This window comes from Pomacea canaliculata, linkage group LG1 (assembly GCF_003073045.1).
Source record: "Pomacea canaliculata isolate SZHN2017 linkage group LG1, ASM307304v1, whole genome shotgun sequence".
NCBI lineage: Eukaryota > Metazoa > Mollusca > Gastropoda > Architaenioglossa > Ampullariidae > Pomacea > Pomacea canaliculata.
The window spans coordinates 37,588,043-37,708,128 of record NC_037590.1 but is presented as its reverse complement, the minus strand read 5'-3'; the positions used below and the strand labels follow the sequence as shown (position 1 = coordinate 37,708,128).

At 41.2% G+C, this 120,086-nt stretch overlaps 2 protein-coding genes across 2 annotated transcripts; one reads left to right on the top strand and one right to left on the bottom strand.

Moving 5' to 3' along the window:
• Positions 1-10,871: 10,871 nt before the first annotated feature.
• Positions 10,872-29,541, top strand: LOC112561281 (glutamate receptor ionotropic, NMDA 2B-like). The gene is given in 14 exon segments (XM_025233664.1): positions 10,872-11,636; positions 12,551-12,768; positions 15,024-15,140; positions 15,380-15,516; positions 17,868-18,084; positions 18,304-18,430; positions 19,181-19,370; positions 23,465-23,590; positions 24,339-24,559; positions 25,170-25,330; positions 25,724-25,905; positions 26,017-26,279; positions 27,910-28,073; positions 28,402-29,541. Coding segments are annotated over 14 exon segments (2,769 nt in total). The 5' UTR covers positions 10,872-11,183; the 3' UTR covers positions 28,595-29,541.
• A 6,145-nt stretch (positions 29,542-35,686) lies between these two features.
• LOC112566923 (glutamate receptor ionotropic, NMDA 3B-like) lies at positions 35,687-118,637 on the bottom strand. The gene is given in 21 exon segments (XM_025243355.1): positions 35,687-36,254; positions 42,049-42,212; positions 43,306-43,544; positions 43,977-44,105; positions 44,108-44,157; positions 44,442-44,602; positions 44,739-44,959; positions 45,143-45,268; positions 47,845-48,023; positions 48,026-48,034; positions 54,621-54,752; positions 55,122-55,304; positions 55,307-55,339; positions 57,072-57,174; positions 57,565-58,010; positions 58,302-58,485; positions 58,840-58,979; positions 59,339-59,455; positions 61,133-61,338; positions 70,637-71,356; positions 117,255-118,637. Coding segments are annotated over 20 exon segments (3,222 nt in total). The 5' UTR covers positions 70,682-71,356; positions 117,255-118,637; the 3' UTR covers positions 35,687-35,899.
• Positions 118,638-120,086: the final 1,449 nt, after the last annotated feature.

Genomic DNA, 120,086 nt, shown 5'->3' with positions numbered 1-120,086 from the left:
TGTCGACGAAATGAGAAACTCCCTGAGCAAGTCAGAGTATGATTGTGCAAGCTGCAGCTAAGGAACAAGGTTACGACTGCAATTTTTGAGGTTCTTCCAGTTGTTTTTTTTAACAATTTTAAAAATCACATCACATATTTATAGGACTGTTCTTCGAAAACAGGATCACGAATGGAATGAGGAACTTAACGGATGGGAGGTTTCGTACCCAGCGTCATGGCGTCAGGGTCTATCAGGAAATGAAACAGAAACGCAATCTTTAGAACATTCTCGATCATGTTTATGCATGCTCAGAGACTGGGATACGTGTGAGCACGTGAAAAGAGACTCACGTCTACAGACGAAAAAAGAGGATTAAGTCGAGAGGCGGAGAAAGAGTGCAAATGAGACGTTTGGACTGGATGCAAAGAATAATAATCATAATCATAAAAATTCTTAGCTCGCTGTCTTCAAGTAAACAAACCGAAGAAAATTAATTCCCTCAACTAGGTCAAGTTGCATTCTCAGGAAATTGCATGCTTCTTCAGCGAAAACATCCCGAGAAAAATTCGGATCCAATGATCATTATGCCTGTTCAAAGACTTCTTGGCACTTCGGCTTGTCCTCATGCCCCTTCGCAAGCAAACAACTGTCTTGTCTATAAAAGAAGGAAAGAAAGGAGAAATTTTATACCGTTGTTGTCTCTGGCGATATCATGGAGATCAGAATACAACACAGAGTTAAATTTCTTCTCTCTTCACTTTAACAAACGGTTGATTACCTCGGACATCCACAAACCGGATCCCAGGCGTGATAGTGGCAGGGAGGAGAGGATCAGAAATAACATATAATATTTGTCACTGGTATTGCTCACTTTTTTTTGCATCAAAGTATTCGACACCCATTTTTTTTTTTTTTAGATGGCAGAAGTAAATGATTTGGGGAAAGAGCGGGGTAGCGGAGAGAGGGGGAGGCCTGACAGGGCTAAGGACTCACGTGGCTCTGAATTCTGGAATTTTTCTTATTTCTTTGTTTGGAATGGGATCGTCTTCCGCCGTTTCGCGTTCTGTAATCTTCTTACTTTTAAGTCCCCTCCCGCACATTTTAAAAACAGGGATCAATATGTGTCATATCCGGTGGAGGCAGACAAATAGGAGTCTGTGTTAGAGAGGGTCTGATGTCCAAATGCTGCGCTGTGTGGGGTGAGCGCTAGTCACTGTGGGCGTCATGCAACCAACACTTACAGAAGACAATCAAAGGCTTTTATAATGTCCTTTCTTGCCGAGGGACGATGCTTCAGCGATCTGTTCGGTTAGTGATGTCCCCATGAGAGATGCAAGCAGTGGAATGCCCAGACTAGAGGAGTAAGCCTCTGTAGACACCGAGAGACCTTTGTTCTCCTCGCTCCCTCTGTCCCTTCTTTTATTAAACGAAGAAAACGTATATTTCACCGCTTGTGATCATGAACATCATCAATCTAGTCTCCTTCCATGCCAAATAACGCAGATGCTGATACAAATGTATCCAGCATTTTCGTAAAATTAGCCACAGCAAGAGAAGTAGAAATATGTTCGGCAATGGAATTAACTTGGAAGATTGGACGATACACACTTTCCTAGCAAGCCAAGTCCAACTCGACGATAGCAGAAGGAATGTACAAATTAGTTTGAACTATTTGTTGACACCCTCTATAAGTTTCTTTCTTTCATCTATTTTTCGTTATATATATCTCTTTCTCTCTCTCACACACACACACCTCTTCTTCTTTCCTTCTTTCTGTCGTTTCTCCACTTTTCCTAGTCATTAAGAACAGGATATCACAAGAAACTGCGACCTAGAACTTCATTGCCTTGGATGGTTAGTGAAAGTACTTCAACTTTAAGGGAATTTCACACTTTCAGAAGGAAGGTGTAGGGGCACACGTTTCCGGTTGGAAATGGGAATGAAAGTAGACCCTGGGTTACTAGACTAGCCCCGCGGAACTGCAGGAGTGTGTCTCCACATGTTCTGACATGCCCCAAATGTCTCCACACTAATGGCCATCATTTTCAACATTTTCTGGGACACGTATGTAAGTAACCCAGGGTCTATTTTATTTCCACTTTCTAGGAAGTCTCAGTTTTATGTGGCACATCCTCAGTTTGTGTGTATGTGTGTGCCTAGCTTTGCAGTTTGCTGAGATGTCCGCCATGTTGAATAGTAAGAGAGAGAGAGCAAGGAAAGGAAAGAGAGGCGCACACCACTCACATATACATTAATTACATTTGCACTGATGCACAAATTCCCACAACTTCAATAAATCTATTAAAAATAAAATCGGAGTACAGGCCCGGCAAATGCACCCTATGAAAGGACCATAACCGAGGCATAATGTTTAATATCTCGTCTATAAATTGTTTTTCCCTAGAAACTCCAGTAGACTGCATTAGGTATTAGGACTGGCTGTAGAAGAATATGCCAGAACACTCCACAAGTACTCCAGAATCGTAAAGACCCTCAGAGTGGTTTCCCCAAACGATAAAATGCATTTGTAGATGTCAGGGGCTGACGGCTAAAGAATGAAACGGAAGTTTGGGGCGGCACGAAGACTCTTCCACCCAGATGAACCGAAGCTCTAGTAGCTTCACACTTCATGCGTCCTGACAAAGGAAGACAAAAGCCGACAGAAGAAACACCTTACAACCCTCTCACCAAAGGTCGGCTTCGCCAGCAAAGTTCACCTTCACCTCGTTCTTCACGAAGACAGGACAGAGCCTGTGGTCTGGTGCTCGGGTCTAGTATTTCAGCATGAAGGAAGATATAGCAAGCATAATGTACAAAATGAGATGATATAACAAATAAAATTAACACTATTTGTTGGTGATGACCCACAGCTGTGACAACGACAATGACGACGATGACAAATAAACACAGTCTCTCTCTCTCTCACACATTAGATCTTGCGCACAGGAAAACCATCCACCCAGACAGGCAGAGAGACAGACAAAGAGAAGAATGTCGATAGACAGTGAGAAAGAAAGGAGAAAAATAAGTTTTAACAAACAAATTACAGAATTGTTGGCTGCTGATGACTTTTCTTACATGCTCGGTTTCACCTCTAACCCGGAAGATCGGCAAACTCATTTTCTCCCCATTCCTATTCAAAATAAATCGAATCTTCATGCGCTTGGACGAAATCAGATCAGTGTTCTCTTGATATTCCCTCCACTTTTTTGTGCTCCACAAATTTAACCAAAGGTGATATGTCGTAGAGAGCCAGTTGTCTTTTATGGAAGAACAAATTTGGTCCTAATGCTTCCACACCATCGGCTAAACGCGGTCATCACATAAACAAATCGTTCGCGGTTTCGAAACACACGATTTGCAATTATTATTATTATTATTATTATTATTATTATTATTATTATTATTATTATTATTATTATTATTATTATTATTATTATTATTATTATTATTATTCGCAAAGGCTATCAGTGACAATCAGATGTTGATTACAAAAATATTTATGGAGAACTTTGATTAAATCCGAATTGGTCCACCAAATGATATTTTAACTCAGATGCCAGTTGTTTGTCGTTATATAAGAAAAAATTTCAAGGTATATAAATGTATTTAATAATAATTTTTCTTTTCAAAGCAGTCGGTCCTTTGAAAGAAGATTAGCTCATTATCGAGGAGATAATTGTCCAATCAACCGTAAGTTCAAATGATGGCCGGCGGCAAAAACACAGACCGTGTACTCCAATTGTCATTTCAGTATGTCAGGACTGAGTTGAGATGGAAAATCGTAGATTATCTTTTTCTGGAATATTCACAGACAGGAGCTAGCTGCAAACAAAGAGCAAACTGTCAGAGTTTGGTGAAGCGTGAAAACAGACGAAACTGTCACAAACCTTTCTGGCAAACTAACCAAGCTCACAGAAATAATTTGAGTCGTATACATTGCTCTCCCAGCAGCTTGAATGATTGAATCCCAGCAACATTGGAGGGCGGGGGATACAGGGAAAGGTGAACGATGGGGGGAGAGAGAGATGGACTGTAGTCTCCCCGTATTGGAGGGAAAATTAGTCCTCAAGGGCTGGCTGGCACCGAGAAGACACTGTTTATTTGGACGCACCTTATCTCCCTGGTGTGTCCCTGTGCCGGGTAAATCGACTGGTAAAAGCTCTGCACAGCCACTGACTTCATGCCATGAGAAAAACAGCACAAAACATAATTTCATAAGCTTCCATATTGCATTAGAGTAGAAAAAGCTCTTGCCATTCGTTTGTCGACAAGGCTGAGACCGTTTTCGGTTTTATGTAGTTTTAATTTCGCTCTGTCAAAACAGATTACATTTTAAAAAAAGCTGACAAGATCATTACACTTAGACGTGGGGTGGTTAAATATAATTGAATTTGCCGCTTGTCAGGGGTATATTTTTTTGCCATATCTCGGTAGAAATATCTATGGTTGTTGTAACACGATCTACTAGTTAATAAGCAGATTGTCCGTTTTTGTTAATTGTTAGTATTTTTAATATTTTTATAACCTGTATTACCTTTGTGCGGGTGAGGGATATTTCTGCTTCCGTGGAATGCGTAAAGTCGATTATAAAAACTTGAATAAATGTCGGGATAAATGTCCAAGTTCTGCTTAGTGAAAATCTGATGAGACTGAGACTTTGTTCCTCTGAAAAATACTAGGACTATCTATAAAAGCAAGATGACACTAGGATCACATCGAACTCTAATTATGGTGTTTACTTTGTGCTTCTTGGAAGTTAATCTGTGTAATATTTCAGTCCAGATTTTCCTCAAAGTTCATTACCATAGGAATTTAGGTAATAATCTCAAGAAACCTGCTTGAGGATTTTTGATTTTGATATAAAAATATTTCAAGACATGACTTGGTATTACATATGATACAATACAGAATATAACATAATATTACAAATATTTTTGTAACGCAAATGAAAGAAAATGGACAATAACTTTCACTGTAAAACTTTTTAAATCTTGCTTTCTAGAAATGTGTGATGAGATTAGAACATAAAACAACGGCACTTGGAACCGTATATGACAGGTGTATGTCATTTACTGAGGATAAATTATCCTAGATAGCAATAGGCTAAACATACAACCCTTTAGTTTTCTTGCTGTCAATGACTTGAATACTCACCTTCTTTTTTGATAACTTTAGCAGAAATTAAATAAATTAACGTGCAATACCATTGAACGACTAGCTGCATTCATAAAGATCTTTTTATTTATTTTAATGTGTTACTACAGTCCAAATATGTAAACATTTTATTTTTTTTTAAAACAAATTATTAATTTCACTCTGAAAAGAACTAGTACAAACAAAAAAGCTACAGATGTGGCTGAATGTTCTGCTATTAGAAAGTATACTCTTGAGTACTACCCATCATTTATCAAAATGTTGAAAAAAAATCAGCTGTCCTACTGCCCCCTTAAGGCAGAACAAATGATGGATGGTGGCAGAGGCTGTTGTTGTGGAAGCTTGTCTAAGGTTGCTGGGAATGAACAGTGTGAGTGGCCAAAGGACCTAGTTCATGCCACAGCGTAGCTGCCGTAGAAGACAGGTTTATGTTGCGAAGTTGCTATACATCTCAAAATGTAGATGTCAGATGACTTGTTGCATTCTTGTGGATTTCGAAGACTGTTGGTTGAAGCTCAAGTCGCCGTACGGACAAACTAAATACACTACAGATCGGCTCTCCTCCTCTTCCCATCCGTGCAAGCACCTACCAAGCCTGATCCAACTTAATTTTTTAAAAAAAAAAATATTTTTAACCAAAAAAGATATCTTCAAGTCTCCGACTATTTTCGTCCCATTTTTGTTTACTTCAATTTTTGCTTCTTTTATTTTATTTCTTTGCAAAAAGCTGTTAGCTCTGTAGGGCATTCATCATCTGATGTACCCCTCGGCTGTTATGAGAGAAATGATTAGAAGCTGTAGAAAATAATGTGTGTAACTAGCAGCGACCTCAGATCTTTTACTTTTATCAGTGAAATTTTCTTTTCTTTTCTTTCGTCCATTCCTCCTGTGCATGGCTAGGCCTTGGCAAACTCAGTGACACACTTTTCATTTTTTTTAAATTCTTGGTTGCGTGACCCTACATCTCTTTCAAAAAATAAAATCCCTTAATGCTCACCTAATCAAGCGAACAGCGCATCTGAAGCATGTAGACTTTTAAAACTTGTAAGTTATATAAATAAAAACACAATTATGGGTTAAAAACTTTGATTATCAACCAGTGTCTGTTTCTGTCTGTCTGTCTGTCTGTCTGTCTGTCTGCCTGCCTGCCTGCCTGCCTTCCTTCCTTCCTATCTGTCTGTCTGTCTGTCTGTCTGTCTGTCTGTCTGTCTGTCTGTCTGTCTGTCTAGGTTTGCTGCAAGCTAAACTGATTAGCTACACACAAACATCTGGCATCCACCTCTCTTTTTTATAAACGTTAATCAGAAAAGCCGGAAAACTGTCAAAGAAATACAAAGGAAAGAAAGAAGATAGATAGCTTGATAGAATGAGTAGGAAAGCAAAAAATTAAAAAAAATTAAAAAAGAGATAGAGAGAGAAAGAAATAGGCTATAATGAGGAAATAAGGTTTTTATGAAGTGGATTTTTGAAATGGATGACCGTTTACACAAACACACACAGGTAGTTAGGTGCATTCTCGTCGGATTTGGTTTATTCGTTTGCAAGCAAATCTTTTCGTCACATTTCCACCACGAGTACAATCTGTTTATGTGATTCCATAGGTCGGAATGTACTATTTTTCATTCAACGGTAAGGTAATAGATTAAATATTTTGAAAGAAAATATGAAAGAAAAAAAAATAATTTAGAGAAAAGAATGGCAAGAGAGAAAGAAGGAGAGGATAAAGTACGACGTCTGTCGCTTCCTTACATGCTGGTCACGGACATTTTCTATTAACTCTGAAGCTGCTCATCTGACCGTGATGATGAAATCACTTCTGCATGGTAGTACAGTGAGGGCGACACTGTGGTAGAGAAGTAGAGAAGTAGAGAAGTAGAAAGTGTAATGGCCGCAGACAACCTGGCGGAGGAAACAAGCGACCAAAGAAACCTCCGGTACCTGTGAGAGTATCAGCACGCCGGCCACAGACCCTCAAAGACCGACCTATTTTCTTTTCATTTCCGGAGGAAAACTTTGTGCTGATTCCTTCAAGAGCCTGTCTGTGAGGATCGCACATTTAGAAGGACTTACTTTCAAACATCTTGGGGGCAATGCCTTCGGGATTTAGCCCTTGATTTTCTCGCCGGCCCTGTGAGATGTGTGACCGGCATCAGACATTCGGGTTTTTTTTTTTCTGTTGGTAATTTTCCAGGCGGAGCCTAAGTTCTTAGTGTCTTATACTCCGAGTGGCTCTCAGAGTTGTTTCTCATATCTTTAAGCTCACTTGATTTTGTTCTCCATCTGTTGTCTGTAGTCAAAAAAATATTTCTGGAGAGGATCGTTGATAATCTGGCAAGACAAGATGACAGAAAGCCAGAAAAGGGAGGAGATAAAGAAAGAAAGAAACATTAAAAGAAAAAAAAGTAGAAAATTATGGTAGACAATAAGGAGCTTAAGGAATAAATAAATCGAATTAATTAAAAGATAAGTAATGACAGAAAGATAGCAATACAGACAAAGAACAAAGAAGAAGGAAACCCACACAAGATAACTGTGTTGCTAGGATAACTAATTTATCAACTCCGTGGGAAAATTGCCAGCAGGCTCTGTATCGTGAATAACATCTTTACTGAGAGATAAACGGTGTTGTGTGTCTATAGTCTATTATTCGATGACAAACATTGGACTTCTTTATGGCAACTCCTAATTTTTCTGCCTACAACGAATTAGTTGCCAAGTCGACTTTGCACACCGTTCGTCATTTTTGTGCAAGTATTCTATGTCTGGTAATATAAAAATGTCATTACACTAACATTCAGCTTGACCAGATAATGGTGGAGACTGAGATACAGCCTCTAGCTGTGCCCACCAGAAAAAAAAGCTGACTTCTTCCTTTTTTTTTTCAAGCTATTGAATGACATGATGGCTTCAGCAATGAAGTCCAGATCACCTTCATCGCCATCAGCGCTTTATGTCTTCTTCCGCCCTCTTTTATCCTCTCAAATGAACATCCACGGATCACTGTTTTCAACTGTAAATAACTGATTATTTGTAAAAGACGACCTTTAATTTTGCAGAGAGATTTTGGATGTGGGTCTACTCGAGTGGTATGTTAGACCATCGTGACTTTTGTTTTTCGAAAAGGACCTTCTCAATTTATTCCCACTGTACCGTGAGTCGATGTCTAATAGCGACAGTGAGTTCTGGAAGGCTCTGCTGAAAAAGCCCAGAGATCAGAAAGATCAAGTGAAGGAAATTTCCACCAAATTAAAGTTCCACTTCCAACGATTTTCCTTCCTCTGCGAAAAGCGAAGTTAATTACGGAGGCAGTCCTAGCTGCGAAGTTTACTGAAGAAGCAAATCTTTGCTAAAAGACCCTGGAGTTTTGTGTTCAGTCTTCTGTTTGATTGACTTGTCAGCTGCCTAAAAAATATTAAGGTCAGTCTCTAACCTTTTTTAATCGTCGTTGAGGAGTCACGAGCCTATCTCCTCCCCCTCTTAACTTTTAAAACCCACTTTGGAATAAAGTATCCATCCCTTACAGCTGGGTCTAGTGGAAAAAGGTCGCTTCCCTACACGGCAATCGAACCGGCTTGCTTTCAAGTTTGAATGCTAACCATTAAGCTATCCTTTCCCTCTACCTGCATAGTGATAAAGTACTTGGTGTCTAATGTCCAACTCTCCATAACAAAATGACAAACCTTCGAAAGACTTTTGAGTGATATGAGACGAAATTTGGACATTAATATTTAATTAGGAGTTCTAAACTTTTCAGTCTTATGATATTGGCAATCTTTGTTACACTAATAATTTTTATCATTATCTTCGACATTTGGATCAGAGATTTGTATGATCGTTCGCTAGAACCATTAGTGGCAGAGAAATGGATATTGAAAATAGCTGAGAAAGTGTATGAGAAGATTCATTCAGTCTGACATTTACGAATTGAGAGCAGATTGGAAGAAATGGACTGTAGTCAGGTTGCACAATTGAAAATAGGCAATGTGGTTTATCGCATCGGATCTTTCGATGAGACCAACAAAAATAGGAAAGGAACAAAGTATGGACTGAAGGTTACAAGCATCCCATTCATACTACCTATATGATGTATGCATGATATATACAAACATGATTTCATTGTTGTCTTCCCATTCAAGGTTTGTGTGAGTGAATGTGTGTGTGTGAGGATTGAGGAAGAGCGAGATTGTGTACTTTTGTGTACATGTGTGTGTCTGCGTGTTTACGTATGCCAGCCTGCAAGAATAACAAGTATCTACTCCAAAATCTCAGATTTCACGAATCCATCACCGCAAAAAGAAAAAAACACACCCAAAGAAATACAAAACATCTTCCCAGCAGCACCTTCATAAAGAACTTCTCCATTTTATTTACTTGACACTTCGATTAAGCAGATGGACTGGGTTTGAAAAATACAGTGCAAAAATCTGGGTCTCCGGCAAATGTAGACTGTGGTGCAGTACATCCATCCACTCTGACTACACTTTTGCTTCCTATTTCTTTTATCTCTATTCATAATGAAGAACTATGAAGAATAATTGAGTGAGCATAAATCTTTTGTACCTAAAAGATAATGGACAGATAGTAAAGTGAGAGTAGACACATTATTAAAGAAAACTTTATATATCACAATCGAAAAATTCTCTGAAAAAGAAAATTACGAAAATAGTAACTAAGAAAGATACAGTTCTGTATATATTATTTACCCAAATGCTTCTTTCTATATCAGCTTCTTAGAAGGAGGCCTCCTTTCGCACATGTTTTGTGAAGGACTGGATGCAGTATAGATAAACAAATTGTTGGCTGAAAATTCTTTTAATCTTTTTATCTTTTTTATATATAATCTGAAGTTAGTTGTCATCCTGGCCATGAGGAGTTTGCGGACTTCTCTGTTAGTTAGAGGACCAAAATATTCCAGCAATAAGCTTCTTTGACCCTGCACACTGTTTCATGTCAGCAGCTGACAGTGGCAAGGTGGGTGCTACATACCCAGAGCATCTCCACATCACTGACCCCGAAGCCACCTACTTTATGAAGTCGTGGCCAAGGAAAGACAAGGCGCTTCGCGGATCAATATCGTCAGAGAGGGCGGTATTGGTCTCCGACATTATAAAGTAGCAGAGAGTCGGGGCTGGTTAACTATTTACACTCAGCCGACTTCGTATCTTCATCGTCAAGTCTTAATGTAAGTCAAACTTTTGCTTCGAAAGTGGACAGATTACAGGACATTGCGCAAAAAAGGATCATTTCCGACCGTGCGAATACGGATATAAAGTTTCTTCTTCTCCCTCTCCAACCTAGCTCCCCCTAACTCTTTTTGCTCTTGTTTAAAAGACCTATGTATGGGGCTTCAAGCTTGATGGCGTATACTTGGAACGGAAAAGAGGCAAGGACGATGATCCATCACTCTTGTGGATGAGGAGCAGTATCATTAAACGCCCCTGGGCAGTCTGGTCAGGTCTCGGTAATTCAATGGAGGGACAGCAAACGAATACATAGACATCGCTCACTGCTCGAGCTTAGGAGAGTATCTTTTTCCCCCTTGTCTGATGCTGTGGTCCTTCTTCACCAGAACTCTTTGAAGTCGTCGGCTTGTGAGAAAACTTCTCGAGAAGGAACTCTTCGTGGACCCTTCGTTGTGATGTGTCGACCAGGATGTTTTGAACCGTGAAATTTCTATGAAGAAAGGAGACTTGTAACTTGATTTTCATTTTATTTATTCTGTGACCAAGGTTACTAAAAGTTTATTAAAAAAGTCAACAGACATGCATTGTCATGTACTGCGTTTGAGTCGCAAAAGTCAACGTACCAGTTCTAAGGACGGGGTACAATCTATCTTCTACCAATGAAAAACTATTCACACGATTTCCGGTCAGGTGATGAGAAGGACTTTGTGGACGGTGGGCGGGGCCAGGGAAATATAATCGTGGAAATGGCACCAGAGCAGTAATGCGACGATTTACGCTACGCTGGACGATCGAAGACGAGGAGCCAGGAGTTGATTGTCCTGCTTGCTGAGGCGCCGTAGCGGAAAACAAGGCCGGAAAATGTGGCGCTCGTTTTTGTTCCCTCCCCTGAGTTTGATGACTTTAACTCTCATTGCCTTGATTGACTCTACGTCACCGGAAGTTGACCCGCAGCGCCACCCAGACGTCGTTTCTTTCCATGTCATCGCTCACGTCAAATTCCAGCGAGACTACTCCAATGTCATGGACGGGGTCGTGAGAAAGGCCAGACGCTCCCTGTCTTATCTCCCCTTGTTCCAAACCTACGACCCGCAAGGCAACGTCATCAAACTCGCCGACGACAACCCAGAGAACATCCTGAAGGCCTTCTGCGATGTCATGTTCAACCAAACAACCACGGCTGTTCTGCACATCATCAACCCCTTCAGACACCTTCGCAGCTGGAACTCCATGCAGTTCACTTCCAACTTGATCCACCACGTGGGGCTGCCCGTGATCACGTGGGGTCCAGAATACGTCACAGCTTCCGGAAAGGTAAGCCGTCATCAAAGTCCACAAGTTGTTGCATTTCGAGGTAGCTGAAAAGTATTTTTTTAATTTCTGGGTGTAATATCAGTTAATTTTAAAATTTCTATTATTTCAGAGTTTGAATGTTATCACATTCGTGAACAGTTGATGAACAGTTTTTGGTTTCTTTTTATCTAGTGATGATTTTTGGGTGAAATTATTTTCTTTTATAATATTATAACCAATACAAAAATGGATGGCACTTAAATCTGGAAATAAAGCAACACAAAGATGCTGAATGCAGATGAGTTAAGAAATGAGGTGCCACAAAAGACACATATTAACATGGATACTATAAAAAAAAATTTCTTCTACTAAGACAATTTATTTAAATTCAAGAAATTTGAATAGCATGAGTACTAAATTAAAATGTGTTCAGAATTTATACAGTATCCCATGGTTTATCCTTTGTTAAAACAATATAATTTTAGCTAAACATTTCTGAAACGACAAGTGCTTGTAACATTTACATGCTGAATGTTAACATTTGTACTATAAATTAAATAGAGCGGAAGAAGACTAGTCGGTGAGTGACAGACAAACTTGTCTGAGAAATAAAAGAACACGAAATCAAAGAGGTAAAGATAAAGAAATATACAATAATCCACAATAGTAACGTGTAAACAGTTTACTTTGTTATGTGGAAGGCAAAGCCTAACCTCTCCTTGACATTTTCATGAGAAATGAGGTTGTCCCGATCCTGACATAAAAGAGTTTCGAACCTTGACCACTTATTCTGATCTCACTAAATCCTCCTAATCCAGATGACCGGACTGCAACCTTATATCGCAGTCAAACAAAGTTTTATAGCCAATATTTGCGTGCTGCTTCTTGGACAGTATCCACAGACTCCGGTAAATGGACCCCACTACATTTTTCAGGCTTCATCGGAGCTGAGGCAGATTCAGATCTCACCAACGCTTTACGACCAGGCAGCCGCCATGATGTCGCTACTGGAGCTGTACAACTGGCCACAGTTCTCCGTGGTGTACACCACATACTCCGGACACCAGGAGTTTCTCAACGCCCTCCATGTCCTGTACTGGAGCGAGAGAAGCTTACTGCAAGAAGACAGATTTAAACGAAAATCGAAAGTCAGGTTGGACAAACCTTCAACTACTGTCTTCTTTTGTTAACCCTGCTTCTTCCCACTTCACCCCGATCCAACCACAAAATATATAATCCCTTTACTTTTGTTTTTACTATAAACTGTGGATAAGAAATAATTAAAACTTGAGGATCAGCTTCATTGCTAATTACGCCTTGTTATAAATTTTTAATTAACTTTAATTCACATCTAAAGCCTTGTTCAGTGATGTAATTTCTAATAAATGTGGGGACACTAGTAGAAAAGTCAGGTGAAAATGGTGAGCAGAAACAAAAGTAAATGGAAGCCCTAACATCAAAACCGTCATTCAAGAGAATTTCTGACATCGTTGTTAGCTGAAAGAAAAGCAGCCAACAGAGCCTCATGGGAAGTGAACAAGAACTTGCTGTCAAAACCATCTCTAGAATTTCTACAGGAGAGCTCATTCTACTTACTGATTTTAGACACTTAAAACTATTTTCTTAAAACGAAGTTCTTATTAACAGTTTCAAGTTTGTTTTCAATTTGTTGAAATGTTGTCAAAAGTATTTCTTAAATTTATCGTAGATATTCAGTGTTTAAAAACGAACATTCCAAAAGAAAATTAATACAATTATTGTTTTAGAAATGATTCTACTCAAACCTTACACAGCGATCACAAAAGTACTCAGAGCTCAATAAAAGACAATGAATTCCCGGAGGACATGACAGTGAAATAAAGAAGCCTAATGTCATTCTGTTTACCGACCAGAAGGACCATTCAGTATGCAAATTGTCAGGAGCTGCTGCTCCCATTGTATCGTCTGCTAGAGGGGAAGAGATTGGTGTGGTGAGCGACAGACGAAATTTAAACCCCGGCCAGGACAGTTGGCAATAAGTGCACGCAAGATGTTCAAACAAAATGCAAAGCTGTGAAAAATGTCGGGGTATGGTGGAGTAGAATTCGTTGTTAACTGAATTGTCGTATGCCGGGGTCTGATCAACCTCACCGTTAATTACCAGCGTCTTACTCGGCTGAGTGAGTAGAGACAAGGAGGACAAGGTCTTTGCAGGACTTCTTGCATCTCCCGGAGGTGGAGTTCGTGGACCACGGCACAAGCATGTCTTTAAGAGTGATTCATCGTGGCAGCCGGGTTTCCGGAAGAGCGATTTGCAGTTAGGCAGCATCTGTCTTGAGACTCGAATTTGGATTCCCGGGAACGACAACCTAGATTGATGGTCGGTCATCTTGATATCCCCTTAAACCAAGCCGTGTCCCTCCACACCATGAATACACCCTTGTCCTGGTGTAGAATTTGTTGTCCAACTCTATTTCACAGAATCAGATTCCTAGCTCTGCTTCATGAATTTGATTAAAATCAGATGCTGCAATAAGAAAAATGTGGTCCATAATATCAAATTATATTCTGGTATCGTTCATGTCTGGAGTTTATTCTTTGCCCAAAAACTACGTTTAAAAATATATTTTATTGTTTTGCCACAAATAATCATCCCAAGAAGAAGATTTCGCAGCATGTGTTGTACTTCAGATCCTCTCTCAGGATTTATGACCGGTCTTTGCATCTTGAAAATTCCCTAGAAAGAATTCTTTGATAACATGAAGAAATACTTTGAGGTATACTTTACCAAATTGTTATTATTTTAGGTTTGACTTAAAAACACGAACACGTCTTGGAAAATATATAGATAACTATATTAGGAATAAAATGTAATAGCTGACTGATTTTTTTTTATTTCTAATGTTTTGTAGAGAGAGACTCGTGCTCTTTCTCTTTTGAAATAAAACAAAAACATAAAAAACAACAACAACAACAAAAGAATGCGCTCGACCCGCCTTGTGTGTTCGTAAGTATTCTTGTAGAGACCAAAAAAGTACTTCAGCGAAATGGTTCAGTCCTGGTAAGTCTGTGATCTGTTATAAAAACTGGCGGAGAAGTGGCGCCGCCTGGTGGCTTTTCTGAAGTTGATTATAGCGGAGGTAACTCGAGCACCGCTGCCTGGGCGGAGAAACATGTCAGTGAAAAATTTGTCATGACACTGTGCTCTTGATAATGGAGAATGTGCTCCGAAGCTACAATACTCTCGTTTTCTTCTTCAGCGAGCAAATGAGAAGCACATTTTTTTTACTATTTTGTAGTTTGTATAAAAAGTTTGGGCATCCCGTTTGTTTCTGTCTTTATCAGTGTGTGTGTGTTTTTTTTCAGAGATAGCAGGTGTCTTCATACCCTTAATATTTTCTTTTATATTTCAAAATTTGTTCCTTCTAGATTCCAACAGCTCCTTGAAGTAGAAATTCAAGACCCGGATGTGATGGAGGCCGTCAGCCGGGATCTGTTGTCCATCGCTTCTTCCGACACAAGAGTTATTCTTCTCTTTGCCCACGAGCAAGTTTTTTTTGTTTTATTTTTCAAACTGCATTCAAAGCACCACTGCAGTCACCATCATCTTTAAATACACGCATATTTCCATTTTGTAATTCAAAGGAATCATGAGATAATCATGTTACACTGTTCTTTAGTACTTTAGGTACACGCAGATTAAATTTTGAGAGAGATAGGCGCGTTTTAAATAAACTTTTAACTTTATAAACTGTCACTTATTTATTTATTTGTTTATTTTCCAGACAGGACACGCGATCCATTTTAGAAGCAGCAGAAAGCCTGGGCATCGCGGGACGGGAGTACGTGTGGATAACTGCTTTCGAAGCCATTCCCAAGGGCCAGGAGGACATAGCAGCTGACCTCCCTGTTGGACTTCTGGGTAAGCTTCTCTGCCAAAGTCTGGAGTTTTCTGGTATTAGCATGGGAGGACAAGTACTCAACGTTTGCTTTATCTGGTCGTTAAAGACATAAATCACTTTATATGAGCCTGTCCTTCACGTGAGAAATTACAAACATCATTATTTCTGATGGAGAATGTATCAAAATGGCATGAAAGAATCAAGGAAATGCTTTTTGGGGAGAAAAAAATCCTTAATGGAGCCAGTGTTACGTGTACTTTTCCCTTCATACTACTTTATTATTTTTTGCCACCTGGATTTAAAATAATCATCTTCGTATGATATTAATCTTCATGTCTGTGTTCATTTTTGTTCTTATGGTGGTGGTAGATATTCTACTGATGTGGTTTATACAAATGTTATGGACATGAACAATGAGTACGTGGATAAGAGAAATGAACTGCCTTCCCCACAATTCCAAAGACTGGCATCAAGAACTTACAGTAAGCATCCCCTACATTAACCAGCAGTTTCTCTCTCCCCATTTCATCCAGACTTGTCTCTCTCGGTCTGTTTCATTCTCCTTCTCCCCCATCCCCTACACATCTCTCCTACTGATGAGTAAAAACTTAAATAAAACTGTAATGGAAGGCTCAGGCTTCAGTACCTGCGGGATTGCCAATCCACACCATGTCGGTAGGTCTTGTTTCAGCAAATGGCTGTTAAAACATTTGTACGAGACATCTTCACTCCGCTATGCCCCAAAGGCAGCACTCAATCTCACTTTCTTGATTAGGATTGACAAGTTTAGCCATGATGTTTCTGCTTCTCTCTCTCCTCCACTTCTCTAACCCCTTCCTCTCTCTCTCTCACATGCAAAATTTGTTTCTTTGTGTCCGTGTACCGAGCCAAGCATGATTAGGAAGGTGGTCGTTGATGTCAATGTTTATCTGTTTATTTTGCCGTTTATCTTTAACGAGTGTTGTGTCCACAAAGCCAAGCTAAAAGAGTTTCTTTCTGTCTACTGGGGTCAGGCCTGACATTCCTCACCCATAGTTAGAAATAACATTCAACATCTTTTAGACTTCCGGTCCACGACATACCATGATTAAAGAAGTTAAGAATTTGTATATGACACTTTAATTAATATTATGATGTACATTTGTTAATATTCACTCACCCACACCCACACACACTCACACATGAAAATCTAACTTGGAGGAACTGGAAACTTTTAAAGAAGTTTTCAGATTGTCTTTTGTAAAATGTGAAACATTGATTCTGCCAGCAGGTAAAGAAAACATGGAGGACGTGCGCTGATAACATTTACATTCGTGTTCCTGGTCTTTTTGTTGAAGGGTTGAGCTACAGCCGAGGAGAAGGAGATGAAGCAAGCAGTGAGCAAGGCCGTGCATATATGGCTAAGTGCGCTGAATAGTTCTGCTTACTCACTGATGACTGGTTCCCTGCCTCTGCAGCTGCCAGCCCTCAGCTGCAGTGCGTCTCGGTCGAAGGAGCTGTTCTGGCCGGACGGGGAGCGCTTCTTCCAGTAAGCATGTCTCACGTGCCTTTCTTTTCATTCCTTTTCTTGTTTGATTTTGTAATGTTTGTGCAGGCAGACTGTATGGTCAATGCTGCTTGCATATTTGCTGGTGCGTTTGTGAACTCGAAATGTCTGAATGACTGCTCATTGATCTTCAAGACAAATAGGGTTTTTTGTGTCATTGGCTAAAATGTCGTCTGTTAGTTGTCGATGTCGAAAAAAGCTTTACTTGATCAATCTGTCTCAATGAAAATATGATTCGGACTATTTCTGTTCAGAAAATTATTTTGTTTAGACGTATGAATGACTTACTGAAACCTTTTCTACACAACGGTACGTATTAATGAAATGATTCTGAGCAAAGAGTTATTTTAATTATTTTAAGAGAACTGATTGTCGTAAAGATATCTGATGGAAACATTTGTGGGTATGAAGATGCATTCTTTGACAAAAGGTTTCTAAAGGATGCGGCCAGCAAAAGCACTGACACGAACAATGATGATGACAACATAAATCAGTCGGAACTGAGCATCGTCAATGTGCAACCCGACGAAGATGGAAGAAACAGATGGAAGGAGGTAATTACTGCTGTCTTACATTGTGGGGAAACCTTAGAGTGGTGGGCCTTGATGTAAGTGAATAATGGTTTCTACATATTAACATTGTTAATGGGGATTGATAATCAGCAATAATCCACCAATTTACCTATGACCCCATCCCACACACTCACACAGCAAACGTCACTGACATGTCACAGGCTCACAAACATGTTTCTAAAATAAATGTTTGACTCCAAGTGCGAGAAAGAAACATTTTGATCACGTGACATGGGGAACTGGCATGTTTCAGGTTGGGATGTGGACGCACAAAGGACTGACAATGAAGAGGATTCACTGGCTAGGGGGCGCCACAGGTCCACCGTCAGGGAAGCCGGAGCGCCATTACCTCCGCGTGGTCACGAGACCGGAAGAGCCTTACGTCATGTACCGGAACTTGACGGACAACAGCACCTGCGACAACACTCCAAGATATGTAGAGTATACGTGCGAGATGAAGACGGAAACAAGTAAGAATTTCAGACAAACTGCTCTGATGGTATTAGCATGAGAGCTCGGCATTGAATAAACGTTGTGCTTTGCCTTACCAATGCGCACAAAGTAGTACCATGAATGTCTTTACTCGGATGTATACCTGTAACAAATTGTGTGATGGGTAGTTTTCTGAGCATGTTGTTTGTCAAGACTGTTTGAAAGTGCTCGCTAATCTTTGTGTTTCGTGCTGTCAGGCTGTCCAACATGACTGTCATGAAGTGCTGCACGGGTCTGAGCATTGAACTTTTGCTCCGCATCAGCCAGGCCTTGAACTTTGAAGCTGAACTTTATGAAGTGGAGGACTTTCAGTGGGGAGCTCAGGTACAACATGTCTCTGTCATAATGCCTCGCACTTCCTCGCACTTTGAATATAAGAATAATTGCTTTTTTCTCTTTATGGTTGTCTAGACACATAACATTTTGTAATATTCACACACACACACAAATAGACAAACATGCACTTACAGTTACATGAAGGCGCACAAGGAACAAAATATTCATCAGAATCTAAAGAAACAACAGGCCACGGTTCAAAACTCGACACACCATCTTTGATTTAGCTGATTCATGAAATTAATGATGTAGCATGTCTACCTTCTGACACAGACTATCATGTCAGGACTCATAGCCCATCATTTCAACACCTTCTCTTCCTTGAAGTTGAGGACAAATCTTCCATCAAACTGAAGTTTCCTCACGTGCATTTGCTAATGTTTAGAAAATGTTTGCATTGCTTTGCCTTCATTAGAGGACAAACTCGACGATTGTCAGTCTGCCTTAAGATAGTTATTTAAATAGCTTTTAGAAACGTATAATTTCTAGGACACATTCAATAATCTTAGAAAGGAATCACCATGAATGAAAAAAGAAGCCGTCGACATTTCAAATTAAATGCTAATTTCTTTCTGGGACACTCACGGAGCTTCTGTCTCTTCCTCAGTATTTTAAATAAATCGCCATGTTAGCAGAAATAGCGAATTTAGTTGCCACCTTCTGGTCATTACGAAATATAATTTTGAGATATTTTTAAAGAACTATTCTCTTATATTTAAGAAGTTGTCTCCCTTTTAGGACAGAAGAGGCAACTGGGATGGTCTGATCAGAGACCTGCAGCAGGGACAGGCTGACCTGGCCGTGACATCCTTGCACATCAGCGAGGAAAGAAGCAGAGCCGTTAATTTCTCGGTTCCTTACTTGGAGACTGGAATAACAATCATTGTTGCCATAAGGGACGGCGCCATCTCTGCCACAGCTTTTCTGGGTAAGATGGAGATTCAGACTTACTGATTAAGGTGTGCTGTTCTATTTGCTTTGTTTGTGACCTGCTTGTGAAGTGTATCACATTTTAATGAGTAGATGAAGGTTAGGAACAGACAAACAGAACGATAATAGAAACATGGATGAAAGAGAGGAGAAAGACACAGAAAGACTTGTTTACATGGTTTGCGCGCGCACACACATGGATTTATTTATTTATATACAAACATAAACAAATGAATTTATTATTTTACACGGGCACAGACTAATCGGAAAAGGCATGCTATAATTTTAATATCAGTAAATTTATTTTTTAAAATGATAAACGCCATTTCAGTTTGATATATTCTACTCACCCCTTAAGAACTCACCTATGTCTATCTTTTTTCGGGGATAAAGAGATGTATCACAAATCGTTGTCAAATCGCAGTTTATTACTTTTAATAACTTTTACAATGTTTTAATCACAAATTTCTCATCTTTTTATCCCGTATGTTAAAGAAACAAAGACAGAAAGACTACATGACCGAACTTTATTCTTTATATCTACTAGGTACTTAGTTACAGCCCCTGGGTTTGTTTGATAAAAAGTGATTACTACCTAAAAATTCAACAGTTAGTTTAATTTTTCGGTTTAACAATTTTCAGCAGATTTTTCAGCTCTTATTTTGTTTTCTAGGTTTGACAAGAGCGTTTGAGCAATAATTTTTAACAAACATCTTTTAGCCTGGACACTATTTCAGTACTCATTTCTCTAGCTAGACTTTATGACAATATTTCAGCCCTCACCCATCCAACGCTTATCCTCGCCTCCAAATTCAATGCAGACGAGGCACATTAGGAGATCAATGTCAGATTAGCAGCGATGCCACAGCCACCCTCTCTGCCACTTTGACATCCACTTACAGGATGTAGGTTGGAGGACTAAGACCTCGCCTGGAGGCACCCCTAACTACACTCGGCGGCCATTACACGGTGTACACGGCCCACCCAGTCTTCAAACCATGTTACGAGGTGGGAGGGATTTAGGAAAACAGTTCGCGCCGGTAGTCGAGCAAAACTGGCAAAGAGAGTCAATTTAGCCAGCAGGTAAATAAAGTAATGAATCCCGGGAAAAAAGACCCCAAAAGCATTTTTCTCAGTATATCCTGGTTAGGCCGGCAGAGAAGACGACCTTTAGGAGGACCGCCAGCTTGTCTGTGGGAACTTGTGTACAGGGACTGAGGGGTCGGGGATGGTAGTTAAGTACTCTCTGCCTCCACTCAAAGTCTGAAGCGGCGGTGAGCAGCTTTGCCATCGACTAATCAAGAGCATCATGGTTGCTTTAGTAAGCATCTCTTTGATACTTTCCTCCTCATCAAGCGGAGAAAAAAGCTGACATCGCCGTTCTGCTGATCAAGGGAATATTTTTATTTTAATTGTTGTAGGAAAAGTGGAACCAAGAGAAGGTGACAGAGTGTTTGATGGCTCTTCAGGGGTTAGTTTTAGAAGTGTACAGCAGTGAGTATGTTGATTAAGCTGAAAATGCGATTATTTTCCCTGCTAAACAGATTGATTGTGACGAGAAATCCATCGTCCCCCCAAAAAAAATATTATAAGTATAAAATAATTATGAGAACAGTTAACGAATCAAGCGAAGACATGCCAAGAACTACAAAAACAAACAAACAAAACAAAAATAGCATAAAATGTAAGAAAATTCGTGAAGAGATCACACAAATTGAAAGAAATGAGAGCAGTACCTGTAACAGGCGAAATATTTGAAGAAAAAAAGAAAGACTGTAAAAAGTTATAACATACACTGAAAGACAAAGAAGACAACATATAAACAGATGAAATTAGACTGTAATTTGTATCGTGTTATGGTGTTCGTGCAAGAGCAGCTAACCCTTCACAAACTATTCTCTGACATCGGAACTGCAGACCCAGTGAGAAGTCAGTGTACTTCTGGTCTGGCACGACAAAGTGCGTGTGTTTGTATCCTTTGGCCTGGCAGTTCGGCTGAGGTCAGAGACTCGATCTCATTATCGCGAGACTGGAACAGGAATCAGATGGGGCGCCCTCTCGCTCCCCATCATGTCCAGCCTTCCGATGCCATTAGAGGTCAGACGCTTCGACCGCTGCCAGGCCTCGCTCTGGTGACAGGATGCTGGCCATGGAGGCGAGGAAATCATGGAGAGCTCTGATGATGCACACCATTACACACATCCTTGACAACAACAACAACTTGTCACGCTCGTATTAGCGTCTGAGTTGAGGGTAAAAGCCAGCACGATTGAAAACCTCCGACGAAAGAAAATATATTAGGAAAAACTCTACACTATGAGAAACCAACCAACCAACGGATTTCTTCGCCGGTTTCTTTTAAAATTCAAAGATTATTTATGTAGGTACAATTGAAATAACTTACTACCATAAACATATAATTTACTATAATTACCCCCTTATCTTATTACCACAAATACTACTGCTGCTGTATAGTTCTGTAAGCAAAATTTCAAAAGGAAGAGGTTCTGAACTTTTTACACCGATGCCGTGAAGGTGTCAACAACATTTTGGTCCTAACTGCCGATGACTCCCTGGGTTGGGGTCCCTGACTGACATGTCCAATTATCGCCGAGCCCTGACTGGCTTACAGATGGTAGAGTAATAGTAGCCACTGCCACCAGTGAACTGAGCAAATCTGTGGAAGAAAATCCCGTAAGACAGACCAAGGATTCAAATCGGAGGATCACATGACAAATGAGCTGAATGTGGAATTGAAAGAATCGTGAACATGAACAAGTAACAGAAATGAATAGAGCAATGGAAGTGTTTACCCGTCTTTGTATCTTGAAACTATATAATCACTATTTTTGATGTCTGCGACATATGTAAAACAGGTTTATATGAAAGCTGGAGGTAAATTAAATAAAAAGCCTGATAAAGAGTGGGGAAAAGTAACGAGCGAAAATTGCAATAATACCACATCCGACTTTGGTCTACTTCTTCCGCTGCCTCCATCAGTCCGCCCACGAACCTACCATCTTGACAAAATTTAAAGAGTCCCAGTGGTGTGTCGACATTTTAGGATCCCCTGTAGGGTCTGACCCTAATCTGACACCTTCCCCCTGAGGACAGAGAGGCATCGATCCCCAGGAATGGCTGTCACTCAGGTTGGTGAGATCGAAAGAGCGAGAGAGAGGGAGGGAGAGGGAGTGTGGCATGACCATCACACACAGCCACATCGTATAATGGGACCTGTCATCTAGGGCCGTGAACCGAGGGAGATGGCATTGTCGTCAGACAGGATTGTCACATCGTCAAACTGGATGTCACTTTCTTGTCATCGCTCGTTAGGAGGGGCTGAGAGACAGGGTCGCGGCGTCCACCTCAGATCACGTGACATGCCGCCACACAAACCGACAAGAGCAGCCATGATTCTTGATGGAGGATGACAGAACGCAATTAGTTCAAGCAGTGCTGTAGTCGACACGATGTAGATGGGTTAGACAGTGGAGGCTGTTCTCTTGACATGAGTGTATCTAATTTCCGTTTGTAAGTTGTTGTTGGTGATTTTAGGAAGGAAAAGTGCTTCCACCTACAGGCGATCTTACACTGTGGGGGATCTTTGGGGAATATGGGAATGAATGATGGGCAGGGTGAGGCGGGACGAGGAGGGCTAGATGTGGGAGGAGGGTAGCTTAGCCATGACCCCGCAGGTGCTGTTAACTGTTTCTGGTGCCTTCTCTTCCTTTGATTGTCTATTGGTCTTGGTGTCCAGAAGGCCTCCCATGTCCGTAGTAGTGGGTGGACTGAACTGGTTACCAGATCTTGTTGCCCTATTCGTGACTTTAGTTTCATGTACAACATTAGTTTCTAAGGTTTATCTGCCTGTTTGTGTGGTAAGAATGGTAAGAAGGTAATTTCCGCATACGTGCATGTACAAGTGCAAACAGACAAGAAAATGGAAACAAACGAAAAGAAATAAATAAAATAAAAGATAAAAAAAGTATACATGCACTACGCCTAGAGTCGGAGAGTCCTTCTTTCTTGTACCTCATTTTGCACCCGTCTGCTGCAGTTGACTACTACACCATGGTGTTCCATTGTGTGCAGAGCCCTACGACTATCCCTCCTGGTGCCTCATCTTGGTGTTCAGCGTACACACCGTCGGCGCCTCCATCTTCATTTTCGAGTGGTTTAGTCCCTACGGTTTGGACAAGGGGCGCACTCGCCCATCAGGTAACGGTTAAGCCTGCACATCTTGAAGAATGTCAGAGAAAAGGGGAAACATTTCTCCCCTCTCCTGCTACTTATTCCCTTTCCTCTTTTGTGAATTTGTGTATACGCACATTGTCAGGTTTTGGAAAGCATCCTCTTGTTCTTTGTCTAACAACTGCTTTCTTAGCTATGAAAGAAAAATCGTCGAAACGATCAGAATCATGGAAGGGCGGGTGTTGCCCTCCATTCTCACAGACACATTCGCCACATAATATTGTGCACGTTACTCCCACAAATGAATGGCCAAAAAATATTGTTCCCCATGGAAATTACCTTAATATTTTTAGGTTTTTAGCCTTGAAGATCTCTACAGGACTTGACAACCTTTTTTTATTTAAATTAGTCTCTTCGGAGGGAAGAGTGGGTAATCAATACCACGTTTGTTGAAATTCCAGTAGCCTTTAAGTCAATCGGCGAATTGTGCCACAAGGGGTCTCATGGCTTTATCACATTATCCTTTGACGTGCCGCTGTTGCTACAGAAACTGAGGTAGTGGGTGGGAGAGGGCATAGGAGGGCTAGTAGGGGAACGGCAGCAATATCCTTGTGTACCTGGAAGTCAAGTACATAACTGTGCATATATATCTCAACTTTATCAGCACGAACTTTGCCTACCTTCTATTTTTGCTTCTCTTGTCTTCTTCTCTAATACCTTTCATCCTTAAAATGGAAAAAGAGAATGACAGCAATGTTAATGTCCTGGACCTTAGAGCACAAGTTCTCGCTGTTCCGGACCTTCTGGCTGATGTGGGCCATGCTGTTCGGGGCGGCCGTGGCCACCAACACACCGCGAGGTGTGTCCGGCAAGTTCCTGGCCAACATCTGGGCGCTCTTCGCCCTCGTCTTCCTCGCCAGCTACACCGCCAACCTCGCCGCCTTCATGATCACCAAGGAGGAGTACTACGACCTGTCTGGCATTCAAGACTGGCGGGTAGGCCACGCCGACAAGTGACAGGGAGTAAAATTTGGAATAAAAGTTAGGATTCCTTGTTGAGACAGCACGCAAAGGTTTTCAGGTTTTTTTTTTTATATTTTTATTTTTTTTTATCGTTCTGGCTGCTTACATCATTTCCTCATTTTTTTCTCTGATATCTTCACCCTTTCCCTTCTAAAACTATTTTGTGTCCAAGGAGTTTAGTTTTTGCATCTATGTTTTTATTTTTATTTAACTTTTTTGCTAAAGCATTCGAGGATAGACATTGCTCTGCTGTTTCCTTTCACGTTGGCTGGTTTTATAGCTGTAATAGTTCATTCGATGGCTTATTCATCTTAGGCTTGTCCCATTTAATGTACTTTTAATTTCTCTAGGTTTTTTTGCAGGTGAAAGGTGATGCGTGCTGTGTTCTTGGGGAGAAAGATTTTGGAGAGAGATATAAGGAGATAACAAAGAAGCGAGAGAGACAGAAACAAACAGAGAGAGAGAGGCGCACCGAAAGAGCATGAAAGAAATTATACTTTGTGACATTTACAGCTCGACAGCTTAGACAAAAGCTTTCCTTATTGTGTTTAATAGATTATTTTCTGTCTTTTTGATTGACCAGCTCAGAACCCTCAGTGGATGAAGCCGCCCATTTAAATACGGAACGATTCCAAACACAACCACGGAGAGCAACATCAGGAAAAACAACCGCGACATGTTTCTCTACATGCAAAAATACAGACAGAACTCGGTCCACGACGCCATCTATGCTCTCAAAACCCAGTAAGCTTGACTAAACTAAGTTCAAAGTAAATTTCGCTTATCTAAGAACTTTCTCCTGAATATATTTGCATGCAATATGAATACAACTCGAGTAACTAGGTTTGATGTCCTTTTAAATTAATAAAAGTACAGTTATAACACTTTAAAAAAACTTTTTGAAGATTACTTTCAATCTGGATTTATTATATACACAGAAACGATATATAGCACGCACTCCTATGATCTCATCTATGGAAGTATTTTTTCCAGAAAGAGAGAGAGAGGAGAATGAAAGCAAAGAGTAAAATGTCAAGAAAGAAAAAAAGCACATATGAAAAGAAAAGAAGTAGATAAGAAGAGAATTACAAGAAAAGAGGAAATGAGAAAAGTGTTTGATGATATTGTTTGAAACAGCAGGATCCATGCGTTCATCTACGATGCCACTGTGCTGGAGTACCAGGCGGGCAGGGACGTGATGTGCCGGCTCATCACCGTGGGTAAATGGTATGCCATGTCCGGGTATGGCATCGCCTTTCCAACTGGGTCAAAGTGGATACAAAAAGTCAACTCCGTCATCCTCGACCTCCAGAAGAAAGGTCAGAGCAAATGTTTCTATTCTTAAAAAAAAAAATCAGGTGTGTTACTATAAGCAACCCATCGAACCATCGAGTCTGAAGTATTCAAATAGATGATCTTCATTTTCACAGGCGAAATGGAGCGACTGAAGGACTTTTGGCTATCAGGCGCCTGTCACACAAAGAGAAAGAAAAGCGAAAACAGCAAAGGAATCACCAGTGGGGTGTCTAGCTCCACCCTGGGTATTCTCAACTTCACCAGCGCCTTCATCCTGCTGGGCACTGGAACTGGACTAGCGGCGTTGACCTTTGTCCTCGAGCACTGCATCTTCTGGTTTGGGCGGCGGCGGCTGAGCAACTGGGACAAGAAGGGATGCTGCACCCTCATCAGCTTGGTGAGATAGTCATGACATCACTACTTCCGTCTTTCCTTCCTAGTCACCTCTACTCACGGCACTTTGTGTCTAAGTGTTTCTTTATCTTTGTTTCCAGTTATTCTATCGCTAACCATGCATTTGTTATAACATGTGATGTGCTGGAAGGATCTCTTTGAGAATAATAATTTCTAAAGGCAGACAGAAAGAAAAATGAATAAAATGTCTGGAAACTAAATCTTGGACAATGAAAGATCTCCAGCATTTTATATTTTACACGAAAAATTCCGAAGTTCCACGGATATTAAAACACGGATATGGCATAGCAATAGGAATAACAAAACGAGAATTATGAATTGTAGAACAGAGAATCGCTAAAACAGGACATGGAATAGGATAAGAAATGAAAGTAAGGCAACAAAAAGCGATAAAAGTAAACGGTTAGAAGGCATAGAGATATAATAGCGAGGCTAACGTGAATGTAATAACCAGGGAAGAAATTCTTTAGCAGAATAAAAATGCGATCTCAATTTAATAATTTTAAGTTAAAAGAGTAACAGACAGACAAAAAGAAAAAAGAGAAGGATGGAGATTGAGATGAAGAAAAAAAGAAAGAGAAAAATGTTTTCTGCAGAGAAAGAGAAAGACTGCGCACATTCATTGATTTTTTTGTTGGGCCAAGTTCTCCAGTGACTTGAACAGTAAAGTGATTTCTCAACCTTTTTATTCCTTCCTCAGTCTTAAGCATCTCCCACGTATTGCGGATCTTCGAACTAACACTTCTGGCCAAATGAACGCGGGTTACATTGAGTTCAGAAGTGGATGGGCTGGCGGAATCAATAGTCGATCCTCTAGCTAAATAAAAGTTACAATTTCCTTTGAAAAAAAAACTTTTTTTTTCTCTCTCCTCTCCTCTTCCCTCTCTCTCTCTCACACACACACACACGTGAAGAGAAGAAAGAGAGAGGAACAAGATGCAATGCGGAGTAAGAACGAAAACAAGCATTTTTAAAACACATTAATTTGTAATGTTCCCTAGAAACTGTCTCATCAGAAGACAACAGCCTGGAACTTAAGCCAAACAGCGGGTACAGACTTTTCTTAATGTCTGGTCTTTAATTCTTGAAAACATTGATGGTTGAATAACAGACGGATTTCTAACCCCATTATACCATTCCTTAAAGAAAAACAAGACAAAGTAAAAAAAGCGGCAAATGTTTCGATTTATTCATTTTTTAATCAAATATCTAACAGATGGTCAGACACATCACGTGGTTCCATTACATTAAGGGAAAAAAACTGGAAAGACCGAGAAAGAGAATGAATCATGGAAAGAAACTACTAAGAAACAGAAAAATAAGCTAACACGAGCGACAGAGAAGTGAAGAAGAAGAAGGTAAAAAAAAAAAAAGATGTTACAGAGCTAGAAGAAAAGAATAAAAAATGGGATCGAAAAAAAATTTTAGAAAATAAAGTGGATGAAGAGTGATCGTGCAGCTGCATCCGCGTACAGTCCTCAGACCATGGTCAGGATGGTGTCCGTGAACTGTGTTTTGTCCTCAAACAGTTTTGTCATGATGGTGTCCGTGAACTGTGTTCTGTCCTCAGACCATGGTCATGATGATGTCCGTGAACTGTGTTCTGTCCTCAGAGCATGGGCATGACGGTGTCCTTCCAGCAGTCCGTGCACGACGCGCTGCAGCTGCACAGAAGCCACCGGTGCCGCAACGCCGTCTGCAGGCGACAACTGTGGAGGGCCCATCAGTCCCTGGACCTGGCGCACCTGCACATTGACCGCCTCCAGCGCCGCATTGCGTGAGCCTGCCTTGAAATATTCATGACTCTTATTGACCACTCACTCACTTCCACACTCACGCACTCACACTCACTCCTATGCATGGCAGAGATTCATCGCCTATATACAGTCTCAGCTGCTGACCTGGCATAAAACAAGACAGACGCACGCACTCACTTTTCCCAGTATCTTTACAATTTTTTTTTCTCCGCACATTTGTCCTGATACAAACATTGCACGAAATCAACCCTTGTCTTTCTTTCACACTTGGCTTCCCTCGCAAGATGGTAGTGGAATAAAGATGACACATTTCCAAGAATGATACTTAAGCCTTGGCTGTTGTTTCAGACTGCTGTCGAGTAAACAAGAAGGGCAAAGCGGAAGACAGGAATTGAGACAAGACTTCGGACAGGACGTCTGGACGTACGACCCGGAGAGAGTGCGGCAGTCCAACGGCCCACGTGTGACGTCTTCGGGAACAGAGCTTCATCAAGGAGACATGCCTCTTGAACTGGCCAACCCTAGAGTTACACTGCTGTAACAATAACCCACTGATGTCCACGTCTTCCTGCAGCAGCCAACGACTCCTGGTGGTTGGTCATGCCACCGTCAGCAGAATCAACATCTCAGTGTGACCACAGTTCAAACTGTTCATGCCTTCCATGACAAAAAAACAACAGTACAGACTGTCAGACGTTTGTACACCTACTAAAAACTAACAAAATAAAACTGCAAAGTTCTCGCATGTAATCATCTTCAAGGTGTGGCAAAATTTGTAAGGTGTTTCCGTGGCAGCTCAAGAACATCTTGTTGATGGTTCTGTGAGTTGTACTCAACTTTCTTGTCCTAAACAGTGAAGGCTTGTCACATTTCTAGTGCAAGGACAACATAGACACACTTTCTGTAACAACAGTTTATCCTGGCAATAGAAACTGTGTATTTAACCAATCTTATGTGATCATTTGGTTTGAAATTCGATTTTGAATTTGAAAGCAAAGATAAAACTAAAGGTCAACCCTATTCTTTTGTAGAACCATTGCTTTCTTTGGAAGCTCCAGTGTTTGTACTCCGTGGTTTAGAAGTTTTGAGTTGCTTAGTATTGGCAGCGAGGCCGTCCACTTGATGAGAGCAATGGCACCACAATCAGGTTTATGTTTGGAACATGTCAAACAGGAAAAACAAATCTGATAAATATTGCGTGTTTGCGATCATCATTAGAAGATATGGATCAGCTTTAGTGTCTTATACAGTCACTGTGACACATGTCAGTAAAATTTGAATGTTTGGTTAGATGTAAAAGTCAATGAAGGTTTCTGACTCAATGTTTCATGGACGTCTATTGTGAATGAATTGTATTAATTAGATTTCTAACTTTTTGTCCGTAGAAAATTCCTTATATAAGACACCGTAAAAAGATTATAAAAAAGCGGAATAATTGAAATAAAGATCAGTATTGATTTTATGTAAAAAGGACCCAAAACTTGTCAATGGTTTGCCACTTTCTTCGCCTCGCAAAGCCATTTTCCTTGAGGATACAAGTTGTCCTCTTGACTCTGAAAGCGGGTGAGCTGGAGTGGGGCGAGTGTGTGCATAAAAAATATTATATAGGGTGGACGTGTGTGTGGGTGTGTGCTCGTGTGATGCTGTGTATGCGAGGGTTAGAAAGAAACAGGTTGTACCTGTGTTGATTCATGTGCGATTGTACTAATAACAGTGACGATGAACTTCAGTTGCGCCTGTCGTGGCCCACATGAGACGGATAATGACAGATACACACCACACTGAAATATTGTGACAGACACAACGGGACAGACACGCACACCATGTCACAGGTCACAGGTCACAGGTCACGTATTCAACTCTGAGGACGTTTCAGATGTCGAGACGAACGTTTCTCGAATCAACCCCCTTCTGGGGTCATAGCGAGGGCAAGGCGGAACTCAAGGGAAAGCGCCTTGTTTCCGAAGATATAACCGGGTGTCCAGACCCCGCGGACGCTACTCTGTTTCTTTACACCTGGACATGTTTATTAGTACAGCTTCAACGATGAGACACAATGTAAGAAGTATGGACACGACTTTATAACTTCGGGAACAAGACTCTTGTCCTTGAATTCCCCATATTGCCCCTTTGGCAACACCTTACCCTCGCTTGGTAACTAAGGCCCCTGAACGTTTCAAGCGATGTGGAGAAGACGAGAAGGGCCTAGGGGACCGTTGTCTGAGTGGTAACCACAAGGGGCAGGAGAAATGCCTCTTAAGTTGAGAGGTTCTCACACACTTTCCAAATTAAATTCTATCAAAAAAGACCATTTTATGAAGTCTGATGTCGAAATATAAAATAGAAATAGAAAAAGTGTACTTATGTTTGCAATTCTCTTTCATTTCAATGTGTAAGAACAGTAAAAAGTCACATGGCATCAGCTTACAAGGAAAATTCACATCTTTTTCCCGCCACTGACACACCCACATATACACCCGAGGGTAGGCAAGGATGATGCACACAGAGACAATAATGTAATGTTGAGGTTCACAGACTGTAGCACACACTGACCTGACCCTGAGGGTACATCACACTGCCACCCTCACCTACTCTTGTCAAACAAGTTCGCTTTATAAAAATGATCTTGGGCTAATGGAGAGAACTTGTGCACGCGCTGTAATAGTATTCGCGGAAGTGACGGAGCGGCCATTTTCCCGCTCAAAATGTCATCCAAACCAGCATGGAATATGAGCAGACTGACACCTACCTCCTCAATTTTGAAAGCAAAGTAGAGCAAGAACTAAGGCTGGTCAATGCAGGGTAGTCATTATAGCAGTAACACGAAAACACACTCACATATAATTCCAAAAACTGAGATCTACCCAATTCCAATATGGCGTCTTATTCCTTTCATGCAAATCCGAGGTCTATCCCTTAGTTCTTCGGTCAGTATTTCCATTTGTTTCTCACATACTGACTCTTTTACCTTTAATAATAAAAGGAATAATAACAACAATAATACAATAATAATAATAGGAGTAACTGTGAAAATGCTCTTCTACAATCCCTACATACAAGGAAGCTCAGTGACCATTTGCATGTTGCCGACCTTTGACCTTTAACACTCCCACGGGAAACAACAGACCTAACCGTGTCCTTTTTCAATTCGCCCTGAATGGTTCCGCACTTGTCAACCTCGAACACTCCCACAGTCCCTCCCGTTCTAGATGCCCAATCAGGTTCCGGCAGCAGATGCAGTGTCACCACGTTTCTGGAGGTTTGGCGAGGACCGACCTGAGGCTGAAGTGTTTTCCATCTCCTGTTTATAAGAACGCAGTCAGCTGATCGAGGACCGTCCTTCTCCACCACGATCTTCGGTGCTCACGAGCTGGCCAGCCATCTTTTAATCGTATTGCGCTCGAGCTTTCGCTCCGCTTTCCTCCTTAATCCATCACCGCCCTCCAGATTTATCAAATTATATTTTTTTTCCTTTTTCTTAAGGAGAGCTTGTCGCCATAATGCTTCCCTGGCAACCATTCTGTGTGCGTTTTCAGCGTGTTCAAAAGCAAGAGCGTCTGTCTTTCTGTCGACAGGTGATATAAGAATCCCTCACATGCATTGAATTCTCAGCCTTCTAATCAAAAAGAAGAATTTTCTGAATTATATATTTAAAAAAAAACTCCACCAAATATCACACACATGCTTTGACTACCATCGTTTAAACTTTTTTTTTCTTTTACCAAAAACTGTTTTTTTCATTTGGAAAGTTTTTTTTTTCGATCAGTTTCTTTTGTTAGCAAATGGAAGTTGTTACCAAAGGACGGATGGCGGAGAGAAAAGCATTCAGCACTCAAACCCATGACAAGAATGTGAATAGTTGATGGCCACACATTGTGATGTTTGATCAATGCTGAACTGTGAATGTGTGTGTGAGAGAGAGAGGGAGGGATGTTCAATCCAGCTGTTTAGTGAAGAAAGAAATGAACTCCAACTTTCACATACTTTGTCTTCACAACATTTTCGCGTCCCATTTGAAAAAAAATATGAAAACTCGCCAAAAACAGTAATAATATTTCATCGTGAATCCGCCCCACAGAACAAAGGAAGCATAATCAGACAGAAGACAAGGGGAAATAACTGGACACTCGATGTTATGTTACAAGGAATTTCCAACACAATCATCCTTGTACACTTTTATCGTTGATAATTGTGAATATTCCTTAGCTACACATACATTTTAAACACACCTTAATTCATTCTTCAAACAGCTACACATAAACATGATTGTTCATGAGAACTTTGAGCAAATCACATCACTTTCAGTATTTCCTAACAAGAATGGGATTTTTACTCCAAACACACAACTATAACCACTAAAAAACAAGATTAAGCATATAACCAAAGCCAAAACAAAGAATGAGAAATCGAGAAAAACAAAACATCCCGAAACAAGAAAATAATATAAATACATATAGACTGCATGTTCCAGTCCATCTCATATATATATATACACATGAATATATTCACACGTAAACAAAGACATGTCATATGATAAATATTTGCGGGAAATAAGTATCAAACAGATTACCAGCAACACAATAAGTGAAATGTGGACGAATTCACTCAGAATGAAGGCTGTTGCTAAGAGAGCTGTGCTGATGACTAGTTAGGACCGCAGCATACATATAAACAATCCTTGTTGATACATGGTTAACACGAGCACCCTTAACATAAGACTGCTGTAAAGGACTTGTTTCCTGTACTGCAATCCTCTTCACTTGGGGAGGCTGACAGATGCGACAGAGAACTGCGACGAGGAGATATACAGACCATCTACATGGACTGTTGGACAATGACACTGACTGGAGCTTTCTGGAAGCAGCGATGGAGGCTGTACACAGCTGATTTAAAGCACATGAACAGGAAACCATCATGGTTTCTATGTTACAAACAGCGAAAATGTTAAAGCGATGGAGACTTTTTTTGTAATGGAATGATGGATGCTGACAGACAGACAGACACAGACCAGCAGATGGATGGGTGGAGAAAAAAATGCCAGTCTTGGGAATTTTTGTTGCCAAATTAGTTCTGTAAAATGTATTTACCCTTTTAAAAATAATAATTTAGAACGCCATCAAACTAAAACAAATTAACTAAAGTAAGCAAGGCAGTGAGAATGTGTAATTAAATCACCTCTGTTACAGCTTGAACACAATATGTTTAGGTTCAAGAACAAAGGACGGGAAAGCAGTGTAGGCCTTTATGTCTGCGCCACAGTAGGTCACGTGATTAAAGTAACCTGCTAGTTAGAGACTAAGCACTGAATGATTATTAATGCCTTTCTTTGGGGCAGTCGTGCGTGAAAGCTTCAGTCGCATGTATTTTTTGCATGCACATATGAAAGAAAATAATTTGCAACTTTTCGGAATGCAGGTGTGGGATACCATTGACGAACCTTCTTCTCAATACCTTTACAGTTTGAGTAGCACGTGATCTTGAGGAGATGCACAAATATGTGTGTGAGGGTGTTTGTTCCAAGGGTAAAGTCCACCCGTGGATAATGTAGTTCGTGACCTTAATGTTGGAAAATCCACTCATCTCTTTGGCCAGATATTTTTGTTACAGAAGGTTTCTCCTCTCTTTCCTCGCTCTGTCTCTTACTCCCCAATCCTGTAAGTGGCAAGGTAGGTATTAGCATCTGGGTCGTTTTTCTCATTAAAGGGTTTTTGAATCTGTTCTTACCCATGCCTCTGGTCATAGATGCCGGTCCTCTAACCAATTAGTCATCCATTTCCTCTAAAGTACAAAATACTTCTCTTATAACAGAAGCAACAAAAGAAAAAAAGAAATAAAGTAGAAGAAAAAAAAACAGGATGCAAGGATGGACCTGAAGAAAACAAGGGAAAAGACAAGGTGTGAGACTGTATCTAATACTGTTTAGATTGCTGTAATACTCGTTAAATAGAATTCATCAATATCTGTTCCTAAAACTTATTGTCCACATTACTGTAATCATCGTTACAACTCATCAACACCTGCACACGTGTCACCAGGTGTCCATGTGAAGCTCAATACTGAGTTTTCAGCGTGTGATGAAGTTTTACTTGTATCATCCTCACATCAGACCTCTGCTGGAATCTGATTTTCTACAAGATCCAGTCGAACCATTCATCTCTATGTTGATTATGTTTTTAGAACAGCTCCTTTACCATCAGAGAGCTGCACCAATGGTACTCGCAACAACCAAAAATTCTTTCATTCTGAATAATTCTTAGGTGTGATCTTAGTAATGCTGTTAATAAGTTATTGCCGTGTGCAGTTCAGGAAGTTTCTTACACCGGTAATTACATAACTTGCAAGCCTCACTGATTACTGTCGAGAGAAAGAACAGTTCGTGAAGTGGCTCAGCAGTCTCAGGTAACCTTACTCATTGCCCAGCCAACAAAATAATTTAATTCCCATGCCATTTTGAAACTTAATTCAGTGAGAATGAGCATGACCAGTAAACAACCCGTCTTTTTAAATCCTTTACCATTGTATCAATATTTGTTTGTGACACAGTTTACTTGTACTCAAAATATTCCTTCATTATATACTTGTTCTAAACTGTGTAACTTCTGAAAACTGATTTTAGAAGTTGTCGTGTCTGTTCTGAAAACATGTTTCATGCTTGAAAAAATTAACCCCATCTTGTCTCCAGCAAGGGTTGTAGAGGACCTGGTGGCAAAGCTTTTGCATAGAACATCATATGTAAAGCATAAATGCATCAACAGAGTAACAAATTCACCATATTCAATCAGGATGCACTCGTGAACAGAAAGAAGTGCATTCTGCTTTATACACTAGCCACGATGACACATCTGTCTGTTAGTCACAGTGTTCATTGTTCACTCTTCAGCAGTGGCGCCATCTGGAAACTTGCACCCATGTTCAGCTCCAGTCTTCTTTATATTCCGACAAGAGAACATGACATCTTTCACTGGGTCGATAGCTTTAGAAGAGGAAAAAAAAAAGACATCATGATATAAAAGATCAGATTGATGTCAAACGCATCCACACTTCCAGGTCAAAGGTTATATTTAAACCACCAAGACGCCGGTCCCTCGGTGAGCTCTGGCAGGTAGTGAGCATGTCTGTCTTTGCCACCATGACCGGCACAGGTAGAATGAGATTGTGATGCTTAAAAGAAGAACATGTAGAGCGAATTTGTGCTCCATCAATGGCTTGGTTTGTAGTCTCCAACTTTCATACACACATCGGGATTCAGGCTTCGTAGACACTTTGCTTGTCATCGTACACCTGGATTATTTGTTTAATGTTGCGGAAGGTCCATTAAGAGCAAATAGTTTGTGTAGAGGGGTTGGAATAGAGTGAGAGAGAGAAATCACCGCTTTTTTTCTGAAATCAGGTCGGTCATTTGCATTTCCATTGTAAGGTTCTTTCATGGCAGAAACCCAAGGGTCATCACGAGTCAATCGACAACCGTTACGAATAAAGACAGTCAAAACATCCTTGTGTCGTGCAGCAACACTAAACAAATGCACTTCCCTGGACCTTTCACTTGGGATACTGGTCATCAACACTTTAGTTTACTTATTCTTGCGGCAATCTTCATTTTCTTTTTCTTTCTTTCTTCCCTTCTTTCCAGTTCTCTTTCTTTCTTTCCTTTCTTTCTCACTAAGATAGACTCATGAACACAACACATGCAGACATGAACGCTTTTGCAGACACACACGAAGACGCATGCATCAAGGCCACATCTTCACCATGGAAACCTGAATCTTTCAACCGCCACCAATGTTTGTCAGTCCCATTACAAAGGGAGAAAGAAGCAGAAAAAAGAAAGCCAAACATCATATTCACATCATATCGAGCTTTCTATATCAATGCCGCCATCGACATTTTCATAAATTTTTCCATCGTTCACTTTGGTTCGTCTTGGCGTTCGCGGAGACCCGGATGAGAAATCACTGTCGTTAACGGAGCTCGACGGTTGCGAGGAAGGAGAATTCTTGCCGGCGATCGACGATTTCAGCGGCGTAGTCGCCCCTGTAGAGTCGGCGCCGGTTCGATCGGAGCCCAGCAAGGGCTCCACGGAGCCTTGCAGCGCCCCCTGGGACTGCATCTTGCGCCTGCGCGGAACGCCGTTTTTCTGGCGAGTTGCATCCGGGTCATAGGTCCAGACGCTGTCGTCGCCATCTGCTTGTGAGGTTTGCCGTCTGCGAAAAAACAAGAAGACAGCGATGAGATTGGGACTTTGGGGTTTGTAGGTTACCGGTTGTGTTGTAACGGAAGTACAGGTGCAAATTACTGGGGCTGGTCCCTGTTGGTAAGTGTCTCATGCCCTGATATGGTGATATTTCTGCTTCCTCGCTGCATTTTCTGGTATACAATGGAACTGAAAGAGTCGATCATCTACCACATCTATGTACCTATTTCTATAACCATGTTTGATGATACCACACAAAAAAAAAAAACATTATACAAACAATTCTTAACAAATGGCTGTTATGCGAACCGTACTTATACATACGCAAGGAAACCTAGAAAATAATTTGTAATTGCAACGAGTTAGAAAAAAATTAAAAGTAAATATTTCATGCACACTCATATGTCCAGAAATCATCACTAAAGCGTTTGGTCAATCACTTTTTGTTCTAAAAAGTATTTTTCTTTCTTTCATTTCCTTTGTGTTTACTATGACCTTTTTTCTTCTCTCTTTTTCCCCTTTTATTTCTCTGCTCGATCGTGTCACTAGGCGGCGATTCAAATAGCCAATGTCCGCAATGTGTGAACATACGGATAAAATGGTAACTATGGCAACCCAACTCTGACTCTGTATAACAAAATCTGTGTGTGTGTAGTGATAATCCACATCTTATATTTCACAGTATTCGTCGTCCAAAACCTCAGCCAAGCAGCTCATACGCTGTCCGAGTACAGCACCTTGCAGTGCCACAAACCTCCGAGATGAATGGAGGAAAGGACTGTGGAGAAAGCCGAAAGCATCTTTACTGTACGGCTTATTGAGAAGGCGAGAAATAATGTGGCTGGGGCTACGACCAGCTGTGATGTACCAGTTGTTCAGACCTTCTACCACCTAATCTGTTGACTGAGTTTAGCAAGACTTATAAGCTCCTAGCTCTCCCTGGACGTCCAGTCATCGGCCTTGCAGTCAGGATTGTAAGGTCTTCGATTCGAACTTCGTATTGGGACAAACATGTTTCTCACTGGCTGTGACACCTTTTGTTGCTGTTCCCTCTTGGGTTATTTCTACTAACTTCATGAACTTTCTACACTCATACTGCTGACAGTTAAAGTTCCAAATATTTATGTAAGTTTTTTTTATCTCTTGGCATTTCACCAAAGTGCATACCGGCGATAAAATACCATTCATTGAGCACACGCCTCGTATTTAAACCTTCGGGTTTACTCCAATAAGCCTAATCCATTCACTCTGGTACTACATCTGACAGCAGCTTAAATCAGAAGCTGGGGCTGTGCCAGGATGCTGACAAATGAGTGCCTCCCCAAAAACCTTCCGCGACTGCATGATCGAAGCCTCTTCACCGATTCCCGCTTACGGCCAGCAAAGCAGGGTGGAAATCAGTGACCTTTGCTAATTAAACCAGATTCTTGTCGCTGGCCACGGGTCCATCTACCATTTCTTTAGCTGCAAATACAAATCGTAGATTCCCAATTTAGCTTTCATTGCTGACGCAGGGCGATGTATGGGAGGAAGGAGATGTAGGGCAGAGGTCTTGGCGGGGGAGTGAGTGGCAGACGAGGAAAAGTGGCTGGCAGCGACAACGGCGACAAACTGTCGACGCAGCAGAGAATGGTGTAGTAATTATTCCCACATGTGACACGGGAAACCGAGAAAAAGAGGAGAAAGTGAATTCCGCCACACTGCGTTGGAACTTTTCTCAAATTCCAGTCCCACGCTTGTGAGCACTCCAGAGACCCGTTACTCGTGTTTGCATATATTCGAGAGGTTTGCTTGCATTTTAGTGTTCAAGAAACAATTTTTACAGTCCTTGCTGGCATTTAAGATTTTAGTATTTGTTAGAGACAATATTTGGATTGTTACTGAACAGGCAATGTTATTATGGTTGCTAGCATTTCTATTCCCATCCAAAGCTACTGTCCTCACTGTTCATGCTGTCGATGTTGCTGTTGCTGCATCCCTTCCGCCCACACACACACACAAAAGAAAAAAAAATCAAACTGAAAACTGATGCCAAATTCTAACGAAGTCTGACCGGCACAGCAGGTCACGTGATGCAGACGGCAGAGTTGGGCGCAGTGAGCGGAGCGCGCCATGTTCCCCAGGGTGAAGGGGCAAAGGGTGAAGATCATGAAAGCCGACACGCAGCTCTTTGTTCTCTACACGTAGACCACGCGCACATCACAGTACTGCTACTTCATTCTCTCTTTCTCTCCTTCCTCCTCCCCCAACAGACTTTCTGCAAGGCGTGAGTAATGGCTAACGGAATGTTATCTGGAACCTGAGTGCCAAGTCGCTGACATGTCACAGTGAGAGACTATGCCGAGAATTTGACCGACATTCCCGAGCGACTGCTTTGGTTTAGAAAACATAGATTACCGAGAGAATCTCTGTCTGAGGCCTACTTATATCGCTGTATATCTACCTACTGACTATTTAAATAACCTGTTATCACAATCTAAAACCTTTGTTAGGTCCGGAGGACAAGTCAGGTGAAGAAAAACAGACGCTAATGGCAAATATATCACAATCACCAAGGACCACAAAATATATTGAATCATGAACTGTGACGTCGATGGCGGCGATGATGATGATGGTTAGAGTAAACAAAAGAAGATGAAAAGAAAGAAAACCAGAAAGGAGAGTACAGCGTGCAGTAGGTTATGAATGTCTCCCACAAGTTCTTTCTCCCAGGAGAGCCAGGACAATAACTATTGGACTGTCAGGGTCGGTGGTGATGAAGAGTTTGGTCTCTGCTTTAGCAATGACCAGGTGAAATGGTGTGGAAGAAGGACAAACTCGCGGGGAGAAAGCCGAAAGGCGCAGACAACACTTGAGTGCATCCTTAGGTTCCCCATCATTGCGCAAACTTGCCTTCAATACACTTGACGATTTCTAGACATGATAGCCTTTGACCTCTTGCAAATATGAATAGCAGAGACAAATTATTTTTTTTCTGGCACCGTGTTTGACAGTTTGTTTTCATGATGAATTTCTTGTCAAAAATACGACCTTGTGAATTCCTAAAAAGGTCTGAATTACTATGAGTAAAGCTAGCGTTTCTTCTTTAAACATGAATATGTTTATTTCTATCTTTCACACATAAACAAAATCAAGTTTTAGGGGTCGGGGTTCATTTCTCATTTAAATTTCTTGACCAACAGTAAAGTAACCTATGAACAAAGTACATGGCGAAAAAGGGAGTGCAAAGTGTTTGGCAAGGAGTCTCACTATTTAAAATAAACATAACTCAGGTCTGATGGTTGCTATTAAGCTGTCACGACCAGGGGAGAAGATGCTGTTTTTGTGTGATAAGTTAGGGTCAAATCTTTGGTCCGCCGTACCAGCGAGGACAGAAAACAATAACATTAGTCGTCTGGCGGACATTATGTCGATAACTTGACGTGAGATGACTACACATTTTCCTTTCTTTTCATCCCATCTTGGTGCAACCCCCTACTTTCGTCGTAAACTCTGGAAGAAAATTCCCTCCAGGGAGAACACTCACAAACTTTGTTTCACTTGCATCAATTTACTCACCCTTTAGGGTTTGCGACCCCAAAATCCGAACCAGCCAAGCTCTGACGATTTTATAATAGCTGGCTGAGGCTATGAGCGAAAAGGTTAATACCATGGAGCTTTGTTTCCACTCTCACCATCACCACCACCTCAACAACATTCGACATCCAGAGTCACCCATTGGCACAGCGATTTGCGAGCTTGAGAGGATTGATTGCTCGTTTGCTGAAAAACACACGAAGGGAACGCGTGGACCTGCAAACGTGTTTATTCTGAAGACAGGGCCCGCGTGCACGGCCATTTCCTCCCCGTGAGGCGATGTTTTCACAAACATTTCATCAAATTTGCGTTGGCCATTCACGTCCTGATAAATTAAAAGGGAAGAAACCGGAGCACCAGGATCTCTCTGAAGCTAGAAAGGCCCAGGTAGGCATGTCCTTAACTGCTGGCAAATATGAGAAGCACTCCAGCCTCTGCTATTAATCTTGAGGGCGACTGTAGCTTTGAACACGGTGGCTAAAACATCTCCATCGTAGTAAACTTCGTTACGGGCAACGGCCACAACGGGGGGCGAGCTGTACTCAGGCCTTAGCAGCAAACTGAATAAGAGCCTTGTGGATTTTCTTCATTTGGTAATGGAAAGTGTTGTTTCCAGTAAGGGTGGGTTTATTCTGGATAAATACTTGCATGTAACCCCAGCTTCTAAACATCCATTTTCTCTCCCTTACTCTCCATCAATTCACTTTTTCCAGAGAACGTATGAACATCAACATGTCGTGTGTCTTGCATGTGTATGAACAGGTCTAGTGTCATGGTTAGTCAAGATGGGATTAAGATAGAAAAAATGGTCATTAAAGTCTTCAATTTAATCAGAAGATTAATTGGCCCTTGTAATTCTTCACAGGGAGAGATGTTGCTTGATGAGAGTTGAGCTGCTGGACATCAGGTACAAAGAAAAGCACAATAAATATTAATTCTATGTCTGTTGGAGACACAACTCGAACAGCCTCAGTTAATTGTAAACAAGCAAACAACTCAATGTACAGTCTCACGCTTTCTTTTTGCACTCCCTTCATTTTAAAAAGTGTGTGCGTGAGCTTGCATGTGCCCGGTTCAATCTCACCTAAATCTTGAACACTTTTCCTTTCCACTGTAATGGGAAACGTACTTTGAAACTTTAACCGTTTTTTTTTTTTTTTTGAAAAATGTAGGGCAAGTCTTCTATTTTGCTGCAGCACACGTTTGTGAATATTTAATCCCTTTAAGTTGTTGTTTGTATCTAAAAACAGTTTTTCCTAAAATTGTTTGAGGGTGTAGCGGGGTTAAAGGTCATCCTGACAGACGAGTCTGTTGCAGCCTTGTGGACACGTGCAGGTCATGTGGGCAACATACGAAATAGTTGTGCGTGCCATTCGGTGCGAAGTTTCTTTTCTTCTTTTCTTTTAAATTTTCTGCAAGATTTTTCAGCTGCACGTATTGGCAGTGTGTCAGAAAAGCTATTCTTGCTCCGGCGGAATGGGAAACACCGTGCTTGAGGCGCGAGGAGGCCAGCTTGCCACGTCCCTCGACGAAAACTTTGTGGCGCCTTCCCTTCCATAATTCTCTTTTTTACAAAAAATATTCATGTGTGATACACGATGGAAGGTTATTCTGAAGTTTTAATTTTAAAAAAATAAATTCATTATGCGTGCTTCATGAAATGTTTTCTCTCTTCAGGGTGGTTGACTCTTCAAGAGTCCAATTTTCTTTTGTCTGGTCCAGCACAATAAACAAAGAAAATTGTTTTTTTTTTTTAATTTATGTTAATTCAGTTCTGGAAAATTACCAAAAAAGTTTGGAAAAAAGTGTGCTTGGTGCTAGTTTATATGTAAAATAATTTCAATCCAATCATTGAGAGGCAAGAATAAAAAAAATTATAATTAACTTTAATACGATTAAACTTTGTGAAAGACTACTTTGGTAGATACACTCAACTAACTACCCACGTGATCTCTACATTATAGTGCTATTCCTCTCTTAGTTGAAAAAATACAATTTTCGGCAAGATCGTGAACCATTGCCATTAGAAAAATTGCAGACCATTAGACCTTTAACACGCATCAAATGCATTAGAACTGACAATTCAAGACAATTCATTGACAAATGCAGAAACAAGGTCAATATATTGAAATATTTCCATCTCAAGAGCTTAATTCCTGACAGGGAGTGGTCTATGGGAAGGAAAGGTGGAGTTAAGGGGAGGTGGAGTCATAGAAAGGTTTACTTACGCCAGGAGGCGCTTGAGCTGGTCAATCTTGAGCAAGGCCAGGTCCAGCTCGTGTTTGGCCTTCCAGAGCTGAGTCTCGCACAGCGGGTCCTTGCACCTGTGGTGCTTGTGGAGGTCAATGGCCTCCATCACGGACTGCTCGAATGTCAGAGACTGCCCCATGCTCTAGCAAACACAGGACAGTTATGATTGGTGGGCATGTTGGCTGAAAAGAATGGTGGCTTACTAGCTTGCCTTGGTTCGACTAACTTGCTTTTTAATGATTGATGACTAGATGATTAATCAGGCTGAGTGGTTTATCAGAATAAATAAAATAGACTTGAGTAGAATGGGTTGAATAACTGATTGTTGGTAATTATATTATCTATCAACTAACTAGTATGACTGCTTAGACTAACTGATGGTGTTCATTGCTAAATTTGTTGAACTTTATACACTTTCCGAGAAATTCCAGAATACAAAATATTGCTTCCTGTGAGAGATTAAGCAAAAAGAAAATAATAAAAATAACTAGGCAAAAATACTCCCACTTTAATGACACACGTAAAGAAAATATATGGCTCTGCAAAAATAAGGAGAAACTGCAAGAAATAAAAAAGGACAAAAATAGAACTAGTTTAATGCGAAGGCTGGAGAGAGGAGGACTCGAGTTTCACTTCACAGAAGTAGTAAGATGTTTTTGAGGGCTAAGGCGAGAGATCAAACGGCGAAAACTGTTATTCTTATATCAGGAACTTCATACCATCATGTTGCTTTCCAGATGATAACAGAGGTTCCTGACACGTTGTGTTAGCTTTAACAGTTTTTATCGAAAAATGAGTAATGAATCTGGATGTTTAAATCTTGTTTTTGGTTTGACAAGACTTTCAGGATAACTATATACTTTGGTTAACACTATACACTTGTGTCAAGGTAAAAGCTTGAATAAGAAAACAATCAGAGATTTTTCACCTTCTGTCCACTTACATGAGCGATGAGTGGTGGACAGCTATTGTTATCCAGAACACCAATGTGCATTTTAAATTATGGTCATAAGTAAACCCAAACTGCATTTAAATTTTAATCTGCATGAGATATAAACACAAAATTCATTTAAATTATGATCTGCATGAGTCATAAGTGAACATGAACTGTATTTATCCCACGCTGAGGACGGCAGTGTCAGTGTTAACTTGATCAACATGTTTTTAAGTGAATATATTCCACTTTGAGGATAAGTGTTAGCTCCAAAACACTGCAGCAGTTTCGATCAACTTACAAGACTGATGAGTGAGCAGCAGCCACATTTATCCCATTTTCGCAGAGACTTCCGTCCGAAGCGGAAGTACATGTGCTCCACCATGAGCAAGATGGCGCCCAGCACGACGCCGCCGCCCAGGAGAATAAAGGCGCTGGTGAAGTTGAGAATTCCTAAAGTGTGACTGGTTGAACCCCGCTGCTTGCTTTTCTTATGGCAGGCACCTGCCAACCAGTACTTTTGCAGTCGTTCTATCTCACCTTTGAAAAAGAAAACATGGCGTGAGTCTGTAAGAGGTTTAAATAATAATCTTGGTAAGATGTTGAGCTAAAATATTTGAACTTTTAGAGATTACATTTTTCTTAGGATTTTTTAATTTATTGACGGTACTCATATTCTCTAGCATGCTTCATTTTCTTCCAAACCCCTAAATGGAGTCACCTCAAATTTCTCGTTAGAAACACGGGCAAGATTCAAATATATTTAGCTGAAAATTTAAAATTGATATTTCTTGACAGCTCTATACTTAGCAGGTAAAATAGAAAGATGAGAGAAAAAGATTATGGAGGGAAATGGCATCACTCGCAGATGCTTGCGATAAAATTACCATGGTGAATCAATAACACTTTCCACTTTCGTACAGTGTGCCACGCCCTCTGCACCATCCTGGAAAACTTAACCCGGTTACTCACCCTCATCTTGCATTCTCAGGAGAACCTTGTCAAACTTTTTGACCCAGCGTGACCCCTTCCGAAAACCCACGCCATATCCGGTCTCAGCATATCTCTGTCCCACCGACTTCAACTTGCAGTCGTCGTCCTTCCCACGGCGTACTCCAGTGTTGTGGCGTCGTAGATAAACGCCTGTATTTTCCTTAAAATTAAATTTAAATATATATAGCTCAAATCCACCCTAACGATGTATATTTACGATGATATTGGGATTTAACAAAATTTATTTATTATTTCACTTTTACAACCTGCTCAAGCAAATAATCAAGAGGTGCGTGTTCTTGTATTTTTTACACTTAAACAAGTTACTGTGACAGAACTATGGAGAAGTAAATAATTGACAGTGAGCAACATGGCATTAGGTAAAGGTAGGTCACAGGTTATGTAAAGGTCATGGTTCATGAGTCAGAGAGCATATCAACTTACTGCTTTTTCAGAGCATTGACGGCTTCCTTCACCGTGTGCTGTGGATATTTCTTCATATAGTTGTACAAGTCTGGGTAATTTTTCTTGATGTTAAGTTCTGTACTGCCATTTGGCATGGTAGCGTATTTGAACGGGGGCTGTCGGTGATGTGGATTTTTCAGCTGCACAGACAAAAGTGTGTAAAACCTGATTATTCTGTGAAAATCAAGATCCGCAAACTTTATCCTGTCTCCCAAGAATTTTGCGAAGATCAGATCAAAGTGTAAAAATAAAGGCCCAGCAGTCCGATTAACTTACCCTCCAGTCTTGAATGCCAGACAGGTCGTAGTACTCCTCCTTGGTGATCATGAAGGCGGCGAGGTTGGCGGTGTAGCTGGCCAGGAAGACGACGGCGAAGAGCGCCCAGATGTTGGCCAAGAAGCGGCTGGACACTCCGCGGGGCATGTCCGTGGACACAGCCGCCTTGAACAGCATGGCCCAGATGAGCCAAAAGGACCGGAACAACGAGAACTTGTGAACTGGACAAACAAATACAACCTGAAGTAGTGAAGGTTCCAAAATGGTACAACCAGGTAAAGCTATCATTCGAAACAGGAAAGTCTAAAATCACTTAACCTTTGACATGGAAGAAAATAAGCTCATAGTATGTCTTACGATTAGGAACAGCAGATACAAACACATATTTTAGAACTAAAATGCACCTCGAAGCGGAGTTTTTCCTTGGTCCAGGGCGTAAGGGCTGAGCCATTCGAAGATGAAAATAGAGGCGCCGGTGGCATGGACGCTAAATACAAGGATCAGAGTCCATGAAGGGTAGTCATAAGGCTCTGTAAAAAAGACAATTGAAAGTACTTTAAGACACTGGCACAACACAAATTAAAGACAAAACTCTTGTTTTCATATTTCAATGTTTTTCTATTATAAAAATTAATTACTTGTTGAAAAGAAGGAACGGAAAAAATGCAAGTCTGGGTAAAAAAAGACAATGATCCTAACAGCTCTAGTCAAATGAAACGTGAAAATTCAATGATTTATGATCATCCACATAAAAGCTTTAAAAGGAAAAGTACCCGGAAATTTGCAGAAAGTTAGAGAAATTTAGTTTAACTGACAAAAGCTTTTAAATGTTCTCTGAGTTCCTGCCTCACATTTGGGTTTCATCAACTTTTACCGTAGTTTCAACGATTTAGCATCTCTAGGCGATAACTCTTTTGACAATTTAAATTACAAGAAATAAATAAACATCCACTCTAATAATTGAAAATTAGAACAAAAGGCAAATGCTGTTGCTGTGAAAAGCAGTTATGATTTTATCAAAGTTATGAGGCCTTCAAGTCTTCTAGTATTTGCCATTAACAAGCTCTGTTGATTCCAACATTCATTTACATGTCCATCGATCAAAGTTAAAGATTTTACAGCAATTAACATTTATTAGTTTTTATGGAGCTTTCCGTGAAAGAAATTTAATTTTCATTATGAGGTGTTCAAAAGGGCAGATCACTCGCGTGTCTGATCATTAAGCCTGTAATACAAAGTTCAAATCTTAACGGAATTCAGTTTTTGATACAATTAACGCTCGATAATAAATGAACACGTTTCATCTTTCTAAGGAATTAAAGATTAGACCTAAGAAGACAAACTTTCGAAGAACGAGCTAATTGTCGGAGGACAGTTAGTAGACTGGATTCTGTCAGGAGCTGACATCTTCCAACACATGGCATTGCCAGGAAAATAGTTGGAACTTCTCAAATACACCAACTTTCTCAAGTTTTATTTAAAAGTTTTCTCTCGCTCTCTGGTTTGACAAAAACAAACTCCAGCAAGTCTTGGTTCACACACAAGCTATTCAAGCTGAAAACTTCGTAATATGCGCTTTTGACACATTCTGGGAATATTGAAATAATCTTGCAAAGTCATAACCTGAGAAGCGAATTTGTCCGAAAGTATGTGAAAAATCACCCCTGCCTAAAGAAAGCAATCCGTACATATGGATGAAATGAATAAGGGAGGGAAAAAAGGAAATTAAATTGTAAAAAACAGAACAATAGATGAAAACCTAGCTCGAATGAAGAAAGGGAATTAAAAAAAACAGTATTCACTAATTTTCACAGCGAGAGAGAAACTGGGAATGAGAACTTAGACGAATGTGTCAAGAAATGCATCGAAACGAAAGACCAACCAAACATATGGAGTTAAGATTAACTACCCTTCCCGTCACATTTATGAAATAATTCCACATGAACATTTCTGCTTAGGTAAACTGGAGAAGGATGGTAAGGAGAGGGTTGGTTGTGTTGTTGTCGAAAGGCTTCTGAAGACAAAGAGGATAACGAGGAGGACTGGGGTTTGTCAGGGGACGCTGATCACTTGATGATGAAATTATGGAAGAAGAAGAAAAAAATAATTAAATAAATAAGATTTGAGATAAAATATGGAATCCAAAGTAAAATCTTATAAGAATGAAATTAAAGGACGCCTTCCTGATTTCTTTTTGGGAAAAAAGTTGAATACATAGAAAAAGATGCTGAGAAGGAAGAATGTGATGGCTTGGGAAGACTTATATCAAAGCAGTTGACATGGGACAAAGCCAAAGTTTGATAGAGATCATCCAGAGTTTAATTGTACCACACAAACAGTGGTACTTTACAGGGGCTGTGCAAGACTAGGGAGGACAAGCCTTGGACAATCAAAAAAGATGGCAGGTCAGTGGGAAATACATAACAAAAGTATTGATGCAGAAAGGAGTAAAAAAGATGCCAGATCAGAAACTATCAGGGGACTTGGGAAATTGGTGCAGGCCTTTTTTTGGTGTGGGTGGGTGTGGGAGCTACCGATGAAATGCACCCGATTTCATGGCCTGCGTCCATGTCGCTGCTGCACTCTATCAGAGTGGCAAGGAGAAGCAGTAACAAATGATAGCCTCCCCTGCTGTCCACGTGAACAAAGCTTGGCCTGCCCTAGCAACTCCAGACCAAAGAGGAGAAACACTGAGTCCCTTAGCCCATGTCAAATAAATCGTGATGAATCTACTCAGAGGCTCTTTGAGGTGGGCGCACACAATTCGATTACAAAATGTTCACTCAGATAGCTGCCTGCGAGGTACAAACAACATGCACAGCGGTATATCAAATCCTACTCAGGGTTCACTAAGTTTCACATTTATCTTTCAGTCGAGGGATTAGAACAGGGCGCAGCATTCCAGATGCAGCCTTTGGCCAGAAGGCCAGGGTCTTCTTGCTGGTGGCCTGAACAGCCATCTGGATCGACTTTCGCTGTAATTTAGCCGATTATTTAATTGTACTAACATTCAATTATTGATTTGTGAAATGTGAGGCGATCCTATGCAAACACAAATGCCGGACAAACAAAAGTCCTGCTTTGTATCAGACTAAATTACAAATACCGAGAAAGGCTGTTGGAGAGATGGCTCCTTGTCGAATGGCGACGACGATGGTGATGCCTGTTTCGAGGAAAGGCACCGAGAAATCAATAACGTTCTCTCTCTCGGGGGTGATGGTCAAGGCGGCGACTGACAGGTCTGCCTGGCCGGACATCAGCTCGCCCACCACGCCAGTCCACTCGGTCCCGTTAGGCTACACAGACAAGTAAAACATACGCACCACTGGGTTACACAGGCAAAACAAAACGTGTCATTGAGTTACATCACTAATATAAAGGTAATTAACAGACCCTAACTTACTTGCTTGAAGCCAATTAGCCGCCATATTGAAACTAGTAGCCTGTATCATCTTAGTATCTGGGTTGTCGTGAAGCTGCATTTTTTATCTTCAGAAACTGTCAAAGTTACATGTTTTTATTGTTTTTGTAAACTAGCTTAGTTCTTCGATTTCAAGAATATAATTGTCTTTCTGTTTATGTTCTCTGATGATTTCTGTGTAGTGGATGGCTGCATGGTGGGTTTAGCAAGATCTCTAAAAGCTCCCTGGTTCTATCTAGTAGTATTAGTTCAGCGGGTTACAGTAAAACGAAAAACAAAGAAGTCAAGATTCAATTTCTAGACTTTTTATTTTTTTCAATTTATCTTCTATTAATAATAAAATCTTTATATCTCTATCAAGAAAACTGGTATTAAGTGTGGGGTTCCCTATTGACAGTTGGGATGTGATTGTGGTCGTGTGGTTAGTGTCTGCATGCAGCGCCCTCGCAAAGCAGCTTACATGTGTGGGTGAGCGTAAAATCAAATGTTTCAGAAATTGAAGTAGACACCAGTCCCTCCTTCTTTCCATCTCCGTTTTGTGAGCAGTAATGGCCCGCTCATTATTGTCCTCAATTACTCATTTCTTTAGGTCACGTTCTTCCCTCCTTCATACCCTTAAGAAGGGAAACAGTTGTACTAGTCATATTTTCTTTTTCAATGTTCTGTTTTTGTTGTTTTTTTTTGTTTGTTTTGTTTTGTTTTTTGTTTTTTTTTTTTTGTTTGTTTTGTTTTGTTTTTTGTTTTGTTTTTTGTTTTTTTTTTTTTTTTTTGTCTATCTGGTCGCAATTCGCTTCTGATTCTATCTGTTGTTTCGATGTTCTTTTTTTTCTGCCACTATTTTACATAGTCGCAAAGAGCAATACACCAGTAGAGCGCGTGTGGTGAACTCAATTCACACGTACTTCACACCACAAACATCACTTGGATCAAGCTGCCGAGGATGTTAAACGTATTTCTGTCGTTGATCATAATAGGATTCTTTAAGGGGCTGTCGGAAAATGAAAGCAAGCTTACTCTAAATTATAATATCTGGCTTCATCGTATTGTAATCCTCTCCTTTCTCCCCTTGTTCACTCATCTACTCGGACGCACGCATGCACGCAGTTTAACAATCTCTCACGAACCTCATCAACTGGTTCTTCGAATGTCCTTCTTCTTGATGTCAAGAAATAAGATGCTAAAAAACAACTAAACACGAAAAACGGCCGCTTACACTAATTGTTCTTAGCACTTTGATCAAAACAAGATTGGGAATTCAACTGAGAGGTGGGATCGACTTTTCTTCCAGCATCGTAAATGCTCTCGTGAAGCCATCTCCACAGCAGACGACAGGAGGGCGGCAGGTTGTAATGGAGGTGAGAACTGTAATGGCGGCTTTACTACAATGCCTGGGCTCTGTAATGCTGTCTTCATCAAAGACGATCGGTGGCTGTTAGCCGATGACAATATTTCATGTCCTCGATGCCAGTGGAATAAAATGGAGGGCGCGGGAGAGTTCGATGTCTGGCATTGAGACATCTTGCGACAACAACTTTAATAGCAGAGTGACAACAATCACCTGGACAGACTCTGATGGTCGAATTTGCAGGAATCGGCTTTTGTGACAAACATTTACTGATAATTGTAGACAAAGACGGGGGCAAGGAAACAGCGAGGGAATTATGTATGGCTTTATGTTTTGCTGTGTCCTGGGAGAACTAGAGACTGCCAATATATGAGACAATAATATTAAGGGGATGAGAGTCGAGGAGGCGATGATTATTTACAAAATGATTACAAAAGTTAATGGATGCTAATCTGCTCTCAATGATCCAGAACAGGGAAATGAGGGAGGTATGTAGAAGATAGTAAAAATCATTTTCCACACAACACTGAAGACTCTTAAACAAAACATCAAATTATTGGCATTCATTGGATCATCATTATTGTTATGAACATATTATTATCATCAAATTTTTAATAACTTGTTTTACTTTTCGCCATCTTCTAAAATGTTTGTTACTCATGATTAATACTTTTTACGGAGTTTAATTAAAAATAAATAAAAATGCACCTGACACAGATTTTTGTCCTGTTCTACGCCAGAAGCGCGGACGAGCAGAAAGACGGAGTGAGAGACAGATAGAAAGATAGAGAAAAAAATGATAGGATCAACAAAAATTAGGCAAACCAATGATGCCTGCATAATATTGATCAAAGAAGGTGCGTGGCGATATCCGATGGACAATGTTGCATCTGAAAATACCGATATCTAGCAACCCACTAATTAAGATCGATTCTCTATTTTCTTTCCTTTCTCAGTCAAGTCCAACTTCTTGTACACAAAATACATGTCCATGCCGACAACATCAAAGCACTTTCATCTGCATCATGGAAGAGATCAAACACAGGAGGAGGAAACCCGATTGTTCAACTCTAATCACACGGCAAAGCGCGTGGGAACTTTCCATTATTTCTCATAACGACACAGGAAGCTAATCCTTTGTCTTCCTTTTTGTGTTTCATAACGACTTCCCCGGTGAACCTCTCACATCTTGCTGCTGAAACAACCTGTTGCAGGAGTAACTGTGGCCAGCAGCATTGGGGCGAGTTGGTTATTACACTCACTAACTAAAGTCGGACAATTAAGATGTCGACTCATTTTCTTGTTTTAATTAGAAAGTTTACAGTTGCATGTGTGCTGAATACATGAAAACATCCATGAGGCATCAGGTGAGCACTTCGCACGTTGACTATGAAATAATAGATAGGAAAGGGCAAAGCTTCTTTTCTCCGATTTTAACTCTGTAATCAGTATACTGTTTGTATTCAGTTTGTTAATCAGAAAATGAAAACTAGGAGACGATCTATTTAATCCTAAGGAAATTACATATCGCTACTTTTTCCTCCGTGTGTGTGTGGTTTTATCATCCTGTGGACACGGTTGGAATGCCTGCACTTGTCAGACTATCAATTGTTTGTTTTCTAAAGGAGAGAAAACGTGTTGCCCTAAGAACTCCCAGCAGGCATCTCTACAGCCTAAAAATAGATCCCTTTAGGCACGTGCCACCGACAAAATGCCAGCAGGACATTGTTGCTGGAAATCAACTTGATTTACAGAATTTTAAATAAAAATAGATAAATGCTTACACCCAAAAGAAAACTCTACGTTTGAAATGCAAGCTGTGATGGAATGACATAATCCGTTACCGGAACTTGTTGTTTGGGTCATAGGTCATGTTTGACCCAAAGACCTTCCTGCGCATTTCCCCATAAAGTGCAGGTCGTCATTTATTCTCCGACATTAGCAGTTGAGTAATGAATACAATAACTTCCACTGAACGGAAATTTCCCAACTTTTTGTGAATGCCTATAAAAATAAATGTTCTAGTGTCAAGATTGATATGTGCCTTGAAGAATATTTCTGTCGCTCGTAAACTGTATTTATACAAAAATAACCATATAAACACTCAACAGCTGAAATATTTTTTTTATTTTTTTCTGTTGAATTATTTTATTTCGTCCTTTTTTATCTTTATCCTACAAATGACACTTTTATGTTTACTTGTGGTACTTAAAAAGAACCTAGGAGAATATCTACAGAATATGAACGATATTTAGAGTATGTCAATCTATTGGTTATTTTGTATGTAAATACCATTGATTATTTGTAAAAAAAAGTGACTTGAATTTCGTTCTTTGTTGTAAATCTTTATTAATAGCAAAGTATATTTCACCAATAAACTTAATTTGTTGCCTGCTTAATTACTCATAATAACACGGCTGTGTATTTTTACATCGCTTTAAGAAAACTATGTATAAGTTTATAAACATGTATACATCTTACTTGATTTATGTTAATGACTGTTATATTATTTTTATTGATTGAATACATTATTTTTTCATCTTTCTGGAAGCTCTTCTGTATGTCAATGGCTCTGTAACAAAGTAATCAATAAATTCAGTTTTTCTTCTAACGGTGTGAATTTAATTTTTTTTTTTTTTTACAAATGCTTGCGGATGCTAGAATGTCATTGATTCTGGTCTTTACAGCTGATGCATTTCTGCGTTCACTGCCTGTCCACAGCTACAACGACCCCGTCGGTCCCTCATCTCGACAAACCGTCTGGGATGTTTCACGTGTGGCCAGTTCGCTTTGGCAGACAAGGGACGGTTGTAGATGAGAAGAGCTTGGTATTCAGAGAATCTAAATTAAAATACCCCACCCCTGGTCCCTCCAGTCCTTCATTCAGTCTCATCTCAGCTCAAAATACGACCACGATGTTGCGAAACTGGGGATCGCGATGATGGTGAGTAGTCTTCACGTGTACTTATCACTGGCAAGCAGTAGCCACAGGACTTTCTCCACCTCATTCGTGTCCACCCTTCCTGTGCAGGATGACAGATTAATTATACACACGATCCTTACAGAAACGGTCGAGGAAAGTTAGAACTCCATGCGAGCATAGCCAGGAAAGGGGAAGTAATTTCCGAAGAGGGAAGGGGAGATAATGTGTCCGGTAGGCCTTGAAAGGACTGAGCTTAGAAATGTGAAGCTGAATTTGTTCATCACGAGGGAATTAAAAGTACGGCGTTCACAGCTGACAGGCAGTTGGCTGAAGTAGTACACATGTCCAAGCGACGGAAACTCCAGAAAAATGTTGAGAAGATTTTTTTTTTCAGAAGCGGCGCCGGATAGAAGTGGTGATGGAGAGAAGAGAGGTCGGAGGGGGTAAGGAATGAGGGAGGGCAGAAGTACGTTAAGAAAACCTAACTGATGGAATGTGTCCGACCCTCCAGACACGTGTCTTGAAATAACCAGAAGCAAGATGGCGGACTGTAGGATGCAGCGTCTCGCCCATCACATTAACCATCGACTGAAAAAGAAAAAAAAAGCCCAATGCTCAGATTTGTCAGCAAGTTTCTTTTCAGTTCCGTTGAGATTCTCTTGCAGTTCATTCAGATTTTGGGCAGGCACTCCATCCAGTATTGACAGCACTAAATGAATGGAGTCTAATCAACTACCCGACCAGCCCGCCTGGCATCGTGACCTAGCTTGAGGTCAACCTTAGAAGATGTACAGGAGGCGGGTGTGGGCTGGATGCATGTGGTGCTCGTCTGCCAAACCTCTATCTTCGGTTTCTTCGTCTGCAGAAATTTTTTACATTTGGTTTATAAATAACTATTTTATTTGAGACTATCGCTTTAATGGACAAGAAAGTAGCCTCCAATCCCGATTTTTGCATGTGCAGAAATAGAAGGGGAGAGAAGGCGATATCGGAATCAATTCAACTTCTCTGACACGCATGCATGCCTGCACATGCACACAGGCGATGGATTCGCACGCTGCATGCGTACGCACGAGCAGTCGTATAAGCAGACCTTGACCCATCTCGCCCACAGACTACCGGAGGACTTAAATGTGGATCCTTTCAAGGATTGGATGGAAAGTCTGTGGATTTTCCCCGCCGGGCCCTGTTAAGGATGACGTGTCAGAGTCAAGAAACACTGGAATAATTGTTTCTGTTGAGGGCCTGCTGTTTCCAGAGCGACCGGCTAATTTGGGGAACTGACCTCAAAAATGATAGGATGAACGTGAGGAGAGTTTGGAAAGTGGAAGACTGAAAGATTCGTATTCATTTCCGATGCACCCGTTGACTGAAGTACCTTCGCGTAGGTGAGGTTATAACCGAAGGGCAAACATTTTTTCTGATTAACGAGCCGGTAAGAACTTCATGAACGTGGACTGTCACTAGTGTGAAGCCTACAAAACTTCCCGCAAACCGAAGGAAAGAAATTTTGGTCACTTCTGAAAGCAGTGCACATGGAGCAAATATCAGACATCACAACCATTAGTTTACATTCACTCAGAAACAGAGGAACTAACAAAGGACTAGAAGTATGATGATTTTGTAAAGTAAGACGAGTAGGGAGGTAGCAATAAGCGGAAAAGGGAGGAAAGGGTGAGACAAAGACTCAGCATTGTGGGAACTGGTGTTAGGAATAATGTTTATGAAGCAGAAGTGTTTTCAATGCACATCTAAGGGATTCAATAGTGTTATGAGTAATGTTTACGGAAGTTCAAGATTTTCAATGCACATCTAAAGGATTCAATATTGGGTAGGTGACGGATATGGAAAGGGAGAGAGTTCCATTGTTTTGCTGCACAATAACTAAAACTCTTGTGACCATATGTTGTTGTTACGCTTAAGCAGCTTTCCTTGAAGAAATATTGGATTGTAAGATGATATGATTTCGGACGCCTGGTAAATGGAAGAGAAAGAAACGAAAAAGAGAAAGGGTGAGTGGAAGAATTTTTTTTAAATGGGAGTCAGAGCGAGAGGAGGAATATATGTGGAGAAATTTCCTCACGAGTGTGAAAAGGTATTTGTACACTTCAATCCACTTGTTTGTTATAGGCTATAGCACAAGTGACAAAAGAGTAAATGAAAAAGAAGGAAAGACACAAAGAGTTTTCTCACCTCTTCGGAGCACCGTACCCTCCAGATTCAACTTCAAAAAGAGAAAAGTTAAAGTTCAGCTCTGTGCTTATTCGTTGAAGGAGGTCAATGCTGAGTCCAATACAACACCGCTCAACGGTCGTAGCACTTATCCTGCAAACAAAAAAATATTATTTTTTTTAAAAAAGGCAATTAGTTTACAAGTCATTAAGATGTGTTAAAAACTGTACTTACCCTGCAAGCCATTAAGCACTGTCTGACATGAGACATCCTTCAAGCTAACAGACTGTTTAAAATGGAATTAAATCCTGCAAGAGGTAGTTAAGAGGGCAAGTAAAAAAGGATGAGATCCTGCAATCCTGATGTCCTATGATAGACTGATAGATACCCGTCCAGTCCAATGCAGTTTATCTAATGACTGGGTACAGCTCTTTGCAAGATTCCATTTCTCCTTCCCCTGCTATTCTCGATGTACATGCCTACTGACATGTTACTTTAAACACATTGAACACAAAAGCTGACCTGTTATCATTTTCGTCCCGATCGTACACCATGCACCTCGTAGAATGTAGGTCGCACGTGCCGTTAGGTCCTAAAGGACGAGATGTCACGTGGGGCTCCTCTATGTAGGTCACCACCTTCAGCTGATACTTCTCGGGGACTCCCTTGGGAGGGATGGAGGAGTTACCTGGCCACATAATCCCCTCTATCCTAAGGTCCTTGCCATCCCAGGTACCGATCTAGACAAACACACAAGACAAGAGAGCGCAGGATGAGGGTTCGTCTCCACATACCTCTTGACGGCCTTGATGCCAACTTACAATAATTATTTATTTTACACCAAAATAAGTACTCATTTTAAATTCTAATTTTGATAATGTCCTGCGATTGACTGTACTGGAACGAAATTTAGATTGATTTTAATGATGTCACAAAGATTTTTTTGCAAAAGTTCGTATTACTACATTATTTAAAACAGTATAGTATACGATGTAATAAAAATATATAACACTGTAAATATTATTTATTTATGTAAATGCCACCATATTGTAAGTCAGATGCCATCAGTGTTTACAGCTTCATAACAAGACGAGGATGCGGTGTGGCAAGTCTGCGCATGTCTGGGGAAGACAAACGCGGGTATCAATCGTAAACACGCCAGAGGTACACTGGACGTCCACAGACGCCTGGCCCCACGCGCCACATTTACAGATGTTTAAGACCTCGGTCCGATGGGTGTGATGCCATGCTGGAATCGACCAGCGCCTCCTAAAATGTTTTTGAGCATTCTCTGCTGTCCTCCACTTGGAAATGAGGGACAACATCCAAAGCATTGGAAGTCAAGATCAATGTTGACGGCGCGTGCAGAAGGTGGTCCCAAGTGTGAACTTTGCACGACCGTCTTGTGGTCGAAGCCTTTCTCTGCATACGGACATGTTTGCGCTTGGGTGCAAAGTGTCTATGGCTGGTGGTTACGAGTGTGAAATAATCAGTTTTTATTTGCAGGAAAGTAGCATACGTTGTGATTACTCACTGTCGTTAAACTCTACTCATCAATGCCATACCGTTGTTGTAGCGATTTATCTTTTAAATTATTAAATTAAATTATGGTACACGTGTATGTTGCGTGTCCGTGCATATGCTTGTTCTCTGCATGCATATGTGAGTTTACACACACAAATACACACACGCGAGCACACACACAAACATATAAACAAATATATATATGTGTGTCTGTATGTAAGAGATCAGGATTGAAATGGAAGGTTTTATGAGTGTGGATTTTCTTTGTGGATATTGTTGAGCTGCAGCATATTTACTGTGGGGTGCAATGAGGAATATGATAACTGTGGGGGATTTCTCTGTAAGAAAGTTACTGTTCACTCTTAAATATTGAGCAAGAAAGTCTTTCTGCAAACAATGTCCCATGTCCTCACAACAACGAGTGTTCCTAGTACTTTAACCAGACTAATGAATTGAAAAGACTGGTCGATCCGAATACCCATCAAAGACTATTTTTTTAGAAATACAATAAGTACAATCGTGAAAATAATGAAGTATGAAATAATAATGTCCACATAAGCTTGTGTTAGCAGAATGGCGGAAATACTGAGGTGTGAAATCAGAATGGTAGAAAAAAAGGAAATGTGTGATCAGATTGATGGCAAAAAGGTCTGTAATCAGATTGCCGGAAGTGAAGTGTGTAATCAGACTGATGGAAAAGAAAAGAATTATGTACTCAGACTAATGGGAATCGAGAAATGTGTAAAGGGTCGGTGGAAGAAAGACATTTCTTATCAGACTGGTAAGAAAAAATGTTACAGAAAACATGTGCTGGTAAGTATTTACAACGAATAGTTAAGACAGTGGGGTGGAATAAATGAAATAAAATATCAAAATGACAAAGAGTTTGTTGGAGGCAAGCATGGTGCGGTTAATAACCTGTGCTTGCCTCCCTAGCTGACGTCATACCTTAGCAAACACTCGTTTCGCTCGGACATTTCTTGGAAGCCGCCGACGGCGTTGTAGATGGCGACGAGCCTTTCTTGTTCGTCTGTCGTCGCGACCCAGTGGGCTGCAAACAACGGAGAGCAAATAAAGATCATTGTGATAAGTACAGTGATACATCAGACTGGTCTGCACGTGTGTTCCCTTGTCCTGGGCACGAAATGTGATCAGTGTGAACATACTTTAGAAACATTTTTTGAAAAGTCTTATCTGATTTTCTTATATTTGAGGATTGCTTTTGAAGACAAAAACATCCTATTCTCTAAAGCATTTGTTTTCATTTAATCTGTAATGTAAATAAAATTTTTAAATTTCCTTTAAAAAGTTAACATTTTAATGACCATCATGTTGCGACTTATAGAAGACATTTGCAAGAGAGGTGATCGCACAGAATTAAGAAGTATTTGCTACAGGAAAGTAAATTTTTAAATAACAACCCTCAAATCATCGCCTTTACCCAGTAGTCGTCTCCTCCCGGTCCCTGCGTTCAAACGGACTTGCACCTCCTCCGTCGAAGTCCCCGGCAGTGCCCCGTCCAGTCCCCGAACCCCTGAAGTCAGGTCTGTCCCTAAAAGAGAACCTTCCGGTCGAAGATGACGAATAGTTGCTCCGTCCCCCCTGACCGAACGGGCTGGAAGACCCACTAGTTCTGTCTTTAAACCTGTTTCCAACATCCCCTCCTCCGCCCCCACCGGCTGGCCATTGGCCGTCCTGCGAGGACCTGCCCAGGTCAAAGGTCGGCCTGGGGAACGGTGGGGCACCTCGTGAGGTCGGTGGGGCGACTGCTCCTCGTTCTCTATGACATTCAGAATGTACACCTTGTTGTTCCTAACCATCCCGGTGTCATTAAACTCGGTGGGCGGGTAGTTGTCATAGGCAGCAAGGCTGACGTTCTTCAGGTGCCTGTCAGTGAGACAGAGAGGACAAACTAGAGAAGCAATGTTTTGCTTATCCCAGACCGCTTATCCCACCTTTCTATTTTTTCTGTTCCCCCCACCCCACATGCTTTTTTTTTTGAGAATTTACCTTACTTACTTTTTGTATCTGCATGCCTTCATGCTCTTTACCATTAGCTTTAAGTCTCTATTCGAAAGCTAGATTTCACATTATTATTATTTCTGACACATCCATGTGTCATTAATATTCTCGGCATAATGAATGTTCATGACAGAGCTTGCAGAGGGCTGCACTTACTCGTAGAGGCTGTCCCCGCTAGCCCATTTCTTCAAGTGAAGATTTCTGCAGGACAGCTCTGTGTCCCACTGCATGTCCGCCAGCTTGTCAGCAGTTGCGATGTTTTTCATTCCCGTCAGCCACACGCGCAGGGCTCGCTTCATCACGGCCTGCATTTCCTCCACTTGAGAATCGTAACTGATAGCTGAACACCAGAGTCCACAGTTTATGCACCTTCAGATTGTGGGCACTTGAGCGCGTGAGAGAGAAAGAGAAAGAAAAGAGAGATTGGGGATACGACGTAGGGATAAAAGAACAGACTAAGAAAGACAAGAAGAAAAAGGATGAAGATGATTATTTGTAAATATGACAAATCTTTACTGTTAGAGTTGGAAGATAAAAATGCAAATGAATGCTTTTAGGAAAAGACTTTAATCCCAACGCAGTAAAAAATTGTATAGGGTGTTACCCACCAAACATGCCCTCAGACTACGAGGTCTATACTATGTTAGCCACCAAACATGCCCTCAGACTAGGAGGTTTATACTATGTTACCCACCAAACATGCCAGCAGGGTAGGAGGTGGCCGGAGACCCAATGGCCGCCCCCCTGACGGCCTCAGCTGTCAGCACCCAGACGTACTCACGACCTGTGAGGTTCACAAGGCGAGCAGCGTCCATGATGTCTTTGGACTCACGCCTACGAGGATAAATACAAACAAAATATGATTAATAAAAATATGTAGGCACGTTCTTACGCAGGCACACACACGTACACACATGCACGTACGCGCGCGCGCACACACACATCTATAAATTGTAAAAAAATCAGTTGTAATAAACATTACAACTAACGGTGTTTATACCATTGCCCATAAGCATCTGCTTAGTTTAATCACCGCTACTCATATCCTTCGCTTATCGCTACTTCCCTGATGGTCTTTCTTTTGGCAACTCAGAATACTGTCAGTCCTTGTTACACTTTATGCACTGATAGTGCTAACAGTTAGTGACACATTTTAACTAGAAATGATAGACCTTAACAGAAGTTTAACTTACGAGCTACTATGAAGAAGGATTATTCGGGTGTCTGGATCCAGTTCCTTCAAAAGCTGACTACGAATGGTCTCTGAGGTGCTCCCATGTCGCAACCGCACTACAGATAAAATCTCGTACCTGAGAAAACAAAACAATGGTGGCCATTATCTTGTATTTCTATATAACTTTAAAGTTGCCTACATGTCTACATTACTGTCGTGGACAACAACACATCTTAAATACACCTTAAATAATCTTTGTCAGTGTAGAATACCCTGCCTCAGAGAAAATCTTCGCCGATTTGCAATACCCTATTCGTGTCAGATAATCTTTGCCAGTAAGACACCGGACCCGTGAGAGGAAATCGTCATCAATAAGAATACCCCATTTGTGGGCGATAGAATCTTCATGGGAACTTTATACCTCGCTCGTGAAAGGAAATCATCATCAGAGTATATTACTCGTTGACTCATCTGTGTGGTCAACATAGTCGTGGACTTGAGAACTTACTCGGACATTACTAGAGCTTCGATTACTTTCTTCCTCTGTAGTGTAAAGGATTGCGTGACTGTCCTCAATGTGTACTGACCAATCTGACCACAGGGTGGTCTAGTGTTTATCAAGAGGGGACTAGCAAGGACCTCGACAAGATCACGAGGTCTCATTTCCTTGCCACCCTGTGCTCACCTTCATCCTTCTTTTCTCACCGTACCTGACAGAAGACGAGATAAAGGCTATCTGAATGCATCAATCTAAATCTCGGCTGCTGCTAATGGCTTTTTCATGTCCTAGAACTCAAACTCCACCAGTAAAATGGAGGAAAACTAGTGCAAACGGGAGTACAAAGAGTTCCGATGTGGTTGTTCGCCTCAGTAAACAACGACTAATGTTACTGCTGCCCTCGTGTTTCTTCAATAAATTCTACCATTTTACTACGATGATACCCTGACATTTTCAGGATGAGCCGAAAAATCAACATTTGAGAAAAGGGAGGTCACTACGATTGCCATTTTAATCGGAGGGAAGGTGCCCCACACTGGACATACACGTTTCCAATTACCAGTACAGTTCCTGAGTAAACAGAGTTCAAGCTGCAAAGGTCATTTAATAAAAATATGATCTGTGGCAAAATAAGTCCTCAGCTTGCAACCTGAATATTCTGTAGGAAAAAAACCTTCAGCCGTCAGCCTCAATGGTGTTTGTTTCAAACAGTCTATGAGTTATTGTCTCCTAATAGCACGATACCTGTCTGCATCCGATATTCTCGAGGTATCGTGTGAACTGTTGTTGTAAAGTTTTTTGCAGCATAACTTTTGCAATTTTTTGTTTCTTCTGGAAATATGAGTCTGAGAAACTATTCATTTAATAAACTACAAGGAAAGCCAACATTTCGAGATTCTAGAATCATGCTGACGATACCTGAGAGTGTATACTTTACTTGAATACATTTTTATCATTTTAAATAATAATATCAGTTTTGAAGTCCTGCCAATACCACACATGAATCGTATTTCTCCAGTATCATAAATGTCTCCGTTGGCCAATGACATCAGCCTCTAATTCTTGTTTGTCCACCTGCATCCTGCTTGTCCTTTCCACACCTGAATCCTGTTCGCATATATATATATATATCATACCTTAATCCTGTTTGTATATATATCATACCTGAATTCTGTTTTGTGTATATATATATATCTAAATATTCCTAAATTTTTTGTGTGTATGTATATATTATATCATAACTTAATCCTGTTGGTATATATATATCAACCTGAATTCTGTTTGTATATAAATATATATTTATATATATCATACCTGAAACCTGTTTGTCCGTATCGATCTGGCGAGGGCTGGTACCTGGATTCTCGCTCCAAGTTCCTGAGAGATGTAACGAATTCCTCCTGGCCAGCCTCGCCTGTGCTGACGATGGAGAAGTGAGACCAGGAGAATTTCTTCAAGAAGGCCAGCATCGCCTGTGTCTGCTGATACATCGTCGGGGCCAGCTGCAGCGTCCTCTCGACCTGTGACACAGCGAGATTAGCCGTGACATCACGGGATTTGGTGCTCGAGTGAACTTTGACTTTGCATTTAAAATATAACACGACCAACTCTTTAATTAGACAGAAAGCATAAAATGTAGATACATGCTGGGGTTAATTGTCAGACTCACTGAAAAACACATATACAGAGGAAAAGAGAGACTAGACAAACCATTGAAGAAGAAACCTTTACATTTATTTCAAGATAACCCCAACAAAAATTTCAAATCGTAATTAGAGAAACATTTTTTTTTATTTCCATGTCTTTGTGGATATAGACTCATTTCTTATGCAACATAATGATTGGAATTGAGGAGAGACATCTGGCGACAGACGACTAGAAGAAAGATGAAAGAGACTAACATCGAGACGAACAGACACAAAAATAATAATTATGTTGAATGACAAGATTGAAAGAGAGATAGATACCGATATACACTCGCAAACATGGACAAGAGCGAGAAAAAAATTCATCCTAAAGAAGCAGTCCAAGAGGAAGAGACGAATGGACAAAAAGACAATCCAAAAAACTCCAGCAGTGAACTTTATTTTCTCATGTGCTGTAAACATTCCGTGAGCTGCCAAGATGGAGTCGACTCCACAGTCGCCAGTCTCTTTGGGGGGAAGATGCTTGCTTCTGTGTGAGTTGTTTATGCCAAGGGGAGAAGCTTTTTGAGCTTGTGCTCTGACATTTAAAAGCTATTAAGGAACGGGTGTGCACCTGGTGTTAGGTGTTTGTTCTTTGGCGAGATTGTGAAAAGCAGTGTCGTGAGGCGCTCTTTAATTTGCAATAAAAATGTCCTTATAGACTTTTGAGAGTAATAAGTTCTATTTCTGTCACTGTATTTGTCTCTTTCCCTCTGTACGCTGATATATCAAAGGCACACCTTCAGCAGGTACTTGTGCGTGAACACCTCTCTATCTCTCTCACACTCCCTCTCTCACACACTCCTCTCTCACACCCTCTCTCTCTCACTCGCGCTGTATCTCTAGCGAGCTCGCGCTTTATATTAGACTTGTATATATAAAATACACGAACACACCTGTGCAGATTGAAAAATATGAATCAATAAAAATTTGAGGGATGAGAGCAATCTCGCCCACACACTCACTTTAGAAGCACTCAAAGACCGAGCCACCCACGCACCGAGGTGTGTATGGAGAGTTTATTGTTTGGAGAAATAAATGTCAAAAGTTAAACAGTGGCTATCTCAAGACACCTTTGTAGCCCTTCTGTTAGTAGATTATCTGCACCTGCACAGTTTACTTTACACCCACGAAGCAACAAAACTGTTTTGTTAAATAATCAATTTCGAAAAAAAAAGTACGCACTTCGTTCTTCACGAAGGAAAGGCCACGATTGTGGTCGTTAAATCGTCCTTTTAATATTTATATTTACATAATCTGATGACAATATTTTTAAATGCCTTTTACAGAATAGCTAAGATGGCAGGTAAAATTCTTCAACAGCATTATTAAATGAAAGTAATTTGTAGATGGTGATGATACAGTGTAACACAACAACAGAACAAAAAGATGTAATAATAATGAAAAATACTATTAGTAATGACTGAAGCAGTAATTGTAAGAGCTGACGGTAGTATTATGAGAACCTCAAAATAAATAAGGAAGAAATATCCTGAAACATGTTTAATTTTTTTTTTTCTGGTGGTCGTTGGAATGGTTCTGTAAGAGACAGGCCATGGATACATCAAGTTTTATGCACAGTTGCCATCTTCATTAGACATACAGGCTGTAGTTTGCTAGAGCAATCATTTGACAAATAGCAGTGTCAGATGGTAAGGACTGTTATCAGCAAGACTTGATGTGCGTGTTCGTCCCCTAGGGGACTGAGCTGACAATAGTTATCTACTGCATCCCCCTTCAAGCTCGCAGTGTCCACCTCGCCACCTTAACAAGTTTTTCGCAGATGCAGTGTTGCCCGAAGTTCTTGTCCACTGCCAAAGTTCACAAATATTCGTCAGGATTCATGCGAATGGTACTGGGGAAAACATTTTTATTTTTTGTGTCTGATTAGTTCCACGGTAATCACGGTAACAAAATTTATATCTAGCAATGCATGTAGAAAGTGCGGGGAGAGATCAAAGCCAGAGGGACGCACTCAGGAAGATGAGGGAAAGTGCTCACCAAGCGAGCAGGAAATGTATTTTTGTGTTCAGCAACATAACTTTGTGAGGCCAGGAGTCTGCAATGAAGTGAGAATCACGGGGCAAGGTTTGATGTACATTGAGACAGGTTCATCAGAGGCGCGTGCACACTTCTATACATGACCAGGATGGAAAATATTCTCGACGATGTCTCTCGATAAAGTATTGACATCGTGAGAACAACTTGGAGCAGCCGCCCCCTCACACAAGATTCTGAGGCAAGAATGTGAACATCGTTCACTGTCACCATGGAATAATCCCTCCCTCTCCTCCGAAAGCTTAGCAAGTTCCTATACCACAGCTTCTAACAACAGGAAGCAGATGAAGGAAATTTAAAATTCGGGGATGAGATAAGGCGACAGAGAGATGCTTTGTGTTTGGTTTGTTATAAACAAAACTGTCGTGCTGTCTGTTTCATCTCTCTGTCTGTTTGTGAAGATTGTTTGTACACACTACCACTTATGCCAACTTCGAAGCTGATGGTCAGAAAAGATGGAGATATGATTTGTCTAAACAGATCGTGGATTAGAATAGACAAATTAAAAAAAAAAACCTGCCGTTGCATTGGATTATAGATGTCTTCTTATAAACATGGCTCCGGATGAAAGATGTTCCTCTAATCTTATAAACATCTTTTTAAGTTCCTTTGTATCTGTGTTCCTCAAAATGTACCGACTGTTGTACTATACAACCTTTAATTAGCTGATATAGAATGTTTCATTTCCTCAAATGTAATTAAGACACCTGTAAACAGGCTGGAATAATAATCTTAATAATCTCTAGACCTTTACAGCTGAATTTAGGTTTACAAGTCTTCATAGTTCATGTTTTTCACCTCTTGAACCGCGAAACACATTTTTTTCAATCACATTGGCTGTGTTCACAACAAGAATCCTATTTTCTATACCTGATGCCAAGGAAGTTAGAAACTGAAGCTCTAACCTAAAACCAAGGTGATATAGAGAGAACCATCTAATAAAACAAATGATAAAAATTCACACGACAGTTCAAGTTGAGGTCGAGAAGTGAACTGAAAGTTCTAGAATGCAAACAGTAACAAAGCTTTGTGTAAAAAAAAAAATGTCTCCGTCCTCATCTCAGCAACCTTTCCAACCAGAAAATCGCTGCTAGATGATTGGAGACAACTATCATCTTGCCTCTACCACAAAAAGGAATCAATATGGCGGTGTCATACATCCCATTCCACTGTCTCTGTCACCAGCAGTACTTTCTCTCACTTTTCGCCAACGTTTTGTTTACAGTAAACATGTATAAATCTTCTCCTTAAAATAAACAATGGTGTAGGATGACTCCACTGGTTTTTCCCAATCAGTAATGCAAGAAAAGTAGCGGTTGATTTATTTCAACCTTTCTAGTATTTAAAACAACATGTGAACAAACTTCGTGCGAAAATAAAGTGCACAGCTTTAATTTCTTATGATTACCGGGAAGCAAAGATGAAACAGGAAAGAACTCACTAAATCTACAGAACAAAAAAGAAGAAACATTCTGAACGTGTCAGTAATCATTATAAGGTTTTTTGAAAAAAAGAGGCATCTGGAAAAATTCTTAACGGGAGGAAAAGTTAAAAACGAAATGGTGAAGATCAATCTTCGATAGGAAAGTGGACGACGACAAGACACGCTGACATCGGGATGCCTGATCGCTGCTGGAACTGTTATTTCACACCTTCATACTGGCAGGCCAAGAAAAACATAGTACACACAGATTCACATTTTAAAGCTTTGTTGTTTAAATATATTTATGAGTTTATTTGTTTGTTTGTGAGAGAGAGAGCGTGCGTGTTCATTATCTTTATTCGAAGGCAAAATTATGTACACGTGTGAAAAAAATGTTTTCAATTTTTCTTTTTACAAGACAAGGAGTTGAATGAAGACAGACGGGAAGACATTCAGCTGGATAAACAGGCAGACAAACAGAAGGAAGGATATCTGGATGAGCTGGTCCACAGACTGGTTTATCGGGTTCCTTCACATTGCGGAAACACAGGGCCACAGAGGGGAGGGCATTTAGGAGGTCACTCAAGGTACGAGATCGCAGACACCCTCCCTGGGGGGCACTGCAAGGACCGTCTCTGATGACGACTCGAGATGCCCTTCCTCCCTCGGATGCCCCCCCCGCACGTGGTACCACCAGCAGCAGCTGCCCCACCGGCGCGGGACAAGACCTTCAGGGGTCAGAGGTCAGGTGCCACACTTTGGGTCTGGCTCACCCGCGGCACCCAGCTAAGCTCTTGTACTTTACGAAAGTTCTATTTGCCTGCCTTGGGATGGTAAGGAGTGCCAAGAGAGTCGTTCATGCCACACAAAATCTTTTAATTAATCGAATTTGCTTACGACCAAGACCATAATAATCTGCAAGATTTTGTCCATCGTGAGATGACAAGATTGGACAATAAGACAGTCGGCTTCTGAAATAATTGGATCGGCTGTTTGAAAAGATGGTATAGCCCTCTCACCACAAATTATATTTTCTTTTAGAAAGAAATTGTGTTCTAACACTGTTCTTTAATAAACAACACAATTTTATGTTTTATCTATTGTTAATATACTTTAGGCATTGAATTTCTTGCTCTGGCAATTATCCTCCAGTCTCCCAGTATCTATAGCAACATGAGACACTATCAGCGCCTGTGAACTTAAAGAATGGAAGAATGAATGGCCAATTATTTTTTATTTATTTACATAAACTAAGCACGTGTTTCCTTTGAGTGTAATTATAGTATTTTTGGAGGGGCGGGTGGGTTTTGTTTTTCGGCTGAATCTTTCAATGACCACCAATACCTCCACATGCTTCAAAATTGTGGTAGTCGTATAATAATCTTGTCTTTTCTTTAGTAAACTGTGACGAAGAAAAAAATAACAGCTCAAACTCTGTTTGGAAAGTTTGGCCATAATTTACACGAGGGGAGTAACAATGAAGGAGGGGAAACACATTACAACTGAAACTTCTGGCGCCACGTGTAAGCGAGGAGTCTGTAAATATTTACAACAGATGTCAGGAACTGTCTTACGACATTCACGTGTACATCATTTCCATTTATGCCTTTCCCTGGTGTGTGGTCTCAGGCGGTCAGTGAGCTCTGGCACTGCTTATTCTGCCCAACAAGCCCTGTTGTCGTTGTTGTCCTCAGTCTGTCGTTGTTGCCTCGTGCTGGCTGCCCCCGGATTGCAAAGGTTCAAATCCGGCGCAGTTCCACCAAATTTCTCTCCGTTTATGCCGACAGTCCAGTTAGTTAACAGAATGCTACTTAATGAACTATCGAGGGTCTGATGCATGAGAGGCAATAATCGTTGTCAGGAAATATATTGCCAGTCGTGGGTTCTTTGGTAGGTCGACACGGACATCGTCGGTTAATTTGACGCCATCGCCAGTTCTTCAAATTGAGGTCATGACCCTTATTCTGCTTCATACGTCATTCCTCGGACTTTTTTTATTATTTTAAAGGGAAAAGGCAAACCAGTACGAGGCCGTTAGTTTATCAGGTCCGTTGCTCATAAAATCAGTGACAACACTCTACCATGACGGACAGAGACACTAGCGCCAATGTTTCTGGTTTTACGAGCCAGGCGCTTGACGGCTCACATTTAAAAGAAAAAAAGAAAAAATGATAAAAACAGAAAATGAAACAAAGAAGAAATCGTAGAAAGAAAAAAACAAGAAAATAAGGAATTTTCACACATAAGGTTTATAATCAAAGTTTATTTATTTCAAGTTTCGTTTAACTTTTGTTTAAAGGCCTTCACGGAAGAACAAGACTTGTAGCAATTGTTCTCCTGTCAGGATGAAGTGCGGTGCGGTTGTCGACTGACAGTTGTAACACCGCCTCACCTCCGCCACCCTGAACACTGGCAGCAGCAGCAGCAGCAGCCACCCGATCGATGAGAAACATCCACCAGCCCACATCCACGACTTCTGCAGCCATGTACAGGCTCCCTCCCACGACCTCTAGACAAGCTGATAATTATAGTATCTACCAGAGGGATAGATACGAAAAAATGTTCTTCCATATCTTCCTATGGAAGTAAGGAAAGACTATTGTTCAAACGAAATCTTTGTGTAACCACAGAAACTGTACAAATAATGCAGAAGGACAAGTGTGTATGTGTGTGAGAGTAAAACAACAAGAGGGAGGATGGGGATGAAGTAATTCGATAATCAATGAAACATGACTGTGTTTGTTATAGAGTGGACATGGTTGTGTTTCGGTTCCGTGAGTGTGAATCATATGTGTGAGCGATAGTTTTTATTATAAATATGTGCATGGTTTGGGTTTGTATATGTGTTTGTGTGTGTGTGAGGTCAAAAGGTAAGCTGCAAACAATACAGGTTTTTAACTGAAGTACAGGTGTAAACGAATGCTACTGTTGTGAACTGGAGATGCTAGATCGTCATCCAGGACCTGCATCAGATGGCAACAGGTGAGTCAGGGAGGAGTTTTCGCAGGTACTAATATATGGAACATACCACCATCACAACATGAAACGTCCTCAATGCCGCACAAACACAATAAGGAAGGACATAATGAGATGATGGCGATGACAGAGATGATGATTTTATTACATTACTTATTTACTTCAAAGAGACTCATGTAGTCAATTTTCTAATTTTGTAAAATTCTGTGGAATTGTTTGCTCAGCAACAATATGCCGTGCATCAATGTGACAAGTAGGGCGAGGATTAAAACATATTTATATTACAATCTCGATAAATATCGATAATAGATTAATCAGGGTGAGAATACGTATTAATTACAAAGAAACTCCCATAAATCTCCACAGAATTATAACCAACCAGAGAAATTTTAAATATTTAAAGTCTGCATCTCAACGAATTGACTATGGGCAAACATGTCGCATAACACGCACGACCATCTGAGAACGAAATCGATGGAGAGGAAAAACCGAGAGTTTATTTTGTCTCAGTTTATCGGGAACTGAAAAAAAACCCAGAAAATGTAAGAATTGCTTCTTAAAGCACATGTGGCACATGCAGGAGGCTGGCATCAGCAGGTCGGAGAGGCTGACTTGGCTGATAAAGTGTTAATAGCTTCCACAGATGTCCCCCGGCAAGCACGTGGTGACGACGTTAGTGGAGTCTGGCTGCCGTGTAGTCAGTGGATACCGACAGCCAACCCTCGGAGTAGAGGTGTCACGTGATCAGATTTGCGCTCACGGAAGACAATGTGGGTAATGTCATTGTTACATCCCTCGAAGCTTCTCGAGTTTGGTGTTTGGAGGACCAACAAACAGGGAGATGGAGTGGTCCAACTGGGCAAGAACGAATGAGCACGAGTTTGTTGGTGGTGGAAAACTGTGAAAGTTTTCATAGGGTTAACACTGATTATTATCGTGTATGCTCTTTAACGATGTCGGTCAGTCAGTAATTTGTTCTTGACTGGTACCGATCGTTGGGAAAAGCACAAAGATATACAAGGCCCGCCACTACCGTCTGTATGGGTTGACAATGGTCTCTGGCCACCGCCTTGTTCCAGGTACCTTCAAGGAGTGTCTTGGACAGACAGAGTGTCGTGCCGGGTCACAAGGGCCAAAGAGGACCACCTCTTTTTCGGGACTAACTTTGTAACCTCGTCTAGCTCTGTAATCCACATCGTTGTCATAGTCCGTGAAAGTTGGAGCATTTACTTGACAATAGTCACATCACGAGACCTGCCAGAGATGCAATGAGAAATAAACCTACAGCTGATCACTGCTCTGATCACATGCTTTTGTACAGGGATGCGGGGGGCTCTATGCCATATTCATATTTGACATTCTTCCCACTGTACCAGGTTCATGCTTTCATCAGTTGCTGGCTCCTGAAATCCTGGCCTTTGCCCTTTCCCAGTCCCACTACTACCGGTATAGCTCGTGGGGGAGCTGTTTTACTTTGCCAGACTGGTTTCACGAACCACTGGGTGTATCTTATCTCAATTCCATATCATCTGTGGCTCAATTAGCACACTTTTCTCACCATGGAGGCTTCCGGTAGAGTGCATGGTCGTTGCTGATCCAGGCCTCCATCGATTCGGCATGAAAAATCTTTCGAGGAGAATACCATGGTCTATGGTTATACCTGCTGTTGGTAATCGCTTTTCTGTGCAAGTGAACACAGTCGTGGGGTCAGCTTGCTCACCCACAAGTGGGACAGTTGAGGTTGACCGACATTTTATTGTGGAAAGTTTAGGTCCGCTGATACCAAGTTAGCATACAGACTTTCTGTAAAGGTTGACTCTCTTAGCATTTATCTTTACAAAGACTGCCCACAAGTAAGTGGAATCATTTTCCATTGGCTCGAGTGGTGGTAGAGTTGACAATGATGTCTCTTAGCGTAAAAATGCGAAAGCGACAAGACAATTACATGGTTTCTCAAACTAACAAATAAAAAAGTATGAAAAAATTAAGGGATGTAGAAAAATATTCTTCTATTTATGTGATAAAAGAAAAATACCAATGACATGACAAATTTCATTAAATCCCAATGGGCACTTGCCAATTGTGCCGAGTTAAAAAAAAAACATAAACAATACTAGTTACAAGAAATAGATATGACAAGTGGCTCATCATAGCAAAAAACAAAAACCATGCAACCCCACATCTAAAGCCCATTTGTAGGGCAAACACCTACATCATAACGGTCACAACCAACAATTCATCAATGGTTAAGTAGCGAAGCTGCAACGAGTACAAATTACGAGAGGCTATTATTATTTTATAAAAATATAAACTTGAAAATAAACAAAAAATATCTGAAAAAAAAATATATGATGAACCTACTTCTGCGCTACCCTCATCAAGTGCTCGCATTTCCCATGATGCAATAAAAACGAGAGCCGGAGCGACAAGACAACCATAATGCTTCTCAGACTAATGAATTCAAACATTTGAAAAATTAAATGGCCTGGAAAAGGTTGACTGGCTAATATCGTGGCTGAGACAAATAAATAAATAACGAGTAAAACACCCGCGCTATCACCCGTCAACAACAGAGAGAGAGAAAATGACAAACAAAGATGGAAAAGAAAACAAGACAGCCAAACTCAAGCACAGCCAGAGACAGGAGGACAAAAATTGTGACAACTCATTACTCACCTTTCGAGACATAGAAAACTCCATATCCCAGGAAATCATGGGCATCCCCACGCTGTGCAGCAGCTGCTGCAAGTATCTGACTGTACTCGGCGCCACCTTCAACAACTGAGGGTTGTTGATGTAAATCACTGTCACCACATTATTCGAGAAGGTCTGGTTGCACAAAATCTGCAGGATCTCCCCAGGGTTGCCCTTCCTAATCCACGAGGCCACGGGCAAGACCTTGAAGGGAAGATCGGACCCCAAGAGAGACTGGAAAGATCTGAAGTAACGCTCGAACTCCGCGGTGTCATGGCCGTGAAGGGGGAACTGGGGGAGATAAACTGTAGAGCCACCTGTCGGGGCGCCACCTTGCTGGGCTGCACCAGCGACAGGTACATGCTGGACAGGAGGAACAGAGCCTCCCCCAGACTGCTGACGTTCATGCTGGCGGGTTGCTGCACGTCAGGTAGCGATAAGGCGCCAGCACCGGAGTCGGAGTAAAGGTCCGCGGAGTTATCTCCGCCGCGTCGACGACGCTCCGCCGAAACGCCAACACGAGGGGGCGCTGCTAAGAGCAGTAAGGTCAAAGTGATGGAGGTTGTTGTCGCCATGGTGGAGGACGTTGAGGTGATGATTGTTGCTAAGGCAGACATGATGAGAGCGGAAGGAAGAGGAGCTGGAGGAAGAGGCGGAAGCTTTCAGGGGGCGCTCTTCTCGTCTGACCCCTCGCCGGTGACCCTGAATAAGAAAGAGAGGTTTGTGCAAGATTTTAAAGACAAAGAAGTAACTTTTCTCATGTAATTAACGGTTCGTTACCGTCGAAACGTTGATTACCAGCAACCGCCAAGTCTTCTTTTTTATATGATAGTGTTTACTTCTATTTCTGTTATAGAGCGAAACACTAAAATGTTTGTAATAAAATTAAAGTACACCTTAACGTCTACGCTAATTTTTATGACAACTAATTATACTTTAAAGAGATGTTGAGCTTATCTCATCATGACGAGCACATAAAGACAGTCATTAATGTCGGTCTCCAGACCAGCAAACATTTATGCTGCTGCTCAGTGTCCGGAGCAGGAAACATTACCAAGGATGTCCAACACTTGGCAAAGAAAAGTTGAAAAGATCCCTTACAATAAAATAAAAATTTTGTAAATGAGTTTGACTATTGGGTAAAAGTGTGTGTGTACACGTGTGAGTGTTTGTGTGTGAAAGTGTACATGTACCTCTCACTCCTTCCCATTTTTCATATATATGTATTTTATATAACAAAGATTCTAGTAGTGAGGATGTTTCAAGAGTAAAATCACAGAAAAGACAATTAAGAAACAGAGATTAGTTAGCATTCAGCTGTCAAAGTTAATTAAACAAAAGGTAGCTGAACCATGGACCTGACATCCAAGTGTTTGTGTTCAAAACACGCATCAGACAGTTTGATTGCACAGACCGCAGCCAGAGGGCGCCCCACGGGTATTGTGAAACGTCTGACAAACGTCACAAGAAAGTCTGTCCAATGTCACATCCAGAAAACGAAAAAAAAAACAAAAAATACACATTTTTATTTATTTTTTTTTCTGGTCATGGTCATAACCGGTGTTTATTTAAATGCAGTCGAGTTCTAGAATGGTGTGAATGAAGAATTAACAGTAATACCCTTCGCTTCTTTTATACGAATTGAAAAAAAAATAAATTTTCTAGATAATCTTGACTAGGAAGTATCTCATCTAAAATTGCATCCTTGATAAGAACTCACAAATTTTTACAAAAATATTATGAACACGTTTGCGCACTTGACTGTCACTCCAAGCGGTCAGAAGTAGCCAAGTGTCCAGAGTCAAGTACCAAGGTCTGAAAGCTAAGTGGCTAGGAAGCAAGAACTAGTTTCATCGGAAAAAGGAGACAGACCACTGCTATCGTTACATATGTATTCCATGTTCTAGCAGTAAATATGTCGGCGGCCAACCACAGCCATAAACACCACAACATCGCCCGCAACCCACGAGCATGATCCTCCGCTTGATATATCACTCCGCGTTCTGCTGCTTGAGATAATGCGCATGTAGTGCGAGCCAAAACATCGTGCACATCGTAAATAAAGGAAATAAAAAATAAATAAGTTTCATTTCCTTCAAATAATCTTTCGCACCACAAGCACCCCGTTCATTACATTAAAACATTTATATTAAAGAAGAAGGATAAGATATGTGTTCCCATAAAATGGAGAGATTCAGGAGAAAAAAGCTGTTGCCTGGGGGAAAGGGGATCAAAGCAATACCTGTTAAAAGAAATGGATGCTAGAGCCAGGTGGCAGGTAGACCTTGGTGAACGCGAAATATAATGATGTAAGGTATACATTACTGATTTATGGTAATAACCGAGGGTTTAATGAGAATCGCGGTGTATCCTTTCCTAAACAGTAAAATGTTCATCACAGATGCGCACGCACGCAGTCACACACACAGACACACAGTCTGGCAAATGACCAAACAGAAGTTCGTATTAAACAGATAAAACCAAAACCATCAAGAGTCGACTAAAAGCTGAGCCTCTTTGTACAAGATCCGGGTTCGGTAATGAAAGGATTGAGAAGGTCCAGCCTGCAGGCTGTGGGTGCAGTAATGAAGGAATCAGGGGAAGAATGAAAGATGCTGAGAGGCTCTACTTAACGCCGATTGACTCCCCGGTGTGTCCTTCCTGCATGACATGACAGTCCTCCCTGACGAAAGCCACCCGTGGTGCCAGGCTGTGCAGGGATCAAGAAAATACCATGTTTCCCGAGAAACAGTCATCTAGGGAGTCCTTCTGTCGGCAGCACTCCCGTCACTACAGTATCCAGTTTCCATTATATCTCTAAATAGTTCAGTCTCTAAATAGCTCGTTCTTGAATCAGCTCGGTGTAAAGTATGTGTGCACTACCTACCCCCGCACGTTCTCGATTTGAGGGTGGTTTGTTTTTACCCCTTGCAATTTCACAATCTTGTTTTTTCATCGAGAATGATCGTTATTTTTTCTGGGCACTCGTACCTGAGAGAAAAACAACACGAAAGTGTTGATGAAGATCCCATCATGCATTGCGGAGCAGGTAAGCGTTTCAACTTGTAGATTCGCAGGTATCGCTTTGCCAGAGCACATGCCAGTGGAAAACATGCCAAACGTTCAGTGGACGAAAATAGAAACGGCGGTCGGGCGCATCTTGGGGGCAGTGAAGCGAATCGGGGAAGGTGATCAGTTTAGTGGAACTGCATGTGGTCAAGATACATATGAAGTAAACAGTAAACACACTTGAAGCTTTACTTATAAAGCAGAGGTAAGGTTACCTTCAGGGTTAGCCTGTAGCCTGTACTGTAACTAGGACCAGAGATTGGAGGTCCTCTAATAATTTATGTCTCCGTCATGCATACTACTGTGATGCCAACTGACAGTAGATACTGGGCTCATGCAAAATATACTCAAGGAGGGTTAGGGTGGGTAAAGTTATTTTGATTCATAATAACGACATCTGAAGTGTACAGCCATTTCAATTTTTACCAATGCATCAGGATGTTGAGAGTGAGATACTTCCTGATATCTTTGATACTGGCTTTATGGACATCTCTTGGACATCCGTTTGTAGGGAAGAAGAATAATCAGTGAGAGTAGATTGAATTCCTGGATTGTGCAAGCTCCATTAAATTTCCGCTTCACAATAGAAGGTCTGCAACATCCGACTCTTCCATCTCTTGTCTTCCATTCCCTTTGTCCATGAGAGGATGCACCAGAGCGTATGCACATATTTCACACGGATCAAGCACGTGCAAAAAACTTTTACAGATTCAAACTGCAGCTATCTACATTTCGTGAGATTTTCTTTGTCAAAAAAATAAACAAACAAAAAGTAAGCTCCGTCTTTTCTGTGCAAGCAGGTATAAATATTCGGGTAAGAAGTGCAATCCACAACGGGTACCACAACCAGGGACCAAGCAAATGATATCAAGTATTTAACTTCAAGAAGACAAGTACGCTCTAGGAAAGCGTGTGCCAGGAAATAAACACTCTATCTTGTCATTAACTGTAACACTCAGGTCTAGAGACGTGAGAAGTTCCTTGAGGAACCCTCCAAACTCACAAACATAAAAGCAAAATGTGTATCGCCTGCACAGATTGGATGTTTTCTAAATCTCGCAAAAATTTCAGGATGGGTATGATTGAGAACAAACGGGAGAAAGACAGAACGGCAGAGGGATGTACAAAGAAAGAAAACAAATCATGAGAACTTGAGAACCAGGATGCAGAATTCCAACACCACCCCTCACTCGCGTGTTGCCTTACATAATAAGCTGCATTGCCATGGTTTCTGAGAGAAGATCGCATGACGGCAAAAGTGAAAGCCATCGGTCGTCAAGACAACCGGAGGTGTAGGAAGGATGCTACAGTCTCCTTCGTGGTTGCAGACATTTCTCAGGGCTGCTATTAATTGGTGTGAGGCTTGCACTTATGTTTATAAGTCTGTGAGATTGCGACCCGCAGATAACTATTGGCTAGTGATGTGTCACCGCATGACTCTGTAGTTCATCGCATCCTGTCCTTTCAAATTGCTGGTTCCTTTTAATCGGATGTTCTCTCATAGGAAGGAGAAATGAAGAATGTTCCAGAAGGAACAGGAATTTTGAAAGTTCAATCAGTAAACGAACATTCGCCATATGAAAAGTACAGAGATTTATTATACATTAGTGCACACTCGTCGAGAGGAACACGTTTCTCATCCAAAATACATTTGAACTGCCGCCAACATAACTCTACAGGTAAACAAAACAACAAACTAGTCTTCGTGGATCTGCAATGACAAGACAAATAAAAGGTATTCTAACTTTTCAGAGATTGTATAAATCACACGGGCTCCAATCTTACATTTATATGAAACCTATACATACTGAAGACCTAAAGCAATACATATATACATACGCGCGCGCATGTGTGGGTGTTAGAGAGAGAAAGAGAGAGGATCTCTAGGACGGAGGATGAACTTTAGGGTCAATAATCTCATCTGTATCCAGATGTGCATGGCTAACATTACTAGTAAACCAGTAAACCGTATTTCTTGCCTGCCTAAACTCCGGGCTCCACCTAGGAGCGTGGCTGCTGGGGTCTGACAACCAGGGGCCGCCATCGTCTGCGCCTGGCATGGAGAGGTCAAACCATTTGCCGAGCCTCGAAAATAAGTTGTTATCTGTGACCATCCGCTCTGACTCTCAGATTTTAAAATTGATAGTCAGGACACCTCATTACAGCCATTTGTCCGTTACTAACGATGACCTGCTCTGAGAAATGAGTCTTTAGTCGATTTTGTTGGTGTGTGAACATCACAGAATGCTGTCACATGGTGTTTATCTTTATCAAGTTGTACAAAATAAAATCGTATGTTCTGTAGTATTTTGTTGACGCAATCATCAACACAAAACATTTTCATTGTCATTCGAATGTTATGGGACTACAGTTCAGTTGTTGACCATAAAGCACCCTATTATCATCATGATATTATTTTACAGAAATATCAAACTATTGTTTTAATATTTATTGTAACATACCTAAGGTCTTGCTAGGAAGCGTAACTCTAGTCATCATAGCCCTCTCCAGTTGTCTGCTGCTGAAAGTGGTGAGTGTCAACATCCTGTCGACATCCCGAGGATGTGTCGAGGTCGCCTCCAGCGCACGTGACGTTACAGCACGCGTCACAGCCGCGGTTTCGCCTTCTTAACGATACCATGGATCCTGGACATGATCTGTTTCCTAGCTCGCCCACAGGCTGCAACTTTTTCTAACCTCGTGACGACAACACGTGCTCCTGTGTGCAGCTGGAGAACGAGGCTCTTCCTGCTGAAAATGACGAACGCACTTACGCTCCACTGCAGCTGCAGTCACGCACCAAGATATACGTCACAGCTACCGACCCGTCAAGCCTCGTGTCCCCAACTTCACAGGAACCACGACCGGAGCAAGAACTTGAAGCAAAACTCGCAGCAAAACTTTCGTGTCTGATCAAATTACTCGCAGCTGGCGGCGAGGCCGGTGCCTTTAAAGGCTTTCTGCCTAGCCTTATAATACATTCCTCTACCCGTGCGAATTCTGGCGGTTTAACGGCGTTTTCGAAGCTACGGACCCCACTTACAGAATGAGCAGAGTGAGGTGAAAGAAGCTGATCGAGTGGTCCGTCTGTGCAAGTACCCTGCAGACTCAGATAATTTGCTAGGTGCGAGAAACCTTGCAAGACACCGCAAAAAAGGCAGGACTCGGGGCGTTGGCTTTTCCTCCTCCACAGCGCTCGGTCAGTGGGTTCTCCTCTCCGTGCGCGCCATGGCGGCCAACGGCCACCCTCTCCGGCAAGACGTGGTGGCGGACGTCTCACAGAGGGGGAGGCAATCAATCTGCGGCATGACCTATGCCTTTTAAAACCATCATGGCTTGAACATTTCTAAAAGAGCTTTGGCCTCGGATAATAAAGTATTTTAGGATGGCTGAACTGCAGAGATTTTCTGCGCTTAAAACTGAGGTTTCTTTTTGGCATTGGCCTGCCGATGCTTTGGGAAGACTGTCCTCCCTTCTTGACCAAAAATTATCAACTGCCAAACAAATTAAACAAATAAAAAAAAAAAAAAAATGTAGAAGCATGAAGGGTTCATGATAAAGACATTATGTCTAACCATTTTACTGTCAGGTAAATGAACAGAATGTAGGTATCATCCGATGGATCATGTAATAAACCAATCAACAGTCGCGTAACAAAGGTCATTACCAGTCTCTCTGATTACATACGAGACTAAAAGTCTTCACTTGTTGGTTCGATATTAAACTAACATCAAAAACATGAGCAGTGACGTTTCTGGAGCATGCTGTATATATTACAGACAAAGAGAAGATGTGGATGTGGATGGAGTGATCAAAAGAACGGAGAAGGATGCTGGCTTTTAGTCGCCCCTTATTCATTGAATTGTAAGAGAGCACGAGGGAAAATAACCATACATTAGGATAACAGGAGCAACAATTATTCAGGCTCTCACTTGCTTTTTTTTAATGACTTTCATTTCCTTCTGTCGAATCTCCAGAGACAGCAACAGAAATTGCGCTAGCACCTTTAAAATAAAGGACGCCCTTTCCGGCTTTGAATATGAATGGCGAAGAACATCCTACACAAAAGTACATCTTAAAACACTTTTCTTTCTTGCACGCATGCGCAAACTCAGTGTCTCCGTTTCTCACGCGCTGTACAAGCGCTACGTCACACGTAACTCAAGAAGGTTGTTGCTGCTTTGCTCTGTCCGTTGAGACGAGGGTTTCTGTGTCACACATCGAGCTGGTGGCACGCAGTGGAAAAGTTAAACGAGCCAGGGAGATATAACTTGTTGTGCTAATGGGGGGATTGAAGGTGTGAAGAGAAGAAATTAGAAGTGTTGGGCACGTGAGATGTCGATGGTCCCCAGAGAATCCAGAAAAAAAACCTCCTAGAGCTGCTTATTCAACGACAGTCATCCGAGTTCAAACGGTGACTCCGAGAATATTGAGTATGTCATTACACGCGATGTGTTTTTTTTTTTGTTTTTTTTTTTTTGTTTTTTTTTGCGAAGAAATCTGACATCTTTTGATCATCAACTGCCTCAACCTGTTGTTAATTAATTCATTAACATCTTGATTTATGTCTGCGGCTAAGACGAGCATACATTGTCTTATCACTTTTGCTGCTCTCACATGTAAGTACCGGAGAGATGTAGAACACCCCGTAGCAAATACATCATAACAATGTATAACAGAAATCTAAAACCCTTATCAATCCATGTATATATCCATCCATATATATAAATACCTAAATTTCCTTTATCTATTGGCTTTGTTGCTGCCTATCTAAAGCCTGACATTTTTGTGCACTGGATAATATTCTGAAGATCAGGAAAGTGTGTTCAAATAGAATTTATGGCAGAGACACCTGCGCTGTGACAATTTGTGTTTGAACATGGCCACACAAACAAAGCTAACACAGAATGACTAGAGGGAAATCGACTGAACAACAAGACGTGTCTGGTCAAATGCAGGTAATTATGTTCAGTGTCTATACCTGTATAATCAAAGCCTACAAGAAAAGGCAACACCTTGCAGATGTTAGCATCGACTGACAGCCTTCCTCTCTCTTTTCCCGCTTGAAAGGAGTGAGCAACTTGAACTTTGACCTCCCTCGCTCTCTTTGTAACAAGGAATCAGGTGGTTCATGTTGAGGCAGAAGCTAAGGCTACATCACGGTAAAACTGTGAAATCTGTAAACAGGAGGCCCCCGGTATGTAAACAGCAGCAGGCATGAAACATGATCTGAACAAATGACAGCAGGACTTCAGGTGTAAACGTTACGCACCACAGCACCAGAGAGGTGTCATGGTAGTGTGTGTGTGTATGTGTGTGTGTGTGTGTGTGTGTATGTGTGTGTGTGTGTCTGCTCACCTAATAATCATTTATAAATGATAAGGGTTGGAATTAAGACTTCCTTTATGACAATGAAGTCAGATGAAAGTATTATCTTCACACTTCTAGTCCGACAGGAGACGAGAGAGGATGTAATCGTCTGGTTACCATGGAAACTACAGGCGGGCCGTACAGTTAACAAATATTTAGCAAACTCTGCTTCTCCTGTTTTCAAATTCAGGTGTCGAAGCAGATGAAGCAAATTATATTTACAGAGGTACCACTTGTCCAAATATGTCCAGGCCAAAATTAATTCTATAAAACCAATTTTTAAATATTAAGGCGTATCGTTAAAAGTGCGCTTTGCAAAAAAACAACAACAAAAAATCAAAACAAAACAAAAACAACCAAAGAAAACAAAAGCAAAAAACAAAAAACAACAAAAATCGACTGACCAAAGAAATAATTTGGAAGCTACCTAAATTAATGGTCACTCAAGTTCAGCCACTTGCCATAAAGTCGGCGAGACTGCTGATTGGTCGTCTCAGTGAGCAGTGCTCACTCTGCCTTCAACCTGTCAACCTCAGCCCTAAACAACTATAGCTAAAGCTAACCCTAAAGGTTAAAGTCGCTACAATCACAACACTGTTTTCTCTTACTGTGCCTTCTGGAAGATTAACAACAACATCCATACTGTGAGTTTATGTTTGTGGGACACCAAGCTCACTCAGATGTACACCACATGTGAGAGAAAACAACAGATGGTAATAGAAAACGAGAAATATCCAAATAATGAAGAAAGTGATGAGAGAAAACACATACCTCGACGGAAACGCAGCAGAAATGGAACGAGCTGGGAAAGAGAAACTTAGAAAAAAAGTCCTCATTCTCGGTAAATGTCAAAGGGGCGAGCAACCATTATTTCCAGCGATTCCAGTCTACTTAAAAAGTATCCAGAAGTCGACAGCAAACAAGAACTTCGTCAAGTTGCAGCCAAGACACTGAACCCGATTCGACTTCAATATTTTTCTGACAATATGCATTTCATTACAGGGAACACAATCTCTGTGTGGACAAAATAGTCCGCCGGTTGTAACTGTACACTTTATTTCATCAAAGTTTCGATTACTTGTGATTTGTTCTCTTTCCGTTTAAATTAGCTCAACGACTTTGAGCCTCAGTATGACAAACGGTGGCTTCCCCAAAAAAAATATTCTGGTTTAATGTTTGAATTGCATTTGCACCTAACACATATACATGAAAGTTGAAATATTTTTACATTGTGATATCACATGAACTGATGGATGTTTGACTGATACAGAGAAAGAATTATTCTTCACATGTCACAAAACAGATTTATGAACTAATGCTTAATTGCAATTACTTTATTCTATCTAGTGCGGCTTAAAAAATATTAAAGGGAAAGAAATGGAAAAAGGATAAAAAAAAAAATAAAAAGAACAATTAAAGAACGATAGAAAGGCTCACAAAAATAAGACAAAAGAGAGAACAAAAAATTAAATAAAGCAAAAAAAAAAACAACAAACAAACAAACAAAAAACAAAACAAAAACAAAAGAAAGGTAAAAAACGAACGAAATATAGGAGACAGAAAACATGAAGAGGTCGAATGATTTAATGAATGACAGGGCTGAAGTTTGAAGCTTGTTCTGAAATAAGATTTATATGCGTACTCTTGGAAGCCGACTGGTATTCTATCCCTCAGGTATTCAGCAAGGAAATTCTTCCATCCAAAAGATGTCTTCCGCAGGTGAATTTGATCAATTCCTCACTACCTGCAAGGTATTGTATCAGCCATGCTCCAGGCCAGCCTGTACCACAGCCATCAGCGCGATTAGCTCATGCGTGACTTGTACTCAGTCACCTCACTGTCCCTCCTACTGTCACGTGACGCCCTCGGGGAATAAAACTCAGCGTCTCGTTAAACTGCGAGTGGAGCACATCACCGGGTATCAATGGCAGGAATCTTGCACCACGTGCATCTTTGGTCCCTAGCAACATCTCAGTTGGTAAACACCTTGTCAATCAAGTCATCTGGACGTACACCCTCCTTTACCATCATTTCATTAATTACAGAGACGAGTGTCTGGTGAAGTGACAAGTCCTTTTCTATCACAGTATGATCCTGCATGACTTGTCAAGCTTGTCGAGAAGGGCTACCAAATACAAGGGGAGAGTACAAGGCGAGTTATTATCTCCTTCATTGAAACTCTCCCCGCACAAGGCTGGAAAGAAACTTTCACAACTCCCTACCACTGGGAAATGACTCGTCCAGCAAAATGGCCAACGAGAACAGTGCCGCCGCCCTTTGGAAATGTCGATGCGTAGATAATCGCCAAAAGGTTCGATGCTCGCGTGATGCGGTTTCGTAAACCTCCAGCTGAATGCAGCACCCAGCCTGCCCTCTGCGCATGCGTAGAGCCGGCGCCGGACGCTTGCTGGCGCTCGTTCTTAGAAATTTCAAGAACGCTTTACTCCCGATATCTATCAATGGCAGTTCGTTATCGATCATGACAAGCAAAAAATTCCTGCGGCTCCTGAAAAGGGGGGATGATGAGGGCGATTTCGAGATACGCCTGACGTGTTGGGAATGGCTAAGGCTCTCGGTGTGCGAGGATCCACGAGCAAATAAACTGCTTAAAGCTCGCATTATCACAACGTTAACGCCAGCTTTTAACCTTACAGCTTCGATTTCAGTTCCTTTTCTTCCCCCAACCCAAAAATGGTTTTCAAAGGCATAAATCATCATCATCATCATCATCATCACCATCATCATCATCATCATCATCATCATCATCATTTTCCTCATCTTCTTCGTCTTCTTTTTTATTTTTTTATTTTTTCACATACCCGAGTGTTTGTGGGAGCGATGCTCATTCATTGAATGAAAACGAAACGTGAGGGTTAAAAGGTCAGAATATAGCTATGCACAAGCTCGCTTCGTTAAAGTATTTTTCTTCGAGACCTTTCACTTTCACTACTCGATTTCAGCTTTGCTAAGTTACTGCGCTTCTCGGAGGAAATGATCTCCCTTAAATGAAAGCTGAAAAAAAGAAGTCAATGGATTCTAACAGCGAAAGGTCAGAAGTGGCCAGCCTACTGAGCGATGCCCTGTCTTCATTCCTTGACGCCCACTGCGACCGGTTTACATTACCACCCCCCTACTTTACACCACATCACCCCAATTTTTTCCTATTTAAATAACTTTTACCAGATCTGGGTCTACTGAACTGGTGAACCCTCATAGCCTCGATCTGGCATGCACCTACAACACCGTTGGTCTTTGTTGAAGACGTTGGACGATCAGTTGTACGTCCTCTGTCATTATTTGTTCCACATCATTGCGGAGAGTGGCTGATCACTAACCGGTGTGGAAGTGAAGTAGAACTCATCAGTTTCGATGTTTACTCTTTAATCAACCACCCTGGGTATGTCATTAAATATTTCAAACAGGATTTGATGACATCCACGCTCACAGCACAAGCACTCGTTTACTCAACAAAATAATGTACTCGCCACTTCAAGCCTCTAGGCGTTACACTAACGAGAAATAATTTTGCAGACATCTTATTTCGAGGGACAGTATTGATTGGACATGAACGGATGAAGAGACGAGTTTCATGACAGACATGCAGACGTACACCAATCATGAACATGAGAGAGAATGAAAGAAAGAGATAGAGAAAGAGAAAGCACAACTTTTACACAATTTTTTTATGAATTTCGGGCTAAACAAATGTAAATCTTCTTTTTTAAGAAAAAGGTCATGGTGATAATAATAATACGGACTTTTTGTTAAGCTTAGCTGATAATCACTGGATCATTGGAGGTGATTGATGATTATTTCTGTCGCCAATTTCAATTCAAAGGGTCAAGCTGTCTTTCAACTATTTTTCGGTGCTTTATTTCTTGTTCATGAAGAGAATTCGTCTATCTTCTCATTGTAAATACGCCTATCTTGGCGGCTTGATCTTTCGAATATTCTGTCCATTTATTTGCTGACATTCTCTCTCTCTCTCACACACACACCCAGATTTTTTTCCTGAATTTTTTTAAAGAAGAATTAGACCCAAAAACTTTAAAAGGACAAAGCTTGAATGAACAACCATTTGCACTCTATGAACAGTTAATATTTTCGTCTTTTTTTTATTTCGTTCTCTGTTTCAATTTAATCCCAATTCGTATATACTACTTTCTTTTATTTTACTGTCCCTAATAACAGTAGTCATGACCTACTAACCTTACGGTCATCTCGAGCAATTACAGCTTTTCTCTCATTCTGTAGGAGGCAAAATAAGCTTTATTATCGCTTCCTAATATTAAAAATAAAATCACATTCAAAAGGGACCGATGTATAATCTTCACACCGTCTGCTATAATTCCACTTCCAAAGATCGTTGGACGATCACTTCTTACATTGGCGGGGAGACCAGTCGCCTTCGGGTTTAATTACATTTACTTAGGTTGCTGGGAACTTCACCCTCGTGATGTTGTGGTAATGTCAAAATCAGATAGTTAGCCTGCTGGATGACAGCTTTATTTTTTCTGTTTGCCTCTCGTTACTACACTTTATATTTATTCTTTTAATCTCATTCCTTCCTTATTCCCTCCTACCGATTAGGGTATCGCAAGTAGCAGACGTGGAGTGAACTGAAGGAATGGATGGAGGATGACTACAAAGAAGAATGCCAGAATATTTGTGATCTTCTTCTCAAAATTTATATTTATTATTATCATTGCACCCAGTGTACATCTTACTGAAAACAAGGGCCATTGACAGTATATTCTGCAATCTGTTCAGGCGTTGCTACAGATGTTCCCCCAATCATGATGGATGTTACTGTTATGTTCCGCCAATCATAAAGGGTGTTACTGTACATGCTCAGCCAACCATGAAGGGTGTTACTGTACATGCTCTGCCAGAACATTAATGTCTCAACTAAGTTATGATGCGTGAACACAGATATCGGGTACGATCCCATTCAGTAGAGGGTAGAGGAGCTGAACAACGTGAACAGAGAGGAGAGGGTCGTGGGGTTAATGAGCTTCCTTTGATGTGATGATCAGGATAGTTTGGTATTTTTTTTTCTCTCTTTTTGCACCGGTTTAAATTAACTAAGACTGATTCTGATGTGTGCCACCCAGCTACGAGTAATGCCTTGTTCTTAAAAAAGATGTTCATACCTCTCATAAATAAAAAGTGTATTTACAGGATGTGTGTGTGTGTTCCTGGTGTGCTAATGAAGAAAAGATTAATATGTATAGCAGCGCCTCGACATTATTCACGATGCACTGAGTTACCTTTTCGTCCTGATTTGTTGTACGCATGCGCAGTATAATTACAAGCAGCTGCTCATTAATTTCCCCCTTTCACTCCTTCCCTTAATACAAAAGAAAAAAAGTGTTTTTTAAAAAAAAACATCTTAGAGAAAGATCTGCTCAGCCGCTGCTACTGAGACCTCGGGTATTTGTTTTTTCACGATTTTTTTCCATCTGAGTGCCTGAAATTCGTGATTTTCCATCGCACAGTAAAAGCTGGTAATGACAAGTGTCTGCAAACAATACAAAAGTTTCAGCAGCAAAGTAGGTCTGAATGTCTCAGAACATTTGAGTTTTAAGGGATTTAGAGGGGACACAAATGGTATAGTCCATAATTATTTTCTTTTCCAGCACAAGATGGAATCCTTAACTGAACTTGACACAATAAGAAAATAATTCTAAAGAAAATGCAGTTTGCAAGCTGTACAAAACACACAAAATATGATTTGTCCATTAGAGGATAGCCCTGGAGGACACGGCGCCATCTTGTGATGAGCTCTAACTCTTAACGAGAAATTCTTTACGACATCGCCATGGACCGACTTGGCTGGCACTGGGAGGGTTTATCTCAGGCAGGACTAGGAATGAGACAGACTCATCGCCAGCCTCGTCTAGAAAACACTTACTTTCTTTCTGCTTGTATCTATGTTTCCTTTGCATGTTTTCGAAGCTCGTGACATAAACGAATATGTATCACCGAGTGCTGACCCCGACTGACCTACAGGAGTTAGGTACACACATGTAAGTTATGGGTACAGGGAAGGGGTTAGAGGTCATCGTACAATCTCTCTCTCTCTCTTTACACACCACACATTATATTTTCGAAAAGTCGGCAACCGAGGTTGTATCATGATCAGTATATACTGCTTCTGTATTCTGTGTTACTATAATGTTTGTGCTTTAATGTGGACATCGGTGCGTGCACGTGCATGTGTGAGGGTGATTAGTGTGTATGTGTATGTGAGTTAATTAGTGAGTGAGATTTTATGAGGTTTACTTGCTCATCTCATCTGTAAATGTGAAGATGTCTGAAATCACAAAAAGCAAATAAAAGTTCATCTCTCTCTCTCACTCACACATACCCATTCTATTAATGTGTATTTTTAAATAAATGTATTTCCATTCTTCCTCTAAAAATAATGATGCAGCCTCGATGGTTAAGACTTTAAATAATCACTTAGCGTCTTTCACTCTTCCCTTCTAAATGTCCCATTAAACAGGCTGAAGCCATAAACATCAAGAAATAAAAGTAACGAGCTATTTAACGAAGATTATTGCAAACAAAGACGGCATTCTGGGAGACTAAGGTGGAGGGAAATATTTCGACCACCCTTCTCACCCCCAAAGCCTATAAATAGTTTTAAAAAAGAACAAACAAATGCCAGACTCGGGAAAACTGTGGTTCGTTAGAAGACAAAGGGCGACCTGTGAAAACTTGTGTTTTTGTTATTGTTCTCACCATTGGCTACAGACCAAGTAGTGGCACCAGACCTGTGCCAGAAAACCGTATGTCATCTGCTGCAGGCCACAAGACATCAGCAAACATTATGTAACTAGTCGGTGGAATGCCAGGTGTCGCCAGGTATTAGCATAAACCGCAGGTTCAAGTTCACATTGTTACATCACATTGGAGAAACTGTTGGCGTCTGGCGAAATTCATGCAAATTCCAGGTGTCATGTCTGGGTGGGATCAGAACAGAGCATGAGAGAAAGAGGGAGTAGGAGGGAGACACAGGGCTGATAAGAATGATGGAGGAGGGGAGGGCAAAGAAAGAGGATGAGGAGTCGAGAGATAGAGAGTCAGAACACAAATTAGCAAACGCACACAAACAGTCGGTGTCCTCGCCGAGCGAAGAAGTCTCCGAGCTGCTAATTCCAATCACTGTCTCGGCCTGCGCGCGATGCGAGTGGAGGGTCGAGGCCCGACAGAGGATGTCTGAGAAGGAAATGATTCACTGCAGGGGAGCCCCGACCTTGGTCATCACATCGCCATCACCAACTATTCCCTGCGCTCAAATCCAACTCCGTTTTCCCAGCTCCTCGCCTCTGCCCTCCGCTCGCCAAACGATTGAGACGGGCTCCATATTGCAAGAAATTAACGGTCTGCTTCCCCGTGCTTTAAAAGCAACAAATTACACTGGCTTGCGGGGGAACAGGGGTGGATGGGAGATGGAAGTGGAGGGAGGGGGCGTTGGGAGAACAAATGTCGGGAGACTAGGCGCCGGTTGCACTATTTTCTACTAATTTCACGGGAGTCGTGAAGACTGGTGGCTGGACGTAAGCAGACCATGATGGCGTGTGTGTGAGCATGTGAATGTATGTGTGTGTGAACATGTGAATGTATGTGTGTGTGTTAGCATGTGAATGTATGTGTGTGTGAGTATGTGAATGTATGTGTATGATGTGTGTGTGTTAGTACCACCCCAGGTGATGCCGACGGTTCCGCCGACCGCAGGATGTTGTGTATGGCGGCGGAAGTGTAGAGAGAGAAAAAAAACAATTTTGGCGTGGGAGCTGACGCCCAGATCGAAAACACATGCATGTTTGCTAACACAGACATACAGACACACACACACACACACACACACACACACACAGGTATACACACACGCATACGAGCTTTTGTACCTATTGGCACGCTCTCACACACACAGACTTTCTCACGGAAGTACCACTCCTATGATATCCTCATTGCTAACAAACTCTCGTCTTCTAAAGCTGCAATGTATAGCTGTCACATATCAAAAAGAACTACATCACACACATTAGTCTCGAACCACAGCTCTTTGTAGCTATCTAGCAATCGAATAAATCTTTAGTAGCGAATTATGGCCTTACAGGACAAAAATACTAGAATCATGAACCGCTCATAAAGATATTTTCTGTTTAAAAACTCCAGCAGTAATGGTTATCGAATGCTATTATCTAACGATGAAACATTCATAGTTTCTTTCATCTTCACGATATTAACTTTCCCCTCTGTCAGCTTACACACCCGAGTATAAATTAATGGGTGGTCGTGTGATGCGTGCTATAAAGTAACTGGACAGACCTGTGGTTAGCAGTGGAAAAATGCTTCAATGTTGTTAAATAAACACACATCCACATAAACAAACGGTGAGACAGACACACCGACAACCAGACAGTTGTGATTATTGTTTACAGAATAGCAGATAACAAGAAAACATTCATCAGCTGCTTATTATGTCAAAGTACCATCAACACAGCACCTTCAACAACAACCACCACCACTACTGCCCTAACCTTTTAAGCTGATACCACGACTGGTAACCAAACACAACTTTGGAAGGACGTCCAAATATGTGTTATCTGATGGAGACAGTAGCCTCAGCCTTAAAAGCACCAGCTAATAATCAGAACACTGTGAGATAACCCACGACTCATACCGATGCCCGCCATTGTCTTCTCTTGACAGTCTTCCCAAAATAACCTCCGGGAATAAAATTCTGAAAACTTCTCTTACATTCCCACGCCTTGGTCATCACCTTTCTCTGAGTGTCTATCTGTTCGAGACCAAATTATTTTTTATGCAGATCCCACCAGAAAGGAGAGACCGCCACTTAGGGTATTTGCCAGGTCTCTTTATGTCCACTGAAAAACGTGGTCTGGGAGGCTGGAGTATCACGTGATCAACGTCATTCCGTGGAGTGTCAGCTGGCTGTTGGCATGAAGGTCCAAAGTTTAAGAATTAGTCCTTTACTCAGAGGAGTAACAGAGGACTCATTTCTCGTTTTTTTTTTTTTTTTTTTTTTGCAACATCTGTTGCCATACAAACACATCTTCATTTTTATTTGCTTCTGTTTGTGTGCTTGCATGAATTTTTTTTCCCCATTCATTGTCAAAACCACAGGAGGTGGAAGAAAAGCTAGACAACAAAATGACACCTTAAAAGAGACGAGATGCAATTTTTTTCAGAAAAAAAGAAAAAGAAAAATCAGGTCCTGCCCACGGAGGACGAGAAAAATGGACAATGTTTTAATTAGCACGAGGACGAACCCTGTCCACACACCACCAGGCCGCCATCCACCAAGGAGCAAACAGCGTTGTCATGGCAGCCAGGAGCGATGGTACGCAGGGCGCCGAGCTATCAAACTGTGATTCATTTCTTTTTTTCACCACCGACATCACTTGCCAAGTGAATGCAGCAAAAACAGAGCCGGCATGCAGCAAGCTCTACCCCCGAGATTGGCATTGCTTCAAAGAAAACATCCGACGATGAAGTCGCAGTCTCCTCAACACTTTGCTTACTAAGCCAAGATAATAATGTTTGCAACGACTACTTCGCTCTAATGACCCATCCATCTGTCTTGGGCTTCTGAACAAGACAATCCTTGATTGTCCATTCTGTGCAGAGGCTTTCTACGGAAAATCCCATTAATTCTTCTTTAATATATAGTTTGGGTGAATTTTTTGTGGAGAGGGGGTAAATTTCGGAGAATTTTGAAACATGATTGCGTGTTAGTTGTTGTTCAGTGAGTGAACATTTGTATCAGAGAATTTTATTTTTTGCACTGCCTCCCGCATCCGCCGTTAACAATATTTTTTTTCTTATTTTCTTCAGTCAGTCACTGTCCCTCATCCTCTCCTTTTTTTCTCTTTGTTTCTTGTCTTGTACTCTGTTTTGCAACACTTCTATTGAGCAGTTTAGCCAAACAAGTGCACGTTTAAAACAAAAAAAAAAAATAATAATTGCGAAGTCTTAAAAAATGTTAAAATTTCAGTTTGATTCTCAGTTGATCTCTTCTTCTGTCTTCCCTCTTCACTTTCTCCCCTCGCTCCCTCATTCACCCCATGAGTCACTCTTACACAAGCACTCGCTCACTTAGTCTTTCCCTCATTCATAATCTTACATTCTCGTTCACACATAGTCTTACTCATACAATCGCTCGTTTGCATAGTCTTACTCACACACTCTTTCCTTCTGTGAATAATATTCTTATTTACACACTCATTCATACTCTTACTCACATACTCTCTCTCTCTCTCACTTATACTCTTGAACACTTGCTAGCTCGCTCACTGATACATTATTTAAACTCATTCACTCCTACTCACTCGATCACTCTGGTTTTTTTGTTTTTTTGTTTGTTTTTTTTTAATACTTTCCTCTTGAAATAAGATGCAGATATCCTCAATAAAGGAAGTCAACTTCTTTCACTCACTTCCACATTCGCTCTTAAAAGTCGCTCTAGCAAAGAGCCCAGAAACAGAAAAAGAAAAGAAAGAGAAATCGCACTGAGAACTGAGCAGAGAAGAGAGCCAAGAGGCGAGGCTGCCAAGTCCTCGCCGATAATCGTTGGCACACGTGCAGCTGTTGGGCCACAAACCGCTCTCGTGTTGATGCTGTAATAGCAATATAAACACGGATCGTATATATAGTCAGTGGAGGCACAGGTATCCCAGAATGCCCGTATGATGGAGGCACAGCGACCTCCTGTTCAGTGATGATGCGCACCGGGGTCAGGGTGTGTGGAGGTTATCGCCGCCATCGGCCATCGTCTCCTTGCCACTCCTCCACACCTGGCACCGACATACAGTGTTCTTCGTGTCTTCTATTCTCATACCATCACTGAATGTCTGTCGATTCTCTTGTCTGCTTCATCATCTTACCTTGTGATCCACCCACCTCCCTATCTTTCACACACACACAAACACACAAACACACTTTATCTGTGTTACTCGCTGTTGAGATAAGATGTGAGCTGATATATCATGATACCGTAAATAATAAATAACAGAATAAATATCATAAATAATCCAAAATGGGGTGCAGGTTCTATTTAGTGTCAGAAAAAAAATGAGACCTCTTCCATTTTCCTAGGTATTTATTTATGGTTCTTAATACGAGAGAGAACAATTCTGTCATTAAAGATGATTTTAGCATAATGTTACAAATGGTTAATAGATGGCCTACAATAATAATAATGGATAATTATTTGTCCTTTATTTGTTGACTCACATGTTTGTTGTTGGCCTTCAATGCTAAAATGATGTAGATGATGATCCTCGTCCACAGGTATTTGTTCCGACGACACATGATGATAAGACCAACGTGAGACTAATGTTCACATCTCCTTTTTCTCGGAATGAGTTATGCCTACAGTTTCTCTGCTTCTAAAAGATGGAGCCCATCCAGACAGGCGCCGGAGGACGACGGGAAGATGCTAATCGTGTAGCTTAAGGCGATGTTTGTCAAGATGTTTATCAGTGTTTAATGTTTCTCTGGATGTTTAGTGTAATGTGATGAAGACAAGAGGTAATATGTCTGTTCTTACGGAGCTGATTGAACACACACTAGTTGCTCCGGTAATAAGCGCCACCACACAACGGGGAGAGAACTGTTTACATTGTGTAGTAGGTTCCAGCTGGACAGGATGAGGTGCTGGCTAAGACTGATGAAGGGTCTTCTGGAACCGTGTACATAATGTCTGGTATGTACAGGGTTTGTCGGAACCGACTACATAATGTCTAACATACAAATGTTTGAAAAGTTTCGCCATGATGTCCTCACGAAGAATGTTTCCATCGACAAGAAGATTCTGGAATGTATCCCCATTGCTTCCAGCAGCTTGGAGGCATTCTCAGAGTGGTTACCATTGTGTGTGTCTGTGTGTGTTGTGTGGTGTGTGTGTGTGTTGGATGGCTGTTGGTGCTTATCGCCATACCAGCAACATAAACTGTATATGATCGTATCCCGCATCTTTACTTTTTGCTTACTGTATACAATATGCATGGCTTCTCCATTATCATTCTTCTTTGTCCGTTAGTCATGTTTTTTGCCAGTACCAAGCTCCCTCGTTCCTCTCTTTCTCTCTGAAAGATTAATACAAGCCGGCAACACATTCCCCACACTTCAACTTTGTTTACACTCTAAGCTCGGAGAGAAAAAAAGCACCAGGCGATAAAGATATACCTTTCTCCAACAGGACCTTTTCAGATTACGCAATAACTGTAATGGCCTTACAACACTCTGCGAAATGAAATTGCGTCCGAGCCACTGAGCAAAGCAAACAAATGTCTGGTGCACGTGACCAGCTCGCTCTCTCGCAGGGCCTGAAACCATTTGCAGGCGGTGGTGCCAGGACACAATCGCAGTTTTAAACAAAGACATGATGCAACAAAGTGGATTTGTTGTATTGAAAGTCATGGTCGATGGTGCGATGGTGCGATGACAGTGGACCAGCATCTGATGTGTTCGAGTCTTCGTGTCCATACTTATGGGTTCGCAAGTGTTCATATTGATGTTCATGCACGGATGGATGTCAGCGTGTGTCCTCAAACCTGTGTGTGTTTGTAAGGTCTGTGCTTGTAATTGTGTCTCACTTCACGAAAAAAAAAAAAGTTGCGAAGTTTCAGTGTTGAAGGAGGAGCGCTCGCTAGCACAGCTGTATATTAAAGAAGAAATGGATGAGTGCGCTGGGAGAAGAGGCGTTGTTTTGAGGAGATAGATGTGGCGGTAGATGCATCACCTTGTCCAGGGTGAAGGTGGGGGAGAAGATGGATGGAGATGCTGTGCCTCACATACGCAGTACTATCAGAGGCTGTTCACCCCCCTACACACACCTCTCCTCTGTCTGAGCGCCATACCGCCGAGTGCGCATAGGCCGAGGAGTCAGGTCACGTGTCTGAAGTTCATTAACCGATTCCCGTCTTCTCATCTATAATTAACGTGTTCTACCCAAACTGTGATGATGTTATAGCTTACTTTTTTTACTTTATTTACAAAAGAAAACCGAAGAATGGGTAATACTCCAGAAAGCAATCTTAATATTATTTATTGTTTGCTAGGAATTTATTGTTACACATTATTTCGCAGTGGTACTGTCACAAAACACGTCCAACAGACAAACACATACATCATTAGTTGATTTTTATTCTGCCCACAAATGTTTATCAAGGGTGTTTTTAAATAAATATTCCATTTTTTATAAGCATGTATCGTACATCTATACTAAAATTAGAATGTCGAACCAACCGCCGCATAATTTTTAAAATAGTTTTGATAATTAGGGCACATAGGAATTAAAGACCAATAATATCATTCTACCCCGTATTAAGCATATTCCTGTCCCCCATCGTTCAATACCAATCTAGAAAGTCAAATGATATTAAAGAAGACTCTTGAAATGTTTTCCAAATTCTCATTTACGTTATGTAGTAATTAAAGAGTTTCTCTGAATACCGTTTCAGTGCAAAGTTGCGTAAATAAAAAAATAATAAAAAGTTTATGTCTTCTAAATCAGAGTTGATGTGAGGATTTCTAAGGACGGTAAAAGGTAAAAGCAGCACACAAGACAATCTTTTCTTCTAGCAGAACGATTGCCCAACCGTAAACAGCAGTAAGCAATACGGTGACCTCCTCTCTGGTCCGTGATCTTTGACCTCTCTCTCTTTCTCTTTTTTTTTTTTCTCTTTCAGTGCTGCGCTCTGCCTCTCGCCTTTTGTCCATTCAGTCCTCTCAATGGCCCTGTCTTTCTTAAGAATTTTTTTCTATTTTCACACTATGTGTTTCTCGTTTGGAGCTTGCTAATGCTGTTATACAAAGACCAAGTGTATCCACAAATGGTTTTATTTGAACGATCGCGAATCTAAGAAACATTTTCTTGTCAAGATAATTGATCTACAGCTTCAGCTCATCTCTTGTCCAGATAGAAAGAAAGCGATGTGTGTGTGTGTATGTGCTTGCTTGTGTGTGTGTGTTTTTTGAGTGTGATATTACGTTACGGTGCGCGTGGAGTTCATACCACGTGATGCCGGCATCAGTGACACAAGAGGGCGGTATCAGGCTGGTTCCAATTTTTGCTAATCTGCCTCCCATTTTTCTACGTTTACCACCACCACCCCTCTTCCTCCCTCCCGGGATGTCCCCCCTGGCCACCACATCATCGAATGCGCGCGCCTGGATTCCTCCAGGCCAAAGGTTAAAACATCAAAATCGCGCGGCCATCAACCAAGTGTTCGCCGCATAAACGAACTGTGTCGTTAAACACGGAAACCGACAGGACGGTTTGCACGTCACTCAGATCGATTGCAACCAGAATACGAATGAGAGAGAAGAAAGAAAGGAAAAAAAAAAACAACTAACAAAACCCTCCCCACAAGAAACAGCTTAAAAGCTGTGAACAATCATGCGTGACGTGGAGGGGACGGTGAAGTGCAGGATAAGGTGGTCGAGAAGTGGCAAGAAAGATCGGTGATGAGAGGCGGCAGAAGAATGGTGTGGCAGCAGCTAGAGTGCGAAGGTCTCGCAGCACTCGAGAAGAGGCGAGAGCAGACCCGCAGCAACGACTCTGATGCTGGATTGATTAGGCAAAGAGATGAAGCGGTGCGGCACCGAGAAGAGGACGACGGTTCCGCCGCGGCGTGGAGAGACACTGTTCCCGATCACACAACTCTCGTCAAGGGAAACAAAAGAAAAGAAATCCATGGGGTTCCTTTTTTTAGGTGTTCTTGAAAAAATTGGGTACAGGCATCGGATTTTTTTTTTTCTCTCTCTCTTTCCTGCACCCACAGCTACCCTCCTTCTCTTCCACTCACGCACACGCGCGCGAACGCATGTACACAGTCTTGACTTAGTCAATATTTACAAAAAGGTTCCAAATTTAACAAACTTAATGAATTATAGTGAATAAAGTGAAGTCCCTCTGTCTTCTTCCAGTGATCTTGGAACAGATATTAACAAGGGAGACAAGACTGGTGACCGTGCGACAGACGACCAACACATGACCGTGCTCCTGGTGACTATGGTAGTAGACCAACACATGTTGGTGGCTATGCTACTAGACCACATCCCGAGCTGCCAACTGCCACTGACCGACACCTACGCCCTGTTGGCCGCCAGTGTAGAAGCCAGTGTAGAAGCCAGTGTAGAAGCCAGTGTAGAAGCCAGTGTAGAAGCCAGTGTAGAAGCCAGTGTGCGGCCAGCGCGCGATCCTCTAGAACTGCTCCCGCGAGCATCAGAAAGTGGGCGGACAGCAGTCGGCGCCAGCAGCAAAGAGGAAGAAAGCAACGGAAAGTTGGCGAACAGACAAATAAGAGAGAAAAGTAAAGAACACGAGGAGAGAGAGAGAAAGAGAGAGAGCAATGCCCAAAATTGAGAAAACTGGAGAAAGCAATTAAGACTGCTGTTAAGGAACTTTGTCGAAAAATATTAATTGCATTTGTGTGTGTGTGTTAGAGAGAGAGAGAGAAAGAGAGAGAAAGGGAGAGTTTTCTGATTGATACTAAGTCATTAATCGCTATTTACGTCTGCAACTTCTTTATCCCACTTTACACAGCAGCTTCTTAGCTTAAAACATGTTAATCATCTGTAGACCAGAACCAGATAGTTTTGAAATGTCATGGAACATCAAGACCATCAAGAAACACGAAACAAGAAGCAGTCCGACGAACGTCGCCATGTTTAAGAAGAGGGGAAACCCCTTTATGAATATCTAGTTAAATATAATTCCAGCACAGCTTAGCTCAAACCTATGAAAGAAATGTTTATACCTCTGTTACCTGGCACCAGTGTGTACTGATAGAGGTCAGCCCTTTATTAAGTCTAAAGGAACTTGGATATGGACAAATAACTGTTTAGTACATGTGCAGAATATTAGATGTTGTGAAATAAAAACTCAACACGTCTTCAGTCACCAGAAGAAAAGAATCTTTTCTCAATGAATGAAGCTTAGAAACCTAACCCTTTCCTCCCAAGACTTCAGGTGCAGCAGTCCTCCCAGTTCATACAGTTTTAATTCAAGGGGGAAAAGTCTCGTCTGGATTTCAACATTTCTACTGCTGATGTTTCCATTGTTACTTCAAGACTTCTCACTACGGGCTCCACGGCTGCTGTAGACACCCAGTCTTCGCCATCTTTGTACTCAGTGGAAAACACAAGAAATGGGAGGGTGGCTTGTTGCGACGCCTGTGTAAACCTAAACATCTCCATTTTTGTATCAGGGGAGGAGACAAACGACAGACTCCAATGAAGTTATCGATGCTGGTGTTCACAGCTCCATGTTTGTCATCGCAGAAGGAGTTAAAACAAAAGAAGCTGCTTGTGGGAAACAGTGGGGGAGGTGGGGTAGGTGGGGTAGGTGGGGTAGATGGGGTAGGTGGGGGTGTCTATCAGGCGAGGCTGGCGATCTGGAGGTAGGTGCCTTATGAAACTTCGTGGGGGCTAAGGATCCTCAGAGACTGACCCTGGCTGGAAGGCTTGTCACGTGACCACAATGTAAGTGAGAGAATATCGACCCTTCGTTAAACTGGGACAAAGGACAACCAGTCGCAACACAGCGCGTGTGAGGCCGCGAGTACATGCAGACAGGCGCGTGTGCTTTTCTATGCATACGTGCGTTGGTGTGTATGTCCATGCATACATGGATCCTGTGTGTCTGTGTGTGATGTGTGTGTGTGTGTGTGTGTTTGTGTGTGTGTGTGTAAGATGTGTGCAAATATTTGCTGGAGTGGATGTATAAGATTGTATTTCCACACCAACGCAGATCGTGTTGTCTTTTCCCTCAGGATTGGCAAGGATTCGAACAGACGCAGTTAAAACGCCTTCACTACTTTTTTTTTTTTTTAAAAAACCAACTGCCTTTCTATCGATTTTAAAATATATTTTGCTGTGTATTTTCTGGTGAAAAGGTGGTCTAGAGACTCATTTTGTTGCAATAGAACTTGACTGTCTGTGTTCCCAGTAAATTATCTCCCTTTTTCTACATCCTCTCCTCACATCTTTCCTAACGACTCTACGAAGTCCATAATTCGGATTTGTTTCTCTTTTATCTATTGCATAAGGTTTCGCGCACAATGACCCTTGAACCTAATTACTTGCTCCCTGTCTCTACACCCATACTCTTATTTCGGCGCTATTGATGACTTCTGTAGTGGATGTTTTCACTTGGCAATCACTTGCCTGTCACTTGGCAATCAACACGAGCTGGCAACCGTAAGATGCTCTCGAGGCTTTCCCGTCATCTCGAGCCAACACCAAACCGAGTGAGTGCCTTTACTACTTTTTGTGCATGACCTCATGCACTTAACGATCTACGCACCAAGCCATGAATAAGATAAAAAAAGACTTAACGATAAGGAAACATGCTGATAGAACTATCGATAGAGTTTTAAATTCAAAATTTACATAGTAAGGATGTTTACAAAAAGAATGCAAATTTTCCATACTAAAAGTTTGCAGAGACACGGAAAAAATAAAATAAGAAACTGTCATAAATTGTCTTTATACAAACTTCTGAAGACTTATCATCATAGTCAGGAATAAACATATGGTTTCACATTAACATGAAAAACTAATACAGTCCTTTATGGATTGAAATTTTGGCAATAACTTGTAAGAAGAATTCCCCAGAAAATAAAAAGCATACCAATTCAAAAAGTTCTTGTTGAAGACACTTTATATGTGTTTGTGTGTTGTATTGTTTGTTATATATATATATTCAATATGTATGTCTATCCACACGTATGCCCACATATTTATACCTAAATAATATATACATACACACAGTGAGATTAGCACGTTTTCTATAAAGGTATTCAAAGCACATTTTTATGAGTGATTATTAGAAAGAAGTCGACATTTTATATAAAAATTTTGGAATGGTTGCCGGAGATACACAAGGCATCAGCATCATAGCAGAACATTACTCTTAATGGCCACAAAATCAAAATGTTTCATTTTGTCAGCCAAATATTTTTCTTTCTCTGCCGTGAAATTACTTTACATGAAACGAACATTATGGAAGAATTAAGCTAAGTATAGCTAAAACGGGATGGAATAGGAGCAGGAAACAGGTAACCCAGGAAACAGAACTTTTCCATTGACATTTTTATTTATTTATTTTTTTTATTTTTTTGATAATCCATCTCATCACGAGGTTTACTTTCCAGCTTATCATTCGAACTCACAAATTTTTCCAATCTGCGCCGCTATTTGTGTTGATGTGTATTGCAACTTCATCATCTGATTTGATGACCAAGCCTCTCTGTTTCAGATAAAATGGAGGATTCTATCATTGTGACAAAATGTTGAACTCTACACATCGGCATTTTCGACACTAATGCACCTTTCAAACCTAGTTTCTTGCAATCACGGTAATGATGTGTTTCTAATGTGCAGTTGCACAGATATTAGAAGAAGGAAAACCGCCTTGATAAAAGTTATGAAGTATAGTATCATACCTTGCTTGTGAAAACGGTTTCAAACTTGACTTCTTACTATCCCTCCACTTGGATATCCGAGGTTTACTAAAAAGAAAACAATAAATAAAAATAATCTGATGAATAACCTGTGACGGACCGTGTGTCTAGAACTGAAAGTAAAGCAGGAACTGGAGCAGCCAGGTACTCTCAGCCCCTAGGTACAGACTGATGACTCATACAGCAGGTGAGGAGGATGGTAAGTACTCAACAGAACAATAACACCTGTCCTCAGTGGGACTAACAGAAATATGAAGAAAGGACACAGTGAGTGACTGACGGAATGTGTATATACAGACCTCCCTTTGCACCTGTCTCTACCCCACTCACCACCCTTACATACAAATTGTTTTGGCACTTTCTCATTTTTTTAACACCCGTCTCTCTCTTTCTCTCTCTCAAGCGTGTGTTAAATCATTCTCTCCCCGTCCTCCTTTCGTTTCTTTTATATATACATCCCACTTAATCTCTCTCTTCCCTCCTCCCTCACCCTCGTTTCCTCGCACCCTCAAATATTTGATCTAAGCTGCCACCCGTATATGGCCAAGTTTGCTAAACACTCTAACGTGCGATGCCATGCGAACCCCAAACATATGGCTGGCTGCACGCGCATCTCCGAGGGGAGGCTTAGCACGCGCTCGCCAGATAACATGAAGAAGACAAGGTGGAATCATCGTCGACCTCCCTTCCTTCCTCTCTCCTCCACCCCTTCAGCCAAACTAACCTCTCATCTCGCCCACCCCGCCTGCTGCCTGTCCTCCACTCCCCACACACCGGCATCAGCAAGTAACAAGCATTCGTTACGGGGACATGCACATCGGTACACCACAGCCAGCAATCTCAGCCACGGAAATTTGCTGTTCCAGACTTTTGGTAGATTATGCAGCTGCAAATTTATCTTTCGGTCTTATCTGTCACACCGGAAATTTGGAGCATGTCCGTGGCAAAGTGGTGAACCGTTCATTTGCGCCTTGCACGTGCTCATAGTGTTGGCCTCGACAGGTCGAGTTGAACCACCCTTTCTACCCCACAACACCTCCATCACCACCAATCTTCAATCCCCTTTGCCCTCCCAAGCCCCACTGATCAACTTCGGACAACGAATATCAAGGCGGGGAAAAGTAAAATCTGAGCAGAACTTACCTGTTGGATGGCCCGATGAAAGGGGACGCTCCTTCATCTACAGCGTGGAGGGAGGTGTGTGGAGAGTCAGAACAACAAAGGATGCTCTGTGCTCTGGCATTTTTGTCAGGTGGCTTGGCAGTGTGTTGTGTGGGTGAGCGGTAACTACACACCAGCGAGGTTTCTCTCCACAAACTGCCAAAGCACCTCTCACACTAATAACCTCCAACCGTCGACTAAGAATGTTCTCGCCATACACCGCTCTCTCTCTCTCCGCCAAAGCAAGATACAGCCAAGGAAACCGGAGTTTGAAAGTCTTAATTCCTTCTTTTCGTAGCCTTTTCTCTTTTGGCCCCCCTTCCCTGCTTCTGTGAAAGATGCGCTGCTGATTTGCTTTGCTGGTCTGTGGGCGGCTAGCTAGCTAGCTCACGAGAGAGTTCAAAAAGTAGCAGGCTGCCTGTCGAGTGTTTGCGGACAAAAGTTTCGCTCCAGACGAGCCCGACGTGTGTGTTCAAGCGAAGGGGTAGGCAACGAATCTTCAGTCGCAGTGCCGATCGCTCTTTCCTCTTCTCATTCCACTCTTTCATCGCATCGTACATCTCTCTTTCTCACTCTTTCTCTTTCTCTCTCCCTTCCCTGCCAGCCCTGCCTGTTTGTTACCGTTTGTCGCCTCAGAAAGAGTGTTTGCGTGGTGCGCCCTGTCTCCCCGATTATCACGATCATCGTCTTTTTCTCGTCTTCACGAGGACGACCGCTGCCGACTGGCGTCACGAGACGCTGCACGAGATGAGGAGAAGGGGGTCGGGGGATGGGGATCCCTGGTGACTAGAGGCTATCGACTGGCTCACTATCAGCTTCTGCAAGCATATTTCCAAAATTTGCGGCCCCCTGGCATCAAATGACTGCCAAGACGAGGGCTTTATGAGCGCTGCGCACGGCACACGGCCGTCCATGCTGCGCGGCGGCGGCGCAATCAAAAGCTCCAGCACCTTTGTCAAGAAACAAACTCGTCGGCGAGGAGGCGTCTCTACCTGTCAGCTGTCTCGCCTCGCAGACAACCCTCCTGGTGAAGAAGACGGAAGTGCTATTTGGAAATACTTCTTGAGCAATCGAGCAGATGACGCAGTTTAAATTTTACACCCACCTCGTCTCGACCGACATTTTCGAAATCACTTTTTAATGACACAGGTAGCTCAAATTACTGATTAAAAGATCAGAACAAAGGTAAGACAGGAAAGATGAAATATTAAAAACAAAAATAACAAACAGAAAGGAATACCAAGAAATAAAGAATAAAAACAACAAAAAAACAAGAACAGAAAAAAACAAAAACGTGCAAAAAACTAATAAAAGAAAAAATAAATAAACTACAAAAGAAATTTTAAAAATGAGCAAAAGAAAAACAAAAATTTCAAAAAAGGAAAGAAAATCAACAAAAATAACAAACAAAAAAGAATACCGAGTAATAAAGAATAAAAAAAGCAAAAAAAAAACAAAAATAGGGAAACAAAAAAACCCAAACAAAAAACCAAAAAATAGTGAAAAAAAAATAAAAAAGTGACCAAAAGAAATAAAAAATAAAGAAACTACAAAAGAAATAAAAAATGCGCAAAAGAAATAACGAAAATTTCAAAAAAAAAAAAAAAAAAAAAAAAAAAAAAAAAAAAGGAAACAAGAATAAATGGATAACACACCAAGTGACCTGAGATCAGAACGCTCAATGAGAAGAAGCCAAGAAAAAGTGAAGAAAATAAAACGAACACACACAGACCGAACCGTCTTTGCCAGGTTCCAAAATTGGTCAGCGCTAATGTTCCCTAAGACCCAACATGAATCCGGTTTAACGCTCAAGACGTTGCTACCTCCAGCTATTGAATCCTCGGACTTGAAAATTTAAGACCACACCGAGAGCAGCTCTTCAGAAAAAAAGAAAGGGAAACTTTTACTTTTAATAGTTTCCTGGTGTTTTCATCACAGTGATCTAATTGTTCTTGGCTCGGGGGAAAAGTTCGAAAGCCGGTCCATGCGTCAAACGCCTGCAATACAGAAACCTTTTCTCTGCCCTCCACGATGCTCTGTCCTCAGCTTGCCTTTGGATGTAATGCATCTTTTCTAATTAAGTCTTACAGAAATGCTGCATTGTTATTTTTTTGCAGATTTCTCTAAGACCCAGAGAAAATAATATTAGTTACAGAATGAATTTCCCACTGTTTGTTTTTTTAATTTATCCTGCGCTCTTCTTCCAGAAAGTCTTATGTTCATTAAATCGCTTATGAGGCTGAATGCAACGTGACACAAAGTGGCACAAAGGACAAGACACATGTGTAGAAAGGACAACAGGAAAGCCGGCTCAACGCCTACTGACTCATCCTTAAAAATACAATAATATCAGAGAAGCATCTGAAATAACAGTGTTCTTATGATAGCTGACACGGGTAGATTTGATTTCAGTGTAAATTGTATTTCAGAGTAAGTTTATCTTCTCTCCCTCTCCCTCCCTTTCCCACTTTGTTTCTCTCTCTTTCTAATGCACATGCGCGTGGACCAAACGATAGAAAAAAGACGCTAGCATGGCGACATTACATCAACGCGTCAGCAGACTTGCTGTCTTCTCCACACCCTCCCCGTCATCAAATCCCTGCCCGCCAGTTTTCTTCAGTCAGAATTGATCCCCATAATATTCCCATAAGCGGGATGTCGTTGGCTGTAAACAGGGGCAGATTACCTCCGCATTACGTAGCCTCGGCCCACGTGAATGTGAAAAGCTTCCAGAGGACGCCGCTGAGCAGCGCTCACGCCTTTCCCTCGCCAACCTTCGTGAAAGTAGTTGCAAGCAGCGCCCTCCGTCGGCTTTTTAGTGGCTGATGGTATGTATGCATAGTGAACAGTGAACACGGTTCACAGCCGCTGGCTGAGGCTGTAATTTCCTTGCTTCAGTCTTATCTTGCAAACCCTCGCCATGATTTAACCCTAGTGGCTGGCGTGGTGTTAAGCACCGCCACTAAAAGGTTCTTTCTAAATCTGTCTTCCTTCCATATTTTTTATGTTCAGCAAGTATTTCCATCAGTCTCTTTCGCTTAGTAACTATTTATTTAAAAACAAACGAGTCGCTTTCTCTGAAGGTTATTTACTGCATCAATAAATTTCCCTGCCTGACTGTTCTGACACATTCATCATCGTCATTGTCGTCGTCGTCAGCAACATTTTCATCATAAACGTTCTAATTTTAGTTCACTCTGGTCTTTTTTGCCTACTAATGGGGTGTAAGTGTTTATTTTTAAATGTCATATTATCATTGCTTTCGTGTTGCTGAAAGACATGATTGAACATGATTGATTCAGGAGGAACAAAATTTGGATAAACAGCAATATTTCTGTAAGTGCCGGTCAATCATTGCTTGTGCAGTAGGAGGCCTCAGGAATAAAATTACCCAGTAATTTCTGCGTAAATGCATCTGCGTTTCCATTAAGTCGAGCAAGTGCTTTTCAATAATTATCCAACATACAAACATGCCCTTGACCTTTTTGCTCTCATTTTTTTCTGAATCGTGTCATCTTTGTTGTCTTCGTATGCCAGTGCGAACTATACACAGAATCTGGGTAAAGCGTTAAACTTAATAAAACCTTAATCGCCGACAACCCACGCTTAGGACGAAGAAAAAAAGGTAATTTACTTGTGCATGAAATCTCGATTATAATTTAAACGAAAAAGAAACTTGAAGAGCTCGCGGGCTGAGTTGCATTTGATGTCGTGAAAGTAAGTCTTACATTTTCTGTCTTAAGTGCTGGCTGACTGTTAAGACTAAACTTAGCAAAGTCGAGACTTAGCACTTGAGACTCGGTTAAATTTAGAAACGTGCATTCTCAATCTTTTAGCATATATATATATTAAATTTAAGTAATATCATAACATGTTTGTTGTTTTATTTTGTTGTTGTTTGTTGTTGTTTTTTTATTGCCTGTATCAGATTTATATCTGAGTTCCGTGATGGCTTTCGAGCCTGGTAGACACTTGATCTACATAAATTATATGTAAATGGAGATAAAGAATTGTCATTGAATGAGTGTATGTGGGTACACGAGTACCGCCGGGTGGCAGGTGTGTTGTTTTAACTTGTCAGCAGACTGATTTGTCACATCGGAGTGCTGTAGTTTCACGGTGTCTGTGGCCTTTGAAACAAATGGATTCCTTGGCATTAACACTAGCGAGACTTCTTGCATAGAAAACTTTAGAATTACATAATTCTTTGCACTCTTGAGATCGATGTAGTCAGAGTAATGTCTGTCTGCGTGTCAAGTCTGACACTGTTGTTCATCTTTCAGTCATCTGAACTCATGAAGCGAAAGAACGAAGCATTTTTCTTGATTTTAGTTCCAGAGAATTAAAACCTCTCACCAGTTGACATTGCAGAAGTTTATGTTTCCATCGAATGATCTTTAAATTCGTTCATTTCTGGTTCCGGTAAACTGAAACATTATTATCAGGAAATATCTTTCGTCTCGGTGGATTTACAATTTTAACAAAACATCGCTTCTGTCCCTTTACGAAGGAAAATCCATTTCATCCTCAATACACCGATACCTTGAAAGATTAAACGTTTGACTTTCTACTTGCTCAACGTTTTCCAACTGTCGCAGACTGTGACGGAGAGTCAGAACGAGGAAGGACGTCCCCAGTGAGCACTGCTCATCGATCTGACGTCTGGCGTCGCCCCCTGGATTCACAAGGGGACGTCACTGGGGTCAAGTTACGGGGTTGTCCATGGCGCCTTCTACAAAGAGTCACAAGGTTTAATGTGGAGAATGCAAGGAGAGAATTTAGTCTTGCATGATGGCGGACGTTGAATGGAAGCAAAATTCGGATATAGAGTAGGACAGAAAATATAAGCTTGCTCTCATACATCGTTATTAATTCCGTGGATATCAATAGAATTAGAATGTATTTATATGTTCGCACGTCTGTACGCGTGACACAGGCTCGACTAACATAAGGGTTTTGTTTCTCTTTCAATCTCAATGATTAAAAAGGCTTTTGATGGATGGTTCAATAAGACAATGGAGTTTTTCCCAGTAGTACCAGACAGATGCTATCCCCCTGTACAGACAGTCACTGATGTACAGATTGTTTTATTACTGAAGTTTCAGTCTAAAGCGAAATGAAATACATCCAGAAAAAATATTGCATATGTATGATCTCCCATCCCTAGTCAGACAGAACAGACAATGATTAGTAAGTTAGTTAATGAACCAAAAACTTTTAAAAGAAACGTCTAAGCATTCTGAAATCACACTAGACATCATCAAATGTTTGCTATATTTTTGTTGTTATCGTCGTTGTTAGTATTATTATTGTTTGAACGACAGTCTGTGAGGTTACAAGCCGTAAACACTTTCCAACAGTGTCTCAGTTTTCATCAAATCCAGACGGTGTCAACACCAGCGTCCTGGGATTTGTCTCCCATCGATTACCCGACAAAAGTCTCGCAAAAATGAAGTCCAGGGTGAGCGGGGGAGACGGTGGTGCGGTCAAGACATGCGTCCTACAAAATGTGATCACAAATATGTTCAGACTGTGGACGAGGGGAAGTTTGCAGAGAACAAGACGCCTTCAGCAAAGGTTAACCTCCAATAAAGGAAGGAGCCGATGAGGTAAAGAAAAAAACGAAAGTTATCACCTATGTTCACACACTTCATCGAAAATTAGGCTGGAGTTTCCCCTCTGTTACCTCCTAGACGTGTCCATAACTTTCTCAGACCAGACCTTTGCAATCCCCGTACAGATGTAGAGTTTGCTGGTATACAAAATACTTTGGGTACTCCAGCCATGTCCTTTATTCTGCATTTTGCATGCCTGTATTTATTCTGTCAATTTTCAAACTACTTGTATTTAAAGAAAACAAAAATACCTTTCTTCATCTCCAAAGGGACTGATGTTCAAAATCTTTTGTATCCAGAGGCTTGTTCATAATGAAGCCATTTTATGTGCACGTGTCTCCTCAAAGCATTCTTTGTTTTTGGTTCTTTCTCGATCTGGTATCATCATGGCAACAGCACCATCGACTGCTCAGTTGTTTTTTTTTTCCAGCATTTACCTAGCTTTACCTGATATGTCGAAGTGAATGGAATCCTCGATGTCTGCTTAACTGAATTTCTTTTTCTCTCTAGAAAAGGTTTATGTCACTACTCCCCGCTTGGCTATAGCTTTTAATCTTTGGCTCTGAAAAAAAAATTCTTTGGCTTTTTTAAGCATTTGGCATTGTCTCAAAAAAATCTTCAACCGTGCAACATGCAGTCTGAGAAAAACACAGTCTGCCATTATGTTTGTGTACACCGACCATATCGAACTGGTGTAGACATTATCATCAGTGGTCGGCCGGAACATTTGAGAACAGGGATGAACAGAACTCAGTGTCTGTGACAAGGTTTGTTCATGTTGAAGTATAGATTTATCTATCGTCCTTTTGCCGGTGGCTCTCTTGCACTGATGGTTAAGGTACACACTGGAAGGTCCGAGCATTCTTCGCAATGATTGATCATCTAGGTAACACACTTGAGGTACAAAAATGTCTTTCTTTGCTGTCATTGTTGCTCGTCCACTGAGCGCTATTCACAAATATCTATTATCCACCAAGGTTTTGTGGGGCTTTTTGTTTATTTTTCCAATGTTCTTTTATCAGAATATTTTGGAAGCTGGCGGGTGACGTACACAGAACCAACCTGAAAACCTAGCAACAGAATGGGAAAGAAAATAAATTTCTTTTGAAATTGTTGTCTGATCCTTCTTTAAGAATCCGCGTGCACTGGGCGCACCTTTAGCACTCCTCTTTACCTGCTAACACAAAAAAAATAAATAAATAAATAAATAAAAACACAGCTCACATCGCGGTTGTTGCCTCCCAGTGACGTAGGCACGTGCACGTGCAAATCACACGTGGAACTGATGGTGCACCACACCATAATCAAGAAGGGAAGAGAAAAGAATGGCAAGAGGGCCGGCAATTCTCATCACAGAGTAATGGTAACCTACAGGTAACCATTCATATCTTCTGCTGAAAACGCCGACAAATTCCAAAATAAATCTTTGATAATAAAACTTTGTCACCCTTAAAGTTCAAGATTTATTTTGTGGCCCTGTCCACTTTCAGGCCAAATAACTCTGCTCAGACTCAAGATATATTTTAGCTCGTAAGGTGCACCGTGTTCTTGAGCAAAGTATTGTCAATGGAAATAGTGAGATTGGCTTGATGTTTTAAATCTCCGGATTCAACGAACTGCTGAAAGGTGTCTCTTTTTCGCGAATACGAACAGAAAGCAGAAGAAGGGAAATCCTCTTTTTCCAGGGAATATAACTGATGTGGCTTTTCTTGGAAACTTAATCCTGCAACGTGCGAAATGGCTTTGTTCTGACCTTCTTTGCTGTGTTTCCAGTAAACCACTCTTAACCCGTTAATGTATGAGTCCATCGCAAAAGGCAAGTCTTAGAAAGCTTTACTCTGGCCTCATCATCTCATCATCACACAGCGATCATAACTTTCTCCTGGTACAGCTTTCGAGGTTCATCCTTTGTCCACTCTCAACACTGACCTTTACAGATATTGTACAAAGTTTGTTATCACAAGTCGAACTCCCATCCATGAAATGTTTTTACTTCCGAACAGCAATCAAGAAGACATTAAAAGACCTGTTGTTATCTGACGACCCTTGCGATGTCAACTAGTCCGACTTTCTCATTTTCACCATTGCATTCTGATAGGTGCCAAACACCAAGATCTTCCTTTAAATGTGCTCAAAATTTTTTTATGAACCTCCCATGGTTACTTTAGGAAATCAGGCATACGACAAGCACCCGTTTTCAAAAACAGTTTTAAAGAAAATAAACGAGTGGAAACATAAAGACAGAGAAAGAGGGGAAGAAAGGCAGAAAGAGAGAGTGACATACTTGCCCAACGCCTAAAGTTGATTCATTAGAAGTTATTCCAGACTGGAAAGATAAAATCACCCACGCCGACTATTAATGTCCTGGAAGCCTTTATGTTTAAAAAATATTTTTAAAAACTTCTCGGCAAGTAACTTTGTGATTTGATTTTTAAATTGGAAAACTCAGTGTATTTTCATAGCTTTTTTGTTTTTTACGGCCGAGAAAGTTTAAAGAATAAATGGCCTTTCCCAAGGATGCAGTCTAGGACAGGAAGGCATCGATGTGCATGATCGTCCGCCGCCATTTCCGCTGTGTTGACACGTGCAAAGAGCGCACCACGTGACCTCTGACGAGTGAAAGGCTGGCAAAGGAAAGGAATTTTAAGCCCTGTTTCATCTGAAACCGGTCCCAGGTTCAACAGAAGAGGCCACCCAAAGGACTTTCCGATCTTGCACTGCTTTCCTCCGTAGTCTTCTATCACTTTTCCCCCGCACTTCTTTGAAGTTGTCCGCGGGTTTCAATATCGGTTCCGACACAAATCATGAAAGACTGAATGCCATGAGCTGCTCGTGGGAGATAACTTTAGGACTTCGTTTTTAGTTTTCGTTTCACTGATGGTCTATTCCCAGTCCAAAATTATTGTCAAGAGAAATTTTATTCCCCAAATCAGACAGAAAAAAGACAGTGTCTGTTCTCCAGGTTGAAGAAGTGAAGTGTCATTTTGCAATACCTTTACATTTGACCAACAAGTTTTTTTCACCACAACCCACCTAAAAGTCGCAAAATATCCGCAAAAAAACCCCATCTGGTCATGAAACCATTCAGTCTAAAGTCCATTAGCAGACGGTTGCTGTGAAACTTCGATGTCCCGTGTGACTTCCCGAGACTCGTGTCCAGAGTTTATAATAAATTACTTTATTTGGCAAACTTTTCCTGCAGCTTCTCTGTCTCCAAAGAAGACCCAGAAGACAAGAGCTCCACTTTCACGCCGCGGGCCCACTTCACCCAGTTTCTATTTCCGCTCCATCTACCTGGTCAGGGGGCACAAATCAACATGAAACCACGGTTTCGCCATCACTGATAATATTCTAAAGGTGTTTGCTTACCACAGGGATGTCGGTTTGTCCCTGCAGAGAAATAGATATGTGGCCATGATTGATGGAGGGTCTCGAAAATGGGAAATGATGGTAGAGAGAATGGAAAAGTCAGTGGTTAGGTGGGAAAAGAGAAACACACATACTGAAACATTTATTTAAGTCAGTGTTTGTTTTGGATGTTAAAACACACATGAAGATAAACAGCATGCAGATGTGTGCGAGTAGAGAGGTGTAAAGATGAAGGTGCAGAATCGCTTGTAACTAAGATTATCTTTTGTTATTGTCCACTAGATGTCCAACTTTTTGTTTGAACTTATCTCCCTTTACCATTTTCCCTTCAGCATTTCTCGATGCTTTCGTGGAACAGTCCAAAAATATCTTATTGTAGTTTAATATCATGTGTATGAAAGGATTAAAATGTTATGGTCATTGTCGTGTCGTCTATCGTTATTTTTTTAAATCTTTGATTGGCTGGTGCACCCGCTTTAACATTCTTTACCTCCATAGAAAAAGACGATAATGGAAGGGAGATAATGCAAGCCTTTGGAGCACAACAGAAAGAAGTCCCAGACGACGAGGAAGCCGCTTAATCAATCCTAACGATAAATGCACGTTCTGAAACGGGAACCACAGAAGGGTTGGCCGTTGCAGTTTTTTTTTAAAACGACAAGGGACTGAACAGTTGCTGTAACTATGGAAACATAGAAATGTATTAAAGCACGCGACCTTCCCTGAATCATCGGAAAAATAGTTTGCTTGTTGGCGGCAGATAGTAGGAACAATAAAACTTAGTTGGCACGAAAATGCTGTTGCATAATTTGTTTGCTGGATGAGATCCATGGTACAAGAGAGGCATCGATCCTAGGGCATCTGAGTCACGCTTGTTATAGAGAACAAAGAGTCTTACACTTGTTTCTCACACACCTTACACATGCTTCTTATATATACATATACAACCGCCTTCTGTGATGCCTCCCCGCCGCATGCCATCATCTGGCACTGATTTATGGGTAGAAGTGATATCAGCTGGCACGGGTCCTGGGTACAGAAGACATAAAGTACTGCTGGCTCTGATGTTGGGTAGCTTTAAGCATCAAACATTCTCTTGTGAGTGAAACAGATGACTTGTCTTTAACTTTTGGAGAAACGATGACAACGACGTTTTGTGATTACAAATGTGAATGTCTGAAATTCCAGCAGGATAGAAGGAACTAGGAATAACCGAGAATTTCAAACACCAAGCCAGGTGGCTTTGGTGGCTTTAATCAAGGGTACCCTGACTTAGAGATAGCATCATCATAAGGTCCAGTACATGTTGGTGGTGGATACAACGGACTTACCATTTTATTCAACAACTTAAATGTCGCACAACTCATACAAATCACAGAAGTATAAAGTGTACAGACAATTTAAAAAAACACAGAGAAAGACAATATTCATCGAACTAAAAAAATTTTTTGTCTACGTTCAATTTTTTAAAACCAAATTTTTGGCGATTTGCACATTTCTAGCATGGAATGAATGATAAGTAAAATGTAACTCAATTAACTGTACTACTTTTTAAAAAGTCAGTCACACCCCAAATGGTGTGACTTTATTTCCTCTCAAATTAGTTTGTTAACTTGTTTCTTGATTATCGCTCTTTACATGCCCGTAATCCATCATGTAGCCAAATGGTGTATCCGTTTCTTCAGGAAGTAATTTTTATCGGAACCCAACAGTTCCGTGATGTTTAGAAAAGTGGTGACAACCTAAATGAAATCCCAAGGTCACGGTGGATGCTTCCTGTGGAAACTAAAAAAATGTGACATTTATCTCCGACCGTGTTTTGACTGGTTAGGAAATAAACAATTTTTTGAGGTTGTTTGACGGGACCAAAGAAATTATATTGGTTCCAGTGTGTCTTCTATGTATAAACTCTATGATGAACTAGAGTCTGAAATGTGGCCTGTTAAACAATCGTTGCTTAGTGTAACAGGTAAAGTACAGGTAGAATAAGGATAAGGATGATGAAATATTAGTTTGGATTTTCCCATCTCATACTTGCATCCTCACAAATGATTGTTTCACATTGGACTAGAAGACTCGTTTGTTTGGTAGATATTACTGTATTATTATTCCTGGGAGATGTTATAAGAATTTATTGAAATGTAAAGGTGTTCAGTCAGGTGTTCAGTCAGGTGTTCAGTCAGGTTCAGTCAGGTGTTCAGTCTCGTCCCTTGACTAGAGAGAAACGCATGGTTAGACATGGAAGCTCACAAGGCCCTCCACATCCCTGTTTTGGGCGATAATGAACAGGTCCTGCACATAACTACCAATCCAGTTTTTAAAGTGTATAATCAAGTTCTTACTTTGGCCACTGCCTCGTCGATCAACCTCTAAGGTGCTTTGAATGACAGTCTTCGACTATAGAGGTGCTACTACCCAAGAAGCTATAAGGCGTCAAAGGAAAAAAGAAACACAAACGACATCCTCGATCTTTGTCACCGAAGGAGAACCTTGAAAAGAGAGGGAAAAAAAGCAAACCCGAAGCAGCTTCCAAATACAAAGAAGTGAACTGTGCCATCAAGAAAGAGATAAAGGCAGCGAGGGAAAAGTGGATCGAGCCAATGCCGGACCACGGAGGAGGAAATGGCAGGACTAAGGACCAAGACAAGATCTCAGTAATCGAAAACAGCAATGGACATCTTCTCACAGAAAGCACTGCTGTACTTAACCGAGAGAATAAATAAGATCTTTACAACTTCCAGCTGAAGACAGAAGCTAACATCCTTCAAAACAACCAGACAAGCGAGCCTACAAGAACCACCAGACCTACGGGAAGAGGTCCAAACAACGGTAAACAGTCTGAAGGGAGGAAGTCGCTTCAAACCACAATTAGCTGATCATGATATATATAAATAGCTTGTAAATAACTCATAAATAGCTTGTAATCTACCATGGAGATTAGTTTTCCAATAATTTTCCTGTGTAAGAGCAACTTACTCATGTCAAAGACAAGAGTGAGTGGCAATCATCGTCACCTCCCACGTTTGTCTTCATGTTGCCCGCAATGGCTGACACCAGTCAAGGGTCAAATAAATGAATACAAGCTGTGTAGTTAAAACAAATGATTTGCATTGTGTGGTAGGAGTGGTTTTTAGCTGCAGTGTACATGAGTAAACGTATTCTGTCAAGGGCTCAAACAGTAGGAGACTTCAGATCACATGATTTGGGACGTTACAGACTTGCCCTCTATCAGCTCATGCTGATGTTCGTAGGCGTGCATTTATAGGTCGGAGGTCACAACCTTTGTTCCAATTTTGAGAACTCAAATCTCGAAATGAATGAGCGGTTTCGAAGAATAAAATGTTTGCACTCTGGGGACTTTTAAATCCAAACACAAAACTTCAGGCTGGCGGAGAAGCCCGATGCACTCGGAGACAGCCTTAGAAAGGACAGCCAGGCCCAGTCTGGACGGTCGCCACAATTTTGCAAAGCTGATTAAGCCACCCGGCGAAGGGACCTTTCCTTTGCACGCACGGACATAGAGAAGCATTTAATTTACCTTTCCTTAGAGACCTACTAGATTTTCTCGGTCGCCTCTTTTGTGAGAATGATGACATCACTTAGTCACGTGACGAGCAACACATAAAACTGTGAGAATGAGCAGAAGAGTCATCTTTGAGCCAACAGACAGCGCCCTCTGGAGTCAGTTCGATAAAATACTCACGAACATACTCTGGTTTTGTCGTAAAGTAAGATTCATGTATACTGCTTAAAGATGGATGGACTATTCGATAAACTCAGATTCACAAAGGACTTGTCTCAATGGTTGCGATGAATAATAATAATCCTTTGGACTTTTAAGTGACTAAAGTTTAAAGATTAAAGTATCGTGACACCTATTTCAGTTAACACAAGACAGCACACAGCACACATACACACGCACGCGCAGACATGTACAGTTTGTCTTTCTCCCGCCATCTTTTTATCCAACGCTGACGTAGATGAAATTGCACCTGTAAGGTCTGTAGGCCGCCATAACGACCACATCACTGCTCTAACACAAGTTTCTTTTTTTTCCTTCCTCGGTTCGTATGGTGCCCATCATAGCTTCCCATAATAGTTGGGTGTTGACTCCAGCTTGTACGTACAGGCACTTTTTTTTTCAAGCGAAGGAAATATAAACCGCAAAGAGTAAGTCACGTGCGTAAGAATACAGACTGTTTTTTTTTTTTAATTTCTCGTCTAAAGAGTTCCATGTCGAGTGTTTATGACGTCAATGCTAAACGGAATCCAGTGTTTTATGAGTTTTTTAAATCACTGCTAATGAGGATACAAACATTAAACATTTTTCTTTTTTTTTCTTTCCTATTCTTCTGTCTTCTTGATCGCTGCTATTCTTGCTTCCACATCGCTTCTCTTCTTACTTCTCGGTTTCAATTCCTGCTGCTACAAAACTTTTGTCAAGTAAACTTTTAATATTTTTTATTTCCGATTTCTGAAGCAAAGTCTTCGTTTTTCTGAAGCTGTGTGATGCCGGGAATTTAATTTCTACGAAACTAAATAGTTACATCTCTGCTAATCATTCTTCATTTGTAGGCAGTTAAATGGCTGCAACTTCGTTCTTTTTGTGGCACCAAATGGTTGAAGCAAGCAATTTTCGGTTTTTTCCCCTGTATGTGAAAGTCTAGCACTCGCCTACTGCTCGTCATTTCCGTTCAACTAATGGCTAACTTTGGGGAAATGTGTCTACATTTTGCCAGAAACTGTTTGGCGTGGACTCCAAGCTATTCTCTTCTTTTTCTAGTTGCTGATCCACACACCTGCCATGCTGGCATTTGTTAACTGTCTCTCCCACCAACATTAACAATTTATACTGTCACCTAAAAATTAACTTTGGTTGTACCCGGGGTTGACTGCCTTAAACAGTCTTGGCAGTGATAGCCACAGATGCTCTTTTTTTTCTACTGCCGCATTTCTTTAGCAATTTTATTGTTTTTTAATCTCAGGAAAATTTAATCACAAATTTAGCAATGTTCAGCGCAAATAAACACAATTATATGTTCTAATTTATTTATACAAAACATTTTACGCTAGCTCTACTTTGGAATTGTAATCGTATTTGTCTGAATTTTTGTTTTATATATTTTACCAATCACACAGTTGCTAATTCTTAAACTTTCATGTAATCTTTTTTAAATCTAGTAAAATATTCCATGGTATAAGAAAAAAGACAAAAATTACCCCGTCTATCTAAATACCTAAGGCTATAGACTTGTCTGCTTCAGTGAACTGTTGCATGCAAAACTTGCTCTGCAACACGTGCAGACATTCATCTTCCTGGTTATTTAAAAAAAAACATAGAGAAAATTAGCAGTGTGCAAAAAAAATCAAGAAATTTGAAAATACAGTAAAGCACTACTTTCAACGACACTGTAAAAAAAAGTGAAGAGAGTTTTTCTTTTTTGAATTCCAAGAAAGCCGAGCCATACCAAACTACCCTTCTGACTATCTCCACCCCTGCGTCTTTTAATCTTACATTCTCTGGCCCCCTGGAGACGGCTCCTCCCCCACCTCCTGTACCATCAGGTCCACAAAAAAAGCTAGAATAGAAACCGAAAGCAGTGATAATAAGACTTTTCAGGCCAAAATAATGGTGACAAGACTGAGGTTAAAAGAGCAAAAGCAGTATTCTTCAGTTTTGTGAAAAGGCTTTTGTAATTTTAAGAAAAGAAAAGACTTTTTGCCTGCTTCTTGGTCGGTATTGTGGTATGAAATCAAAATAATAAGACCTCCTTTCATGTGAGGAAGGACCTGGGATTAAAGTAGTGTTAAAGGCAGTCATTTTACTTGCAGGAGCAGCAACAATCTTTGTACATTTTTGTGACTAAGATTGTTGAGGAGCAGAGGCCATTTTATGCTGCAAGATGTTTGATCCCGAAAAAAATTATTCAAAAAAAAAAGGGATATGCAACTAATTTACTCACTGTCAGTCTTGTATATAAATAATAATGTCACAGAAAAGCAAGCAGAAGGAATATAAAGTAGGCAGACAGGGAGACAGACTCACACACAAATAAACAGGAAGACAGGTAGACAAACAAACCAACGGCAGGAAGACAAGAATGACAAGGTATGGGAATTATGGGAGCGGAGAATGACATTGTACCGCATGAGCCTCGTCATCACCATCTACAGTGTTCCTTATTAGAAAAGGTCACACAAATGGCTGCCGCTGTCTCTACCTCCGCACGAAGGTAGGTTCTAAATTATCCTCCAGTTAATTGCATGTAGTTTGTGGCTGACGCCAAATGTCACTCCGGTGAACCCGAGCTGCACAGGCTGGTTCATGGAGACTGCGAGCGACGAGAAAACTGCTTTAAGATTCAATTTTTATTAGTGGTAAGCAAGTAAGAGTTGCAGAAAGTCAAACTGCAAACAGTTAATACAATGTTTATTTCTGGTTTAGCTTCAACTTTTGTTTCTTTTTTCTTCTACTTCGAGGTAATTTAATTGATTATATCCATATGGAAAAGCACAACTTGTTCTCTACTGTCTCGAGTAGAAAATGAAATTGTTTTGTTTTGACTGTCGTGGACAGGTGGTAAAGTCCACTTTGCTTCAAGTCCACTTTGTTTCAAGGAATGAAAGGGGGATACATAGGATTAATATTGTAACCTGATGTCAGAAATCATTCTCCAGCAAAGCGTCTATTGATTCGTGGTTAAGTTTCGCTCTTATCATGAAGTCATCTGAATTTTATACACAGCAACATCTACAATCGCGACACCTGTTGCGAGAACAGCAGGTGGTTGAACGCCTTTATCATTGTATTTGTTACCTGTTGGAAGCATTCAGCCAACACCTCCTTCCTCCTGACACGCAAACATCTTACATATACAAACATTACAAGTGAACACATTTCCATAGAGCACATGTTACAAGTGTACACATTTTTTTTTACAGGTTAATAGCTACACATATTACACGTGTACACTTTCAAATTACAATGTTATAACCACAGATATTACAGGTGTACATAATTTTACAGAAGTTGATAGTGTTACAATTGAATATGTCACAGACATGTATAATACTATTATTACATATTAATATCACAAGCATGTGTGTAACAATGAACACATTCCCAAACACGTCTGTGCTCTACTCATAAGGCAAGGGAGAGCACTGCAGAGTAACCCCTGCCTCCCTCCATCTTTCAAAGACTCGTGAAAACTTCCAGTGACAGAAAGCGAGGATTCTTCAGCTAACTTTGGCTTTCAAGGAATGTCGAAAAAAAAAATTTAGAGCTTGCTCAAACGGTTTGCTTTGCATTCTCTCTCTCTCAGTGAATTCCTTGACACGTGTGTCCTCTGTCAGCCAATCTCAGCCGCCAGCAGTCGCAGCTACTCAAATGTTTAGTTAGCAACATGTCATGCATGGCTGAACGTGAGGGCTCATGCAAAGTGAGTTGGATTAACATAAAATATGATTGAAGGGTTAGTTACAAGGAAGAGTTTAATTATGAGTGATGATAGGGCTGACACTACACACTCTTTTGATTTGTGTATTTCGTGGTGAGTGAGTTACACTCAGTTATATACATTGGAGAAGATAGTCGACAGACAAACAAGAATGAAGTATAAAGGAAGAGGCAACGAACAAGAAATGAAAGAAAATGTGGCAGGTAATGAACCTAACCCTAAGGAAAAAACGCTCATATTAACTCATAGTACCCAGCACCAGCTTCCTTCACAACTTGTGACACCGCTCTACAGATATGTTCAGGAAAACGACTTCACACATAAATATTTTTTGCTGGTTAAAGGTTAAAAAAATATAAATAGATATATATAGATATGCGCTCATGTAATTTACATTTTAGTCTCATAGTATCACCACTCAAACAGTACATTTAAGTCCAATAAAAAAAACATAAAGTCAAACTTCAATATAAAGCACAAACCGAAAGACTTCAGTTCCAGTGCGGTAACAGCCCAAAGTATACATCAATAATCATCAATAATATCATACACTACATCATACACTACACTTCAACAATTCCCAAATCGTACTGTTGGTGTGGTTAACATCCAACCCAAGATCAGAAGCTGCAAAGGTCTTTGCCAGCATCCTCCCTATCCCCGCCTCACGCCCTTAAATCCTTTCTGACAGCTTGTACTGGCTTTGATAAATAGGCTGAAAATTGTAGTTTATGTGTCAACGCTATTCACTTTCAATTTAGAGTATATAGTCCACTGAATGCCTTGTCGAGTGTATAATGTCAACCGATGACATCACTGATGTCAAGCGATGCAGGTCTGAACCACAAGTCGGAGGTCGTGGAGTGCAACAAGCAAACACGAGGCTGAAAGGGCAACTTTCAGAGTTCATTGCCTTCTCCCTCCACATTTTTCTGTTTTATATCTTTGTGTTGTACTTTTTTGTTGTCAAGAGTCGCAATCGCTAATCATTTCGGTACTATTCCCCTATTGCTGGCACTCACTAATTGCCTGTAATTATGCTACACTAATCTTCTCAATTACTCCTGTACCAATCCTTGTAAGTAGTTACAACACATCGCTTTGTCAAAATCTATTACACAAGTCCAAACATTATTTTCAACCGGTGCACATCAGTTATTATTTGAACAAAAACACTGAATGCCGATTGGAAAGTTTGCACAAATCTTGTCATCAAAATGTCAGTTCTTGTCTAAAATTCATTTCCATCGAGAACAGTTAAATGCTTTATAAAGGACAAACACTGCCAGCATGAAAACATGTTATAATTGTTTTCAATGTCGATTTATGAGCCTCCTCCCTTCTAAATAAATCCCAATGTATTGCACAGTTTTCAAATGCATGTCATATTTCGGAAAAATTTAAGTTTATTGCACCAAGGTATTTTTTATTTTGAAAAACAAAGTCGCTGAACAGGATGGTTCTGTAACCTTGTATTTACTTCTGAGAAGAAGGCCTGAGTTCAATACCTACTTGGACTACTTCAGTCAGATACCAAAGAAAACTAGAAAGATATATTTCTCAGAAAGTGAGTAGTTCGTTCGCAACTTGCTGTTTCGCAACATCTGAGTACATGAACTGTTTTTAAACTATTGAGCGCACACGCTGACACCAGCACCCAGAGAGAAAAAGTGAGAGAAAGAGAAAGACGAGAGCAGAGATGGAGCAGCAGGCAGCCACCAGCCCACAAACGACAAGACATTAAAAGACTGTAGTTCCTTTACAGCCGCTTGATTGTTGATCGTGTTATTGAATTTTATCGCCAGTTCTTTTCTATTTTTTTCCTTCCTTTCACGTGCCTCGCCCACATTCATTCTTCGGCCTTTCGAAACCTTTCTTACTTTCTTTCCAGCCGTTCCACATTTCTTTCATTAGCCGTCTGGCTTTCCCTTTTTTTCTCTCTGTTCACATGTGGTTTCAAACACTTTAGAGCATTTATTATTTAAACTTCTCGCCTCCTTTCTTCCAACTAACATTGTTGAAGATACAAAAAAAAAAATAACAGTCTTACCATCGTGAGTCTTTCAGTGAAGTCCATGGTTCGTGACGATCAACTCATCAGTGTCCTGTGAGCTCACAAGTCCATTCAGTATTTAAGGAGAGGTAGAAACAGTCGTTTAGCCTCACTCCGCCTGTGCGTCTCTCCGCCGACCGAGCAAGTGTGGCAATGGAAGCAGCGACCGCCACGTAAACACACTGACACGTGTCTACAGTAGGTCTGCTAGTCCGGACTCCACACCCGATGGCGAGCCTGCCCGCCACCCGAGACGGGTGGATGTCCTCCGAAGGTATCAGTGACACAGTTTTTAACCCTCGACAAATCCAGGAAGGAATTAAGAAATGTTAATCCAGTTTGTCACCTGTATCCTGATTTTGTCTACAGGACGATTCCATGTTGGTGGACCCATGTTCCAGTGTCTGGATCCTTCTCTGGAGTACGACACGTACCTGTGTGGCTGGTTTGTTTATTTGTTTTGTTTTTTTTTCTGTCGTTCAGAAGTCAGGGACTGCCGTGAGGGTCACGGTGACTTGCTGGCGAGTCCTCACGGATCTGACTCAGTCGCCGTTGTCGACCTCTGCTCGCCGCGCGCTTCACTGCAACCCGTGTCGTGAGGGTGGGGTGGGGATGCCGGGAGTTCTGCGTGATTTGCCTCCTCCTGACCCGCTCTCTAGCGCTCACCGTGTTTTTAAAGCGGCTGCTGGCGCCCCGCAACATGCGGAGGATGCTAGCTTTTTATTCTCTGTCGTCCGTGACACTCTCCACATGGAGCAGTGGCCAGCAGAGACTGTCGACAGGCGATGTGGAACAGCCGAGGTACGTCAGAAGGACACACACACACAGAGATAGAGAGAAGGAAGGGACGGTGAGATGACGCACACGATTAGCGGCAGAGACGTCAAGGGCCTTCACTCGCTTGCACGACACCGCGCTGATTTATATATTAGACACTGGGTCGTGTTCTTCCACTAGCAGGGCGTGTTCTTCTCTTCTGTTAGAGAGAGAGATTGTAGGGGAAGGTAGGAGTAGGATAGCCGACACTGCCAGAGGAAACATCGGAAGACTGGGAAGGAGGGTAGTGTGTGAGTAAAGAACAGGTGGAGGGTGATTTGGGGGGATGGGGTAGGTTGGCGCACGTGGAGGGATTGAGAGGTGAGTGACTGAACTGGCCGCGACCTTTATTCTCAACTCTTTGCATCTCCTTTCCCGATTCTGTGTCGTAACAGCTGCTTTTGTTCTTTTTATTGGCGCATTCGCTTGACATTCGATCTCACTCACTCCCCACTTTGCTGTATCCCACACCATCAAAACACCCCCCAGCTCCTACCCCAATCTCTGCAATTCGTTGGCGTCCTGTTTAACCACCTTTACTCAACCTCCCCAACCCGCATTTCGTTGCATCTACTCCTCCTCTCGCGCCATCTCTCACAAACCCCCGTGCCAGCACCAGCCCTTGGGGACTCAGCCTGCATTACCGTCAGAAAGTTTCGAGCGGGGTGGTGAGGATGAGGGTGAGGATGAGGGAGGGTGGAGAGACGACCACTGACAAGGAACAGCACGGTGATTTCTGTCTGGCCTCGCGCGCTCGTCTGCTCCTGAGTGCGCACGCGCGAACACTCTCACACACACACACTATACGTACACGTGAGAGGGAAGAGAGAGAGAGAAAGTTGCGGAGAGAGAGAAAAAGGAAGGGGGAGTAGAAACAAAGCGCGCGAGCTGCTTTGCATCGCCGTCTGCTGCATGCCTCCGTCCGTCTGACGACCAGCCAGCCGACCTGCCTGCCAGATGTGCTATGCACGCATCCATGCACCGCAAGTTCGCGCTCAGTGGCCTGTGACGATGAGACGAGCAGCTCCTGGCTTACGAGCCCCCGACACACACACAGACACACGCACGGTGGTGGTGACAGGGCCACGACCCCGTTCGGTCTTTGGAGGAACCGTCTCCGGTCCCTCCCGATTACTGATCATTAAACTCTGTAAACACCGGTCCCTAGACGGTTGCAGCGTGTCATCATACCCAGTGAACCGTCTTTCCGTCTTCATCGCCTTGTCTTACGAGCTTAAAAAACGGTAGTGAGACGTTCTGTTATTGATATATTATCGATCATTAAACGTCTACCACGGTAAAGATGTATGGTGATGTCATAAATAATAACATCGTGGGGCAGGCCTTTGATGTACCGAGAATTCTTGTCCTCCGGTCCTTCTGAACCTTCTGTCCCATCTTCTCTGCGGATGTGAGTCTCTGGCTGTTCCATTCTCACGCTCTGACATTGGGCAGTAAATGAAGAGAATAATGTTCACAAGAAAAAGGTAATGAGATTGACCAACAACCAATCAATGCAGGTATGTTCCCAGAATTCCCAGTTCTACTGACGCTCTTGAGATCGGATTGCAACCAGTGGAAGCCAGGCTGGCAGAAGTCACACTATGGATAGTAACTGTTCGCGTGTCTGTACGATACGACTTGCTAGCGACTGTGTAGTCCTGTCTGTATGTTTTATTCATATCTGTTTATATGAAAGTGTTGTATATGCTCTTTTTCCATTAATTATCACCCACGTGTAATTACGCAAATGTAACATCGAAATGATTGGCATCTTTTATACATAGATGAGAACTACGCCCGCATTAACGGACCAGGTGTAGTTATCATCTGGACAGATTGTACGACCGTTAAGACTGTACTAGACTATCTTAACCGACAGCCATGCACACGCCTTGCAGCGATATGTGCCTGGCAGCACGAGTGTAAGATTAGCACTAGTGAAAACATTGCCCAAAGATGGGTTTGTGGAGAGAAGAAGTGTGTCCTGAAATGTCGGCATTGACATGATAA